Source organism: Amborella trichopoda, chromosome 5 (assembly GCF_054954075.1).
Source record: "Amborella trichopoda isolate Santa Cruz 75 chromosome 5, AtrichopodaSantaCruz75HAP2 v2.0, whole genome shotgun sequence".
Taxonomy (NCBI): domain Eukaryota; kingdom Viridiplantae; phylum Streptophyta; class Magnoliopsida; order Amborellales; family Amborellaceae; genus Amborella; species Amborella trichopoda.
In genome coordinates this window covers 32,633,359-32,777,537 of record NC_142340.1, presented here as the reverse complement: position 1 = coordinate 32,777,537, position 144,179 = coordinate 32,633,359, and the positions used below count along the sequence as shown (strand labels likewise).

General features: G+C 36.2%; 3 protein-coding genes and 3 long non-coding RNA genes across 14 annotated transcripts; 5 read left to right on the top strand and 1 right to left on the bottom strand.

Moving 5' to 3' along the window:
* Window positions 1–5,591: 5,591 nt before the first annotated feature.
* Window positions 5,592–11,943, bottom strand: LOC18432668 (zinc finger CCCH domain-containing protein 56). 2 transcript variants are annotated; one of them, XM_011624510.3, is made up of 2 exons: window positions 11,025–11,943; window positions 5,592–6,166 (listed from the first exon to the last, which is right to left on the bottom strand). In XM_011624510.3, exons 1-2 carry the CDS (start codon window positions 11,806–11,808, stop codon window positions 5,910–5,912), a joined length of 1,041 nt encoding a protein of 346 aa, XP_011622812.1. In that variant the 5' UTR covers window positions 11,809–11,943; the 3' UTR covers window positions 5,592–5,909. The 2 variants fall into 2 exon arrangements, with proteins under 2 accessions (XP_011622812.1, XP_020521981.1); XM_020666322.2 differs by having other exon boundaries at window positions 5,592–6,163.
* A 34,178-nt stretch (window positions 11,944–46,121) lies between these two features.
* LOC110007119 (uncharacterized) lies at window positions 46,122–52,006 on the top strand. The gene is made up of 2 exons (XR_002280662.2): window positions 46,122–46,657; window positions 48,308–52,006. It is a non-coding gene; the product is annotated as an uncharacterized LOC110007119 (long non-coding RNA).
* Window positions 52,007–66,421: 14,415 nt separating this feature from the next.
* Window positions 66,422–113,553, top strand: LOC18432666 (uncharacterized). Of its 8 annotated transcripts, XM_088866495.1 has the most exons (11): window positions 66,422–67,284; window positions 67,781–67,889; window positions 75,029–75,324; window positions 76,062–76,265; window positions 78,255–78,331; window positions 110,141–110,200; window positions 110,348–110,584; window positions 110,969–111,031; window positions 112,323–112,391; window positions 112,491–112,536; window positions 113,333–113,553. In XM_088866495.1, the coding sequence occupies exons 4-11, from the start codon at window positions 76,154–76,156 to the stop codon at window positions 113,401–113,403; spliced, it is 735 nt and encodes a 244-aa protein (XP_088722621.1). In that variant the 5' UTR covers window positions 66,422–67,284; window positions 67,781–67,889; window positions 75,029–75,324; window positions 76,062–76,153; the 3' UTR covers window positions 113,404–113,553. The 8 variants fall into 8 exon arrangements, 7 of the variants coding, with proteins under 7 accessions (XP_088722621.1, XP_088722619.1, XP_011622803.2 ...); XM_088866493.1 differs by lacking the exon at window positions 75,029–75,324 and having other exon boundaries at window positions 67,135–67,284; XR_016055361.1 differs by lacking the exons at window positions 66,422–67,284; window positions 75,029–75,324 and adding an exon at window positions 67,614–67,640 and having other exon boundaries at window positions 110,348–110,795.
* Window positions 70,249–73,013, top strand: LOC148782050 (uncharacterized). The gene is made up of 4 exons (XM_088866498.1): window positions 70,249–70,333; window positions 70,440–72,158; window positions 72,245–72,363; window positions 72,454–73,013. The coding sequence occupies exons 2-4, from the start codon at window positions 72,008–72,010 to the stop codon at window positions 72,637–72,639; spliced, it is 456 nt and encodes a 151-aa protein (XP_088722624.1). The 5' UTR covers window positions 70,249–70,333; window positions 70,440–72,007; the 3' UTR covers window positions 72,640–73,013.
* Window positions 92,029–92,801, top strand: LOC148782049 (uncharacterized). The gene is made up of 2 exons (XR_016055362.1): window positions 92,029–92,147; window positions 92,244–92,801. It is a non-coding gene; the product is annotated as an uncharacterized LOC148782049 (long non-coding RNA).
* A 7,949-nt stretch (window positions 113,554–121,502) lies between the features above and the next one.
* LOC110007124 (hypothetical protein) lies at window positions 121,503–123,911 on the top strand. Its single transcript, XR_016055360.1, has 2 exons — window positions 121,503–121,649; window positions 123,224–123,911. It is a non-coding gene; the product is annotated as a hypothetical protein (long non-coding RNA).
* The last annotated feature ends 20,268 nt before the right edge of the window (window positions 123,912–144,179 follow it).

The window sequence follows — 144,179 nt, the reverse complement described above, 5'->3', positions numbered from 1 at the left end:
ACATGACCTGAGGAGGGTCAGGTATGGACTGACTATAGGATAGACGGTCCCATGGTCAAGCCGGTTCTATGAATGGTGGAGGTCAAGAAGATTGGTGGTGTCGGCTCGCCGACGCGGTGAAACTCACATGGCCTGATTGACGACTCGATACACTCAGGGCATGTGACTCAACAAGAGCAGCATGCCTGAAGAAAGCTTTAACCTTGGGTAAGTTCTTAAGACACTCGATTGGAAGGGACTCGAGGTATGGCTCAAAGAATTCTTGGGTTTAGATGAAGATGTCTTACTCTCTAGTTTTCCTTGGTGGCTAGTCTTGCTTGAGTTAGATTTGGACATTTGTGGGAAGTGCGCCCCTGATTGGGCCATATATTATCTAGACATAGACTTAGAAGATGAAGGTTGGTTCAACTCTGATTCTTTAGCTTCGGATCAAATGCTCTGACTGTTTTGAGTAGCTTGAGCGATACAAACTTGTTGCGCTCCACTGTTTGGCTGGACTACATATGGGTTAGCTAGGCTTAGCCCTGAGTGTAAGATTATGGACCCACTGAAACTCGATATCGACTGACTTGAGACAAGGCAGACCCAAGGAACTTAGTCATATGGTCTTGTAGGTCTAGTCATTTAAAGGAGTCTAGACTATGTAGTCAACTAAATAACTGAGTCACCATGAACAATGAACATAACTACAAGACTATGCACAAAAGTCTTATTTTTTTATTTGAATTTTATCATCATTTTTTTTTTATTTTAATCTAAGAAACAAGATAAAGATTATTCTAAAAGAGTTTTCTTATTTTTTTAGAGAGAATAAAGGATGTTTCTAAAGAAGATAAAGTCAAGAAAAATCTAAGTTATGCAGATAAGGCTTAAAAACAAAAGATAAGATAAAAAAAGAAACGGAAAAAAGATTTATTTCTAACCAAATCAGATAAAGCAGAGAAACCTAGATCTATCTTCTTTTTTATTTCTCTTTTTTTTTTTTAAAAAAAGTATTTTATCAAAAGAGGTAAAAAAATTCCTTTTTTGTTATTTTTTTTAGAAAAGAGAAAACGATTCTTTCTAAAAGACGTATTCTAAAAGGATAAAGATGCACTTAAAGAAAATAATTATGATCTAAAGAAGATAAAAGATGATGTAAAGATATAAGCATGAATGAAATAAGATATGAAAAAGATGATGTATATGATATCAAAATGAATATAAAGATGTTCTAAAAAACCATAAATGATAAAGATGATCTAAAAGACTATTTAAAAAGATGATCTAAAATGTGAATATAAAGAAAGATCTAATGATAAAGATGATCAAGATGAATCTCAAAGAAGGATGATCTAAAAAAATAAAGAAGCTCTAAAAGATGAATCTAAAGAAGATCTAAAGATAAAGATGATCAAAATGAGATCTAAAGGAAAGATGATTTAAAAAATAAAGATGATCTAAAAGATGAATCTAAAAAAGATCTAAAAATAAAGATGATCAATATGAGATCTAAAAGAAAGATGATCTAAAAATAACAAAGATAATCTAAAAGATGAATCTAAAGAAGATCAAAAGATAAAGATGATCAAGATGAGATCTAAAAGAAATATGATCTTAAAAAAATAATAAAGATGATCTAAAGATAAAAAAGATCAATATGTGATCTAAAAGAAAGACGATCTAAAGATTGAGAGGAAAAATATCTTAATTTTTTTATGGAGAAAGAAAAAAAGTAAGATCTAGAAAGAAAAGATAAAATATAATGAAAATACATCTTTTCAAGTCTACTTTTTTTTCTTTTTTTTTTATTCTTTTTTATTTTTTCTGGAAAAATAAATATGAAAAAAAAAATAAAAAAGCTTTTTTAAATCTAAAATACGGATTTGAAGCACAAGGTATCCCACGGTGGGCGCCAAACTGTTTATGCTTTGCGCCAATTTCTAGGATGAGATCTACTCAAATCTTAGCAAAAATTAAGTTACTTTTGAAAAGGTAGAAAGAGTGGTGTCGCTTGAATTATGGGCTCAGAGAAATCCCAGATCTATATAGATCCAGTCTTTCTCTGTGTCCACTGGAAACGTCAGCTCCAAATCTGTAGTTTGATCTAAAAACACTTCTAAATTTAAATAAATCTAATAATAATTTAGTTTTTAGAAAAAAATAAAATAAAACAGAGAATTAAATGAAGAAAAACATACTAAATTAAACAAAAAAAAAAAAAAATGCTTACCTCTAGGGACCTGAAAGCCGGAGTTTCGGATTTGGATTAAACTGTTCTTTTGATTTGCGCCACCATCTCTCTCTTTTTTATGTTTTTGCTTGTTTGAATTGGTATATCTAAGGTTCTTTAACTTAGATCTAAAGTCCCTAAAGCAGGGGAAAAAAGTTGGGGATTTATGTAGGGTCTACTTAGGCTTTTTTTGGTATTTCTTGGGATTGAAGAAGAATTTCTTTTAGTTTTCTAAGGTTTTTGGGATCTCCAGAGGTTGAATATGAATTTATATTTTTTTTTTGATTTTTTGGGATTTTTCGTAATTTGTTTCTGAATTTTCTAAGGAGTTTTCCTATTTTTGAGTATTTTTGGACAATTTTTTTAATTTCGAGAATTTCTAAGGTGTTATATATAAATATATATATATTTCGTCCAAGGAGATGGCGTATTTATAAAATTCAATTGGTGAATTGCTTGAATTAGGGGCAAAGAAAAATCCCAGATCTATACAGATCCGATCTTTTCTAAGTCCACTAACAGCGCCACTCTCTCTACCTTTGAAACGATAACTCAGTTTTTACAAGATTTGAGCAGATCTCATCCCAGAGATGAACGCAGATCAGAGCGTAGACAATACAAGACCGCCTGAAACACAAGCAAAGTAATGAACAGAAAGACCAAAACTTACAAGAGTGTTGGAGTAGATAGAGAGAGAAAATATGAACAAGGTGTTAATTCTAGGGTCTTTGAGTGTCCCCTTTCTTTCTTTTTTGAATTAATTTTTTTTCTTTTCAAAACTTGCTTCTCGAAAGAAGATCTGGGTATGTTTTACTTTTTATTTTTTATTTTTTGTGCATGGATCTAGCTCGAAATGCCCCACGGTGTGCTCCAAACTGTTCACGATGCAAATCGGAGATATCTTCAGATGAAGATCCATCAAATCCGTACCACAAATTGATTTTTTAAAAGTGAGTGGGAAAAATCAAATTCTGATCTGATTCCAGATTTATTAAAAAGCGAATAGATCTGCTATCAAATGAGTGGCAGAGCCAACATCGATCTAAAAAGCACGAAAGATTGAGTAAAATAAAAATAAAATCCTAGTTCTAACAAAATAACTGAAAAATAAAGAAAAATAGGATGAGAAATCCAAAAAAACGAAATATGAATGAAATAAGAATAAAATCCTAGATCTAACAAAATAACTAAAAAATAAAGGAAAAGAATGAGAAATCCAAACGTACAAAATATTAAATAAAATAATAAAATCCTAGATCTAACAAAATAATTGAAAAATAAAAGAAAAGATGATGATGACGAAAATACCTGGCCAGGCTAGTTGGCTCGGGGCACCCGAGGCTTTGAGGCCTCGCTTTGTATCGAAACCATGGTTGTGTACATATGTCCTATGTTGTTATCTCTTCAAATTTAATCAAACTTTCGCTTGGTTGAACTAGAGTTTGGTTGATCTAGATGAAAAGTTGGTTTCAGGGGGGGCTAGGGCTTAAGGTTGCTTATCCAGATCTAAGGTTACTCTCTAGCTCTCAAATTTCCAGGCTTATGGGTTAATAAAGTCCAACCCTAATGGGTCACAAAATATGTTTATATAAAGGCTCAAATCATACTAAAAAGGATATATACCAATTTCAAACAAATTTGCCAGCCAAATTTTCATTTTGGGGTCAAAGGAAGCTCAAATCTGACCAAAATTAGCAGTTGCGTTTTTTATGATATTGCCTACTAAAAATAAGGTACAAAATTGTTTTGCTATTTTTACTTAATTTATTACTAAAACAATGGTCTTACAGGATTCTGGATCACGGTATAGGAATCACGGACTATAATGGTCTATAGTTTGGAGGTTTACTAGAATAGTGTGGTCCTAAAGGTTCAAGAATATCACAGAATTTGTCAGTTTTAAAAATAGGGTGTCTACAAGATGCTTTACACTTTTTGGTATGCGGTCCAACTCGGACGAAACAATTATCCTTGTTGTAATGTTTTTGCCAAGAAATGCATGAAACAATTATCCTTGTTGTAATGTTTTTGCCAAGAAATGGAAAAGACAAAAATCAACTGTTGCCTTGCCTATCACGAAACTTAAATTAGGAATATCTTTTAGATTCTAAATTTTAGAGATGTGATCTCTAGAACGCCAACCTCGAAGGAAAAAAAAATTAATGTGTGCCAGAAGTGGTATTCCAAGATTGCACCGAAACCATCTAGAACCCCAACCTCGAAGGGAAAAAAAACTAATATATGCCAGAAATGGTATTCCGAGATTGCACGGAAACAATCTAGTTTTTGTAGGGAATGATCTAGATATTCAAGATCTCAAAATCCAAAACTTTTTCTTTGAAAATAATCTTGTTTCAAGTGTTTTGCTATGCCCTTGAGGACGCATAATATATGTGCCCTTTAAAAACCTTGTGAACATTAGGATGAATTGGGCACAAAACCAACGAGAGGATAGTTAAAACTATATGGCTTGACTAGATTTTAAAATATAAAAAAAAATAAGAATAAATATTTTACAATGGATGTGGTTATAAGGCTAAGACCCTAAACAATCAATATAAGACACTTTCAATAGTATCAAAAGGTGTTGTTTGAGGAAATCTTTGTGATGGCCTGAAATTTATTTTCATCACTAGTTATAAAATTTAAAGCTTCAAAAATAGTGTAAAATCAAGCATATTTATAAACACTTACAAGATGCCTTCTTTTCATCATTTGAAATCCATTTTTTATCATGTCCATACATCTTGATTAATTTAAAGACTTTTTAGCATCAAAACAAACATCTTTTAATGATTTTTTGAAGTGCACCTTGAGGTGATTGTTTACGGCCTCGCCCTCATATAAATTTTTTCCTTTTAAATGTATAATATATTGAAAAATATTGCCCAATTTTGTTGACAGGTCCAACTTGTCGACAACGGGGTTGAATTAACCAAGTCAAACAACGGTTCTGAACCTTCTTTTCTTACCAAACCAGGATTTTACTTTGGAGTAGACCAGCAAGACACTGTTAAACCACCGATCCTATGTTTTAAATAATAATTGTCCCAAAGTAGCAATAAATTTGCCAACTCCTTATGACTAGAATCGCTCAAAATTGAGTTTGCAGCAGATTGCGCCTGGAACAATTCAAGTATTTCTATGTGGAAACTAAATTAACATAAAGACTAGCACCTCGCTGTCAAAAGGATGAGTAATGAGGACTACAGTATACACTTTCAGTATTCTCAAAAATTGATTTACCATGCAGGAGGCCTTGCTAAAAGAGAAACTGAATAAATGGTTCTGGGGATTCCTCGAGCATTCTGTGTCCTCATATAAGAAAGCCTTTTAAACCACACAAAATCTGATAAAAAATTTGCAAGAGACGAGAATATAATTCAAAAGCATAAGACATCTTCTCAAAAGCCCATTAAGTACATTGCATGAATGCCTAAATGAAAAACACAGGAGGCCAGCTACACCCACCCAAACTGCCAGCATTACCACTCTCTTCCCATTTAAGGTTTTCTAGTTCCCCACAAAATCAACAAATTGTTAGCCCTCACATTAGCCCACCGGTTAAGGTTAAGAATGAATAACAGATGCATGTTATTGTGTGTAATGCATAACCTCCTGTTGCATATGAAGCCTGTCATTATGCAGGATACAATTTATGATGCATGGTGCACGAAGTTGGACAGATGATCATATTTCAAGCCTTCTCAGCAACCTGAGCACGAGCCGTGTGCTCCCACTCATTGTCATCAATCCAATCAGCATAGATTCTATTGATCTTCTCAGGTCCTTTCCATTTTGATAAACCTCTTTGCCCTTGCCCTAGCTCACAAGACCGCCTTAAAGTTGAAGTATTTTTTACACCAGTACTAGGATGAGAGGGTTTCGAGGTTGGAGTGAGGCCTGAATTCTCAATATCAGTATCCATGACAACACCATACTTTTGAAGTTCTGCTGCACAGTACAATAACATAAAATAGTTTGATAAGCAACAATTACTAAGCATGTGGAGTCTCATAATTTCCATTTACTTAACAGGTTTATTGCATTGGGACGGCTTTGCTATAGCCCTATTGAACTAGAAAACCCAAAGGCCAATGGGACCATGACACACTGATGACATGATGGATGGTGAATGAGTAAGGGAACCCCCAGAACAGGACATTGTCCCCATGCTGTGGCTCCAGCACTCCATCAATGTCCATCATTTCATCGTACAGTTGGGAACCCAGAAGACTATGGTTTTCTATAGTCCGTTGGATTATACTGTCCTCTCTCTTTTATTATATACTTATTCACAAACAAGATGACAAAGGCAACAGGCAACAAGCAACAAGGGCAAGGTAATGGAAAGGAAAAACAGCATCTAGTAAACTGTCCAGTAAACATGCAACAAGCCCCAGATACCTAATGCAGGCTGAAAGATAACACTAATTATTCTTCAAGTGAACTGCATAGTTACAGGTTCAAAATGAAGCTTCACTAGCTGAATTAATAAGAGGGAAGAGATGGACCACTGCTGTAAAATATGAGCTTGAGTGCAGATGTGAGTAATGTTCTCAAATTGGAGTAATATGGAGCCCAACAAAAGTTAGATACACGCATGAAAATAAAATGAAATTCCTGGGTCAGCTGTAGGAAGTCCAAACAATAATGTCATCATCACTATCATTATCATCTGAGCCCTATCCCAACTATTTTGAGTCGGATAGTTATGTGACCAGAACAATGGACTCTAGAAGTTTTGAATTTTTTTTTTTAAATAATAACATTGGCATATTGCAGTATGGGTGGCATTAATTCAATACGATACATATAACATGCATCAACAAATTGCCCAAAGGCTACAACCAGCCATTGACAATGTAAAATTCCCTGTTTGCCCCCTACTAAAGTAAATTACCCCTAAAGGCAGCTCTAAGAGGTGGGGAGGGAACTTTCATCAAAACACCAAAGCCCACACCATTTCTTCCACCAAATTTCACAAAATTTGAAGTATTGAACTTTTGGGAAAGGAAGGGATCAATTTGGGTTTTACAATCCACAGTTGACACCATGTATTTCTTTTGTTTTCCATTTTTGAGAATACAAAGGGTAATCTCCAATAACTTCAGCAATGCCAAACTGCTCCTCTCGTAAAAAAATTAATACCTGAATTAAATTTGAGGAAGAAAGAATATTGGATAACTGAATTTTCTCTAGAGGATTGTAGATGTAGATTAAAGTCATTGAACAGATTGCATAATTGAAATGTAGGAAGGGTATATCCAATAACTAAAGTAGGCCATAGCTGAGCACTGCTAAAACAAACTCTAGCTTCAAGAAAAACTCCCCAATCGAAGGTGTAAACAGGTCAGGTCGTAGACTCCAACATGGACCCAACCCGATCCAGTTAGGTCTGGGCTGGATCTGGACCCAGAATGGGACCCAATCAGGTCTAATTAGCCAAACAAGTCCTGCCATGTCCAGACCTGGACCCAGAACGGGATCCAATCAGGTCTAATTGGCCAAACAAGTCCTGCCTGGTCCAGACCTAAAGCCAAGAGGGTCAAGCTGCTGGTTGGCAGGTTGATCTGACCAGACTATCACCCCCATCCCCAATACCAAGTTTTGAATATGAAGAGAGACATATACAGAATCTAGACACGCCCAATCTGCATTTAGCCCTCCTATTGGATTACATCATCCATAACAAGTAGTGTAGTAACTATTTTAGACATTCTTAGTGATATGAATGATGTGCAACAGCCACTTCAATCCCACTTTCTCAAGCCTGCACAAAATTTTCTATTACTCCACCATTGGTTAGTAGTAGAGTGATCGGGTTGGGTCCATGTTGGAGTAGAGTGATCGGGTAATTGAGTTGAGATCCGCTCATTATGAAGCATATTGTAACATGCCTATACATGAGCATCTACCTTCCAAAGTGCATTGACCATATCCAAAATGTGTTGGGCAGCAGCGACTCAATTCGGGACGATACAATCAGACAATAGAGGCACGGTGGGAGCATGAGCAAGTAAGGCAATGGACTCAATACAGGGTTACATCAATATTTAGATAATGTATCGTAACCCATATTGGAAAAACCGAGAGATCTAACCAATAACCGCCCAGTTAGATCGAAACCGGCCACTGGCTGATTCTGGTTTCAGGCGGTTTTGGTGAGCGGCCGGTGTTTCAAAATAAAAAAGTTCAAAACAATGTATATAAGATCCCAAAAATAAGGAATTTGGTTTGTAATACAGTTTTTTATGTTCCTTACATTATGGTAAAGATTAGAAATTGTTTTGGTCATTAATATTCACTTTTATATTTTCCCATCTTTTTCAGAAAATTTTAAAAATACCCCTAAGCACAAATCGATTCTTTAAAATCCATTTTTTCATTAATTTTCAACTTCATTTGAATGTGTTTTGTTTTAATCATTCTTTATATGTTTTTCATATTTTAGTAGATTTTTTTGTATCTTTTTTATTTTTTTCAACAACTTTTTGACTACACTGGACTTGCCCGGTTAGAATGGTTAAATCGGCCGGTTTACCGATTAGGCCAGTTAAACCGCTTCTGGCCCAATGTCCGATTAACCGTTCTGGTTCGATTTTGCAAACATTGGTCGTAACAAGTACGTAGGGGAAATATTCCAATGCAGGAGAGAAATCAAAGTTTTGACGAGGAGGTCCACAAAACATGTGGATTTAATGAAAGTTTGTATGCCAAACAGCCTCCTTTTATTATTTTTTTGCAACCTAGGTTTCATTAAAGTTTACCCAGGATCCAGACAAGCGCTAACCTTAAAAATTCTCAATCAAGTAATAGCATGAGAATAAATTCAAGGAGGTTAATTACTTAATTCATCAACGAAGAACTTCAGTCATTTTCTTGTCTCATTTTTTTTTGGATAGGTAAAATTGAGAATCAATGTTACAAGGTCCAGTTTGCGAACATGGTAATGTGCAAGTCTGAAAGCACTCTTAGGAAAGAAAGTTCTTACTTTTATCTATGAGCAGAAGAAATTTACAAAAGATTTCATCAAAATAAAATCCAGAAGAAGAAGAGAGTTCTGGAAAATTTTGCAATCCCTAGGGTATCAATAGAAAACCTGCGCAGGAAACATCTTTACAAGAAGTCTCTTTAAGAGCTACTAGGAAAATCTATGACTGAAAAAAGTTTCCCTAGACTAGGATTGAGATTGCAAACATTGATTAGAGAGCACATGAATATGATCATTAGTGGTGATCATTTATGATCTTTTTATGGTGTAATTGACAGGCAGCAAGATCACAGGTGACAAATTGGACCTCTCCAAGAATTTGGAGAATGGTCAACGCTCAATAACAAGAATCAAAATAATGGTAGAATGTGTGATGACAGATAATAAGAGATCAAATAATGGCATTAAGCAATAAGTACACAGAGCCGTTTACTTCTAGAGACATGTTCATAAAATTGCGAATCACAAACATGCAAATATTCTAGTCACAACAGTAAAGGTATCTTCGTAATCATGACTAACGGTACAGAATCAAGCGGATTGAACTTGAGCTTGGATCCAATGGTAGCCTACAACATTCTATTCACAGAAACAGCTACTACAGTGCAAGCCCGGGAATGTTTTGCAACATAGCATTTCTAATAGTAACATGAAGGAGTTTGTCTTGCCTTCTCAAATGATCAAGTTCACTGAATATCTGTAATGTCATATAAATAAGTCAAGCTATCACAACTTTACCAGGGCACAAATAAAAGCCTTGCACTCAAGCTAGATGCCTTACAAGGAAAAATATGCATAATCAAAGTATCATTTCATTATCATCATAAGGCCAATCAGATAACAGTGTGCAGCTAATGATATGACGAGATGGATTGAATGGCCTTGTCCATGAGTGTTGAAAGACAGCAAACAAAGAAAGAACAACAGGAGCCTAACGTGTTCCCCTTTAGCTTCAAAGTGCCACTAGCCCTACACGAGCACAGTTTCCAACTTTGAAATTTGAACTAGATGAGACTATTTGTCTCCAATTTGAGAGTTGATAAGTGATAAAAAGGGAAATGGCAGTAAAAGAACATGTTCAAGAGATGCAAACCAATTCAAACAGAGAACTAGATGAGATTATCTGTCTCCAATTTTTGGGAATTGGTAAGTGATAAAAAGGGTAATGGCACTAAAAGAACAAGTTCAAGAGATGCACACCAATACAAACAGAATTCAGGAACACAAGGATCAACCCTGGGGAAGCACAATAAAGCCATAAAAATTAACTCTATAAAAATAGATTCAAAAAGCCCAAGAAAGACATAGAAATTAACTCTATAAATATAGTTTAGTTTCAAAAATCGGTCTGCCAAGAACCTAGGAACCTTGGGAAACCTAATAGAAATTCAAAATTAACTGTCTGTGAAGCGCCTAGGAACCCTGGGAAACCTAATAAAGGCATAGAAATTAACTCTGCCTAGGCACTAGGGGTAAGCGAATAGGCAGTAGGGCCCAACTAGGCAGCTATTTTTGGTGATTGGGATTGGGTGGGGTATTTTTAGTGTTTTTTGTTTGGATTATACCACGGTCGATGAAACACTGCTGAAAAATTCCAGTAAAGAAATTGAAATCAACCCTGATAAAGCCCAATAAAGCCATGAAAGACTACCCAGGAAAATCCATGGGCCAAAACTAAACAAAACCCCATAGTCCAATGAAATGAAGCAAAAGCACCAAACCCTCTAAGACCATGAAACCCTGCCACTCAAAAACCCAAAAAAGTAACAATAACAACAACATAAAAGGGAAAAGTACGAAGAGCCAGTGGGCTCATACCTGCAGCTCCATGGGCAAAATGGCACTTCTCTCCAAAAGGGCAAGAACCAGTACTCTCCCACTTGTTACACATCCTCGTCTTCCAAAACATCGGCTTCAGGTTCGACCCATTCAGTTCACCACCATTCCCTCCCTCCGTTGCATTCAAACCCACTGGTTTTTTAGAAAAATTTGAAAGTGATTCAAATACATGAGAACCTCCATTACCAGAATTAGAATTTGTTCCGATACTAATTGCCAAACTCTCTCTAGATCTGCCCAAATCATCATGGACAAAGTTACATCGATCCCCATAAGAACACACCTCCCCATTATAGTACTTCTTACAAATTCTAAGTCTATGAAGCCTCTGGTTCTCTTGCCAAGTCAGCAATTGAGGAGGAGTAGGAAGGGGCAAAGTTGGTTCTTCTCTGAAAGGAAAAAGAGGAAGCGGTGCAGAGGAAGCTCCACTATCAACTATCTGTTGCCAATTTGGAGGTGGTTTTCGAAGGTCATCGACTCCATGAGCGTAGTTACAGGAGTTCGGCGTGTAAGGACAATTTCCTTGCTGGAATCTTGTGCAGAGTTTGGTTTTGAAGAAGATCCGACCATAGCTTGGGTTTCCTCTGGGACGAGAAGGAAAGGGGTCAATGGGATTTGGATCACCAAAGGAAAACGAAAGCCTGAGTTTTTTGGAGGGGTGAAAATTAGGGTTAGGGTTTTGGGGTTCGAAGTCTTCATCAGTGGGCCACATGATGGGGTGGTTACGGGAGAAAGGGGGCCACAGCTCCGAGGGCGGGTTCATGGTTTGGATTTTGCTTAGAGAGAGAGAAACCTAAACCCAGAGAGAGAGAGAGAGAGAGAGAGGACGTAAATTCAAGAGAGCAAGAAAGAGAGAGAGCGAGAGAGAGAGAGAGAGAGGGAGAGGGATCCAACTCCCATATCGACCATATCTATATATAGGACACGAGACCGTTTTTTAAAATTTTAAAAATACAAATTTAATTTTTAAATTTTTTTGGTAAGTTTATCATATATCATATACACACTGGGATGATATGCATATCGTAAAGTATTATATATCGCATATTTATTATCTATATGTAAAACTATTTGTAATCCCTCGAGTATATTCTATTTACATTAAAAATTAGATATATAATTTCTACAAAATAAAAATTTAATTTATTAAACTAAAAGTATTCATTTCTGATTAACAATAAATTTATAGATATTAAATCTAAAAAATATTTATCGATAGAATAATAGTATAGCATGCTCCCACAAGAACATGTTATACAAATTTTCAAAATCAAAATACTAGCCTTTATTTATTATCGGGTGAATATATGATTTTGTTATAAAATATTTTTAAGATTATCTCAAAATCTATTTTCATATCTAATTATAAAATTTAAAATTTAAAAAAAGGTTAAAATCAAGTAGATCTATAAACATATGAAAATCTTGAAAATGGACTATGTAGAGAATGAGTTGCAAGATTCACTATTTCTAATACTCAAAATCTTTTTTATATATATATTCATGCAGCTCAAGTTGCAAGATTCACTATTTATGGTACTCAAAATCTTTTTTTTATATATATTCATGCAGCTCGATGTCAAGATGATCAATTAGAAGGTTTTTCAACATTAAAACAATATTTTTCGATGGATTTTTTATGTGCATCTTTAATTCTACATTTTAAGATTGTAACCTCATATAAACTTTTTGTCATATGCGTAACAAAAGCAACAATAGTTACCTTGTTTCTTACAAAAATGACCAACATCTTTAAAGAAAAAGATAATTAAGTCTTTGAATATGATGAAGTTTATATAAAGCCTATGCTTTATGAGAACAAAATAAAGCCTAGCCTCAAATCCTCGTTCCGAAAAGCACATCCCACATTGAAAATCTCCATGATGCTCTAATATCAATTTTTGACGCCAACAATAAACTTTGAAAGTAAAAAAATGCTACAAATCTTATCGATATGTGAACACTTATTTTTATAGTAAAATGGATGGCCTAGGTGATTTGTTGCCATATACACTATTTTTCGATTTTGAAATCCTAATTTTTTTTCACAACTATAATATTCAATCCGAGATGATCGATTCAAAGGTTTTCCAATTGTTGAACTGCAATTTTTGATGAATTATTAGGTGATGGTTTACTTATTTTGATAGGACTGACCATTACATTACAAAATAAAAAGGGTGCGGTTTCAATAAGGTTGCAAACTTAAAGAATCCAATTAAGGCGCTCCTCGAAATTTTATTATAACATATAATTTTGGTATAAAAAATTCTTAAAATTATCTAAAAATATATTTTCATATATAATTATAAAATTTTAAACTCCAAAAATGGTTAAAATCATGTAGATCTATAAACATGTGAAAATCTTGAAAATGGACGGTCTAGATAATGTGTTGTAAGATGCACTATTTTTGGGACTCATAATCTTTTGTTTTATACATTCATACATCTCCATGTCGAGATGATCAATTAGAGGGTCTTTCAACATTAAAACAACCTTTTCCGATGGATTTTTGAGGTGTATCCATAATTCTACATTTTAAGGTTGCAACCTTATATAAACTTTTCCCAAATAAAAAATCATATCAAATTTAGTCAATTTACATTTATAGTATTTCCTAATATTTGTTTAAAAAGCTACAATTATCTATATCTATGCTACGTTATTAAGTCAACGTTAAGGGATGTACACATGTTGAAAGAGGTCACATGATATCTACGGATTGGGTGATAAAATTCTAAAAAACATCCATATTTTAGTTTTCAAAAAAAATTATTTATGCTTTGGGTAGAGAAGCAAAAAGGAGAGTTCACGGGAGAGATACGATTCAAATGGGAGAGATTTTCTCTTAAATTTGATGTATTTCAAAAAAATGGAAATTCAAATATTTGGATTATCTTTTGATGAATAGTTCTTAAAAATAGTGTAATCTAAGGGAGAGAGAAATTGGATAAAGAAGATCATAAATTTTAGAGGAGAGATTTTTGTAGAGCGGTTTGAAAGATAGATGTTGGATAAAGAAGATCATGAATTTTGGAGAGATTTTCTCTTAAATTTGATGTATTTTAAAAAAATAGAAATTCAAATATTTGGATTATCTTTTGATGAGATAGTTCTTAAAAATAGTGTAAGCTAAGGGAGAGAGAAATTGGATAAAGAAGATCATGAATTTTAGAGGAGAGATTTTTGTAGAGATGTTGGATAAAGAAGATCATGAATTTTGGAGAGATTTTCTCTTAAATTTGATGTATTTTAAAAAAATAGAAATTCAAATATTTGGATTATCTTTTGATGAGATAGTTCTTAAAAATAGTGTAAGCTAAGGGAGAGAGAAATTGGATAAAGAAGATCATGAATTTTAGAGGAGAGATTTTCGTAGAGCCGTTTGAAAGATAGATGTTGGATAAAGAAGATCATGAATTTTAGAGAAGAAATTTTAATAAAGCTGTGAGAAAGACGTGGAAGAGAGAGATGTAACTAAGAGAGAGAGTGTGAACTTCTAACCTCAGGTGGATAAGAGAGAGATAGTTATGGATATACTTAAGGGGAGAGATGCCTAGATAGAAAAGGTAGTGGATCTTGAGAGATTTTTATATCTATCTATTGTTTTATTCGTTATCCGAATTATAGGAGAGACAATCTTTAGAAAGTGAGACGATTCCCTTTTTCTTCCTTAATACGAATTTGGAAATCAAAATTATAGGAAATATAATATTTAGAGAGAGATTTGGTTAATCACAAAATAAATTGATTCTTTTTTTTCCTCTCTATAAATTAGAAAACTATAATTATAAATAAAAAATTTGGTTAAGTATAAAGAAAGTCAATAGCAAATTGAGAAAAATAGGCTTGAAGGATTTCTAAAGGAGAGAGAGAAAGTATGTTAAAATTTTATAGAGAGAAGAAATGTTAAAATTTTATAGAGAGAATATATGTTAAAATTCTAGAGAGAAAATTTTAAAAAAAATTTAGAGAGATGAACTATCTCAAGATTTTAGAGAGAAAAACTATCTCACATTTTAACTTTTAGAGAACGAAAGTATGTTAAAATTTTAGAGAGAGAAAGTATGTTAAAATTTTACAGAGAAAAAGTACTAAATTTTTTTAAAGGGATAAACTATCTCAAAATTTGAGAGAGAGAAGCTATCATATTTTAAAAAGAAAAAGTACATGCAAATTTTTAGATAGAGAAACTATTTCAAAATTTTTAGAGAGAAAAATAATATCATATTTTAATTTGGAGAAAAAACCATATCAAAAAGTACATGCAAATTTTTAGAGAGAGAAACTATTTCAAAATTTTTAGGGAGAAAAACAATTTCATATTTTAATTTGGAGAAACAACTATATCAAATTTTAAAGGGTAGACACATGTTGAAAGAATAAGGAGAGGCCTATAGTAGGGATCGGGTGATAAAATTTCAAAAGATATCCATATTTTAGTTTCCAAAAAAATTTGTTTATGCCTAGGGTAGGGAAGAAAAATAGAGTTCAAAGGAGAGATACGATTGTAATGGGAGAGATTTTCTCTGATGTATTTCTAAAAAAAAGTGGAAATTCAAATTTTTGGATTTTGTTTTAATGGGTTGGTTCTAAAAAATAGTGTAGGCTAAGGGAAAGAGATGTTGGATAGAGAAGATTATGAATTAGTCGACTACCCTTCTATGGACCTCTCACCACAAATTACTGAAGAGCCACTACCTTGACCAAGGTAAATTACCAATATTCCTTTATATGCATTTTCTATAGATAAGTTATAAAAATGCCCTTATCGAGGTGTTAAACAGATGCGAGCCATGAGCCCAACCGCAACCGCACATGTGCTAAGGGCGCCCCTATACTGACGCAAACATACGAAGTGTAGCGAAGTGTAAAATGCGCCTCAAGTGCCCCGGCATGCATGGATGTTGCATTACTCACGTGCTTTACAGATGCCTTCACTTTCCTTAGATGTATGTATATAATGGAAGATAGTAACCCTTTATTTACAGATGACCTCCTCTGTTGTACCACTTCTCTTACTACTATAGGGTTAACAATGGGTCGAGCGGCTCAACTCCAAAAAAGTAGGGGTTGGCCACAGAATGAGGGCCTAAGCTTGAGCCGATCCAATGGGGCTTTTTTTTTCTTTTTTTCTTTTCTATGCTTCTACTTGGCCGGTCCTGCCCACTAAGGGCCAGGGCTAGGGCCGAGGATGACCCAGCCCAGGCTTGGTCAGTAAGCCAAAAGAGTACTTTTCAAAGATTATAGAAAACAGAATAATAATTTTTGAAGAGTATAATTTAAAATAATATTATTTTAAAGGGATTGTATTACAACCATCCGATGTGAAACGCAATAGCCTAGGTATGCCACAAAGTTTGAGAAAATTTATTTTGAAGTTTGAGCTTGATCAATAGAATAAATGCAGCTATATAATTTCATATCCAATGCTCTAAAATTAATTGTAACCACCTTGTACTAAAGATAAGATATATTTCCTATTCAAAGACAATATTTTCCAATGCAAAATACTGAACTATTATGATGATCCACCAACCTGTGCGGTGTACCTTCCATAGATAAAAACTGAAAGCATCGTACATATCCTCATGGTAGTATGCCCGACATAGCAGGGCATCCATTTCACAATTTCATATATATATATATATATATATATATATATATATATTAAAAATAAATATAAAATACAATATATCATATATTATAGTATGTTATAAGTATTATATATTTCTATTTAAATCATTATCTATGTAAATATAAATATAAGATATTTACCATATATCCCAAGAGTTATCAAACACAGAAACTATGAACTTACTAACTTCTCAGGGAGGTTATCAAACACAGAAACTATGAACTTTTTAAGTAACTTTTAATTTACAGTTCTTCAGTAACTTCCAATTTCCAGTTCAGGCTTCCTGTTATCAAACATGCCTTTAGAGAAGAAATTTTCGTAGAGCTATGGGAGAGATAGACGTGGAAGTGAGAGATGTGACTGAGAGGGTAAGTGAACTCCTAAACTCATGTGGATAAAAGAGAGTTATGGATATACTAAGGGGGGAGATGCATAGATAGAAAAGGCGATGAATCTTGAGAGATTTGTATATCTATCTATTATTTTATTCGTTATCCGAATTATAAAGAGGGACGATTCTCTTTTTTTTCCTCTATACAAATTTGGAAACCAAAATTATAGGAAATATAATCTTTAGAGAGAGATTTGGTTAATCACAAAACAAATTGATTCCTTTTTTTCCTCTCTACAAATTAGAAGGCTAAAATTATGAATAAAAGATTTGGTTCGGTATAAAGAAAGTCAATAGAAAATTGAGAAAAATTGGCTTGAGGGATTTTCTAAAGGAAAGAGAAAGAGAGACGTTGGTAGAGAGTCAGCTTGACCGATAGAACATGGTATTGAACCATAAACAAGGGTTGAAGACAAAAATATTTATAAAATGATAGAGAGAGAAAGATAGAAATAAAAAGAATTTTGTTGTAAAGTTTCTGGATAGCTAGAGAGTCTTTGTATTTTCTAATGGGTGAGTGAGTCCCTTTATAAACATTGAAGCTTATCTCATTGCCACATATGACAGGTTTTGCATCTAATGGTCCAAATTTCTCTTTGCCCATATCAATAGATTAGCTTTTCCTTGTTTATCATTCTCTCTCCTTACCTCAAAGAAAAAAACCGTTTGGATTAGTGTGACTGTTAGAATATCATTTATGGTGATTAAAAAAAAAGAAAGAAAGAGAATGGAATATACCATAAAAAATAGTCAAAGAATTTGAATGCAATGAGACAATTATAACAAGTATCTAATATAATTAAATTAACTTTAATGCATTTAAAAATATAAGGTAAGAGAGGCACCATGAACACTATGGTGATTATGAAGCCTTGGCAGCCATACTTCAACACTCCCACTTGGCCAAAAGGCCAAATGCACTAACATTGCTAAGCCACAAGGTTTTACGTGTTTAAGGTTTTACCCAATGTAACATGCTTCGCTACAAAGACTTGTCCACCTACATGATTTAATCTTTTATAGCATTCAAAAGGTATTTCTTAGGAGAAAAAATTATATTTTTTAAGTCCCAGGATGGTCATATGCTTGGAGAACATTTTAGCTATCAATCTCTTTGTTAAATGGTATGCTATCATATCATTGAAAGGCAAATAAGGTAATGCAATTTCTTTCTTTTCTGCTTTGTCTAAGATATAGTGGTAATCAACTTCTATGTGTCTGCCTTGAGAGCTCATTTCTTTATTTTTAATTAATGAAATTGTAGCTTGGTTATCGTAAAACATCTGAACTTACTCGTTCATAATTTCTAGCTTCAAATTCCTAATGAAGTAGTTTATCCAGACGGCAAAGTAGAAGCAATACTAAAAGAGTTGCATTCTGCTTCCATTGTGCACTGGGCAATACATTCTTATTTTTTACTAAACCAAGAAACAAAACTTACTCCAAACATAAAAAGATTTCTAGAAGTGGATTTTCTATCATCAGGATCTGCTGTAACGTCTGCATAAGAGAATCTTTGAATTTGCAAGTTTATCAACCTGGTAGCACAATTTATAATATTTGGTTCCTTGGATATATCTTAGTATCCTTTTAATTGCTTCTCAATGAGTTTTACCTTGATTACTTTGAAATCTACTGACATATCCTATTGCAAAACTAAGGTTAGGTTTTGTATAAAGTGTAGCACATATAATAGACCTATTGGCTTGTTTATATGAAATATGTTCCATTTCAGTTTTATCTGCATCATTAATTGGACATTCTTTCTTTGATAGGTTCATACCTTTGCAAATAGGATTTTTCATCGGTTTGCAATTTTCCATCTTAAATCTCTTAAGAACATTCTCTAGATATTTTTCTTGAGATAATTAGAGAAGCCTAAAATTTTTACCCCTTGTAATTTTTATTACCAAAACATATGATGTTTCTCCCATATCCTTCATTTCAAAATGTGAATTAAGCCAAGATTTGGTTTTATTTATCATTTCCATATCATTTCTAGCTAATAGAATATTATCAAAATATAAAGATAAAATCACAAATTTATTCTCAATGTTCCAACCTTGGGCTGGCGTGTCCCCAGTGGAGTCGCCAGTTGGTTGGGTCCCAATCTCATCGCTTTCGCTGTCGAGGACCCGGTGTTGGGTCCGGCCCATTGCTCTCTTGAAAAACCACGTGCTTGCACATGTGTCGTGTGTGTGTGGCGCATATGCGATGTGTGGATAGAAACCACACTGCAGTTTGCCCAGCTCCTTCATCCAGGTTGGAGGTTTCATGATCTCTGAACCCAAAGATTCGTCCCAAGGGAATCGGGTTCCTCAACCCGCTCTTCCCACTCTTCTCCTATGAAGCGATCCAATTGCTCACACCTGGGCTCTGATTCTAATTGGATCGAGAAGGGACCCTCGGGTCCCTTGCTCCCGCTTCCCACCAATGGCCAGCTCGTTATTATCACATGCATTGGTTGCCCGAAAGGCCACCACCCTACATGTTCACATAGTTACTGGCGACTCACTCACCAATCCTAATTCTTGGGGCAGCCCAAGGGTCACCCCCTCTCTAGACAGTGCACATGTCGTTAGTTCTATGGACAGTTGAAAGACCATGCCCCATACACTCCACATGCGTCTTAGTGGCCCAATCACTAGTGTCGCTCCGGTGGCTATGTCGTCGACCCCTCATGTTCGGGCAGCCAAAAGACCGCCCCACACATCACCACTCATGAGATTGGCAGCCCAGTCACCCGTCTCCCACAAAAAGGAAGGCCTAAGGCCATTCCTTCTCAGCCACTCACAAGGACTAGCAATCCTCTTGTTGGTTCATTCCTTCGACGCAACCCACGAGTTACCATGAACAATGTTAGAAAAAACAGATGATTTAACAGATCAAAACAAGCCCCTTGCCGGTTTCGAGCGATTTTGGTGATTGGCCGGTATTTTAAAAAATTCAAAAAAATATATATAAAATTTTTAAAATAAGGAATTTGGTTTGTAATATATTTTTTTAATATTCTTTACATTATGGTAAATATTAAAAAAAATTGGTCATTAATACTCACTTTTATCTCTTTTCATCTTTTTTGAAAAATTTAAAAAATGCCCTTAGGCACAAATCGATTCTTTAAAATCCATTTTTTCATTAATTTTCAACTTCACTTTTTTCTACAATTTTTTTACCGCTAGGGACTTGCCCGGTTATAATGGTTGAATCCACCGGCTAAACCGCTTCCAGCCCTATGTCCGGTTAACCGTTCCAATTCAATTTTGTGAACATTGACCTTAGCACACTCCTAGCCGCCATGCCTTTTAGGACCCAGCCCCACACTTAAAGATGGCCCAAAGGCCATCCAACTAACATGGCATGACATGCACCCAGCTCGGGGCAGCCTCAAGGCTAATGCCCAATGATCACACGGCAAACGGCCTAGCCGTGGTCCACATGAGCACATGCATGTTCACCGCACAAATGGTGGCCACCAAACCTAAACATACAAAGAGAGAGAGAGAGAGAGAGAGAGAGAAAGAGAATTGGAACGGTTAACCGGACATGGGGTTGGGAGCAGTGAGAGCCGGAACCGGACTGACCAGCGCAGTTAACCGGACTAACCAGTCAAGTAGATTTTTTTAAAAAAAATAGATTAAAAACCCACAAAAAAATTAAAAAACTTAGATTAAGTGTATAATATCTTATTACATACATTTATCTTACAAAAAAAATTGAAACAACTTTTTATAAATTAATATTTGAATATTGTGGTCCTGTACGTGATCCCAAACATGTCACATAAATCTTTTTGTTTCCTAGACTGAAGTTTGATAATAAGTTTACAACACCTTAGCACAAATGTATTACCTAGTGTAAATATGGACTCTAGATATTCAGGTGTTGCAACAAAGCAAAAACATTACATTAGCCTATGCTTATTACTGAAAAATATAAGCACACATATATGTTTACGCACTCCACTTTCAAGTTTTACACCACTTTAACATACAGCTAATCACAATTAAAAACAATGGAAAAGAAATTGATCCACCAACTTTTACATATCCATCTAGAATTTCATCTATAAAACGCAAGATGTTACAAGTTAGAGAGAACGATACATATAGGTTTTATCAAATAAATCAAAACAATATATTTTTATCAAAATAAATAAATTTATCAAAAACATTATATTATTAAGAAAAACAAAAAACACTTCCCATATTCATCAAAAATAAAAATTTATAAAGTAAAGTATATTTTTTTTAAAAAATCAATTTCTCAAAAACTCATAAAATTGAGCAGCATTTCAAGCGAGAAACGACCCTCAATGTTTGGATAATCGAACAAATCAACACATGAGCACTGTAAAGGCTTCGATCACCCTTTTAAATGCACCATAAATCATAAAAAAAAATATTTGATATTTTTATTTAATTGAAAAAATCATGAAAAATTAATATATGTGAAATGGAGCATACAAAAAATTCCTATAAAAATATTTACTCAATAATAAATAAGCATACCTAGTTTATGTGATAGAAAAGCTTTGATGATCAAAATACATAAATCAATTTGATAAAAAACGACCAAAAAATCGATCCAAAATCTGTTTTTTTGGATCAGACATAGGTTCTTCGAGCAACAGTTTTTCGGGCCAAAATCAACCCCCAATCTTTTGTTTTTTGAACAAATTGAAAGAGGTATACGATAGATGATTCGATTTGGATTAAAAACCCTCAAATTTCAGCAAAAACCATTGGTTATTGAAGGTGCTATTGATGAAATGGCAGAAATTTCAAAAGGCATGAAAATCCGCTATTTCAATCCATAAAATCTCTTGATTTTTCAATCTTGGATTCAAATTTGCTTGTTTTATAGACAATAAGTAGGGTTTTACAGCCATAAAGCATGAAAAACACCAAAAACTGGTAGAAAAAAAAATAAAAAATGCTGGAAAAAAATCAACCTGTGAATTCCTGCATCAAATAATGGCATCAATTGAAAATAACATACATTATTTTAACTATATCGTTATTTGTTGAAAAACCGGTCAGTTTGACCAAAACACGGCCGGTTCAACCCCTAACAGGCCGATTTTGGGCCAAAAAATTTATGGGGTTGAACCTTAAGCTAGGAGATGACCAAAACCGCCCCTAACCGGACTTGGAACCCTAGCGATTCTGAGATAATTGGCCGGTTCCGGTTCTAATCGGCCAGCTTTTCTAACGATTTATCCAATACACATAACTACCATTTCTACTTACTATGTATAATACACGAGACCATTTTTTTAAAAAAAAAATTAATTTTTTAAATTTTTTGTTAAGTTTACCATATATCATATACATATACATACTTTGTTTTTTTTTTTGGTAAGTTTACCATATATCATTTACATATACATTTTTTTTTTTTGGTAAGTTTATCATATATCATATACATACTTGTGAGGATATGCATCCATATGCTAAAGTATATTTATATGGTATATTTATTATCTATATGTAAAACTATTTGTAGTCCCTCGGATATATTATATTTAGATTGAAAAGTAGATATATGATTTTTACAAAATAAAAATTTATTTTTTCAATTAAAAGTATTTATTTGTGATTAAAATTAAATTGGCAGGTATTAAATTTAATAGTTAATTACATATATAAATAAGTTACAAAAATACGACTTGCTCCCTTTATACCAAAAAATTACAATCAAGGTTGGTTAACGCTATTTTTTTTTTATAGTCCTCAGTCTGAGGATGCCATCCTCGGACCACTTTTTTTGGGTGAACTTAGCTTGCGATCCGAGGATGGCAATCTCGGTTTGCTTTTCTTTTTTAAAAGTTAAGTTTCGGTCCGAGAATGCCATCATCGGACTGCAATTTTAAGTTTTAGAATAAAAAAGTGGCATCCTCGGACCGCTTTCTTCTTTCAAAGCTTAAGTTTCGGTCCAAAAATGCCATCCTAGGACAGCAATTGTAAGTTTCTCATATATCATATACATATACGTACTATTTTTAGGTAAGTTTATCATATATCATATACATACTTGTAATGATATGCATCCATATGGTAAAGTATATTTATATGTTATATTTATTATCTATATGCAAAACTAATTGTAGTCCCTCGGATATATTATATTTAGATTGAAAAGTAGATATATGATTTTAACAAAATAAAAATTTACTTTTTCAATTAAAAGTATTTATTTGTGATTAAAAATAAATTTGCAGGTATTAAATTTAAGAGTTAATTACATATAAATAAGTTACAAAAATACGACTTGCTCCCTTTATATTAAAAAATTACAATCAAGGTTGGTTAACGTGACTTTTTTTTTATAGAATTACCCCTCAGTCTGAGAATGCCATCCTCGGACCACTTTTTTTGGGTCAAACCTTAGCTTGCGGTCCGAGGATGACCTTCTCGGTTTGCTTTTCTTTTTTAAAAGTTAAGTTTCGGTCCGAGAATGTCATCATCGGACTGTAATTTTATGTTTTGGAATAAAAAAGTGGTATCCCCAGACCGCTTCCTCTTTCAAAGCTTAGTTTCGGTCCGACAATGCCATCCTAAGATTGCAACTTTAAGTTTTGGAAAAAAAAAAAAAAAAAGAACAAAGAAAAATAAACTTAAAGTTGCTATCCTTCGGACCTCAACTTAAGTTTTGAAAAAAAAAAAAAAAAAGTGGTCCAAGAATGCCATCCCCATACCCCAACTTTTAAGTTTTGAAAGAAAAAAAAAACCTGACTGAAGGGGTAATTTTGTCAGAAAAAAAAGGTCACATTGACCGACCGTGATTATAATTTTTTAGTATAAAAAGAGCAACTCAAATTTTTCTAGCTTATTTAATGTCTGTACATAAATAATACTAAATTTTAAAAATACTTATTGATAGAATAATAGTATAGTATGCTCCCATAAAAGCATGTTATACAAATTTTTTAAATAAAAAGACTATAAGATTTATTATCACATGACCTAGCAAAAACAACAATAATTACCTTGTGTCTTACAAAAATGAACAATAACTTTAAAGAAAAGTACAATTGAATCCTTGAATATATGATGAAGTTTCTATAAGGCCTACGCTATACGAAAACAAAACAAAGCCTCGCTCAAATCCTCATTCCAGAAAGCACTCTAAAAAAAAATGCTACATATCTTGCCGATCTATGAATACTTATTTTTAGAACGAAATGAACAATCTATGTGCAATATACACTATTTTAAAAATTCAAATCCTAATTTTTTTTCATAACCATAATGTTCTAGCTGAGATAATCGATTTAAAGATTTTCCAATACTTGAATTATAATTTTTGATGAATTATGAGGTGATGATTTACTTTTTTTGATAGGACTGACCATTGTAATATAAAATACAAAATCATATTTAATTTATTCAATTTACATTTATAGTATTTTTTAATATTTGTTTAAAAAGCTACAGGTATCTATATCTATGGTGGACACATATCGAGACACATATCTATTAAGCTAAGATTAAAGAGTGGACACATGTCGAAAGAATAAAGAGTAAAGAGGACCCTCTAGTAGGGTAGAGAAGCGAAAAGGGGAAAGATACGATGCTAATGGGAGAGATTTTCTCTTAAATTTTATGTATTAAAGAGAGATAGAATTCCAAATATTTGGATTCTCTTTTGATGGGTTAGTTCTTTAAAATAGTGTAATATATATATTATTCTATTCGTTATCGGAAGTATAATTATAGGAGAGAGAAACTTTAGAAGAGAAACGTTTCCTTTTCCCCCTATAAAATTTGGAAACCAAAATTATAGGAAATATAATCTTTACATAGAGATTTGGTTAATCACAAACCAAATTAATTCTGTTTTTAAATTATTATTTGTTACAAAACTACAAAACTTACTTTTCTTAATTATTATTTGTTACAAAACTACAAAACTTACTTTTCTTAATTATTATTTGTTACAAACGTTTTAAAAACAGAAGTTTTCTACTTTTGTGCTAAAAACATACTTTAATGTGATTTTGATTTTTGTTTTGTTTCGAACTATGTGATAAAAATACTTGGAAAACTACTCTTATGGAAAACAAAAAATACATCTTAAAAAAAATATATTATTTTATATTTTGAAAATCCTTAAGAAATATGCTAATGTGCCATTGAAAACTGAAATCATTTAAAATCCATAATTAAAAATATGAAAGATTTTAAAGCTAATTTTTATTGTAAAACTTATGATTTAGAAGGAAAATTTAAAAATATGGAAAAGTAAAAGTCGAATGAAAATAAAAAATATGAAAAATAAGAAACTTAGCCATAAAATAAAAATTAGCTAAAATTTAGAAAATTACCTAATAACGAGTACCTAAAATTACCAAAAAATTTAAAATTACCAAAATGTATAATCAAAATTACAGAAAAGTATGGTGAGAATTAAAATTTTAAAAAACTTAAGAAAGAATACATATTAATATATCGGTGTGGTTTGAATAGAGCCTAGGATCTAAACAATCAAATTAGAGCCTTCCTTCAAATAGTGTTGAGAAATGTGGTTTCAATACTAAAAATCTTTATGATAACCTTAAAATATATTTTCATATTTTATTTATAAAGTTTAAAGCTTCAAAAAAAATATAGATCGACAGATCTATGAAAACTTTAAAATCTTGAAATTGATAGTCCAAAATGTATTACAAAATACAGTATATCCAAAACTTAAAATCCATTTCTTTTTCTTATGTCCATGTATCTTGATGTCGAGATGATCAATTTGAAGATATTTAGGCATAAAAACAACCTTTTCTAGTGAGATTTTGGAGGTAGGCTCAAATTTGATTGTTTTGAGCCTCGACTCCATAAAAACTTTTCCCTTAATATATATACAATATTTGTTAATTTATACATACATAAATAATTTATAATATATTAGAATAACCGGGTCAGGTCTACTAATACCTGAAAGCGTCCCAATTTACTATTTGGGTCTCGGGTCGGGTCGGGCTAAATTTTGATCCCTAGTTGTCAATGAGACATTACTATTTACCATTTTCTTCAAAATTATATTAGTTTTGAAGATTTTGCCATGTGATTACAACATCAAGCATTAAATAAAACATACAAAATTGGCCAGTTCAAACTTTTAAAATAAGAAATAAAAAGTTTGCTACATGAAATTTATTTAGCAATTATGAGATGTCAAATTTAGGACACTTGGGTATATCTCTTGTTTTTTCCCCTCCTTTTGCTTTGTTTTTTTATTGCTCATGCAGTTAGATGTAATAACCTGAGGCAAGTTCTGTTATTACAATGGGCATGATGGCCAATAAAACACCGTGTGTTCGTATCAAAATTACATGATTTTTCTCTGTGATCTGTATTGGTTTTTTTTTGTTATGTTCTATATTGGATTGGTTGGTGGTTGTTGTGCATTGCTGGGCAAAGTGACACTTGTTTGGTTTGGACACTAAATGCTTTTAATTCTAGATTTGTATGTGGAACCACTCGACATCGTGTTTTGGCCTATTTTAAAATATTTCAATATAATGATCAATATCTAAAAATAGCGAATATAATAGAGTTCATAACGAATATTGTAAGTGTGATACTCTTACCTACTAGATTTGTCTTATATTTTCAATAAATAAGGGAGGTAGATGTTTTCTAAATAGGAAAAATTATCAAAACACTCATGTTAGATGAACTAGTATGCATAAGGTAAAATTTCTTAATTATCATTATTTGAAGGAAAAGATAATATTTTTTTTAATTCTTTGAAACAAAGTATTTCACTAATTTATAATTTCTTATATGAAATTTTTCTAAAACAAAATTCATTTTTATATAGAGCAAATATGTTGTAAGTAATTTTAATTTCCATATTATCACCATATTATAAATTAATTTATGAATATTTAAAATATAAAATAATTGCACTTTATGAGAAATTTTTGGAAGATCAAAACTTTGAGGCTGAATTAATAAACAAAGTGAATTTAAATATATAATTATACAATATGATGAATTGAGGGTGCTCAGGCTCGAGCATGATTGGTTGCTTCCTTTTCAATTACCATTGTTTATTTGAAATTACAAGAAGGTCTTTATCATTTTGAAAAGAATCTCTTACCTGCTTATAATTTTTTTAAGGGAACTTCTCTAAAATAAATATAAGTTTTATAATAAATTTCTGTCTATACTAAGCAAATTACACTTTTTTTAATTAAATTTAAATATTTATTTTAAATACTATAAATTTCTTATAACAATGATTTCAAATTTAATTAATAAATGAATTTAAAATTGTAAATATAAATTAAATTTTATAATTGGCCAATGCTATAATTAATAAACAAGGTTAAGTTAAATTAATTTTTATTCATAAACACAATTATTTTTTTTATAAAAAATATACCAAAGATCATATTTTCTTTTTTTTATTTGCCACTTTGGTGAAGGTGTATATATTTACCTAACTTTACAATATAGATGTATAAGACTTTACATGCACATATATAACTTAAATCACAATAATATCATCACAAAATGTCAATAAATTATGTATTTCCTCATGTTCATGATCCCTCAACTAAAACTCCTATGTATAAGTTTTTAAAAACTAAAATTTCAATTTTTTTAAAAAAATATATATAGGATAAAAGATTCCAAAATTTTAGAACTATGAGATGCTATAAAGTTAGAAAAAATGTATTTCTCAAATTATAAGATTAAAATCATGATATTTTTAAACTAGTTTTAAATAAATTCTATATTCATGATATTGTTTTCAAATAAATGTGGAACAAGTAGCACAATATAGAGCCACCACATAAATGATACATTGTACTAATATAAAATTAATTAAAATCAAACTTACAATTCAGTCTAGCAAAACCACAATAAATAACTTCCGCTATTTAACTTCTAGACAGTCCAACACATATGCCCATTTAAACTCTATAATGAAAAATATATGAAGTTTAAATAAATTCGATATTTATTTTGGCTTCTTTAAATAAATGTTACACAAGCTGCGTGGGTAACACAATATAGTGCTACTACAAAAATGATGCATTGCATTACTCCAAACATAATTTTTTACTTGAGATTACTAAAAAAATAAAATAAAATTACTGTAAAATAAAATTCTTTTAAACCAATAGAATGTATATCTCAGTTTAAGATTATTGTACTGTAAATTATATTCATATAACGTTATTAATATATCATTTTTCATATATTGTAGTTGAATGTATCTATAACATACAAATTTTTAAATTGTTGTTTACATGTTATAAATTATAACTTATTTATTTAAATTATTCTAGGACAAACTCCTAAAAAAGTTAATTAATAAATCTAAATGGCTTAAAAAATACAACATTAATTACAAACAAATCTACAATATAGCATGCAAAGAACATAATAACAAACTTCTAATTTTCTGTGCAATTAAAGCATAAAAGGCCCTACGTCAAGATGTAATGTACATATCCCTTTAAAATCTATAATGAAACAGTATTTCCATTTTAAATAAATTTGACATTCATATTGACTTCTTTAAAATAAATTTCACACAAGTCAAATGGTAGTACAACATAGTGCCAACACAAAAATAACATATTATACTGCTATAAATTAAAGAAAAGTATACAAAGAGACCATTTATTATTTTTATAATGATGTCACAATCACTCATATCTTTTAGATTTCAAATTGGGTGGTTGTAGGAGTGTCATTGAATAGACTTAAAGTTCAAAAAAGAATTTTTTGGACTTTGTGACACCCGAAGTCATCCAATTTGACATCAATGAGTAGGAATAATTGTGATCTCCTTATACAAAAAGTTAAAGGTCTCTTTATATACGTTCTCTAAAATTAATTGAAAATTAAATATGGATCATATAAAAGCAAGATTGACTTCTATATTTAAACTCTATAATAAAATAATGTGTCCAATTTAAATAAATTCCTTTAAAAAGTGTGTAGTATAAAATAATGGCACCACAAAAATGGCACTTTTAATTGCTCTTTGCCTAATATTAATATTTTTTTAAAATAATTTAACACAAGTCGAGTAGGTAGCACAACATAGTGCCACCACGAAAAAGACTGGTTCCACTGTTCTAAATAGTAGTGTACTTCAGATTAACATTAGTTGATTACTAACTTTGAATCTAAATCAATTATTTATACCTTTATAAGTATAATATCAATTTATCAATCAAATTATAAAATTTTAATTTTTAACTTTCATTTATTCTAATTCAATACAAATTATATAGATTATTTCTACACATTCTTATAGTTCAAATTTTTTATTATTGTTTTTCACTGGGTACCTCTAGACCTACTTAGTGTTGACATCTAAACTCATCACACAAGTTAAGTTGACAACACAACACGTCACCACCACAAACATATATTAGAACGATTTTTTATGCCAAAATTACGTGTTATGAAAAAAATTTGATGATGCACTTTTTAAGGTTGCAACCTTATATAAACCACACCTTTATTAAAAACTTTTTAATTTATTTTAAAAGAATTATGCGGAGCATATGGATTCCTCTAGTATATGTAAAACGTGCATTCCCTTTGGAGGTGTGCCTTTAAATCTCTGGAGCATCGGGGTTAGAGAGGGTCCAATACACATATCTATGTATGTGTGCAGTTTGCATACATATGCATCGTGTAGAGAGGTAAGGTGCACTTTCAAATTTTATGATGGAATATAATTTTGATGTAAAATATTTTTAGGATTATCTCAAAATCTATTTTTATATCAAATTATAAAATTTTAAATTTCAAAAATAGTTAAAATCAAGTAGATCTATAAACATATGAAAATATTGAAAATGGATGGTGTAGATAAAATATTTAAACGGTGAAAATAAATATATAAAATATAGGTTTATGTATATTATAAAATAAAATATTTATAAAGGTAAAAATGAGATCTCTTGTCTTTGTTAACTTAAACAAAGTTTTTCACTATCAATCTTCTTATCTAGGTTATGGTAATGTATATAAGGACGCAACGCTTATAGGTGAAAATGAACAGTGATTTCGCCTATGCTCTTCACAGTTCAAAGTTCATCGCACGGTCACAGTTGTCCGGTAGTGTTTCAATTTTTATTTGTTTTCTACAGATCGGAATGATAAAAAATTTGGAATTTATGTTCATAAAAGTAGGAGAATCTAATAAAAATATAAAAAACAATAATTCACAAAATATAAATTGACTAAAATACCCTTGAAAGTTTATGGAGGTATTTTGTCAATTTATATTTTACGAAATATTTTTTTTCATATTTTTATTAGGCGTGCCTCATTACGATGTACATATGCTCTAAATTTTATATCATTCTAATTTATAGAAAAAAAATGAAAATGAAAATATTACCAGACAATCGTGACCGTTGTGATGAACTTTGGACGATGATGAGCATAGGAGAAATCATTGTTTATTTTCACCTATAAGGGTTGGGAAAACTTTTCCGTACATAATATGTGCCCAACGGTTTACTATGTTTTAGGAAACTTCACCGCCTCTCAAAACCAAAACAAAAAAAGCCACTAGCCATGAAACAATCAAAATTTCAATGAAATTTTGGTGAAATTGAGGTGAGGTTAACCATTCGGAACTGCATGTTAAAATCTTCGGAGGTTCAGAGTGCATTAGCCATATACTTTAGGGCAAGCTTTCTATGCTTCCCCTACAACATAAAACTTACATACTTCCTCTTATCCAACCGTCCATTCTAAATGGAGGGCGAAGATTGCTCCAATCACAATGTCACGTCTCTACACTATTTTATTTTTAATTTTTTTATAAATTATTTTGATACCTAATTTTGGACGTCCAATCCTCTATTAAACTTGCACTAGTGAAAAATATAAAAACAAATATTTTTAATAAAATAAAATGATCAAAATATCCCCGAAAGTTTCAAGGGGCCTTTTGGTCATTAGATTTTATCGAAAAATTATCTTCAATATTTTTTTATAGGTGCACCCCATAAAAATATGGCACGTACCAAATTTCATATTCATACAATTTTTTTAAAAAAAAGAAAAATAAAATACTTTGAGACTTCGGATCTACGATTATACGGTGAGTGGCTCTCTTGATCAAAATTAGACTGCTGGATAGTAGGGGAAGCATAAATCATCTATACTTGTAGGGGAACTATAGAAGCATTTCCCTATACTTTATCTTTATGAATTGAATTTCTTTATCTTATATTTTTATGTATATATTCATAAGATAAATATATAAAATATTTTTAAAGATAAAAATTAGATCTTTTTATTTTATAAAGTTAAACAAACAAAGTTTTTTACTCTCAATCTTCTTCTCTAGGTAATTTATATGAGGAGGTATGCACATAATATGTGCCCAAAGGTTTACTATTTTTTAGAAAACCTCACCACCTTTGAAAAAAAAAAAAAAAAAAAGAGGCCATTATCAAGAAACCCATGTTAGAAAAACCTGGCGATCCAAATGGTAACTACCCAATTAGATCGAAATCGGCCAATTCTAGTTTCAGGCGGTTTTGGTGATCGGCCGGTATTTAAAAAAAAAAACTCAAAAAAGATATATAAAATCCCAAAAATAAGGAATTTGGTTTGTAATGTACTTTTTAAATATTCTTTACATTATGGTAAAGATTAGAAATTATTTTGGTCATTAACACTCACTTTTATCTTTTTCTATCTTTTTTGAAAAAAACTTAAAAATACCCTTAGGCTCAAATCGATTCTTTAAAATCTATTTTTTCTATTAATTTTCAAATTCATTTGAATGTGTTTTGCTTTAATGAATTTTTATATGTTTTTTATATTTTAGTAGATTTTTTTTTATTTTTTAATAATTTTTTGACTGCCTAGGACTTACTCGATTAGAACAGTTGAATCGGTCGATTTACTGGTTAGGGCTGGTAAACCGCTTATTGGCCCATTCCGGTTAACCGATCTAGTTCGATTTTGCAAACACTACAACAATCAAAATTTCAGTGAAATTTTGGTGAAATTATGACGGGGTTACTTTAATTGTCATGGGGCTGGTTTCATTGTAACTTTGACGTATCCATCTTTTCATGCTCCAAGGGGTGAACGCTGGATATCTAATCTATTAGATTAAATCCTCTCATAAAAAATAAGACTTTGATTTATTCCATAAAAATATCTATTTAATAGAGGATCTCAAATTCTACTTGCAGAATCCACGTGCTCCACATAAGATTTGAATTCTTTTAAAATAAATTAGAAAGTTTTAACAAGGGTGTGGTTTACCAATTGTTTCAACTTTAAACAATCAAAGTAAAGTGCACTATCAAATTTTATCATAAGATGTGATTTTTGGGATAAAAAATCATAAGATATCCCGAGATATGTTTGTCATGGTGATATTTTTTGTCAGCAAGGTTTAAAAAATTAGCACCCCGATTTAGAATCGAGCGACCCAAATGGGGTATTGATGATACCCATCTGGATCAACCAAAAAAATGGGATCCTGATGAATCTATATGGTAATTGGATGTTGACATCATGAATCGCTGATTCCCTAAAAAAACGGCGAGTCAACATGATTCAAAAGCATGAACAATTGGCAGAGCACGTGTTTCACCTTTTTTTGAATTATTAAGGCCATTGCAGGCTTTGTAGAGTATTATTATTACCAATAATTGTTTTATGCATTATAAAAGATTGAAAACATCATATTGAAATCACATATTTGCATTTTCTGGCCACGGTTTTTGAAACCCAGTTCATGAAATTTTTTTGTTTTGCCATTCCCTCAATTTCAAGTGATATTGAGTTGTATTTTGATTCAAATTAGAGGGGATTTGAAGGAAAATATGTTTTTTAGATGATGGTAAATCGTTTTTTTCTGATTAAACAAGTTTTGTTGCTCGGTTTTTGAAGAAATCGATTTCTGGCAGCGTTTTTCCACCAAACTATTGATTTCATGTGAATTTTGGCACTATTTTGATTGATATCAAAAGCATTTTGAATATAATGATATTCTTCATATGATTGTGGGTCTTATTGTTCTTCATACGATTGTGGGTGTTTTTGTGTGATTAAGGGAAGTTTGTTTATCGATTTTTGAAGAAATTGTGAATGTTTCACGACCCAAAAACCCTAATTTTCTTATCGAAAATTTCGATCATTATATGTCGATTCAGATCCAATTGAGGTATATATTTTGATCCTTATTGTTTCAATTCATATATCCAGTAGTATCATGATTTGTCAGTTGTTTTTTTTTATGAATTTTGTTTTTTTTTTATGAATTTTGTTTTTAAATGCTCTATGGTTGTCACTGCGTTTTAGGGTTTATTCACCATTTTTTTGCTATTATGGCCTCAATTTTGATCTATTTTTTTACAAATTTTAAGGCCTCTTAAGCCACTAATTTTGTCTATAAGATCATGATGTTAATTCATATGATTGAACATGATTTCTAGGTTAATTTTGCTTAATTTTAGGGTGTTTTAGTTAATTAATTTTAAATTAACTTGCTGATTAGAATTGCGAATTTTGTCAAATATATGTTCTTGAGATTCAGGGTATAATAATGCCTTTTTTCTATTTTCTTGTAATTATATTCAACTCTATGTCATGAATTTATAATTATCACGAGAAAAGAACTTGTATTTTTCAATTTTATTGTCAATTTTTTTAATGCAATAAAATGTATGTTCATGACACATAATTAAATTATTCTTATTCTTATCCTACAATGTTATTTTATATTCTGCTGGAATTATTCTGATTTGGAGCATGCTGGCTTATTACTGTAATTTAGTTTATGGGAGAATACTTACTTTTTTATAACAACTAACTTGGAATACAAATTTGGAATTATATTGATGTATGGACATCCAACTTAAAAAATATATGATCTCTCTTTTACACCTTGGAGCTAGCAATGGTAGTGAAAGAGTCATCTAGAACTTGAGATAGAACTCAACATAAGTCACTTATTGTAATGAGAATATAGCTATATTTTGGGTTTGATGCATGAAACACAGATGTCATTTGACTCAAGTGACATTAGTGGGTCAGTAAAATACCATGATATTTTCTCAAGAATTAAAAAATAATGGTAAAATAATTTTCCGCAAAAATCATCTAATATCATGTCATGAGCATCAAATGCTATGACATATACCCCACATGGTAAAAATTGATCTGATATCATATCATGAGCATCAAATGCAATGCAATAGACCCCACATAAAAAAAAATCATCTAATATCATATCATTAGTATCATGTTATGAGCATCAAATGCTATTACATAGAGCCCACTTAGCAAAACTCATCTAATATCATGTCATTAGCATCATGTTATGAGCATCAAATGCTATTACATAGAGCCCACTTATGTTATGAGCATCAAATGCTATTACATAGAGCCCACTTAGCAAAACTCATCTAATATCATGTCATGAGCATCAAACACTGTGACATACACCCCACTTAGCAAAAATCATCTAATATCGTGTCATGAGCATCAAATGCTATGACATAGACCCCACTTAGCATGTTTCTAAGCAACCAAACTCTCTACATAGAATGTATAATTGAAGGTGTTCTAGAGACCAAACTCTCCACATAGCAAAATGCATAATTGAAGCAATGGACATTCATGGAACAAATAGTCATAAGGTACACAATGAAACCCATCCACATCATAAGCCAAAAATAATTTAAAAACATATAACCTGCCATAACATGTGTCCAAGGTTATAGAGAGATTGAAACACATACACATCATAACAAAAAAAAAAAAACATATAACGTGTCATAACACATGTTCAATATAGAAATATTGAAACCCATCCACATCATAACCCAAAAAATAAGACATCCACAACCATTTTTAGATGGTACCCAAGAAAGAGGGGAGCGAGCAAAAGAAAGACAGAGAGATAGAGAGAGAGGGATAAGTCAAAATGCATAGCTAAAGTTTTCATAAAAAAAAAATAGAGAGAGACTCTAAGAGGGCCTTAGGGATCACATAGGCATCAGACATCAGTTACGATCATTTGATCCACTTCTATACTTGGATTGAATCCAAGCCAACTTCCACGCATCATTCATCTTGAGGAAGATCTTGCTCATGTGGACATCTAAGCGATCTCATGCATGCCCTTGAATCGACATCATCTGCAACACCATTGATATGGAAAATGGTCTCACAAACCTCATCAATGTGAGGATTAAGAGAGTTTTTAAAATTTGCAACTGCAGGCCCTAAGTCTGCTACTATCTCAACAATTGACTTTAAGGTATCAGCCACTGCCCTCTTGTTCCTCTTTGTCTGCCGACTTGCAGCTGAAGGAATGGATTTACCCTTCTCACTAGCCTTTGACTGTGTAGGGGTCTCACGAATGTCCCCTTCTTCAACATCCTTAAGGCTCTTCACCAAACAGAGCCTCCGTCGCATTCTCACCGATATCTTCATCTTTGTATAGTGCATCTTGCTCGGCCATTGTTGTTGTGCTCACACCTATTCCATCGACAATTGAATTTCTTATGATTATTCTAAACTCATCATCATAGGGAAACCATTTCCCCTTGATATGCTTGGCATCAAGATGCGCCTATACAATGTGGATAATTATTAATAGTTAATATTGAAATTCATAATATAACTGATAAATACTGTCAAAGAAGAGCGAAGAATAAACTAACCACAATGTATTGTTCCCAAAGTTCCTCAATACCAGTCGCTATCTGTCTCACTTCATCCCAGCCCAATCCAGTGTGGTTTATGAGGCTCTTCACTATCTTGTATGTTTTACCCCATGTTTTAAGCTTGTTCTTGTTATATATATAAAACAAACAATGGCGATCTTCACTTGCATTCTAATTGGATAATTCGTGGCAAACTTCAGTATAGGAATTGTGTTTTTAGGACACCAAAGGCACGTTCAATAGCATTTCGAAGTGAAACATGTGTTTTGTTGAAAAACTCCTTATAGTCTTGAGAGTTATGACTACCATGATTGAAATCATTCTTATAGTGATGTGCATGGAGGTATGGAGAGAGAAATCCTGGAATATGTGGGTAGCCAGCATCAACCAAGTAGTATTTTCCTATAAAACAAATAGATTGCGTTTATCATATTGTTGGTTTATGTATATTCAGTTTTGAATATTAAAAAATAGTATAATGTTTACTAGGGGCACATGAAGAGGGTCTGCACCTGTGAGTGAATATTAAAGAGTACGAGAATCCAATGGTGAATCTTCCCACCCCTCAAGGACATATTGAAATTTTGGATTGAAGGAACAAACACCTATAACATTCTATGATGTGAAGCCCTTGGGAGTTTGGTATTTACTTTAAATAAACTAACTACAAGAGTAGAGATGCAGATGCCATCAATGGCTGTAATACAATCCTACATAGACCGAAATTTCGATCAATGAGCAAAGTACACTCTACTTAACAATTGATAATTTGGTATGAAATGAATATCTTTAAAATCACAAACTACATTGACTTAGGCTTTAAACCTCTCATCTCCGCTTATATCTGGTCATGTAGCCAAATTAGGGTGGAGTTTTAAAATTGCATTCAGTACACGATTGAAGTGTTGACAGTTTCCCCACAGCACCTAAATTCGTGACCTATCTTGCGATACCTCAAGTTGTGGCTAATTGTGTGCAAGAACATAATCAGTTATTCATCTAGAGGTACCAAGAACATATCATTTTTGTACCCTTTTTGCCTAATAGTATCCATAAGTTGGAAGTAGGCAGCTCGACTCATTCTTATTTGGTTATGACAGCTCACTTCATCTGTGTGGATTAGGGAGCTTAGACCTCCGCTTGTATGAAAAGCATTAGCCAGAGCTACGACTATTGAAATTATATTGGTGCATATACAACATAAATTACCATCATCCTTTCGAGGTCAGTTGTGTCTCCCCGTTGGTTTGTCATTGTAGATATCAACTCGTTGGATCTAAGTCAACGACCATGATAGGTAAGTTCTAGTTTTTGAACTTGGAAGCATCATACAATATTTTATTCCTCACAGATAAAAATGGTCAGGCCTGGATCTACCTTGCTCGTGCTCCCTTGGGGACGCAGGTTCGATTGAATCACCTATCGAAAAACTACTTGACCTCACAAGCATATGTGTGCCTCGTGTGTCACGTGCGGATAGGTATGTCCAACTATGAGAGGATTTTAAAATGATGAAGAGGTGGACTCGAGCACATACCTCACCATGGTTGAGTTAATCGTTCTAGTTTTGGGGGTAGAGTGGTAGGATAAGTAGGTAAGGAATAAGGATGAGTTGATAAGAGTTTGGTTTTAGAGACGAGAAGAAGAAGAAAAGATGAAGTAAAAGAAGCGAAGTGATGACCCAAAAATTAGGCAGCCTCTTGGAGTAACCTCTCCCAAGAGGTATTATTGAAGACAGGGAAAAGCACCAGGCTCGAAGCCTTGGTACCCGGAGGATTTGAAAAGTGGAGTTACAAGACTAAGCCTGTAACTATGTCACTAACCCAAAGAGCCCCCTAAAAGTGATCAAGGGAGAGAAGAAAGTGAGAGAGAGAGAGAGAGAAAGAGAGATGAAAGCTCCTCACAACCCAAACACTGTGTGACTCGGTGGTTAGAGTCGTGAAAGGGTCGGAACTCTAAGAAAAGCTGACTGAGGATAACCCCAACCCGAGTGACCAAGTGTAAGAGAATCAGTGTCTCTTATTACTTTACTACACTACAAGCGAATGGTTAGAGTAGCAGTCCAAGAGTTAGAACCCTAGGGCACTATCTCAAAAAGACCTCAAACCGAGTACTTAAGAAGTGAAAGAAGCAATGAGTAAGAGAGAGAATGAAGAAACAATGAAATAAAAATAAAATGAAATGAATAAAAGGTCAAGACATGACTTAAGGAGAGAAGAAAGTATTTAAAATGAGACAACAATGGACCTAAGGGGTTAAGGAATGATGGACCCGCTTATGGTGTGGGTCCAGGTCTTTCGAGTTGATGAGGGAGTATTAAAGATGATAGAGTGAAGAGATAATGGATACCTACCTTAGATGCGGGTCCGGGCTCTGAAGTGAACTGAGAGAGTGGAAAAGGTGAGAGAGTAGAGAGGAAAGAGATGGACCCACCTTAAGTGCAAGTCCAGGCCCTGAGGGGGGTGAGAGAGTGGACAAGATGACAGAGTGGAGAGAAAATGGGATGGACCTGCCTAAGGTGCAGGTCCAGGCACAAAGGGGATTGACAGAGTGAACAAGAGAGTGGAGATAGAGAGGGGGCGGATATACCTATGGTGCGGGTCTGTGGATAGATGGGAGAGAGATAGGGGGTAAGGGAGAGAAATCGAGAGAGGGGCGGACAGACCTGCCTAGGGTACGGGTACGGGTTCGTGTCTTGAGCGGGGGATGAGAAAGAGAAAGAGAAAATGAGAGAGAGAGAGAGAGAGTAGTCGTGCCCACCCTAGGTGCGGGTTCAGATGTTTAGGTTTGGGGGAGAGAGAGAGTGAGAGAAGAAGGGAAAGAAGAGGGAGAGGCTAGGACTCTGAGGAGAGGAGAGTGAGAAAGAGAGAGGAAGAGGAAGAGAGAAGAGAGAGAGAGAAAGAAAGAAGAAAAAGAGAGAAAGAGAAAAAGAGAGAAAGAAGAGAGACAAAGAGTGAAAGAAGAGAGACAAAGAGAAAAAGAAGAAATGAGAGAGAGAGAGAGTAGAGAGAGAGGAGAGAATGGACCTAGAACGAGCTTGAGCCTAGGTGCACCTTCGTTTGTCCCTTTGTATGCACATGAGAGAGAAAGAGATGTCTTAGTCTTAGGTCAAGGTTAGGGTCTAAGGTCTAAGTGTCTAGTTTAGATAAGTTGGGTTGAGGTATGGCATATAGGAACCAGGGTGTATGGGATGGACTACGGTATAGAATAGCTAAGGTGTATAAGATAGACTAAGGTATAGACTAACTAAGATGTAAAGGATGCTATGGTGTATAGGGCACTATGGTACATGGTGTAGAGTAGGGTGTAGGCTAGCTAAGATAGGATGTAGGGTGTATGGAGCACGATTGGGAGCTAGGGGTTCTAAGGTGTATGGAAGCTAAGAGTTCTAGGGTGTATGGGATTGGGAGTTGAGAATCCTAAGGAAGTTGGGATTTTGAGGTTCTAGGGGGTCCTAGGGGTATTTTCTCTCTCTAGAAGATGTTTCTCTCTCCTCCTATCTTAAGTTTTAAATTTCGAAGCAAAGCAAAAGAACAAGCAAGAGTTTCTAGGAGCTTGATTGCAAAGGACTAAGTATTCAAGAGTTTGAGAATTACTCGAAGGGAGTTATTACAAATTACTTGAGTTCCTTATATAGAACAACCCCAAAACAAAGGTGGATTGCTAAAAAATAACCAAAATTGTTTAAAAAATTACACATTTAATGATTTAAAAATTAATCATGTTTTTGGACCAAATGACCAAAATACCCCTAAAAACTTTTCAACAAATGACAAAGTCATCCCTCCATGAGGGGGCCTCTTGCCATTGCTTGGCCTCAAGAGCTTTTCATACATTTACGATGGTAATTCGAGCGATCAAATGTCGTAGATTTGATGCTTGAACTATTGCACATGTTTTGATACCATTTGATTGTCTTGAAACGAATTTTTAAAGAAGAAACCAAAATCCGGACAAGTTCCATAAACTTGTAATTCTTTGACCGCCGATATGGCTAATCCATGATGTTCTGAGTGTTTATTTTAATAACGAATTGAAGAGGATACTATCACAATCATTTTGTGATAAATTTCATCCATTTGGACTCCGTTTGATCACGCTCCAATTTTGGGAAGTCGTCGAAAAATGGGATTCCGACGATCAAAAAAGTATGCCTTCTTCGACCTCAAAATTTGGTGTCATCCGACTACCGATTGTACAAAAAATTTATATCAAATTCTAGCTCTTCAAAGCACGGTCCCAACGGACACATACTTGCGACGATCCGACATCATGATCTTGAGCTATGCCCTCTCAAAGCTTAAAAATATGAATTTTCATGTTTCGAGCCCGTCTTCTCTCTAAAACTTCTCTTGTTTCAAGCCACGACAAGGTGCTTGCCATATATCAAAACAAGTGTATCGTCGAGATCTAGGTCGTGTCCAATTTGAGCTTAATTGGACTCAAAATGAGCAAGTTATGAGTATTTTAAAATCATCCAAAAATGAAAAAACATAGTTTTCATAAATGGAAACTGGTTCACTGAGGCTGCATCGCATTAGTGTAAAACCCACGCTTTTATAGTAAGTTAGGCCATGAATGATCTCAGAGCATCTGATTGAGCCGAAATTTGGTACTTGGGGGTTTTTCGATGTTTCGGATCCAATAGCGATGGTCTAATACTGTTTTGATACCCATGAAATGGGGCTATAGTTATGGGGTCCATTTTCAGCATGGTAGGAACTGAATTTGAAAACTGAGTTTTTTCCTAATCAATTCAAAACTTGAAACTTTACAGGTGTCCTTAGGGCATTCAAAATTACCCCCTCATGCAATTTGAAGCCATTCTAACAGTCCTTCAGAGGTCGCCCAATATTAGGCTTATTGCTACAGTGTTCCTATGGTCTAGCGGCGTCTCAGGTACTGGTGGGACCAACTTACTATCGGCTCTCTCCTTATTAACCCCAAGGATACATTTACATAAAAAATGACATGTAACAACTTGCCATGTCGGGTGCTACTCTTCAAGAGAAGCGAGAAGTGTAACATTCGAAACAAAACCTCGTCAGAGTTCATCTTTCAAATCCTTACTGATACACTTTTATTATCTCTCAATAATCTTTTTCTTCTTGATTATCGGCATCAACACGATCCTTGAGGGGGAGACCATGCCAAGCTTCTTCCATGGGGGATGACCGAAGTGAATTATAATGATTGGGGGCCTTTTAAGGGCTTGATAAATCCAATACTACTAGAATCAATTTTTTAGGGAGCATGTTGACCTGGTGCCTTGCTTAAGGGCTTCCTTTCCAACTCAACAATACTTCCTAAGTGAGCCAACTGGTGAGTGCCATTGGGGCTTGATCCCAATTCAGTAGCCCTTTTTGTTCCAACAACTAGGCGCCTTGCTTAAGGGCTTGATAAACCCAATGTTATCATAATCCAGATGTGTCTGGTAGTCAGGAGCCTTGCCTAGAGACTTTCTTCCCAATCCGTTAGATTTTTCTTTAAAAAGGCTACCAGTGGAGGGCCTTGCTTAAGGGCTTCCTTTCCCGTTTACACTGAATCTTTGATCTTTCTTTTGAAAGGCTAGTAGTGGGGGGCCTTGCTTAAGGGGCTTCCTTCCCTTTTACACTAAATGTTTTATTTTTCTATTGAAAGGCTAGCGGTGTGTTACACCCCAAGAATTTACAATACTGTTATTCCTGAGATGTGACAGACAAAACATATATACATCTATTGATAGGACAAATTTACAGTGGCGAGGTCTTACAAAGTAAATAAAGAAAGCTAGCACAACAACAGTATCTTCCAAGGTTGATCTTGACTAGCACTCAAAATGAATCCGCAGTTATCCTGAAAAAAATGTTTACTATAGTTTGATGAGTTTGGCTACTCAGTAAGTGATCATCATAATCCTAAAAATAATCATGATTGAAAGATATCAATATTTTCCAAAAAGAAGATCTATTAACAGAAATGCATCAACAGTTTCACTTTCAATAAATGCATAATTAAGTATAATCCGAGTAATTGAAATGCTTATAACACTTTTAACGGCAGTGCATAATTCAAAGGATTTCACAAAATACCCTACTGGCATCCCAAGTAGGTCACCTATATACCCCATCAGCGTCCTGATGGGTCCACTTAATCCCTATCGGCGTCCCAGATAGGTCCACTTCATCTCTGCAGGTCCACTTATACCTCACCGGCATACCGGATGAGTCCACTTAATCCCTACCGGCGTCCCAGATAGGTCCACTTATACCTCACCGGCGAACCGGATGAGTCCACTTGCATACTTAAATTATTTCTAAATCTCTTTAAACATTCGAAAGCAGCAATATCATGTACTCAACATATCACTGAAATCATTAGTATGAATTTCACTTAAACCATTAATAACAGTCACTCTCTATAACATTTCAAAAATAACCAATCAAATATTTTGGGCTCAAATTTAGAAAGGTAGCAGTTTGTAAAGGCATTCTAGCATAATTGCCAATTTAATATGTATAGAAAAACTCTTATAGAAATTCAAGAATACAGAATTATCACAATTTATGGGATATCAATCCACAAATAAACATTTCACAACAATACTATAATCAATTGCAAAAATATCAATTTTTAAATAATAAGGCAGTCATTTGCACATGAATTTTACAATGTCTAAATATTCAAAACAGTAGAAAGAAATATCACAATTTTACTAAAAGCAGAAATATCACATTTATTTCTAATAATTTGATAGTATTTAAAATTTTCTAACAATAGCCAAGAAAAATAAATAAATTTATTTTTCTAGGAATTTACAGCATTTAAAATTTCTAACATAGATAAAATATCACAATTTTTATTAAAAAGATTATTTTTCAAGATAATGAGGTCGTGTGCGCATAAAATTTATCGCACTTAAATTCATGATAATAAGCAGAAATAATTATTTCATTTTATTTTTAAAAAGAATGGATTATTTTTCGAGACAATGAGGTCACTTACACATAAAACTGATAAAATAACGATCCTAGACGGAAATATCACTATTTATTAAAAATAGACTATTTTTCAGAAAGACGATGTCACTTACACAGAAGAAGATGAGGAGGAGTCAAGCTCCAAGGAGAAGTCTAGAGAGAGAAACAAGAGCGAGGAGTCCGTAACTGAAAAGCTTTTGGATTTCCTTTTATATGGTTAGCAGAGGTAGAGAACGTAGTTAGATAACTGCACGATACCTTCTCATTTATCTCTCTCTCCCTCCCTCTACAAATTTAGCAAACGCTAGATCCAAAACTCTCTGTAATTCTCTCTGCAAATCCACGAGCTCACTCCACAAAAGAAAAAATTCTGGTAGCCCTAACCTTAATCCCCTCGCTTCGTTAACTCCACAATCGTGCCCTCTGCTAAAACCCTAACCCCAATCCTAATTCTCTACTCTCCTCATCTGAAACTTGCGAAAAGGTTGGGCTTTTTGAAAAGAGATGTGCATAGGAGAGAGAGAAAAAAAGACGTATAAAAAAGGAACACCTCAAGGCAAGGTGTCGTTTAAATGAGTGTTCTTATAAACCTTTAAGGTGGTGGACCTAAGGTCCACCCAAGTAAAATTGGACCTTCAAAAATATTAACAATAATATCTTTTCTTTATTGTTAATATAAAAGCAACAATATCCTAACGGTATATTAGTATTATTATTATTATTATCATTACTAATATATACTTATTATTTTATTTATTTATTTATTTTATTTTATTTTATTTTATTTTTATTTATTTATTTATTTTTATTTATTTATTTTTTTTGTATTTATTTCTGTTAACAACATTAATATTATTATTATTATTATTATTATATATATATATATATATATATATTTGAAAGTTTAGGATTGTTACACGGCAGGTGCCTTGTTTAAGGGCTTCCTTCCCTTTTTACATTGAACCTTTGATTTGTTTATTTTGCTTTAGATAAACAATCGGGGAGAGCCCTTAATGGGGCGTATCAACTACTTCACCAGGACGTGGACTAATGGCACAAGAGGTGTCTCTTTGGGGCTTTGGGGGGGCTTACACCTAATATGCCAAGTTTAGTTAGGGGCTTTTTGGTGGCCATCCTGAAAGTCTAAACATGTCGACAACTGGGGCCTTAGTAAAACAATTTCTTTGGGGCTTGAAACCCCGATCATACTGGGGCTTAGTAGAGGGCTTTTTAGTGGCCATCCCGAAAGTCTAAGTCTGACAGTAGATGGGAGCCTTAATAAGATGGTTACCCTTAGAACCAGGGCATTAATCCAAGCTAGGCAATCAATTGCCTAATAAGAACTTCTATCTCGAATTGTCAACATGTTCTTCCTGATTTTGGTTGACGTCTCGGATTGGAGAATTTCTTCAACAAATGGCTATTCTGACTTGCCATCTTGATAATTCTTTTGATCTTCAGGGGCCCTTCAACAAGGATAGCCCGAGTTATTGGATTTTCTTAAGCTCTTTTGGGTTTTGATGGTAAGGTACCCATGCGGGGTATTGATTCCTAAACCGACAAAATTTTGTTGTAATTGGTTGAAGCCACCTTGATTGAATGTTGCATCAACCTATCTATTAGTCCAGGTGCCCTTTCAGGTTTCCACCTGAACTGGATAGAAGTGGCGTCGTAAAACGGTTTCCCCAACTTCTTCTTTTATTAAGGCTCTTTTGCTCATGACTTTGAGGTCACATTCACCTTTTCTTTCCTTTTTTTACTCATGGGGCCCTTTCGAGTTTTCACCATGCCTGATTTTCTATTTGTAAAATACTTTTACTCATAGCTTCATGGCCACGCTTGTCTTTCATTTTTACTCATGGTGCCATTTCGGGTTTTCACCATGCAAATTTTTTATTTTTGGCAATATTACCCATAACATCGTGGCTATGTCCATCTAAAGCTCTCACTTTTACTCATGACGATCCTCATCGGATGCTCATCATGTCCGACCTTTTTTCTTTTTATACTAAAAAGAGAAGACCTCCTCCTTGATGATGCATAGGATGGAGGGGTAATAACTATACTAGTCTCACTGGGGGCTCACCGGATACCACGGGTGAGGCTTTTATTAGGAAGGTGAACACTATTGGCGATGTCTTTGGGTTTTGCAAGGTGATGAATGACATACACTTGTTTGGGGTATAGGGGTTTTAGATGGACCATAAGATAATTGGTGAATGAAAACAACCTAGGGATAATATATGTCTATAAGGTAAAGAAATGGTTACCTCCCTTAGGTGATGAAGGAATAACATATTCCATACATTAGTCATAGTGTATCTGCACCATTGGGGGTAGTGACTTACTGGGAATGATGACCTATCACTAGAGATCATAAACCTATGGAGTGACAGACCATTGGGATGATGAAACACTGGGGTGATGATCCACTGTAAGTAGTGGTCTATTGGGGGTAATGGCCCATCAAGGGGCTCTGGGACTCCTTGAGCATGGTATTACTCATGGGGCTTATGAAGGCTCAAGTGAGTGGGATATATTTGGTATGGCTCCATGAGGATAATGGAGCTCTTAAGTGAATCCCAAGTAAAGGGGTTTTGAGGATGGTATTTTATAATGTTTAAGCTAATGAATGGGATTGCAATGGGAAGGGTAATTTCTGACTCATTGGGATGATAGTTCAAGCTAATGGGGTGATTGGGACTCCCATAGTTTTTATGAGTCATCAGGGTCTTCATTGGAAGCTATGATTTCTGTGAGCCATACATCAGCTAAATAATAGGCTCGATTGCAATTTTGAAGCTTTTACGCAAAGGTGTATCTTCATTAGTGTTTGAACATGCTAGGGACAATAATATCCTTACAAAAATGCTCAGTGTATCTCCATTGGGGATGAGGCAAATTAAGTATGTATCTCCGCCGTGGATCAGGCACTTTTAAGGATTAAAACATCCTTAACAATGATGATGCCCTAGGTCATCATTTTTAGGATACTTGAATTTAATGGTTTTGAAAGTGGGACTCAAATGGGTAGCATGGATCCATGAAAAATTTAAAAATGAATTCAGGGTTTCACTGGGATAATCGGTTCATGGTTTAAACCTCGAGGGTTTGCCAAAAATGGGGCTAATGAGCTCAGGCTTTTGGGCTTCATATAGCTCAAGGTTACCCATTTGGGGGTTAGTGTGTGTAGGTAGAATAAGAAGTATAGCCCCTTTGATCACCTTGTGTCAAATGTTCACAAGGTTATGTTCAGCTCATGGTTAAACCATGGGCTTGTGTGAGTAGTGACAAACGAGAGAAGATGAAGTGAGAGAAAAAGAAAATGACGAGTGGACCCGCCTTGGGTGCGGGTCCATGTCTTTTTAGATGTACAAGAGAGAAGAGAGTGCTGGACAATGAGAGGAATGTGAGGAACCTGCCTATGGTATGGGTCTGGGTATCATTGGAGAGAGAGAAGGAGATAAAAATAGATAGTGATGGACCCGCCCTAGGCGCGGGTCCGTGCGTTTAGGTGGACAAGATAAAAATGAAGGATGATAGACCTGCCCTAGGTGTGGTTCCGTGCATTTAGACGGGTGACAGAGAGAGAGAACGAGATGAAGATGAGGGATGACGGACCCGCCTAGGTGCAGGTCCATGCGTTTTAGACGGGTGTGAGAGAGATACGTAGATGAGGGATGACGAAAGACGGGCTGTGCCTAGGCGAGGGCCCAAGCATTTTTCGTGAGAAAAGGGGTTCGTCCGAGTTTTTTTTCGTGAGAGAGGAGGTACGTCCGAGTTTTATAAGTGTGAATGGGTGCATTTTCACCCATTTCATCCTCACCTCTCTTGTTCTTCTAGAGAGAAAGTGAGAGGGACCTTTCTTTAAAGAGAAAAAGTGACCTTCAAGATAATATATTTGGGGACCATGGCTATACTTCTAACCCCCAGGTAACCATCTCTTACTTCCTTAAAAGCTTTTGATGGTTTCTTTTTCCTTCATTTCTTCTTATCTCCTCTTTTCACGCTTCATGTTTGATTTAATGCTTGAACACCCGTTTTTAGTGTAACCTAGATGACTTGATCATCTTTTGAGCATTCCTTGAGCATTCTTAGTGCATCTTGCCTCCTCATTTATCATCTGAAGTATTCTTTGGAGCTTCATGGATCAATCTTTGACCATCACGAACTTGTCTAGGCATCATGAACCTTTCGAACATCACGTCCCTCACAAATATCATGAATCAATACCGTGAGCATTTTAGAGCTTCACGCCCAATTCTTGGGCTTCACGTCCGTCACAAATATCATGAATCAATACCGTGAGCATTTTAGAGCTTCACGCCCAATTCTTGGGCATCACGAACATATATTTTTTTGTTTGGCACCATGACCTTCACAAACATGCTCGTCACATTACGAACCAGGATCATTTTGAAGCTTTACGAAAATTTCTTTGAACCCCATGAGCATATTTGAGCTTCAGAAATGTTCTTAAGCATCACCAACATGTTCGGGCATCATGAACATACTTGAGCATCACGAATATCACTTTGCACGTTGTAATTAACTGCTGGACGTCACGCGAATACGTTTGAGCATCAAGCATATTTTCTTAGAGCATCACAAGCATTTTCAGACACTGCAAGTATTGTTTTGAATCATCATGAACATTTTGGAGCTTCACGAAAATTGCTTTGAGTACCATATGAGCATGTTTTGAGCTGCACAGATGTCTTCTTCGAGCACTTTGAATATGTCTAGATACCCCAAATAATTTCTGAGCACCATATGACTATACTCTCGAGTGTCATGGATATCTTCGTCAATGTCCCTAAGCACCATGAATGCACTTCACTGAGCACTCTAAAAAAACATTTCTTGAGTACTCCCAAATATTTCTTGCTCTCAAATGTTTCTTGAACATTCCCAAAGATTTCTTGCACATCCCAAATGTTTCTTGAAATATCTTCTTTAGACAACCCTTCGCATTTTCACATAACTCTTCACCTTCTTATATGCTTTTATGCATATCTTAGCATCTAAAGCATCTCTTCAGACACCCATTGTATTTCAAGAATAATTTTGGATCAAAATCGGACATTTTTAGCACCTCCACTTCATAGTTACGAATTTTAAAAGTCCATTGAGCACTTCTAAGCACTGTCATGCATTTACATGCATCTTTTTAATGTAATTGAGCATAGTTAAGCGTAGTTATGCATCATGGTGTGGCTCTTGAGCACTTTCATGCATAGTTATGCATTTTGAGCATAGTCAAGCATTTCTAAGCATTTTCATGCACAATTATGCATCTTTGAGCATTCTTGAACACTCCTATGATAGAAAACGGAGCTCTTCAGGGTCACTTTTCATGATGGGCATTTAACCTACGGACTTGTGATTTCTTAGAATCTCCTGAGTACTTTGGACTAGCCAAACACCTTCTTTGTCAAACCTCTGAATATAGGGGAGATGCCGCTGAAATTCTGCAAAATTCTTGATGCTTTCTCTTCTTCTTTCACTTGAAAACTCTTATCAGATTGACCTGTTATCTTGCTTAATTGCTTTTTTTTCTTTTTTTTTGTGCTTCTTTTGCAGTCATAATTCTTGAAGCGAACCATTTACCGCGTCTTAGAGACTTGGGCACTGATGCATATAAAGGTGCTTCTTTTACAAGATCCACAAACCTTGGTGTCTTGAAATCACTCAGAGGCTGGAATGGCCCTTAAGCGTCACCTATGTAGGTGAAGACACTCAGTTTTATCTTTATGAAGATGCAAATGGTGAACCTGTGATTCAAGGAGATGGTGTACCCATGTATCATTCGCTTCATAGGAATTTTGATTCAAGTGAGAATCTCCCCACTCTAGGGAAGAGAATGATGGAGAAAGAAGGCCTTCATTGGGAATCTAGTGGACTCCGGTTTGAGGGAGAGCACCAATACATGCGGGGGTATAGCACATGGATGTTTGATGTCCTTCAATCGCATGCTAAGGATGTAGTAGCATGTGCTTTATCTGCAGCTTGCCAATGCTCAGCTAGTTACTACAATAGGTGCTCAAATACAATCAAGGCCCTCTTGGAGCTCTGGTGTCATAAAGTAACAGCTGGCACCTTCATCACAATGAAGAGGGAATTACCCTCCTTGACATGTACTTCAATGGTGGGTTGCCCATGCTGGGGGCCATGTATGAAGGGTTCATCCCCAGTAACGGGCTAATTTTTGGAACTCAAACCATCAATGGTGAACCACACGCTTCAGGTCTTCGTGAGTTGTTCGAAATTTACCAACTCCTACTTTCAGAGACCAAGACCAAATCCAAGATAATGCATTTCAATGCATGAAGGGATTTCTTTCATGAGAATCTTCAAGATAAAGAGGAACCCAATTCCAGTGCCGTCTGGGATGATGATGAGCAAGAGGTGGAAGAAGAGACCAAGGATCTAGTGAACCCTCCTAGAAGGCCTGAAAAGGACCATGTGTACTGGCTACATATCTCACTCTCTTTTTGTGCAAATTGCACTCCCAAGGTCAAAGGGTAATGCCATCCATCCTGGTTGCTTCTTTGTGGCCTATAGCCTTGCTCAAGGGCGTAAATATTCCTTGGCCCAACCAGTCCTTTATAGCATATACCACAGTTTAGGAGCAATTGCATGTGGTAAGGTAGCATCTAGAGATAGCAAGAGTGAGTCTTTTGACGGAGAGGTCTTACCTGGCCGTTTCAAAACGAGCTTCCATGTTCATTATATCTTTGGCTAGCTCTCAGCATACTTTCCCAAGAAATAATCTCCTCCTTATACCCCCAGAGCATATGAGATCAATGAGGCTTTGTCAGAGTATACTTGCCCTCAAATGTTGAGGATTGTTGGGATGAAGGCCATATTTAGAGGACCAAGCGAGGCACATTGATTCCTAGCTGACCACTCCTTCTTCTCTCGTGGGGACCCCTTTCCTGTAGGTGGTCCCACTGACCGTGTTTACACAATTGCTTTTGGTGAGGCCTTTGATGGACATACCACTAAGACCCGAGAAGCCATGTATCTCCTAAGTGCTAGGGGATGCATCTTACCTTATAGGGGTGTCAGAGATAAGAAGCTTGAAGCTACTTTCCCCACAGATTTGCACGCCAACATAGCTCAGACCAAGGGTGCTCCTTCTCGATACTTTTTGCGAAGAAGTATGGGAAGAAGGGGTCTCAACAATACCATGATGCTCCAGGTGAAAGTCGTGAATCCTAGACAGGTAGCAACAAGAGAATGACTTGGGAAACCTGTCTTGCTCGTACTGGCTTGAGCAAGTTTGTCATCCCCCATTATGGTCATGTAGGCCATGCCACTGAGGGTTATTAGCAGTGGTGGAACACCACCAACCGTTCTTACTAGAAGGCAACCCATGCATGGAAGGCCATCAATAGTACTAAGCATGATACAAGGCACATGATGCATTTCACACCTCCATTCTTCTTCAAGGTTTACAAACTTGATTACCCCTTGGACTGGAAGGGGCTTGGATAACCTTGATCATTAGCCATGGACCATACTAGCATCCAATATCTCTCATTTGAAGGTGAATCCAGGTCTTTTTTTTTATGACCTTTGTTCAATCTTCAAGTGGACCAAGGGTCGTGCGGTCCCTGGTTATGTAGGTCGTCATGTTCAACACCTCAATGCTTTTATAACGAGTGGATTGCATTCAGCTCCGGTTGCCAAATCTCGCTATGGTCAAAAGACCAAGATTGCTCGTTCAAAGTCAAGATATGAGGCAACTCCAGAGAAGAGGGTAAAGAAGAAAGGGACAAAGAAGAAGAAGGGCATAAAGAGCCCCGAACCCAGTAGTACTGTAGAACTTGAGGTTCGTAGAAAGAGTACCCAACTGAGCAAGAGGGCTTTGTCAAGTCCAAATGCATCTCATTTGGTTCCATTTGCTTCAAGTGAAGGATTTGATTTACCTCCCAGGTCGAAGAAGTGTAAAAAGACGAAGGCGCCAGCTAGCCCAACTCTATCATCAGAGGCAGCATCTCCCGTTCAAGAGACAATTCCTGAAATTGTCACAACCCAACTAAGTTCATCTAGTCAGACTTCCTTTGGCTTGAGCTGTTGACCAGAAAAGTCCCTCTCTTGTGGTAGAAATAGGGGCACCCATCGCTGACAACCCAATTCATCTTGAATTAGACTCTCTCATCATTGAGCCAGGGAGACTTTCTCTGCACTATTACTGAAGAAGGGAATATTCTTGAAGTTGAGCCTGAAGCAATCGGTGTGGCTCCAGACATCGAAACAACAACTTCAAAAGTGCCCGCTCGAACTAATTAAGAAGCAGAGCCCCAACCAGATGCTTCTTCAAGTAAAACTTTGGAACTTGTAGTTGTTCATATTCCTGAAGTGCCAATTTCAGCAATTCCAAATGTAAAGCTCCCATCCAAGCCAGATGCTCCTTCCAGTGAGTCCTTGGCCCTTGTTTCTCAAGAACCAGCGATTGTTGCTAAAGTTGCACCCCTTGTGGTGATTAGTTCTTCATATTTGCCTTCTTCGGTGTCAAGCACCATGTCAAATAGGAAGACTTTGATGGTAGAGAACTTGTTATAGTCAATTCTTCAAGGGCTAAAGGAATGCTTCCTCTCTGATCTTGCAGCTGAGATTATTGCAGTCAGGGACTGTGCTACTGCTTTGATGATTGTTAGCTATGAAAAGGAAACCTTTGAACTATTCAAAGGTCTTTTTAATGACCTTGAACGATGGAGAGTCCAGCGTTAAGCTGAAATGCAACAATTATGTGGGGGTCGCCTGGCTTCTTTAGAGGACTCCTTGGCTCAGCATCAGAGCCTCATAATGAGCGATAAGGATAAGAAGGTCTCTGTCCTTTCTCATCAGACTAGCTTCAAAAATGAAGACACTATATATTCTGCAAAGATAAAGGCTACAGAGGAAGAAAGGAAAAGTTGGAAACTTATATCCACCGGTTGAAGACTGAGCAGGATCAGAAGAGAGAAGAGGCTCGAAGCAAGTCTCAGGAATTAGAAAAATTGGACTCCGAGGTGGCCTTGACCAACACATTGTCAAGTTAAATTACTCAGGTGATCTCCCACCTCCAAGAGCATATGAATATGGCCTCAGAGCACTCAAAAGTGTTGAAGACCAAGATTCATGAAGCCTTTGACAATTTCTAGGGGCTCATGAATTATTTACTCTTTTTGCTTGTTCTATCTTTTTTTCATTTCTTTTGCATATTTTTGATAACTGTAACCATAATTTTGTAATCTTCTATTATGTGGAATGAATGCTATTTTCTTTCTTCTTTGACTTGTTTGTTTCTCTGCTTCATGGTTTGCATCTTTCTGTTATCTCTTGTGACCAACTCTTGTCTCCTTTAGAAAGGGGGTAAGAGATGAATCTTGGAGGCCTGCTTCTCATGGAAGCATGTCTAGCCTCCACCATATGCGACTTGAATGCTCTCTCGGGTTTTCACCCAAATCTTTGGGGTATGTGCCATTTTTTCAAAAAAAAAAAAATCCATATACATATATATATATATATATATATATATATATATATATATATATATATATATATATATATATATATATATATAGCGCTTTTACACATGGTTTGTACGTCATGTCTGCCATTTTACACTTTTACTCCCTTGCGGGTTTTCATCATGCCCATTTTGTTCTTTTCTTTTATTTTGGCATATTTTGCTCGTAATAGTTGGTGATACTATTATGCTTGTCATTTTTTTTTTTTTCTTTTATTTCCTTTGATTATTTTACCCATGACGCCCTTGCGGGTTTTCGTCATGTCGATCTTTTTGAGGTGGCAATTCTTAAGGTCATGCTATTGTGACCATGGGGAGGCATGTTTAAGGTCATGCCACCGTGACTATCGATTTGGTGTGTTTTAAGGTCATCCACCAATACCTAATGGAGGCAATTTTAAGGTCGTGCCTTCGAGACCATAAAATTTTGTGTGTTTTAAGGTCATTCGCCAAGACCTAATGGAGGCAATTTTAAGGTCATACCTTCGAGACCGTGTGTGATGTAGTTTAGCATCATGCCACCAGGACGTGTGCTATGTAGTTTAAGGTCATACAGTGACCAGTGCCACCCAGTTTAGGGTCTTGTAGTGTGGACTGATGCCATGTAGTTTAAGGTCGTGTGGCTTGGACTGTTGCCGCATAGTTTAAGGTCATGCGACTTGGACCAATGCAACGCAGTTTAAGGTCGTGTAGCTTGAATTGTCTCCATGCAGTTTAAAGTCATGAGGCTTAGACCATTGCCACGCAGTTTAAGGTTGTGCAGCTTGGACCAAGGTATATGAATAATACTTTTTCAAGTGTCTCTCATTAATTGGGGGCATAGCTTCTTCACCTTCATCATTAACCAATACATAGGCCCACCTTAAGTGCAGGTATGCCTCTAAGGGGGGTAAGAGAGTGGACGAGATGAGAAAGTGGAGAGCAAATGGGATGGACCTGACTAAGGTGTGGGTCCAGGCGCAAAGGGGAATGAGAGAATGGACGAGAGAGAGTGGAGAGAGAGAGAGGGGGCGGACCCACCTATGGTGCAGGTCAATGGATAGATGGGAGAGAGATATGGGATAAGGGAGAGAAATGGAGAGGGGGGGACGGACTTGCTTAGGGCGTGGCCCAGTGCCTTGAGTGGGGAAAGAGAGAAAAAGAGATAATGAGAGAGGGAGAGTAGTCGGACCTGCCCTAGGTGCGCGCCCAAACGTTTAGGTGTGGGAGAGAGAGACTGAGAAAAGAAGGGAAAAGAAGAGAGGGAGGCTTGCACCCGCCATGAGTCCAAGCAAAGGAGGAGAGAGAGTGAGAAAGAGTGAGGAAAAGGATGAGAGAAGAGAGAGAGAATGAAAGAAAGAAGAAGAGAGAGAAAGAGAGAAAGAAGAAAGGAGAGAGAGAAGGGAAAGGAGAAGGGAGATAATGGACCTAGAACAAGCTTGAACCTAGGTGCACCTTCGTCAGTTCCTTTGCATGCACATGAGAAGAAAGAGAGGTCTTAGTCTTGGGTCAATGTTAGGGTCTAAGGTCTAGGTGTCTAGCTTAGGTGGGTTGGGTTGAGGTATGATGTATAGGAACTAGGGTATATGGGATGGACTAATGTATATGCTAGCTAAGGTAGACTAAAATATAGGCTAATTAATGTGTATAGGATGCTATGGTGTATGGGGCACTATGGTGCATGGTGTAGAGTAGGGTGTAGGCTAGCTAAGATAAGATGTAGGGTGTATGGAGTAGGATTGGGAGCTAGGGGTTCTAATGTGTATGGAAGCTAGGAGTTCTAAGGTGTATGGGATTGAGAGTTGGGAATCCTAAAGGATTTATGATTTTGAGATTCTAGGGAGTGAAGGGTTCCTAAGGGTATTTTCTCTCTCTAGGAAATGTTTCTCTTTCCTCCCATCTTGAGTCCTGAATTTCAAAGCAAAGCAAAAGAACAAGCAAGAATTTCCAGGAGCTTGATTACAAATGACTAAGTGTTTAAGAGTTTAAGAATTACTCCAAGAGAGTTATTACAAATGACTTGAGTTCCTTATATAGAGCAACCCCAAAACAAGGGTAAATTACTCAAAAACAATCAAAATTGTCAAAAAATATGCATTTAATGAATTAAAATATTAATCCCCCTTTTTACCAAAAAACCAAAATGCCCCTAAGCACTTTTCAACAAATGATAAAACCATCCCTCCATGAGGGGCCTCTTGGCATTGCTAGGTCTCAGGAGCTGTTCTGGACGCTTTCGGTGGTAATTCGAGTGATCAAACGTGGCAAAATTGATGTTTGAACTATTGCACATGTTTTGATACCCTTTGATTGTCTTGAAACAGATTTTTAAGGAAGAACCCAAAATCCGTCCAAGTTCCATACACTTGTGATTATTCGACCATCGATGTGGCACAATCCATGATGTTTCGAGTCTTCATTTTGATCACAAATTGAAGATGATATTATCGCGATCCTTTCGTGATAAATTTTGTCCATTTTGGTCTCCATTTGAGCATGCTCCAATTTTGGGAAGTCACCAAAAAATGGGATTCCGGCCACCAGAAAAGTATGCCTTCTTCGACCTCAAAATTTGGTGTTATCCGGCCTCCGATCATACACAAAAGTTATATCAAACTGTAGCTCTTAAGCAAGAGGGAAGTAGGGTAGGCAGCAGTCCCATAGGCAAGGGAAATAGTCCAGTCTCAGCAGGATAGAGACAACTATGCAAGCCAGTCGCTCAGCTAGTACTATTGAATTGATTGGTTGAGTTGATCGTAGGATTGTGTCTTACTAAGCAAGTCAAGTATAAAAAGCAAGCAAGAAGCATGGTCGCAACGGACCCATACTTGCGAGGATCCAACATTGGGATCTTGAGCTATGATTTCTCAAAGAATTGGATGTTCTTCTTTTTTAAAATCTGAATTTTCATGTTTCGAGCCCATCTTCTCTTTAATAATTCTCTTGTTTCGGGCTACACCTTGGTGTATACCATATGTCAAATCGAGCGTATCGTCAAGATCTAGCTCATGTCCTAATTTAAGCATAATTGGACCCAATATGAGCAAGTTATAAGCATTTGAATATCATCCCAAAATGAGAAAACACAGTTTCCCTAAATAGAATTTGGTTCATCAAGGCTACACCGCAATAGTGTATAACCCACTATTTTACCATAAGTTAGGCTCAAAATGGTTCTGGAGGATCCGATTGAACCGAAATTTGGTACTTGGGAGTCTTTCGACGTTTTGGATCCAATGGAGGTGGTTTGGTATTGTTTTGAGGCCAAAAAATAGGGCTATAGTTATAGGGTACATTTTCAACATGATAGGAAATGGATTTGACAATTGAGTTTTGTCTTGATCAACTCAAAACTTATTAGAATGCCAAACATTTACGGGTGTCCTTAAGGCATTGAAAATTACCCTCTCATACAATTTGAGGCCATTCTGACACTCCTTTAGAGGTCGCTCAATATTAGCCTTATTGCTACAGTGTTCCCGTGGTCTAGAGGCATCTGGGGCCCTCGAGGGAACAGGTTACTACTAGCTCTCTCCTTATTCGCCTCGGGGATACAAGTACATCAAAAATGATGTATAACAATAGATAGTAATTTTAATTTCATGCTTAATAAGATTTCATACCTATAAATTCATTTGTCAAATTTTACGGTCATTTACATTACCAAATAGAGGCCAAATCAGCCAAAAATTAGTAAAAATATTGAATAAATCTTTACATTTTCAACATTAAAAAACATCAATATGAACTTCAACAATATTCACCACTTCTAGCACATATTCAAGGTAGATCGAATATTCAGTGAAGCGCATATTCACTTATGAGCTCCAATTACATCAGATGAGCATAAATCGGGTGAAATAACTGATAGCTAATGGTATAAATTGTACACGTTAGAGCATAGCACTCCAAACTAAATTTTGGGAAGAACTTTGGGATGTCAAATGTCACTCTCACACACTTTTTGGGCCCAAGATGACATCATTTCGATAGCTCTTCAAAATTAGGCTTATTCCGCTTGGGCTTGAGTAGTCCATACTCATATTTGTTATCTATTGGGCATGGTTGCAACCGCCTCCTCTTTTATGCACATTGGAAACAAAGCGCATCAAAAATACCCTGCAACAACTCTATCATCCCTTTCATAAGAAAAGGGAACATGCACAACTCATAAAGGGAGGCGTCACCCAAACAACGATAGATGCCCTTAAGATTCCTTTCACATGTTTCCACATCTCGGATACTAAAATGAAACTAGGCCTATTCAGCATTGCCAATGCTACTGCCCTACCCTACTCTTGAATTGTTTGCAAAGGGCTGCAATCCCTTAGAATCACCACGAGCCATGCCGGGATCACCATTGTTCGCACACAATCGAACTATGAGAATGAGTAATAGAACAGATGACATTTGGGCAAGAGATTGAGTTAAAAAAGAGAGAGGAGGCCTGAAAAATAGGGATTTCCAAGGATAAATCTCCCTAGAAATGGTCCCCCCCAATGGCCTCAAAGGCCCCATTTTATAAAGCTCTAACTCGAACAAGCTATCGTTATTGGCAATGGCGCCATTGGGGACTAATCTTTTCAAATCAAGCCCAAAGTACCAGTATATAAATATAAATATGACACAATAGATCAAAGAATCCTTACAAAGGATGTTTTCCTCGGTTATGGGGTCAAGAAAATGACCAAAAGACCCATGGCAGCATGGGAGGCAGTCCAAACACCCTTGGCACCACCGACAATAGTGCCAAAAATCAAAACTTCCAATCTATTTGGGGTCGTTGGCCCATTATGTCCATCATTGCATGACGTTAAACTATTCAGTTGGCTCCCCGGTCGCACAAGCTTAAGCTTAAACTACAGACCTTGTTTATTTCAGTAAAACATTTCTATAAAATCTCACCCCTTTTTCCAAAGACCCAAACTCTGGGTCATCCTGGTCCGGGAATTTCATCAAAACTCTTCATGTATGTAATTTCAAAAACATTAATTTCTTTGGTTCAAATCATAACCTGAGGTAGGTATTTGTTTAAAAACTTTCCCTCCCTGATTTCCAAACATCTCCTAAAATGTTTTAAAAAATGGAGTCGGATCAGCCCCAGTAATGATGATCAGAATGCACATATGGTCACCCAGTCCAAAAGGTAAAGACCATGGCAAACGAATGCTACATACCCATTTCCCTATGAAAGCCAGAAAATAAAAAAAACAAACATTCAAATTCTAAACCATCGCAGCCCTAAAGCCTAGGAATACGCCTGGGGCATGAGGTCGTATATGGCCCACTAGGTCAGATTTGTATTCCATTTTCATCTAAATCATTCCACTCAACTATTAAAACTCAGACTTCCCTGGAATACTAGCACACAGCCTTTGATCAATAAACAGAGGGCTATTACCTATGACTACCTCAAACAATGGGCTAGCTAACCTCGGGGTCCCATATGACCACATGCACTATGAGCCGATTGATGTCACGCTTTCGAGGGACAACCCTTTCAATTCCTCACCACTTAGCTCTATATCTCAGGCATTTACTTCTTTGTTGCCATGTGCTCCATCACTTGAGTGTGTCACATGCATCAAAGAGAGGCAATTGTAGACACTTCGATCTCGATGGAAGAAACTATGGAAGACTAAAGTACCCCGGTATTTGAACCACTCACACCCATTCGTAGACTAGACCCCATGAGCCCCAAATCGCTTGACAGAGCTCAAAACATTGAAGAATTCCCTCGAAAAACATAGCAGCACAAATCAAAACCTAGAACCAACAACTTGAAGGTAATCAAGGAGAAAAAGGTTTTGGTGCCACTGTCAATGACACCAACACAATTCCCAATGGTGGCACGAGAACGACCGACACACCAATCAGACATGGTGACATGAGAGGAGATTAAATAAGCATGGTACTATTGCCAATGACACCGACATCCCTTAGAATAGTGTCATGTCTCTAACAATCCAAATTGAAGACAACGTGGATGTACGAGTTTGTATCATGTGTTAGTACAAACTGACACATGTTGGTGGGTACTGACATGTCAGATGTTAGTACGAAAGGGCGTACCACCCTCATTCATTGAAAAAATGTCAAATCCATCAACGATCATATGATGGAGACCATATGGTAGATTGACACCGTCGCAACTCGGAGTGGTGCCAAAGGAAGTAAAAAATGCAATGGTTTCTAATAGTTCTATCAACTGTACAGAAGAACACCCAAAAGACAACACATGGCCAATTTTATTGTGAAGTAGCTCCGACAGGAGCCAATGCTATTGGCAATGGCGATGGGCCTCTGACACTCCACCCACAAAGCTGTACCCGGTCCAAATCACCTAATTTTAGAGCATTTATTTATGTTGACTGCAATTAATTTTAATTAATTCAAATCTGAGACCATTGCTAATGGTGCCAAAGCTAGTCCAACTGGCAACAGAATTTGAAGGGCCCAAATTGCACAAAAAATGATCCAATGGTGATCCTAAGATTACTTTGCTTATAAGTAATGCACTTGACATTGATTCCAGGGTCCGAGATTTTTACACTAAGTGCGTAGGCTCTATCAAAAGGCCGAGATTCTCAATGTGTGTGCAAGCTCTATCAGGTTTAGCCCAAACCCTACTTGACCTAGAACCAGAACTTTAACCTAAGCTTTTTACACTCTAACCCAAAGGCGATCTAGATAATCAAATCTTCCAGACCATCTTATACCTATATTTCCTTGCCTCGTCAAATACCCGAAGGATCGGGACTGACTGTGCAACAATCTACTCTGAATCGGCACCAACTTCGGCTGCCGGGCCTAGGGGCCAAGACTCAACTATTATTTTCCCCCTTCTCTTTATTTTCATTAATGATATCCATGAATGCCATTTAATCTCATTCTTATATATTTATTAGCTTTTATTGGTTCCATTTATTGTTTCCTTTGATCTTGCCCTCTTTATTAAAGATCATCATTAAACCCCTACTCTCTTCATTAAATATTTCAAAACCCCTCTTGAACTCCAAGATTAAGGTATGCGAGAAGCCGGCTTTGCTGACAGTCCAAGCGAGAGAAGGCCTTGTGGCCCAACTCTTGCCTGGAACATAATTTGATGGAGCCCTTTCTCTATCAACTATTTTGACACATTTGCACCCCAAAACAAAGGTGGGGAACGACTTCCTTGCCCGTATTTTCGAGTATAAATGTCAAGACACCCCTGTCCCTCTGTCGTTCTCGCCGGAGACTGGCCAAGTGCGGGCTCGTGATCCAGAGGTAGAGAATGTCATTCAAGTCAGAGTAGACTCAACGCTTTAATAATATGGTAAACGGAGCAAACCATGGAAAAGAACTAGAACAATAATTCAAAAGGGCAGAAGAGCATCTAGTAATAGAAAGTCCCACACACCAAAAATCCACTATATAAAATTCTTCCAAAATATCACAATTCAATTTAGGGCATCAGGGCCCCGTAATACACATTTCCAAAATAAACAATAGCCCAGTACTACACTGCCCAATTACATACAAGATCTGGGTTCTTCTTCTTCAAGGAATAAGACTTCGACTTCCAGCTGCAAACACGTACTCCTGGCCCTTAACATGCCACTCTCAATCTACAAGGAGGGGAGATAGAGTGGAATGAGCTATGAAGCCCAGTAAGTAGATCTAGGTACTAAGCATCATTATTATGTCTAGCCATGCATCGATAAATTGTTTTCTCAATTATAAGGTATCACAGTATAAATATCACATAAATCAGAAATCTCATCAGTATCCATCACAAGCATCATTTTAAGTATCAGAATTCTCATTCATTCAATACAATAATTACCATTCAAATTCACAGTGCAGATATTAAATGTCATAAGAATTAGCAGTTCAGAGAACCCTTCCTTCGTGAACACCATCATAATTCATATCAGTCATGCTTTGCACACTATCGTTCATATATCTATAACTGAACATGTTTTACAGTATACATTCTTATCAAAATGGAGCATGCCTTCATTTCATAATCGAGCATATTTTCGTTCCATAGCACTCACTAGGTCAGGTCATGTAATGCACCCAAGGCATGCACCTCACTGGTATCAATCACACAGGCAGGCCCTACAATACTCTCAAAGCAAGCACCCACTCATATCAATCTTGGTCATGCGATATGCCCAAAGCATGCCCAAGAGTTCACATAGCATCCATCACTTTAGTCGCACTACCAATGGATGTCCTATTGCGTAGTGCTCAATATCACAGTATCATAACAGAACAGTATTCGCTACCAATGGGTGGCCCAGTGCGTAGGGATCAATGTCACAGTACCATAACAGAACATTCAAACATTAATTGTACTCGTGCTTAGACAATACCTTATGACAGACAATTCCAATCTCATTATGCAAAATCTGAGTCTTATTCAGAAGTATACAACTATCATATACACTGTGCCACTTAACATGAAACACCCGTCATAAGGGGGCCATCACATGGCACTTACACTTATCACTCATCATCCATAACACTTTATCACATTAGCAATATGGCGTTTACCATGCAACATTTATCGTACAGCTACCACATGGCAATTGCACTTATCGGTCAACACTTATTGCATGGTCACATAACATTGTTCATATAACACCATGGCATTTAACCTGCGGCATTCATCACATGAAAACCATCACATAGCACTTATGCTTGTAAATTAACATTCATAACACTCGCCACTTGAATTGATCGATGCATTGCTCAGTAAGAGAGAGAGCACAGTTCACTACATCCATAGTCGTGACATTCACATAGGGAAAAGGGATGCCAATACCAAATCATGGAGAACTTCAGTGTGGATCTAAAACCAATTTCCAAATAGACTCACTCAAGGATCATATAGATGTGATTTGAACATATTTGGGCCTGCTTTGGGCATAAAACAATTTATTTTTCAAGACAGGCACAAAGCTAGAAATCTTGGTCACGAGTAACAATGAAGTACCCCTCTTCTCGGAGACATAACTCCCAATCTAGAGAGAATTTCAAAATGATTTAAACATGCAACTTTAATTCTAAACATGGATCTTTAAGGAGTTTGGATATTGTTTGCTTGGGGTCGGCATAAAGTGAGTAACAGTTGTTGGAATTTCCTGCAACTGTGAACAGTAATATACCTTCACATTCTGAGGCACAACTCTCAATCTATGGGGAATTTTAAAATGAGTTCAACATGCAGATTTTAGTACATATACAGATATTTTAAATGGCAGTATTTTGGGGGCATTTGGACTCCGTTTGGTTAGTCAAAACCTATGATAACAGGAGTAACAATTGTGAAATCCATTGAAATCTGCTAACAGTGACATATGTGTACAATTTAAAGCATAGCTCATCATTTATGAATAATTTGGACAAGGTTAAAACTTAAAACTCATAGTAGACACATGTATTTATCAAATGGAAATGATTTGTGAGAATTTGGAAATCCTTTGATGGGTCAAAATTTTAGTACAAAAAGAGTGACAGTCCAGGAATTTTCTGCAATCTTTTAATAGAAGACATACCCACACATTTTGAAGCATAATTTCTAATCCATGAGGAATTTCACGATGATATGGAAATAAATGTTGAAGTAGACAACCATATAATTCATTCAAAACTAGCTTGGGTCCATTTGGATGCCATTTGTCCACTGAAACGTTTGATGCAAAAATAGTCACAGTTCTGGAATTGTGAAATCCAGGGAAATCCGCTAACAGTGACATATGTGTACAATTTAAATCATAGCTCATCATTTATGAAGAATTTGGACAAGGTTAAAACATAAAGCTCATAGTAGACACCTGTATTTATTAAATGGGAGTAATTTGAGAGCATTTGGACATCGTTTGATAGATCAAAAGTTTGGTACAAAAAGAGTGACAGTCCAGGGATTTTCTGCAATCTTTTAACAGTGACATACCACATTTTGAAGCATAATTTTTAATCCATGTGGAATTTCATGATGATATAAAAAGAAAAGTTGAAGTAGATAACCATTTAATTCATTCAAAACCAGTTTGGGTCCATTTGGATGCCATTTGTCCACCTAAAAGTTCAATGCAAAAATAGTCACAGTTCTGGAATTTCTCATTCTTGACTTTAACATGCTTTAAACAACACTTATGTTTCACAAACCAGTACAAATATTAATACAAAACCTTGTTCATATTAAGCTAGCCTTACAAGTGATTCATTTCACCAATTTCCACAACTAGCAAGATCATTTACATTGCTCAAACAATCATGACACGCAGAGACACAAATCTGAGATTTCAAGCTCGTTTTAACCCATTCACATCCATATGTTTCATCCTATCGTTTTTCCCCTTTTTCATTACTTGAATTTGATTCTTACTAAATCAAGGGATGCTTGGATGCTAACCTACTTACATGTGCTCAACGGCACCTCCAAACTCCCACGCACAGGCCACTTCAAGCTTCATGCAATGGCTTTCTCCAAAGGGCAGCAGTTCACTCTCTTGATTCTAGAGAAAGAGTGTGTGTGAGAGAGCAAGAAAGGGAAATGACAGTGAAAAGGAAGGGGAGAGGGGTTTAAGTACCCGGGGTAGGTGGGAAACACTGTGACTGACCAGGTCGGTGGAAATCACTGTGGCTGACCACTACCATACGCTACGCTGACAGGTACAGCCTTGGCGGATGCCACTCTGACACGTACAGCGGCGTTACATTCTCTCTCCTATCACTGCCACATGTACTCACACTGCCGCTCACTCTCACACTAACGCGCGCTCTTTCTTTGCTGCACGCACTCACTGTGCGCGTATTTCCTTTCTCCTTCTCTCCCTTCACTGCCGCATGCACTCCACCGCGCGCATTTTCTTTCTCCTTGTCTCCCTTCGTTACCGCTCGCACTCCACCGCACGCGTTTCCTTTCTCCTTCTCTCCCTTCACTGCCACGTGCACTCCGCTGCCTGCGTTTCCTTTCTTCTTCTCTTCCTTCACTGCCTCGCGCACTCCGCCGCGCGCATTTCCTTTCTCCTTCTCTCCCTTCACTGCAGCGCGCACTCCGCTGAACGCGTTTCTTTTCTCCTTTGCTTCCTTCACTGCTGCGCGCACTTTGCCGCCCGTGTTTCCTTTCTCCTGGAAGTCTGGGTCATTACAATAAATAAAAGTACACAAGACTATTGCCTCTTCCAGGAAATTTTAAAAAAATCTAGGCATGCTTTAAGAGCAGCAAAATGTTTAAGTGCACATTCATAGCAAGCTATGTGATCGGAATAAAGCTAGCTATGCAAAAATCTCACTAAAATTACGAGGAAAGGATAGAAGTATATCTAAAAAGAGTGAATAAGTACATCTAAATGGGCCAAAATCTAATATACCCATCTCTCTCTCTGGCAATGAATGACACCACATAGATCTGCCAATAAAATCACAAACCCAAAAAAAAATATTTCGATGAAAAAATAAATGCCTTCTAATATTTTAAGTCGGAAGAGAAACCCAATTAATATGGGTGATTTTCAAGGGGATCTAAAGGTCAAAATTTTAATTGGAAAATGGGGATAAATAGAATTTTATCGAAAATTGAAAGAACCTCAAATATAAAAAATTGAAGAAAATAGCTACCCAGAAAATATTTTTTAAATATTAAGGCATAGTTTATACATCATATATAAAGAGGATTCAACCATTGTTTTTAATGCACTGAAAAAAACCAAAAAAAGAAACAAAAAAAAGGGGAAAATCATCTTCTTTTTTGGGGCTTGTTGGGTGTATTTTTGTTGCATACAAGACTAAATACATTCTAATGAGCACTCAAGAAAGATTGAGGTGATTATGAGACAAGGGTTATAATGCACGCTAGATGAATGCCTTCATGATGGATAAGTCTGGTAAGCTTAAAACCCAGAAAATGTGCCTAAGGGTTAAGTATGCTTCTAGTCTTCCTATAAAGCTAAGTTTATTCTAACCAATGCTTGATAGAGGTGTTGATATAAAGCGTAACTTTTGTAACAAACGTTGGACAAGCGTGAGTTTTGTAACACATGTTGGATAAGTTGTCTTAATGAATGTTGGATGAAAGATATATAGGTTTGACAAGCTTAGCCTTTGAAGGTATATCTTGGAGGATAAACATGTTTCTTAGTCCTCATAATAAGACTAAGTGCATTTTAACAAATGCTTGATAGATTGAATGTATCAAATATAGAACAAAGTCGATAATGTACGTTGGATAACTATCTTAATATACGGTCAATAGAGCACAGTTCTTGATAACACCTGATCAAATATGCTCCATAATATGAAGATATGATCTGAAAGATATGATATGCTCAAGATTCGTGATATGAAGGCCGCAATATGCCTTGGGAACCCTGACTCGTCAATCAACCTCTATATGTTCTGACTCACGACCGATAATAGACTTCTTTGGGTGAGATGTGATATGACTTTTTTAAACCACCAATTAAGAATATGGGGTTTTAATAGACAGAGCATAAGGGAAACCTCGTCATAAGTTGATATGTTGAGGTAAATCCCTGAAGATATACATGTTGAGGCATTATATGTCTTAAAGTCCAGGAGTGATATAACTTGGGAAATATTTATAATTGGCTTAACCCATATCCATATCCACTGTCGATTAAGATACACGTTGACTGACACCCCAAAACTTCATGTTTTGGAATTAAGCCGATACTCTCAGGGGCTTATGTTCGAGGCGTCAAAGCTCGTGCCCCAAAGTTTCGTATTGCTTGGAGGTGAATTCACTCATCATCCGCATAGCCTGGCAATGAAAGTCTTAAAAGCTTCATGCTCCATACGTTACAACCAGGATGACACGCAATTACTAAAATGAACATTTCTTTATTAATAGGATGAATTTTCTTATGAGGCCATGACCGTTGGATTCTTGACTCGATGTTTTATCACCCTTAGAAGATATAACATTGATTGACATGTATATTGGAAGTAGTTGCATCTGCAATTGACTGTTATTACTAACACTATTTCCAGCAAAAACACAATACCTTGAATGGACCATATCTCTCTCATTTGAGGTCCATATTGAAGTGAGATTTGGACTATCATGTTTGACTCTGAGTCCTCTGTCAGTCTTCCAAATTTCATGATCAAATGACTGGGCATCTAAAAGTGGTTGAGGAAATATGAAAGAATGTCACAACTGCGCTGCAGAGTTGAATTGTTGGGCGATGGAGGACGGGGATAATAGATTCCTTGATTTTGGTCATATGAAGATTTTGTTGGGTCTGAAGCTTGTGAATTAAAAATTGAATAATATAAGAATAAACATTGACTAAAAGAAGTGGTTATCAGCAATTGATATTCGTTCGCATATGGATATATTCAAATCTTATGATTGTCATTTGAAAACAATGTGATAAGAATGTGTGATCCACAGTTTTGTGATTTTAAAGAGAAGATAAGTTTGAGATGGAGATGAAGGGTGCATATTAAAGAGATAGCAGATGCATGATTATCATTTAAAGACTATGGCCTATCAACACAAGAAAAAGGATAAAAACCCATCTCTCATCATCGAGAAGGGTTCGCATTCTTTTCAAGGGAGAGGCTTTTTGCTCGCATCTAAGAGAAAATTAGAATATTGCAAGGCATGGACTTACTCGAGTTTGCTACTGTGAGAACGAAGAAAGTGACTGACATACATAGAGCGAAGAAGAGACGGTCCCATATATGACCGTACTTTGAGAGTTATTGATATATATATATATATATATATATATATATATATATATATATATATATATATATATTATTTTCGTGATCCACTTGATGCCCGTTCTTGAATGAAGTCCAGACTTGAGGATTAATATGCCTGCGTGTAATCACATGTGTATGAGTTGATATGCCTTTTGATATTATTCCCTCTTTTGATATGTTTGTATATTTTCTCCCTTAAAAACAAATATATAGGTTTCAAGTCTCAAATCAAGCGTTATTTTCCTTTTCTGTAGTTGATGTAAATTGTAACACAGGATTAAACATTTGGAATTGTTTTGTTCCCAGTATATGATATAAAAAAACATGTGTTTCTATGATACAGAATGCACGAGCAAATATAGCCCCGAGTGTGATGTCCCCTGGTCAATTGTTTGGAGTCTAATGTTTGTTTAAACATCCTAATCAATCTTTTTCACATTTTTCAGAGTGTTAGGGCTCCATTGACAAGTGCGAGTGGATATGCGGAAGCTCCAGAGACACAGGGAAGAGAGCAATGGCGAGGTCGATGATTTTCAGTAGAAATGGTTGAGGCTTTCTCAGATGCAAAGGTTTAAGGTCGATGATTTTCAGTAGAAATGGTTGAGGCTTTCTCAGATGCAAAGGTTTAAGGTCAATTTTTAACAGCAAATGGTCGAGGCTTTCTCATGCCCAAGGGTTTGGGGTCAATTTTCATCAGCAGATGGCTAAAGTCGAGGCTTTCTCAGGCAGTTTTGAGGTCTTTTTTCAGCAGCAAGGGTAGAGGTTCTCAGGCGATAGGGTTTCATTTTTTAGTAGCAAATGATAGAGATTCTCAAGCGCTAGGGTTTCGTTATCTAGCAGAAAGGCAATTTTGAGGTCGTTTTTCAACATCAAATGGTAGAGGTTGTCAGGCGATAGGGTTTTGTTTTTTAGTAGCAGATGATAGAGATTCTTAGACGACGAGGTTTCGCTTTTTAGTAGCAAATAATAGAGGTTCTCAGGCACTAGGGTTTCACACTTGCGACTATAAATGGTAGAGGTTCAGTTGCTAAGGTTTCGCACTTGAGACAACAAATGGTAGAGGTTCTCGTCGTTAGGGTTTGAGAAGCCTATGGACCTCAAAAAATTTCTTAAATCTAACTTATCGCAGGACAGTGATAGGTCAATGGCTTTAAGCTTCGTTTCCATGGAAAGTAAATTCCACTTAATTTGGTGGAATTGAGATTTCGAAAATTTAGGCTTAAAAGGAGGATTCAGGAACCCCCACAAAAAATCAATTTCGTCTTCAAGGTGAACCAAACAGGATAGCCTGGAAAAGGAACCCAAAATCTGAATCCAAGGAACCAAACAGGTATTCAACGTTTAATTTTTGGATCCAAAATTATGGTAATGTAACCTCTTAGACCCTTTAGATTAACCTTAACTAAAAAAAATTCCTAACTGCACCATCCATCCACTTAAAAAAAAAAAAATCCCGAGACTGAATAGATGCCATCCATTTCTTTAATGGTGAGTTTTAAGCGTTAGCAAAATCAAAATTTAAAATTTTTTTAAAAATAATTTTCTAGTGATTCTTATGAGGTCTCCAAAATTCTAGACTAAAAAAATCTCATAAGTTGGTCTTCTGGCAGCGAAGTAAGGGTTTCATAAGGAATAAATGTAATAACAAACAATTGCAATATTTCTAAGGCTCGAATCATGCTCTTGGTCCCAATTTACCTTCACCTCACGTTATTTCCATTTATATTTATTTATTTATTTACCCAAAATTTATCTTTTTCATTTATCTAATTCAATGGTATTTTAAATATTTATATTATTTTATGTCCCTGTCACTGCAATCTCAGGCTTTTCCATGCTTCCTCGACTGCGTCCAACTTCTCCTCTTCCTCTTTGCCGTTACCTCATTTCTCCATTCAAACATCCCAGCCAAATCAATGGCGCTCTCTGCTTCAAGTAAGCTCTCTCTCTCTCTCTCTTTCTCTCTTTTCCTCTCTCTCTCTCTCTCTCCATTTGTCCCAAAAAGCATTTTCAATCTCTCTCTCTCTCGCTAAATCTTTTGCATGCAACCATGTGGGTCCCTCATTCGTCTTTAGCTCTTGTCTATGGGCAAGCTATCTTGGGTAACCAGAAAAATTATTTGTAGGTCTCCTTAGAAATGTGGTTATTCCATGGTCCTTTAGCTGGTAATGGGTTCATATTTTATTGAATTTGGGTACCAGAAATTGGGTTCGTGAATGTTCTTTAAATTGTTAATGGTATCTTCTTGCATTTGGATTTTGATGACTGAATCTCTACTTTTACACACCATTTGTAATAGTGGCTTACTCTTGGATTGAGCTCCGAGTGATTGAATCCCAATAGTTTTTAAGCCGTTAATGGGTTTGTCTTGGATTGGGATTTTGGGAAGTAAATTCATGGTAGTTATGGGCTCTTCTTAAATTGAGCTCTGTTGGGATTGAAAACAGTATGGTAATAAGCTGTTAATCGGGTTCTTCTTGGGATTCAGGTGACGAAAGATCTAGCACATGTTATAGCTCTCCATCCTCTGTTTCTGCCCTTAGCGGTTCTCCCAATTTCAGACAATCAACTAAGGAAGAAACAGGCAGTTTCCTTGATGTCGTTTCTACTATCTAATGTAATCGGCTAAAAGTAATGAGTAAAGTTATTTTTTCTTTGAGATGGACGGCCAAAAATGTCTCAAAGTTACCAAGATGATATTGACAAAAACACATGATTTTACTACTATAATTATTTGCCAAAGTAATAGGGTTCATGTGAGCTTTGAAATAAAGTTCAACCTATGCAGTTGCTTATTTACCAGCATTTTCAGGCTTGTTCTTTTGAAAATCTTCGAACGAGGATGGGGGTATTCTTGGTTTTAGGAATCTAATTGTGTTGCGAATGTTTTAGTGAATGGGGCTGTCCTTTTTTCTTGCTTGCTGTTATGTATTCGGTAATCATAATGTTCCAAGTTGAATTAGGTTTCCTGTTTGTTAAAAGCATGGAGGAATTTTTGATATTCTAGAGGTTTGACCATGATAGGATTTATAGAAGGATGCAGGATCCAGGAATCCTAATTGGATTGGATTGGACTACATATTGTCCAATGGATTTAGGGAGGATAAGTATAACACACTTGTCAGAAATAACTCGACCTGTAATGGTGTTTATGTTTGTTTCCCTGAATATGAATTTCATTCGGGTCCTATATATGGTGGGGTGTAACAACCATGTGGCTTGTGCATAGCTGTTGGACTTGTTAAGTCCTTTGAGAAATTCTCTTTTTGGGTTGAATATTTGAAAGATATATAAAGCATGCCTCAAAAATCTAAATTGCCTACTCAACATATCACTTTTTTGGCATTTTCTGTTGAAATGCAGTGGTTTCAATTTTGCAAAATAGTGTACATGCTACACTAGGTGATGGGGCCAGATAATACATAAATTTTGCTATTTATTTGATAGTCATTCATAATTAATAGTGTATAAGCAAAATTTTATTGAAGCATTGGATGTCTTTATTCATGTCTTAGTTTGCTGTGCAAACTTTTAGTCTCGTAGTTATGAAAATTTCAAAAGTCTGGCACGCAACCTTGACATGAAAGCATTAAGTGAAGATTCATGTGGGAATCATACAATCATCAATCTTAGTGTTATGTTCCATGATAATGGAAGCCTTTGGTATCTACTCCATTGATCATTCTAAGGTCGTCCTTTATCAAAAAAGATCATTCTCACGCTGTTCTATCATGAAATAAGGGTCAAGGTAGGACCTATTTATCTACCCTAGGCTATGTAATCAAAATACAAAATGCAACCCTTTATGCTTTGTTGCTTCACTCGAAAAGTGTCATTGGTGGTTTATGTTGCAAAAGGCAACAAGCACACAACCAATGATTCAAAAAGCCTTTTGCAACATAAACATAACCAATTTCCGCCCCTAGGCGATCCGAAAGGCCAGGGCGCATCGCTCAGGCCTAGGCGGCCAATCTGGGTGGTCGAGCCCTGGGTGGCCGCCTAGGCGGTATGGAACCCACTTAGTCGGGCGCCCAGGGCCTATGCCTCGCCCAGGGGCAGAAATTGATTTTAGTAGGAGCAATTTTGGTCATTCTTTTTTGTTTTTAAGGGCAAAAAATTAGGGTTTTAGATTCATTTGAACCCTAAAACTTGTTGGAACCAATTTTAGAGAGAGGGCCCCCAAAAATCTACTTTTTGGTTAATTCTTTAGGATCGAAGGGTTTCTCAAAGTTAACAAAAATTAATCAAAACAGCACTCATTGATATTATATTTACTTTTTTATGTTTTTGCCAAGTTACTAGCTGTTTTTTTAGAAGATTTTGACGATTGAGAAGCATCTTTGAGGTGGAAGTTTGAAGATTGAGCAATCAAACTCAAAGTAAGTGATTCTTTTTATTGCTTTAGTAAGTTGCATTTTTTTGAGATGTCTTCTTCGGGATCTAATAAGAGCGGTGATCCCGGTTGGAAATATGGCTCCAACGCAGATCATAATGATAAAAATTGCATAAGATGCAAGTTTTATGAAAAGGATACAAAAAGGGGCATAAGCCGGTTCAAGAAACATCTTGCCAGTTTCAGAGGGGATGTTTCCCCATGTAAAAAGACTTCTGATGCTGTTAAAGAGGAAATAAACAATTTTTGAACATGGTGAAAAGGAAAAAAGATGAGAGATTTGCCTCTATAGTAGAGATTAGGTCTGGGGTACGGGTCAATTTTGATGATGATGATAGTGATGAGGAAATGGATGAATGTCAAGAGGTTGAGCAATCCATTATTAAGGGAAAGGGGAAAGGAGTTGTAATTGCTTATGGTTCTGAGACTAAGAAGCCTCGAGTTAGAGGCCTTATAGATAGTTTTTTACTTTGGCTTGACCTTGAGGTTACAGGAGATAAAACAAAAAAGTAAACCACCATTGAAAATATAATCAAGAAGGAAGAGAGAGATAGATCTGCGTATTTTCTTGCTACATGGTTTTATGAGGCGGGCATTCCTTTCAATATCGCTTGCTTAAGCAGCTTCTATGCTGCAATAGAGGCAGTTGGCCAATTTGGCCCTGGGATGAAACCCCCAACCCCATATGAGTTTTCAGATATTTTTTAAAAAAAGGCATTGAGTGCCACGAAGGAAGCTGTAGAACTTAAGAAGGATGCATGGGCTCAGCATAGAATTTCTATTATGACTGATGCTTGGAGTGATAGGAAGAGAAGAAGTCAGATGAATTTGCTTGTGAATTGTCCTGCAGGGATTGTCTTTTTCGAGGTCTATTGATGCCTCTGATCATATGCATGATGCGCATTACATATTTCAAGTGATAGAGAAGGGAATCAAGGAGGTTGGGGAGCATCTTGTTGTACAGGTTGTCACAAACAATGCTACTCCTAATGTTGCTGTATTTAATTTGTTGCGCATAGCTTATCTTAGAATCTTTTGGGCACCATGTGCAGCACATTGTATAGACCTCATGCTTGAGGCTCTTGGCATTTTCATCGAGATATCAAGCGCAGTGAAGAAGGCCAAGTTAGTTACAAATTTCATTTATAGCCACCATCTCACCCTCAGCATGATGCGTACCTTTACAAAGAAGAAAGAGATTGTGAGTCCTGGGGTCACGAGATTTGCGACCTAGTTCTTATGCCTAGATATCATACATTCGAGGAGAGTGCAGTTGAGGCAAATGTTAATCTCAGATGAGTGGAGAGCATGCAAGTGGTCTAAGGATCAGGTTGGGACGAAGGTGAGAGATATTATACTTTCTAAAGATTTTTGGAGAGGGGTGAAGGACGCTCTTAAAGTATTTTTTCCTCTTGTCAAAGTCCTTCGAATGGTTGATAGTAACAAACCTTCTATGGGCTACATATATGATTCTATGGAGAAATGCAAAAGAGAGATAGCCCAAAATTTCAATGATGAAGAAACCTGCTACAAGCCTGTTTGGGAGATTATTGATGAGAAGTGGAATAGGCAGCTATATCGGCCATTGCATGCAGCTGGTTATTAGTTGAACCCAATTTTTTTTTATATTGACAAGGATATACAAACAAATGACACAATTATGAATGGATTTAATGAGTGTGTAGAGGTGCTAGTCCCTGATCTTGATATGCAGGATATTATATGCGCTGATGAGATGATAAATTACAAGTGCTCATTAAAGTCTTTTGGAAGTCCAATGGTGATGAGGCAAAGGGCCAAAATTGATCCAGGTATTAATAATACTCTTAAGTTCATCAAGTTCAAGTAATCAGGTAATTCTATTATCTATTTATGATTTTATTTTATATCTTTACAGCCCATTGGTGGAGCCAACATGGGTTTAGTTCTCCAAATTTGCAAAAGTTGGCCATTCGAATCTTAAACCTAACCACTTCTGCATTCTGTTGTGAGCGCAATTGGAGTACTTTTGAAGGGGTAAGGCTGTAAGGGTAATTTGTATAATTTTATAAATAATATATGAACCATAGATATTCGATTTTAATTAGTTTCATTTGATTTTGTTAGATTCATACAAAGAAAAAGAACATGCTTGAATCAAAGAAGCTCAATGACCTAGTCTATGTCAAGTATAATCGATTCTTGAAGGACAAGTTTGCTAAGAGAGATAAGAGAGACCCCATCAGATCAAAAAATATGGACCATGCTATGAAGTGGTTAGTTGATGATGATGAGGTCGAGGGGCATGAATGATTGACATGGGACATGGTCATAGATGCTTCAGGGACATCAGCTGACCCTCCTACGGCCACTAGATCTTTTGCATAGAGAACAAGGATAGAGGAAGAGGAGGAAGAAGAAGCTGATTCAGAAGAGACAGAGGAGGACGGGGACGACCAATATGTCGAGGAGGGTGATAACTCCATCGACTCCAATGAATATGATGCCAATGTCGCTGACCCAAGATTTTCTGATGATGAATGAATGATGAATGTTGATTGTTGAATAATTATTAAACTTTGAAGTTTGAACTTTGATTGAAGTATTGTGTATTGAACTATTGAAGATTCTTTTGAGTCTTCAAATATTACTTTCATAGTTTCATAATTCAATTTTGTTTTCTTCCTCATGGTGGTGTACTGCAGTACTGGTGTGATACTATTTGATAACTTGGTTTGATAATTTGGTTGGTTGTAAATTTTAAGTTTTAATTGGATATGGAGTATGAACCGACTTATGGATTATGATTATGTTTATGGAGTGTGTGCTAAATGCTAATATGTAGTATAATTTGAATTATGTACTGCAATACATATAACTGATACTGAAATAACTGCATTGCAGAATCCTTATTTGGATTCAACTGGGCTGCCCAGGTTTTGGGCGCCCGCCTAGGCGCTGGGCGGCCTGGACCCCCCAAGCCGCCTTGGATCCGCTTAGCGCTTTTTGAACATTGCACACAACTTTTGTTTTTGGCTCCATGTGAAATTTATAAAGATGTTTCACATCAATGACAAAGTGTCATTGGCTGACGTATGCATGATAAGTAGTTTCGATTTTGTTGCCACAGGCTAGGTATGCGAGATTTTATTAATTGCACTAACATGGCACAAACACCACACCATGAAGATGCTTCATATCATGCACTATACTATTCAATTCGAGAAAAAGCAAAAATACACCTTGACGAAATAACAACCAAGGTGCATATAATTAGTATATTTCATCATCATTATCAAAGCCTTTTCCTAATTAATTGGGTTCGGCTACATAACTCCCTATCCGTCTATATTATGGATTTCTGAGAAGTTTTCGTAAAGTTTTATATTGGCTGCTTATCTAACACAACCTACCCCTTTTATCTGGGCTTGGGATTGGTTAAGGGAAAGTTTAAGGTCCTCACCCCTCTTAGACCATATAATAAGCACATTTGAAAAAATAAAACAAAATGTACACAATCATGTTTTCCACACACATGCAACATCTCTTAGATTAATGAAAAATTGTAGAACTAAATGCCATTGTAGAAATGATCAATCGTCTAAAACAGTTTGGCAAATTTTAATCCTTTTATCATTTACTCTCCCCTGATCTAGGTCTTTGCATGAATCATCACCTGCCTTTTTATATTTTGTCCTTGTCAGTCTCCTCTAAGGTAGCCTCATGTTTTGAGTATCTTTCATTCTTTTCAGTCTCCTCAAAGTAAACCTCATGTTTTGAGTTTCCACTGCTGTTAATACCGATGTTATGTATCATGATTTCCTTGAAAGATTCATTTCTTGCATCTATATTCATCTGTTGAGTTATCTGGGTCAATATTGTTACATTATATAAGATGCTCTCTAATGTATTGATTCTATTGATTATATTTAACAAAGTTTAGATCCTTCAACTTCTTTGGCTGGAATGTATTTCTTTTGGCATGTGAAACTTCAGAAATAACATGAAGAGACTAAACTAAAATCCTTTACCATGACATTATTGATGCATATTTGAGAGATAAGATCAATATTTGGGCATGCTCAAATCTGCAAAAATTGTGCAGTTGGATGCACTCGCTATGCATAAAATTGAGAAGATTGGACATTGAATTATTAACACCTTTATGTTGTACATATACTGAACCAGAAATTTTTATGTGTACCTCAAAATGCAAACAGAAGATCAATAATTAAGAAAATAATAACTTACCTGGCCATGTTTTGTTTTTGATTGGGTTGCAACATCCCTTGAAGATGGACCCACAGTGCGTGGTAAAAATAGTTTAATACAGTGACAGTGTAACAAATAAAAAAATATGTGAATAGTTTTTACTACTGAGTTCGTCCTTAGATTTGGGCTATGAACTGTCATTTCTGTGCAAGCATAAAGGTGCTAGAATAGGGGTTGATATTTTGGGATTTCTAATAGAAAAATGGGTTAAGGAGATAACCAATTGGAGCTATCTTACTGGGATTACATATATATGCATGTCTGTGTTTGACTTGGACACTTTGTGTCTGAAATGGTTTCTTCTAAAACTTGGGTTAGACATACATATGTCCTCTTATATTAAGTGTATCTCCACACAGCGTATGTGTATATTTAGATCTAGAATCAGCATATTGATTATGAATATGTTTTGTTATATCTTTGGATGCAGTTTGATGTATACTTTTCTTGTTCAATGAATGTGTGATTACTCATGAAAAGGAATCGTGACTATTGGAAAACTGCAAATCGACATATTTGAGTAACTCATAGACTTCATAAAGAAGTTCATTGGTACCAAGAGGCAGAAAAAGAACCTAGAGGGCAAGAAATTGCAAAACACATGGTGAAGACAGATGCTGGGGGATAGAATAATAACCACTCCACTTTATGACATCTTACAATGAGAATTCTGATGTACATATCCTAACTGAAATAGCCAGGAACACTAACAATAAGGTTGCTCAGGTAATTTGAATGTGTCATTAGATTTGCTTCCAACATTATATCTACCTTCATCATCCATCGGTCCATCCATTACATTAGATACATGAGTTGTTAGATAATTATGCTCTGTGGAGATGATTAGGAGTTATTTAAAAATTCCCTTTGTTACAGAACCGATTCCTGAGATAGCTAGGTTGTCATGTATGTCCATATTTATGTGCAGTCTTACTGCCTACAGATGAGTAGGACCTGATATAAAGGTTATGACATTATATTTATGTCTTATATTAGGGTAAGTTTATCTATCACTCAGGGATGTACAATCATGTCTAAGATCGCTTGCATGCTTGGATTGTGGATGTTTCCTTGCTGTGGCTACTTGTAATTTATTTATTTTTTGATAAACTGCTACTTGTAATTTTTTACTACAGTTTTGTTGTTTGTTTGGTTTTAGTAGGTTCTTAGAGGCATATTTTTTTACAAGTTTTGACACCATAAGTGTTCCTTTGGAGTGTCTGATTTCATGGATTAAATTAGAAAGCAGGGGCATTGCTATTTGTGTGCATGCTTTTTCCATGTGCCCATTTATATGGGTGGAGGTTCTAGCTAGTCTATGAGCTTGATATTTCCTTCGACATTTTAGGTGGAAATAGGAAGAATTTTTGTACAGGCAGCAAAAAGATGAGTGCATATGGCAATCTCTAAATTACTTTAAACCTTTTTCTTAAGTTTCTGTGGCACTCTTGTGTAAATACTAGGTTCTTTCGGGCCACTTGCTAAGGTGGAACTGTCAACCTTAAACTTACCTAATCACTCAACCTGCAAATACATCGGGCCACCAGATTTGCGCATGATGAGGAGAAGATGCACAGGGCCTCAGTCACTACATTATGAAGGTTTTAGGATGCAATCACGGAATCTTGTAAAGCCAGTGAGTCTTCTTTCTGGACCATCAGCTGAAGGTCTGACGTTCAATCTTGATGTCCTTGTTTCTCCATTAAACATTATGAAAGATGTATTTGTTAACATATGCAAATTCTGTTGATGCAATGTAATCTTTATGTTTACTGGGGGCTTTATTGATTAATCCATCTTCTGTTACTGTTGCTATTGCCTTTTCGTGAATAATTTAAGAATACTACAATGACGTGTGGCCACTTGGCATCTTTGCTTCCCCTGTTATTGCTTTTGAAGTTGACTTTGGGGCGTCCATCTCTCTTAGTTATTCTAAACATTATGTTTTCAGAAGCAATGTTTTTTCTTTAGAATTGTTTCTAGTTTGTGATGTTAGAAGCTGTCTTTGAATTTTATGGCTGCCAAACCACACAGTTTACCAAGACCTTTCAATGAAGTAAAACATAAATAGAGAACAACAGGATCTTGTAAACGAGACAGTGTCCTGCCTTCAGTGCCTTCAAACAAGCTCCCATGAAAAAAAGAAATGTGACCTAGACATAATTAAAAGGACTTAGTTTCATTCTTTACAAAATAACGAAGAAAAGACTTAGATACGCTTAAAATTGTTGTTGACATGTTGAGTGTGCCCAGACAAGTAAATAATTGAGAAAAGAGAAGCACCAAAATTGCCTTCTGTACCTAATATGCATCCATACATCAAAGATATACATGTTCCAATGCTTCACCTTGAGTTGGATGATGCAAATCTAGGATTTCTAGCATGCTTGAATATAGGTTTTCTGGTTGAATTTTCCAACCAGAAATCTGAACTGCTTAAATTCCCTTAAGATGGATGCACTTGTATGTTACACCAGTTCACCTGAAGTACCCCTAACCATTTTCCTTCTACTTCTTCAGTGATTGAAAGACTACCAAGATAAGCCCCATATCTTGGATTAGGCCTTTCATCATCGGGACAACCATCACAGTCATCATACCCAATAGATCATGATCTGATGTGCCTAAAGTACTTATTTTGTTGTATCCTTTCATGCATCAAAGGATTTGTTGTGTAAAGGTGAGGTTTTCTAGAATTTGCACGAATCAACTTATAACTCTTGGGCTTAATTGGTTAGCGCTTGACAATTTGCAAGGCTACGTCCTAAGCTCAATTCCTATCAAGGGTAGGGGCCGTTTCTCCACTGACTCACCCAAAAAAAAAAAAAAAAAAAAACTCCCGCTGACATGTTTGCTGTCATAATGGTGAAAGATAGTAGACAGTTCTTCATTCATAAAAAAAAAAAAGCAAAAAAAAAGAAAAGAAAAATGAGATAGTAGACATTTCACATGATGTCAATTTTAGCTGGATTCAAGTACTTTACTAGAAGTTTGTTTCTTTGAACCTTTGAACAGCTCAGCTGGTTAGCAAATGCAGAGAAGTTATCCACTTTTAGTCAAACTTGTCTTGGGACAATAGGATGCCCTTGCTTGTTATTGATGTGTGGTGTGCCCAAAGAAAAAAAGAAATCTCTCTTCCAAATATCGATACCAATCTATTGTTTTCAATGCTCAACCAGGTTGATAAGCAATCTTCATTTTTCATTGCTTGATCAGGTGGATAGGCATTTAATTTATTTGGACCATCAATTTGAAATGAGTCACTTGTCAATGATAAAGGTATTAGGACATGCATACTTGTTATACTTGTCAATGGCAATCTTGCACAAGAACCTTTCCCGTGGTGCATTAGTGGAAGTTACTGTGACATTTAAAATCTTTTTTTGGTGGAAGAGACACATCTTTGCTTGTATAACTCATGTGGCTGAAGTGATCAAAGTGCTTTAGATACTTTTTGTATGATTTTGATATGTCATGTGAATATTTAGTGTTTACTATCTCTGCATATGTTTTAAGCTTCGAGAGTCGAGACCTTTCCAATCTTAATAAACATCCGTAGCTGAGTGAGATAACTACTACAATAAAAACATGTTTCTTCGAGTGCAATCTATGACTTGAAGATTTGAACTACTCTTACTTCTATTTCAAAACTGCAGCTATGAGTACTTCTGATGATGGTTCAAAAGAAGACCCAAAAGGAAAATCAAGTCCAATTGTTCCAAATTCGTTGGAGGTAGCAATTTATTCCAGCATTTAGATTTTATGTAATGCACTAGAATATCTCGATAATTCTTTCGTTTTGAGCATGCGTGTTACATAAACTTTCTGAAATAATTATAATTCTTGCTCAAATACTTAATGAATTGTTTGTCATTTTATTCCTTTCATTTCGTACTTTTTTGTTGGCTTTAGGTTATGTCGAACAGATCAATTGGAATGATATATCAAGGTTTTATGAATTTAACCTTACATGCATGAAATTCTTAGTTCCATTACAATGTTAAAAGCATGGGCAGACAATACAAGCTTGAGTTAGTGACCATTTAAACCATCAAATGGTTTAAATGTAGTTATACAGGGAATTGACACACCAATCCTTGTCGTTGTTTTAGACAAAAGATTCAATGACCCTATTAAAGGAATAATAGGAGGCATTCAATCTAATCTTGTCACTGGTAAAATTTGGTTTAAAATAAAACCAAATTATTTCATTTCTATCCATGATAAAAACATCCAGGATAGTGTGAGAATTTTGATTCAGACCAAAAACATTGGTATGAAAAACAACAGTTTCGATCTTGCAATTGAGTGGAAAGCCATCTAGAACTTACAAGCGAAACTAAGACCTCAACAAAAAATATTGATAATAGATTTGTCGAAATTTTTGAACCACGAAATTTTGATAATGAAATCCAACCCCGGTTAATCAACTGGAAGGATTTGGAAATTCTTACAAACTGGTTGGTTGACAGGTTTTTTGAAGAAAATTACAACCAAGATTTGCAACTAGTAACTTTCCAAGCATCTGGGAAAAATATTTATTTTTCTGGTCAAAGAACTTTAACCAAAAGTTTGAGTCAATTAGTACCAAACAGTCTTGCACCACGATTTTCTGAACCAAAAGATCTATCTTTAGACAGAAAACCAATTGGTCTCAAACATCTCAATGCCAATTTTTCTTGGACTGTCAAGCACTTTTGAAACTGGTATCAGGGCATTTATTATGTTCAGACCTTATGCTCAGAGCTTGTAGTTGCTGTTTCAATATATAAAGTGAAGTTTGCCATCTCTTCTGGTAAGATTTTAATTTCTGCTTCCTCTATTTATCTTTATGATGTTCATGTTCAGTTTTAATTTGATTTAAATTAGTTCTTCAGCAAGGCAATTTTATTTCTTTCGGTTTTTCTAAAACCGATACTCCTGTGTGTGGTTTATCGAACTGTGAGGCCGTTTAGCCTGGAGTGTGTTTAGGCCGTTTTGGTTCAAAAGAAACTTTTCTATCATAGGAGGCCTTAGGTGCCAAGAAAAACATGGGAGAAATAAACTGCTTAGCTAATGAAAATAAATTAGATCAAAATAATTTTGAGTATCTATATCATTTGGACAAAAACGAAGAAAAAGATATTTCAAATCTTAGTAGGAGTATGAATGGACTTTTTGATTTTTGCAACTACTGGTTTAAAAATATTTCAAAAAATCAACAAAAAATTTCAGAAAAGATTTCTAAGGTAGAAACTAAAGTAGATAGTTTAGGAATTATAAATACTATAGACTTAAACCTTGAGTCAAAAATTTAATCAAAAATTTTGAACAATCTTTAAATGAAAACAATGTTTTCAAAGCATCTTATGAACCACATAAGTCACTCTACTTTGGGACTGAAATCCTGACTTTAGAAGAAGAGTATATTGATTACAAAGCCATAAAAGATATCATTGAATACTGTAAATCCCGGTATATCAAAGAAACTGATTTTAAAGAAAGATCAAAGCTTCAAAATAGAATGCAAGAATTGTTTTCTGAAAATGAAAATCTCATGATAAAAAACAATTACCATCCCATTTTAAACATAGATGAAGATGAGTCTTTTTCGGTTTTTAAAGTCAAAATTGAGTCTGATATAGAATCAGATTCAGAAGAAAACAAAGATGAAAAATCAGCTTCAGAATTAAAAGGAAAAAGAAAGGTTAAAGAGCCAGATCACTTGGATTCTGACCTTGATACCAAAAAGTATTCAGCCCAAGAATGGGAAAACTACCTAAGAAATTTTCAAAAAGAAAATTTTGAAAATTTTCAAAAAGAAAAAGAAGCTTCTAACAAAGAAGACTTTTGCCAGACTACTGAGGAGAAACTTCAAACATTTGTAGCATCTGAAAAACCAATTCCCACTGTAAACAACAGACGGGAAGATCTAAACAAACATAACGTTTCAGTAACTGGAACGTATTTGGATATTAAAAATGTTCCCTTCTCTGAATACAACCGAGTTATCAGCGAATGGGCACAGTCCATGACTATTGTTATAACAAACAATTCTGCATGTACCACTGATAGATTTTTTGACTATCTTACGGGAACACTGCAAGGTGATGTTTTACAATTCCTTCGAAAGTGGGAGGATTCGATAAACGGAAAAATTGTCAAAAAAGAACTCTTTGATAAGAAAAAAGAAGTCTTTTTGAAAGAAGTAACAAAACTTCTAAGAGAGAAATTCTGTGGCACTGCTTTTGATCTGAATCTAAAAGAAGATTCAGATTATTCACTAACAAAACTAAAGCTTTGTAAAATCCAAAGTTTTGAACCCTTTGCCAAAGAATTTCAAAATAGTACCAAATGTTAGATGAAATCAAATATGATTTTTAGAAAAAACAATTTTTAAACAAACTACCTTTTCCATGGGATGAAATTTGAATTGAAAAATATGACAAATATGTTACTGATAACACATCAATGGATACTCTTGGGAACAAGATCAGATTTGTGTTCTCTATGATAAAAAAACCATTGCATCGAAGTCAAAGCAGCCAAGCAAGTCAAAAAAGGACTGCATAAACGACTGCACCAAACTTCTAAAAAACAATTTAGAATTTGGGTGTGATGCAAAAGGAAAGAAAAAGAAATTTTTCAAAAAGAAAAGATTTCGTTGGAAAAAGTGGAACAAGGGTAAGAAATTTAATAAGAAGAAAAGGTATGTTGTTAGAAAAAATAACAACAAACTAAAGAATTCATGTCGTTGCTAAATCTGCAACGAAGGTCACATAGCACTTAATTGTCCCCAAAAAGGGAAAAATGGTAAAAAGATGATCAAAATGCTTGATGAAAACAATTTTGAAATCTGTTTTGGAGAAGAAATCTCTGAAGATGAAATTGAATTTGAAGTAGTCTCTGAATTTGACAGCGAGTCAGAAGAACATGACAAATATGTTTTCATGATGCATTCAGAAGAAAACTCGGAAAACAATTCTGAGATTTTGAACAAGTTGTAAAACTCGGTGATGTATTCAAGAAGAATTCTTCATCGATGAAGAAAAAATTGAGAAACTGAAAAATCTCAAAAGGGAAGAGATCTACAAGTGGTCGAAATTCCAATTTTGGAATATCAGACATTTTGAGCGCTTAAGTGGAAACACCACTGCAAGAGCAACTGAAAATGGATCTGTAGAAATTCCTATTTTTGATAAAAGCAAGATTTCCAAAATGATAAAAAAATTTCCAAGATTGAGATACCTGCACATAGGAATCATTTTGATTGAAATCACTGCACTTTTCAGACATGGAATTGACACACCAATCCTTGTCATTATTTTAAGCAAAGGATTCAATGACCCTATTAAAGCAATAATAGGAGGCATTCAATCTAATCTTGTCACTGGTAAAATTTGGTTTAAAATAACACCAAATTATTTAATTTCTATCCATGATAAAAACATCTAGATTAGTATGAGAATTTTTATTCAGACAAAAAACATTGGTATGAAAAACAACAGTTTCGATCTTGTAACTGTTGTAAAACATCACCTTGTAGTGTTTGATGTGGCAATATTTCTTTGAACTGTAAAACAATTTCAAAGTTACTGGTTGCCTCAACTGTATTTGATCTCAAAGTCCAATATTTCTTTTAACTGTAAAACATCACCTTGCAGTGTTCCCGCAAGATGTCGAAAAACTGTCAACCAACCAGTTTTCGGCCACATAAAAGAAGATTATGTGGCACTGCTTCAGAAGTTTGGTGCAATCGTTTATGCTAAGTCCTTTTTTGATTTGCTTGGCTGCTTTGACTTCGATGCAATGGTTTTTTATCATAGAGAATGCAAATCTGATCCTTTTTCCAAGAGTATCTACTGATGTGTTATCAGTAACATGTCATATTTTCTGGTGCAAATTTCATCCCATGGAAAAGGTAGTTTGTTAAAAAACTGTTTTTTCCAAAAATTATATTTGATTTCATCTAACATTTGGTACCATTTTTGAAATTCTTTGGCAAAAGGTTCAAAACTTTGGATTTTACAAAACTTTAATTTTGTTAGTGAATAATCCGAATCTTCTTTTAGATTCAGATCAAAAGCAATGCCACAGAATTCCTCTCTTAGAAGTTTTGTTACTTTTTTCCAAAGGTCCTCTTTTTTCTTATCAAAGAGTTATTTTTTGACATTTTTTCCTTTTATCGAATCCTCCCACTTTCGAAGGAACTGTAAACAATCACCTTGCAGTGTTCTCGCAAGGTAGTCGAAAAATCTATCAATGGTCCATGCAGGATTGTTTGTTATAACAATAGTCATGGATTGTGCCCATTCGCTGATAACTTGGTTGTATTCAGAGAAGGGAACATTTTTAATATTCAAATACATTCCAGTTACTGAAACGTTATGTTTGTTTAGATCTTTCCCTCTGTTGTTTACAGTGGGAATTGGTTTTTCAGATGCTGCAGACGCTTGAGGTTTCTCCTCAGTAGTCTGGCAAAAGTCTTCTTTGTTAGAAGCTTCTTTTTCTTTTTGAAAATTTTGAAAATTTTCTTTTTGAAAACTTCTTAGGTAGTCTTCCCATTCTTGGGCTGAATACCTTTTGGTATCGGGGTCAAAATCCAAGTGATCTGGCTCTTCAACCTTTCTTTTTTTTTTTAATTCCGAAGCTGGTTTTTCTTCTTTGCTTTTTTTTGAATCTGATTATGTATCAGACTCAATTTTGACTTTAAAAACCGAAAAGACTTATCTTCATCTATGTTTAAAATCAGATGGTAATTGTTTTTTATCATGAGATTTTCATTTTCAGAAAACAATTCTTGCATACTTTTTTGAAGCTTTGATCTTTCTTTAAAATCAGTTTCTTTGATATACCGGTATTTACAGTATTCAAGGATATCTTTTATGGCTTTGAAATCATTATACTCTTCTTCTAAAGTCAGGATTTCAGTACCAAAGTAGAGTGACTTATGTGGTTCATAAGGCTCTTTGAAAACATTGTTTTCATTTAAAGATTGTTCAAAATTTTTTAGCAAATTTTTTACTCAGGGTTTAAGTCTATATTATATATAATTCTTAAACTATCTACTTTAGTTTCTACCTTAGAAATCTTTTCTGAAATTTTTTGTTGATTTTTGGAAATATTTTAAACCAGTGGTTGCAAAAATGAAAAAGTCCATTCATACTTCTACTAAGATTTGAAATATCTTTTTCTTCGTTTTTATCCAAATGATATAGATGCTCAAAATTGTTTCGATCTAATTTATTTTCTTTAGCTAAGCAATTTATTTCTCCCATGTTGTTTTTCTTGGCACATAAGGCCTCCTGTAATAGAAAAGTTTTTTTTGAACCAAAACGGCCTAAACGCACTCTAGGCTAAACGGCCTCACAGTTCGAGAAACAACACACAGGCGTATGGGTTTTTGAAAAACCGAAAGAAATAAAATTGCCTTGCTGAAGAAATAATTTAAATCAAATTAAAACTGAACATGAACATCATAAAGTATAAATAGAGGAAGCAGAAATTAAAATCTTACTAGAAGAGATGGCAAACTTCACTTTATATATTAAAACAACAACTACAAGCTCTGAGCATAAGGTCTGAACATAATAAAAGCTCTAATACCAGTTACAACAATCGTATGAGAGAAGCAGATTACAGTGACCATTTGCAACAGTCGTATGAGACAAGCGGATTGCAGTGATATACAGAAGAAACGAAGATGAAAAAAAAAGGAGAATTTGGACTAGACAAGTCACGCAGAAGAAAAGGAAGAAGCAGAAGAGCTGAGAATACAACTTATATGGGAAAACAAAAAACTAAGACTGAAACCCTAAGGCTCGTACTCAGGGTGAAGCTCTGATTTTCAGGCTGGTTTTTCAAGATTTTTATTGGATAGAGAGGTTTTTCAAGTTGAAGAGCCTTGAGATCTTCAGAGACACACTACTGTACAAATGGGAAAACAATTCATTTGTTAGCAATGATAGTCTGGACAGTATTGGAAAAGCTAATATTGTCAATAAGATGGAAGACTAATTTACTAATTTTATGAGACTGTCCGATTGCAAAATTATCCAGCACACGTGTCCCGATGATGCAAGGATGACGCAAAAAATGATGTCATCAGTGACACAGGTGATGATGTAAGCGCTGACATCATCGATAACACCTCATTACTGACATGGGGGGGGGCGGGGCTGATATGGCAAAGCAGTTTGATGTGGTTCCCATGTGGGCACATCTCCTCCATGCGGTCAAAAATATACACAAATTTTAAAGAAATTATAAAAATATAATAATGCAAATAAAATCTTAAGTGTGTAATAAACGTGATAGCAGGTATTACGATTTATTAACTACCTCTAATATATTAGCTATCTGAGTTCCTTGCTAGCTTGATAAAGAGTAACATAGTTTGTAGTCTCTAATCTCTAAATGTCTAATACAATTATCACGTAAACTTGGTAATCTATTCCGTCTCATTCACTAAATTAAATAAATAAAATTCCCAATATTCAAATTAGTCATGACATAAAATTTTAATAACCAAATGTACTTCATAGTTCATAATTATAGGTACATATTACATAAGCATCCCATCATCAAGTTTAAACTCCAAAGAGGCAAAGAACAAAAGTTTATGACATATAACATAGAAACGATAATCAACTCTCAAGTTTCCCAAGTCCTAACTCGAAACTCTCAATTAGACAAGTCATATGGTGATTCATCATGTGCATGTGCATGGGCTTCTGCATCTCCCACACTTGAAACCTAAGATGTAAGGATCATCGCTTTCTGCCACATATACAACTTCCTCCTTAATCGCCTCTGAGCCAGACTCTTGCTCCTCCACATCAAAAATTGATATGGAACTGGACCCAACTCTCCTCCTTTGCGATCTAGTGCTAGGCCTTACTTCTTCTCTATGCCCCATGACTTGCTCGACATCATCCCAAGTAAGTTCCTCACCCTCTTAACACATGTTCTAATCTGGATCTCCTGTTCAATTGTGCCCTCAGCCATGGGATCATCCAATTGAATGGGGTTGACATCCATGCTCTTCAGGTACCTCCCATTAAGGCACTCAGTACATTGCACGAAGACGAGATCATTCAACTTTTTCTGCTCCATCTATTTCCTTTTTTGATGTGGAGCTGTGATACAAAGCAAGGAAACAAGCAACAAAGAAAAAATGTTATTTAACTTTCTCAATGCTCAATAGATTTCTATTTTTCTAGAATCTAGATTTTGAAAAGTTGAAACCAAGATAACAAAGACTTACATGCTCAAATGCGTTCCAATTCCACTTGCAATCAGATGAATTATATGGGAGGCTCAACACTAGAATAGCATGACATTAAAGATTTGGTGTCTCGTTTCTATATGATGCACACAACTTAGATGCATATTATTTTAGATGTTTATCTACTAGTAGTAGTATATACAACTATACAAGTAGAACAAATTAAAGAAGAAACAATTAATTTAACACTTTAGTTACCTGGTTGTGTAGTATCCGTGCCCGCATAGTGATATCTTGTCCAATTTCCCTAATGCACATTTGATTAACTCATGACTTTGAATCTCAAATTTTATAGCTGGATCAGGGACCAACCTCTCAAGTACATCTAAGAACCTTCATTTATTATATGATTTGACTTAATGGATGAAGAGACCTATGTGATATGCTCATGCTAGGACGTTCCACTTAAGCGATAGTGAGAATAGATATGGTGACTTTTGGTCTTATTGAGTGTATGGCCCTGATAGAGAAGGATGGAGGAACCTGATTCAAATAATTGGGATAAGGCTTGGATAATGATGATGATGAGGATTTAATAGATGGCTGCCTATAGTGAAGAGATGGATTCATGAAGTAACCAATGACATGGAGGGGCTGGTGAAGCTTGTTATCCCATCTCTTATCCACAATTTCAAGTATACATGTATTTGGTTTCATCATTCTTTAAAAACCATTTTGGTCTCTTCTATTGCCTTAGTCATTGTATTATGTATGTAGCCCATGGCAGGCTTTGCTTCACCAGCAACCAAGCGAAGCACTTTCACTAAAGGGCGAGAAATATCAATATATAGTAGAGTTAGGCCCAAAAAGATGGATTAAGCACTATTTACTCTAATTTTTCCTCATCTCAATGCTTTACCACTTCTATTCCACTTTTCTAGACATGGTCCTTTGGGCATCGTTTTGCCTACATATGCTTTGAAGGGTGAGAAATGACGTGACAAATCTTGTTGCTCCTACTTTCACTATCTCTATCTTCTTGGTAGACGTGTTCGTCATGCTTAGGACTAATGTATGACTATAGATGAGCTAATGACAAACTTGGCTTTTGAGATTGCCTCTTTAACCTTGGATGTCGTCCCTATATCCTCAAGCATGAGATCATGACAGTGAGCTGTGTAAGGGCTCAAAAGCGTATGCCTCTTCAAAATTAAGAGATGTTCAGATGTATAATAAGTGGCACTATTGTCAATGACAATTTGTACCACATGTTCTTCCCCAACAAACTCTACAATATCATCCATCAACCCACGCAAGTATGTTGCAACACATGACTTGTTGATGCATCAATAGGCTTACAAAGAAAAGTTCCTAGGGACAATTGACAAAAGAATTAATCCTCATCAGAGCCTTTTCCCAACTTTTTGGGGCAAGCTACACGAATCCTAGTCCACCATTCTGCTCCATCAAGGGCCATATCCTCTGTAATAAAAAATTAATGAATGTCCTAAACCTTCCATCAGACCGTCCATCACACGTGATGATCACCCCATACTTCTCTCACCCTTTTGTTGTGAATGCTAAATTTCATACTTCTATTGTATTTAAGTCCCTATGGATTATCTGTTTTTTTGTTTAGTTAAAGGACATCAATGTCCAATAGTAAAATATAACAACGCATACTAGAAGGGAGGGGTGTGTGGGTTAATTGAACCCACGTGACTGCCTCTCTTCACTCCTTTTTCCCTTGTGACTCTCTCTCTCTCTAAACCTCTTTCTTTCTCTATCTCTATATTTTCTTCTCCCTCATTATTCTTCCTCTCCTTTTGCTGTATATTTTAACTTTGTGTCAGAGCAAGAGTCGGTGAATGGTTCTTGTAACCCAAATGATGTGGTCTGAATGTGTGATGGTCTCCATCAGTGTATGGTTTAGAAACCCTAAATCTAAAAAAAATGTAAAAGCCCGATTTCACAGTCTCTTTTTACCCTTATTCAGGTTCTTGATGTTGAATTAAAAGCGCTCTATCTGGTTGGGATGATTTGATGGTGTTGTCGAAACCCTTAAATATGTCAAACCCTGGTTTTTGATTTTTGAGACTCAATCAGTATTAGGGTCTCTTGTATGGATGGTCTCGGATTCCTGTGCTAAGTGAATTTCAGGTGCTGGTTATGTTGGCTAGCATGTTCTCTTGGTTTGTACGCTGGCTGACATGTCTAGTATTAGTGACTCCTCTTCCATCTCTAGTAATCCAAGTGTAACCTCCCATACATGTATCTATGGAGATAACTTTGGACTGCTGATTACGGCTGTTAAATTTGATGAGAAAATTTATTTAGAGTGGTCAATGTTCGTTAGTGGAAGGGGCAAGTGGGGTACATTAATGACAATATTATTGAACCCAAAAGAACATATTCCTCACATGAGAAGTTGGAAACTGAAAATCTGACCATAATCTCTTGGTTATTACACTTTATGCAACCATCGATTAGTAAAAGCTTCTTCTTCCTAAGGATTGCGAGAGAGATTTGGGACTCTCTCTCGCAAATATTATTGAAACCCAAAGGAACATATTAAGGAGCAGGGCTGCTTCTTCCTGTTCAAAACAAAAATGTGGCTAGAGTATACCTATTGAGACAGAAAATTTTCCATTCTCGACAGGGGGGACGTCTCTTGCTGCATATTTCTCCTTTGTAGCATGTGGGAGGAGTTGGTCCACTACCACTTGTTTAAGCCGGCTTGTAAGGAAAATGGGGAGAAAGACAAGCAGTTTGTGGAGCAAACTCATATTTTTGAGTTATTGACAGGATTGAACCCTGAGTTTGAGTTAGCTAGGGTTCAAATACTCAATAGGGATGCTCTTCCATTGCTCGACCGAATGTAGTCCTTTGTTGAAAGTCATGACAGTAGAAAAAGTGTCATGTTGCCTGCTCAGGTAGTTGTTTGTTCAATGTGGCCTCAGCATCATCAGTTCCTTAAGACAAGAAGGTAGGTGGACGTCAAAAACTTGGAAAAGTGGGGCTCAACCAAGGAGATAAGAGTAAGTGCAAATGTGATCATTGTGGGGCAGCTAAATTCAATCGTCCAAGTTAGTTTAATGCTCATAATGCTTCATTGACTAGGGATTCAGCTGATGTTAGCATCGATAAGCCATTATATAGTGCAATCCAACCTCCAATTTCTCCCCCAAAGGAGATTATATCAATTCGCAAAGAGATGTATAATATAAAAATATGTAATTATACATGTAGGAAAGAAGGGAGAGGGCCAAGGTGCGAGCCTTAGCCAGGGCGCCTGCCTAGCCTAGGGTGCCCTCCTAGGGGCACGCCTATGAGGCCAGGTGCTGAATTTTTCAACATTGCTTAGAGCAACTACTCATTACAGCTATATCATCCACATATACAATCATGGCAGTGATACTGAATGTGTTATGCTTGGCAAATAAGGTTTGCTCTGCATAACTTCATGTATACCCAATTCTTTGAGCAAAACCGCAAACCCCTCAAACCAAGTTTCAGGAGCCTGTTTTAGTTAATAAATAGCCTTTCACAATCTACACGCTTTTTTGTCATATACATCATCATCATCCGAGCCTTATCCCAACTATTTGGGGTTTGGCTGCACGAATCTTGTTTCGCCATTTTGCTCTATCAAGGGCCATACCTTCAGTCACACCATAAGTCACTATACCTCTTCTCACTACTTCCATCCATGTCATTTTGGGCCTTCCCCTTGCTTTTCTAAAGCCTTTCACTTGAATCAAATCGCTCCTCCTAACAGGTGAGGTATTAGGTCAAAACCAGTGTTTTAAAATGCAGCCGCATCATGCGAGATGCGCTCGCATCCGCATCCCGTTCAGGCGCATATGCGTCGCATCAGGCCGCATCATGGCCGCATCAGACTGCATCTCGCCCGCATCTGTTCCACGAAAGTTTTTTTCAAGTTTGCCCCTCGGGGAGGGGCAAAATGGTCTTTTTTTGTTCCAATGTTTAGGGAAACTGTTTGGGGGGTTACTATACCCCCTAGTCAAAGATTTCCAGCCACTTTTGTAGCTTTTTTTGCATCAAATTGAAGGAAAAAAAAAATTGGCGAAAATTTGTTTTTCATCCAAATCTTCGATTTGGCGGTTGTTTGATACTTGGATGTTCATTTGATGCCTTTTATTGTTGATTTGGGGATGTTAAGGTGAATTTGTGATAAGAAATTGGGGATTTCAGTGGCTGTGAAGAAATCGAGCACTACTTCACAGAGTCGGTAACTTTTTATTCCTTCTTGTACAATAATACTGTTATATTTATTTTTGGGGCAATGTCTTCTTCCCAATCTTCTAGTAACAAGGATCCGGCTTGAAAATATGCTAAACTAAAAAATCCGAAAGATAGAAATTGTGTGATATGCTTGCTTTGTGGAAATACTTATACGGGTGGTATTTTTCAACAAAAAGAGCATTTAGTCGAAATTTATGGCAATGTAAGAGCATGCCCACAAGCTATGGATGATATAAAATTGCAGATTAGAGAATATTTGGATAGATTGAAAAAAGATAAAGAGAATAAAGAAAAAAAAGGAAAGGAATTACTTGATGATATGCAATTATTTGATGTTGCTGATGATGATGATGATGATGATGATGATGATGATATGTCTGAAGTTGCTATGAGGCAAAGGGGTACTCATACTCCAACCTCAAGAGAGAGGGTTATAAATATTGGTGGTAGTGCTGAGAGAAGAACACCTTTCTCTAAGGGGCCAATGGATTCTTTTTTCACCCTAGCCCCAAAATTGTGGTTCAGGAGAGAAAACAAAAAACAAAACAAACCACAATTGACAATAAATATAAGAAAGAACAAAAGAAGTCGGCATGTAAATGGATTGCAAAGTGGATTTACATGGCCAACATTCCTTTTAATACTATAACTCTGGATAGTTTTGCATGTATGGTCCAAGCAATTGGGCAATATAGCCCAGGACTTATTCCTCCTTCACTACATGAGGTTAGGGAGCCCTTGTTGCAGGATGCTGTATTTGATGTGAATAAAATTTTGATTTCTCAGAGAGAAGGGTGGGAGAAATATGGGGCTACTATTATGTGTGATGGTTGGTCTGATGGGAAATCAAGGGCACTCATTAATTTTTGGTTAACTGCCCAACAGGTACTTTTTTTGTTAAGTCTATTGATGCATCAGACAAGTCACATGATGGTATATACTTATCTGGCTTGATGGATGAGATTGTCAATTTTGTTGGGGAGCAAAATGTGGTACAAATTATCACTGACAATGGTGCCAACTATGCTGCAGCTGGGCATTTCTTGACTTTGAAAATGAAGTATATGTTTTGGACACCTTGTGCAGCTCACTGTGTTAATCTTATGCTTAAGGAAATGGGTACAACATCTTTATTTAGTGGGGTGATTTCAAGAGCTATGTTTGTTGTTGGATTTATTTACAATCACACCATAGTCTTAAGCATGATGAGGTCTTTTACAAAGAAGAGAGAATTAGTGAGACCGGGTATCACTAGATTTGCCACGTCAGTTCTCACTCTTCGAAGCCAAGCAAAAAAGTGCCTTAAGGACCATGGAGTCAAAGCAAATGGTCAAAGCATAAGGATGGGAGAAAGGTTAAAAAGATTATTTTGAATACATCTTTTTGGAGTCAAATAATTATTGCATTGAAGGTGGCTCGCCCTTTAGTGAGAGTGTTTCGACTGGTTGATGGTGATGCGAAGCCCTCCATGGGCTACATACATGAGGCAATGACTAGGGCAAGAACTGAAATAAAAAATGTTTTAAAGGATGATGAAAATATGCGCAAGGCTATGCTTGAAATTATTGATAGGAGATGGGCAAGGCTGAAAATATGCGCAAGGCTATGCACAGGCACCTCTATTCAACCGGTTATTTTCTAAACCCATCTCTTCACTACAAGCACCCATCCATTGAGTCAGATCGTGTAATAAATGGTGGGTTCTTAGATGTGCTGGAGAGGTTGGTGCCAGACAAAGATATCCAGGATGAGATCTAGAGCCATGAATTAATTAAGTTCAAGTTAGCCTTGGGAAACTTTGGGAGAGATATTGCCACTCGAAATAGGGACACTACAGATCCAGGTAAAGGCCAAAAGCCCAAAAATAATCTTACTTGTCTCTTACTTTATGTATAGTTCCATTGTTTATTTTATACCCTTAATTTTAACTATATTCTAAATTATAAAATATTATACAGCTGCATGGTGGGCATTATATGGAAGCGAGACACCAAATCTACAATGTCTCGTTATTTGAGTGTTGAATCTCACATGTAGCTCATCTGGTTATCAACGCAATTGGAGTGCATTTGAGCATGTAAGTCTTTTACTCTTTATTCCTTAATCCTTATTTCTTGAATTTCAATTTTCTAATCTAAAATCTAATTTATCTGATTTCAAATTTCTACCACAGCTCCATATAAAAAAAAGAAATAGGTTGGAGCAGAAAAAGTTGAATGATTTGGTTTATGTGCGGTATAACGAGCGGCTTAGGGAGAAGTATGAAAATCGCACGAAGCTCAACCATATTCAATTATATGAAGCTGATGGTGATTCCATAAGTGAGTGGACCGTAGATCCAAGACAAGAGCATGTGTTTGAGGGTGAGGATCTTACATGGCTTGATGTCGAGCTAGCAACAGGGGTTAATGAAGAAGATCGACCTAACACTAGAGCACAAAAGAGTAGAGGAGCTGTTGGGTCTAGTCGCACTCGCACATTAGCTTTAGAGGTCGAGGAGGAAGCTGACTCAGAGGAGACCGATGAAGAAGAATACATGGAGGCCGTCGAAGATGATATTGATGATGCGCATGACGACTCTCAAGATGACTTGTCTGATTGATATTTGAAAAAATGAAGTTCAAATTTCAAAATTGACTCTCAAAATGGATGATTGTATTAAGTTATTAACTATTAACTCTTTTTGAGCTTGACTTTTGGTTTGTATTTTGTAATATCACTATTTTGTGCTTATGGTTGTACTTATGGTTGTTGATGGTTGTGCTTATGGTGCAAATTTGTGCTTATGGTTGTTGATTGTTAAATGCTTTATGAAGCTGGTTTCAAGTTTCTAGTTTCTATCAGGGGATAGTGGATAACTGGATACAAAATCTCTGACAGCTAATAGTTTTGAAGTTGATCATTGAACTAAAATACCTACTATCACATATATCACCTTCATATTTTTTTCTATGCATTAACTTATTTTTTTAGATTTTTTAGAATTGTTTTACATTTATTGACCAAGATGCACCCGCATCGGGGCCGCATCGGCCCCCCACCGCATCAGGGCCTCATCCCGCATTTTAAAACACTGGTCAAAACTGTACTTGACCAGACTACCTAAGTCTATTGCCCCTCATCATCGCCTATTGCAGCTACCTCTAAGTTCCTTCGGATGTACGCATTCTGAATTCTATCCTTTTTGTCTTGCCATTCATCCATTTCAACATCCTCATCTCAAGTGCAATCATTCTATCGATATTGTTTAATCTTACAGCCGTCGTATGGAATTTCCCCTTCAGTTTCATTGGTATGCAATGTGGAAGAAGTGGCGATTCAGAATTCAAGGGAGTAAAAACGAAAATTCTCTTTTTCTTGTATTAATCAATCTGAATTCCACTTATAAGCGCCACAATTCATTGCTGCAAATAAGAAATAAAACCCAAAATACTATCTAGAATCTTTGGTTTTACTGCTAAATAGGATAGACACAATTTAGAAACTAAAAACAAGCTTCCACTAACAATTTTAGTACAAATAATTTTCCTGAAAGTTCACATAAAACAAGCAAAGTTGACTTAAAATAAAACTAAACAGGTGGGAAGACTTACTCGAATTTCTGGAGAGTCACCCACATGGGACTTAGTACACCCACCCTTGTTTTCCTTGCCAATGGCGCATTCTGATCCTTTTGGCCTTGCTGAACTTTTTGAGCTGGAAGCTTCCTTAGACAATACCTCCAAACTAGGGTTTTGAGAGCATAAGAGAATATTAGGGTTTTCAAGACCCCTTTCAATAATATGGGGCATGCCACTATGGCACCTCTCCTTAACCAAATCTAGGGCTGGGCTTGGCCCCTTCTCTCCTTCTTTCGGTGGTGCACCCCTAAAAACTAATGGAGTATGGCGTGCCACCTAGAGAAAAGAGAGAACGAGAGAGAGAGAACAGAGAGTGGGATGTGGAGGAGAGGGAGTAGATAGAGAGAGAGAGGCTAGAAAATAAAAGGTGTTGACAATTAGGGGGAACCCCTCCTTATATAGCCCTCATGTGCCTTAGATGTGCCTTTCCAATCATGACTCATCATTATCAACAGGATTTGAAGAAGTCTTTAAGGTGAGAGAATTAAATCTAAGTCATTCATCCCAATAAATCCCATGAATCAGCCGCCATAGTTTAGGCAGGAATATGAGGAACCTTATCCCCTATGTTTGTGATTCATATCCACTTCTAGTCAAACTAGGATAAGACCTATTTAAACGTAATATTTTAGAACTCTCACATCTCTCAAGATTGTAAGAATCCAAAAAGATAAACATGTGGTAAAAAACTAACTCCCACAAAATAAAGATATAATCATTTTTTAAAAGATTTCCTTAACTTAAAAGACACCTTCGAATTCGATTAAAACAAAACTAAAATAATAGAGGAGGGGGTGTGCCACCTCCATGAGTGGGTTGTGGTCCTCATGGGCTCCAAGCCTCACCCATGTGGTGTGGCATGCATGTGGAGTTGGATCCAAGGGCCCCACACGTGCCACTTCAGCAAACCATAATTTCAAAAATACCTTTTTCAAGGAATTCATAGCTGAAATTAATTTTAAAAATTTTGATTTGTTTTTTTAAAATTCACAGAAACCTTCTTTCATCAAAAATGCAATATCCAGAAGTGGACTGGTGCCATTAGGTGAAGATAAGTGACTGTTTGGGCACTCCACATTAGCCAGTGACAGTGATCTACAATTATCTCCTCAAACCGACCTAGCGAGATTTATGACCTACAGTCTCATTCAAGGGCTCATGATTGGCTCATCAAAGTTGGCCAATAAATAATGGAACCACGATCCTAAAATATGGATTACAGGTTCCACCCCTTAATAGAAAGTCATACGCACATATCACTATAGTGCAAGGGCTCTTTTCAGGGTTGCTTCCCAGTAATGCGGCTGTCATGTGTACATGTTGTGCTGAAGTTTGTTAAGGGTTTAGCCCTTGCTCTCACAGGTCTGTATAGGCACATAGGAGACCACGAAGCTCTCCTGGCTTACGAACCATCTCTATACATCTCTCTGATCTCAACAAGGGATGATGATCCTCTGAATTCGGTAGTGCCATATACCCAGGGGTAAGGGTTTTGGACATGAACAGGGCCATAAACCTCCTAACCCTAGCTGAGTCAACAAACGAACGTACTCCCATTGAAGTCTAGAATCCAATATAATTTAATTTACATACTTTTATGGCCTTTAAAGGCCACTAAACCCCAACATCGATCACATAAGACTCTAGAAGCACATCTCTATTTTGTTCACCCTGCTTTAATTCTATTTGTAACTTCTTCTTTAATCTCTCCATTCTCATAGCGTTATCGATCTAAGATATCGAAAATAATCTATTTTTAGTACTTCTTGGCCATCAATATTAACTATTTCCTCGTTTCTACTCCTATTATTACTAAACTTACATTTCATATATTATGTAAACTCTGATCAATTTTAGAACCTTTAGTTCGAAAGCATCTCTCAAAAGTTCTAACTTTGCATTGACGCTATCTCTAGTCTCATCAATCGAAGCTATGTCATCCATAGACAACATACACCACGGTACCGCATCCTGCTGCCTTATTAACTCTTCCATAACTAAAATAAGATGTGGGCTCAATGTTGATCCCTAATATAGGCCTATTATCATTAAAAACTCACTTGTCTCTCCACTAGTTGTCTTTACACTAGTTAACACTCGCTTATATATATATTGCACCATATCAATACATCCTCTAGATACTTCTTTCTTTTCCCACATCCACCAAATTAATTCTCTAGGTTCCCTATCGTATGCTTTCTCTAAATCAATAAAGACCACGAGGTATTTTCTCTTCTCCCTAAACTTCTCAATCAATTACCTAAGTAGAAAAATAGCCTCAACTGTTGACGTTTGACCTCCCTAACATAAAATCGAATTGGTTTTTTAATATACTCATTTTATGTCATAATTGTTTCTCAATCATTTCTCCCATAGCTTCATAGCGTGACTCATAAGTTTGATCCCTCGATAATCTATACAATTTTGTATGTCTCTTTTGTTACAATTTTGTATGTCTCCTTTGTTCTTCTAAATAGGTGTCATAATACTTTGTCCCCATTAGTGTAGTATTTTCTTTGTTCTCAAGATCTTGTTGAACAACTTGGTCAACCAAAATACGCCAATATCCCCCATGCACTTCTATACCTGTATTAGGATACCATCTGGTCTTATAATCTGTCCTATCTTAATCTTTCTCAATACTTTTTCCACTACATATAACCTAATCTTATGGACGTATTTATAACCTCCGGCCTCATTTATGTTAAAGGTTCCTCCTAACGTTGTGCTCCCATAATAGTCGCCCTTTAACAATTTTTTAAATTAAATTCTTTATCTTTCATTGACCTTGTATCCTTCACGAAAACCCTTTAATGCACACTCTAAATGCATTTGACAAGGTCTAGATTTCTACACTTCCCCTTTCTCATTTTACTAGTTTGAAAACATCTTTTTTATTTTCTCTTGCCCCCAATTTATTGTATAGATCATCATATATCTTAAGTTTAGTCTTACTACTTATCATTCTTCTTGGTGTTTTTATATTGTTCTAAGTTTTGATCATTTCTATTTCATTGCCAAGATTTGTAACATGATTGTTTTTCATTAATGACCTTTTGAACTTCATTACTCTACCACCAAGTTTCCTTTTCAGATTGTCTTTACCCTCTAGATTCTTCTAAAATGTCTTTTCAAAACTTTCTTTATACAATCAGGCATCTTAATCTACATAACATTGACTTCGTCCTCAAAATTCTATTTTCCTTCATTTGTCAATTGTATTCCTAAATAAGTCTATTTTATCCCTTTTTATTCCTCCACCTAGTTCTTATACAACTACTTAATTCACTCCTCTTCCATCTCCTTATTCAAACATCTATAACCGTGAGCCTATGATGCACATTCAAACTCTCTCCTGGGATAGCCTTATAGTCTTTACATGATGGTCGAGCTGCCTTCTTAACTTGAAAGAAATCTATCTGGTTTTTATATGATCCACTTTTGTAAGTTATTAAATGTTCATCTCGCTTTTTAGAGCAGGTGTCTGCTATCGCTAGGTCATAAGCCATAGCAAAATCGAGAATAGCGTCACCTGTCTCATTTCCAAATCCATATCCTCTATGTACCTTTTCATATCTTCTATTATATTTTCCTACATGACCATTTAAGTCGCCTCCTAAAAATATCCTCTCTATCCGTCCATTTCCTCCTAAAACTATCCTCACCTGTTAGGAGATATGATTTGGTTCAAGCAGAAGGCTCTAAAAGAGCATGGGGAAGGCCCAAATAATTGGGATAAGGATTGGATGATGATGATGATGATCTTCTCCCCTCACACAAACTTAATTAAAATGAGCCTATCACCTACTCTCCTAACATTTACTACTTTACACTCTCTTAACATTTACTACTTCACCTTTAAATCTGCATCTATTGATATGCGTATGGTGTATATCATTTGTATTGTTATCCTTTCTTGTATATCAAAGTTTATATCCATCAATTTTCTTAGCTTTTGCTCGTTTTCCCTTAGTTTCTTGTAAGCAAGCTATGTTAATCTCCTTCATGTTATTGTATCCACTAACTCCATACTCTTACCTGTTAAAGTTCCTAGTTCTTATGTTCCATATGGCTAGACGTATCTTATTTTCTTGGACTAGCTTCTTTATCCATGCTTATCCAAATGGCTTGGGCCCTTGCCTACTTATGGTCGCAACCAGGCATCGTTGTGGTGTGTCACTTCTAGGGAACTACCTAGCTGAACCTCACTCATTTCTCACAACACATGGGTTCTGATACAGTGCACCACTTACGGAGAATGCCCTAGCATGAGCATAAAACATTGGATCATGATTCATGAAAAAGATGTAGGAAAAGTTTTATGCTAGTTGCCAACCTAACACAACTCTCCTTTCTCCAAGCTTGGGGCCAGCATGACTGGCATGGGACCGGTTATGGCAGAGTTTCACCCTCATATCCAAGAGTACTAAATCCAAGTGGAGGTAACAAGTGTGTTTCTTCTTGTAGTTCCCCATGAAGGAATGCATTCTTAACATCTACTTGGTGCAACAACCACTCCAAGTTGTCTACTAGAGACAAAAGGACATGAATGGGGGTCATCTTAGCCACAAGAGCAAATGTCGCTTGATTATCTATTCCATAAATTGAGTGAACCCTTGGGCAACTAATCGTGCCTTGTATCTATCAACTATACCATTGGCTTCATAGTGTAAACTCATATGCAACCGACCAACAACTTCTCTTTAGGAGGGTCGACCAATTTCCAAGTACCATCTGTGATTGATGCTCTCAACTCTCCTCGCACATAGTCTATTTCCACTCAGGATAAGCTAAAGCTTCAACAATACTAGTAGGAATAGAAACAAAAGACAAAGAAGACACAAAAGCAAGGTAGCAAGGAGGCAAGGACTCACAAGAAATAAAATTGCTAATTGGGTGTACAATACAACTTCATCTACCTTTTCATGCAACAATAGCCAGGTCAAAATCATCACATTGGCATATATTGAAAGTACCTAGATAAAAGGTATGCATTTGCTTAGAGGCCTGTTTGCTATGGTGGTCTACAATTCCTTCTAATTCTGCTGAGTATAGACTTCAAGTCTCTCTTATTCATGGGATTTGCTTCCCACTGTCCTTGTGAGTTCCAGAACTAGGAAAAAAAGGAATAGGAAGCGCAATAAAAGTCCTCTCTACACACTACTCTCCCCCTGAAAAAGGAGGAGGGAAAGGCGGCAGACTCAAAAAAGGTTATGTCCATCGAGGCAAACTTTTTTTCTTGACAGAGGATCATAACATTTGTATCTTTCTGAGTAGAAGAATATCCAAGAAAAATACACTTTACATATTAGGGATCCAACTTTGTAAGGTATGAACCAAGATCAAAGAAAATACAAACACGGACTTTAAGGGGAACACCAAACAGTGGACAATCAGGACGGAGAAGTTTATAGAGAGGTTTATAATCTTGTGAATGAGATGGCATCTGATTGAGAAGATAACATGCAATACAAACATGGACTTTAAGGGGCATACCCAACAGTGGCCAATCAGGATGGAAAAGTTTATAGGAAGATTTATAATATAGTAAATGAGATGGCATCTGATTGATAAGATAACATGCAATGAGCATAGCTTCAAACCACATCTCTTTGAGTATATTCATACTTCAGAGATGAGCATAAACAACCTCTAATAGGTGTTTAATGTTTAATGCCATGTTCTGTGTATGAGCAACAAGTTTAATGTGTATGGTACCAAAATCTCTTGAATACATTATTCCGGCCATACCATTTTTTGTACTGTGTATGAGCAACAAGTTTAGTATTTAATGCCACGTTCTCCAAATAGAACAACTCTCTAGTTCAAATGCAACACTCGTTAATATGATCAGATCTCAATATTTTATTTTTAGTATAAACAAGTGTGGATAATTTTATGAAAGACCTTAAAGATATTAGGAACTTCATTTTTGGTCTTCATGAGATAGAACCAGGTACAACGAGAGGAATCCTCCTTGGAATAAACAAAATAACGATAGCCAAAACAGATGTAACAAGAGAGGGATTACAAACATCAGGATAGATAATAGCAGAGGAGCAATGCGTTTATTATTGCTAGGTAAAAAATGAGCTTCTACAATGCACGGAAGTTCACACACATCACATTGAAAATTCTGACGCACTAGTCGAAATAAACAACTCAGGAACAAAACTTTCAATGACTGAAAAGATTAATGACCTAATCAAAGATGTCACTGCCAAATCAAATTTTTATAAACACTTGAGCATGATTAAAGGCCTTGAAGAATAGGTGTCATCCATTGTTCAAAAATTCGGCTGCCCGACCGCCTAGGCGAAAAAATTCAAAAAATGCCTAGATGCTGTCTGGGCGGGATCATTATGGGCCCTGTCTCTGGATGACCGCATAGGTGGGCAAGGCGCCGCCTAGGCGTTACTGTCTGGGTGCCCACCTAGGTGCCGCCCTATGAAACTTTGCGGATGGACGGAAAAAAAAACTTTGGTGATGGTCAAAAAATTTAATTTTTACGGGGGGAAAAGGGTTTTGTGGTTCCCCCCAAAACAAAAAACTGGCCTTTAGGGTGAGAAAGTCCCCCCAAAAACCACACTTTTGTGATTTAACGAAAGATCGATAAATTTTTTATTTTTTCGATTTCTTCCCAAAACAAAGGCAATAGTTCGTGGGTGGATTTGGAGCTTCGAGTAGTTGATTTTGAGAACTCTTGGCGACCCAATAGATGAGTTTTGCAACTGACATCGATTTGATTTTCATATTTTTAAAGTATTATCATATTTGGGAGAGGGTTGTGATTTTATTTTTCTACAATATATTATGTTATGAATCATGTGTATTTTCTTTTACTTTTTTTTTCTCTTACTATATGTTTACATGTTCTTTTTGAGAATGTCGATATATTTACATGTTTGTAGGTAAAAGATTGATTTTTTTGTGATTAATTGATTTTTTCTCATTTGGATGATGAATTTGAGTATATATATATTCTTTTATGAATAGTTGATTCTTTTTTGTTCAAGGTGTCATGTTTCGTTATTATGTATTTATGTGATATCTTAATGAAGTCTTAATTCTTAAAGTCAAACTAAGATCTTGTATATTCATTAGAGTCTTATTGTAAAATAATATCAAGTCATACTGTTTTGAAACTACCATCTTAATGATATCATATCATATATCTTAATTCTTAAATTCTTAATTAATTGGTGTCTTAAATGCGTAAATTCTTATTGTAAAACTAACATGGTAACATGTTAATCTTATATATTCATTTAAAAGTCATATCAAGGGGGGAAGAGGGGGGGTTCAATTTTTTCAATTTTTATGAGGATTGTGAGGATACCCAGTTCTTGGACGGGCACCCAAAACGCCTAGGTACCCGAATCCGCATTTTTGAACATTGGTGTCATCAAAACCAAAACATAGAGACACGAAATTCATGTCCTATGCCAATCGTCTTCCTTGTATCCAAGTCTTGAAAAACACAGTGGGAAGGGAAGAAGATTACACTACAATTTAGGCTCCTGGTAATGCTCTTGACAAACATTAAGTTTGTAGCAAAACTAGGAACACAAAGAACTGATGACCTTGACATTTGAGGAGAAATATTTATAGTTCCTTTTTAATAAATAGAAGAAAAACATGCATCAGTGATCCTAAATTTGTCTCTACTAGAACAAAGAAAATAAAAATGAAACAAGGAAGTCATACTGGTCATGTGGTCTGAGGCTCCGGAATCAATAGTCCAGAAATGTCTAGATGGAGTAAGAGAGACATGACAAGCAAAAGCATGGATATTTGAGGGTGCAAAGATGAAGCGAAAGTACTGAGTGGGTCATTTAACTGGGCTAGCAACCGACATAGGCTCATTGGGTATGGTCATAGTATGACCATAGTACAAACACATTAATAAGCTATTGATACATGCATCAATGTCAATATTTTACTAACACATGTGTCAACATGTTTCTTAAAAAATAATATATTATTGATACTATAGTACAAATATATTAATAAGTGTAATAAGACATTAACTGCAATACGAATGTAGTAAGACATTAACTTATTATTATTTATATGAGTCATTGCTGTCAATGATTTTATTATTGATATCAATACTAAACTACAAAGTTAGTAATATAATACTAACAGTACTATCAACTACGGTACAAATGTATTAAAATAACATTAACTTATTATTATTGATATGAGTCATTGCTTCAATGACTATATTATTGATATGAGTCATTGCTTCAATGACTATATTATTGATATCAATACTAAACTACAAAGTCAGTAATATAATACTAACAGTACTATCAACTACGGTACAAATGTATTAAAATATTAATATCATTATTATTGTTGATGTGTGTCAATGTTGTCAACATCAATATATTATTAATAAGCGGGTCAATGATGTTTTTTTTTTGTTTTTTTGGGTGAGTCAGTGGGGAGAGGGCCCCTACCCTTGGTAGGAATCGTAGCGTTGCAAATCATCAAGCACTAACCAATTAAGCTCAGGCTCTTTTCCTACCAAAGTATAAAGTTACTAATATAATATAACATAGTACAATTAACTATGACACACATGTTAAAGCATTGATATATTGACAACATATGTAGCTATTTAAAATTAGGAGTACAATGTTCTCTCTCTTCATTTCTACATGGCTCGTCTCTCTCTCTCCTCTCTTTCTCTCTCATACCCCCCACCCCCACACTTTGGGGTACCCATGTATCTGAGCGCCCTCTGAGGCGGCCAGGACCCCTGGTCGCCTAGGTGGCCGGATCCGTCTTTTTGAACATTGGTTCTAAGGGTATTCAACAACTGAAAAGCATGCTGGCTGGGGAGGTAGAGGATTTCTGTTTATCAAACATGGACATCTGCGTGTTGATGCTTATATAGTTGCAGATTGGGCTAGTTCTATTGTGGACCTAATTACTACACTAGGCTATTGTACTCTGGTTAGGGGTATCCATATGACTTGGGAAAAACAATTAGTTGTAGCCTGTTCAAGTGTAGAAGCAGAGTAACGATTCATGGCTCATGGTGCATGAATTTCTTTGGCGAAAAATCCTATGATGAGAGCTTGGCTTTCCTGTTGAGGGGTCAATGTCCTTGTATCATGATAACGAGGCTGCCATTAGTAGAACTCACAATCCAGTCCAGCATGATAGAACCAAGCACATCGAGATAGACTGACATTTCATGAGAGAATGAGTTGCTACCAAAGTATTTTGCCTTGCATATGTGAAAACGTAATCTGAGAATTTGAAGAACATAAAAGCTGCAATATTTCAGGTCAACACAAGCAATCTCTTGGAGAATCCTGAGCGTTCTCCTAAATAAAATCCTGACCAGGGATTCCAAGCATAGCTCTCTTTCTTCATTATTAAAAAATTATGTGAATCTCCTTAGTTTCCAATCCCTATTTATAATAAAGACTTTACTTAAGACTCCAAGAAATCTTAACTCTAATTAAAATAGAAGTCATAATTAAAAGAAAATTTGTAATGAATATTTTTATTCCCGATAGAATAAATAATTCAATGAGTACTTTAACGACTTTTCCAAAAACAGCTCCTAAAAATACTAAAAAACTAAAGAAAACCTTGAAATCCATAAAACACTTAAAAGCAAAACATTAAACCCTGAAAATCTCCCAAAAATACTTCCTTGAATTTTAATTTAAAAAATTCAAAATACGAGTCATTTGCTCCTGCATCAATCTCCATTAGTTGGAGAAAATTCATCCTTGAGTTTTGAAATAGACTAAGATGAATTCTGCACCAAAATAATTATCTTCTCCAAATTGAACATTGGGCCTTGAATCTTGGGACCTGTAGGTTATTGGCCCAATAGAGATAGATCCATTATGCATTGAAACATTGGAATAGTTATGATGCATATGTCACAGCCCTGCCCCCTGCCCCCATACTGTACTTGCTAGAGGTTAACAGGGTGCGGGACAGCGATTAGAGGTAGTGAATGCCACTCAGGTGGGAGTGGCTCAACGCTTTTAAAAAGAAGGAATCAAAGCAAACCACAAAAGAAAACAAAATCTCCAAACACAACTATAACAAAAGCTGAACAATTTAAAACCAATATATACAAAAGAGCTCCAAAGTTATTACAAATATGTCCCAGGGCACTAAAGGCCCAACAACAAAATACGAAGCTATACAACAAAACCACTATATGACCAACTGCCATCTAACACCTACAATCAAAAGGAAGTTCTTCGTCAAGTGCGGGTCTTCAACCGCCAATCGCGATCACCCGACTGTCTGCCCTCGACCTATGAGCTAGCACTCTACATTCAAGAAAGTCAAAGGAATGTGCTGTGAAGCTCAGTAAGTAGATCAAAGCGCCATGCATTCCTGCCTGTACACTGTTATTTACAACCGTCCCCAAGATTCATGCAGGTTTCAGCATGGAATATTGTACCTTACTTTCATTAGCAGTGTGTCGTGAGTTATTTCTTTCATAGTGAAGTAAGCACAAATCAGATATTAGACAGCCCATGAGGTAACAGTCTATCAAATCTTTTCTATTAAAATACCATATCAATAAATTCAAACAAACATATATTAACTATATGCAATCCTAATGTTGTCTACTCCCGATATAGAAGCCCTATCAAGCCAAGCCAATCCCATTGCTTGAGACTTCTACCATTATTCAGGAGGGAAGACAATGATAAATGGATGACCCATTTCATAATGTCTTCACACTCACACACAGTCCATAGCGCGCTTTGGGGCTTTTGATAGGCAGCGGCCTTGCAAGATACGACCCTCTCCTTATGCCCTTCTGGTGTGAGAGCGTTACATTACCACTGGGTGACCCAATGAGTAGTGCCCATATAGATTTGGGGGGCGCGACCCATCCAAATATTCACATTCACATCCTAACTCCCATCCTATCATGGGGACTCACGGAAAGATCTCAACTGCCGACACAACTTTCTTATCATATCACATTACATTACGCTACCAACGGATGACATTCTTATCATACCAAATCGCACTACCAATGGATGACCTTTTGCATAATGCTTCATATCACATCTGAGGCATGTTTGATTACAACCATGCACTATCACATAGGCATGTCTTATTAGAACCATGCATATTCACTATCACATAGGCAAGTCTTATTAGAACCATGCACAGTCATTATCTCATGGCATTCACTATTTCATAAACATTCACCATTTTATAAGCATGTCTTATTACAACCATGCATATTCAACATTTCCTAAACATTCACCATTTCATAAGCGTGTCTTATTACAACCATGCATATTCAACATTACGTAAACATTCACCATTTCATAAGCATTAACTATTTCATGGGCATGTCCTATTTCAACCATGCATAGTCGATAATTCGTAAGCATGTCTTATTACAATAATTCACAAGAGAGCAGAAACTTCAGTATGATAGCCCCTTAGAAAAATAGGCATAGCTTGCAATCCATAGCAAATTTGGTCATGGCTCCAAAAGCATTTTGAAAATAGACTCACTCATCTTTCATTTAAAAGTGGTTTGGCCTCAATCAGAGACATAGTGGTCAGTGAACAGTTCTACATAAAAGCATATAACAGTCCTGGAAAATAACAGGAATTTCAGTGTGACAGTCTCGTTGAAAATTGGGCATAACTTCCAATCCACTGAGAATTTGGTCATGGTTTCAAAACCATTTTGAAAATAGACTCACTCATCTTTCATTTAAAAGTGGTTTGGCCCTAATCAGAGACATATTGGTCAGTGAACAGTTCCACATAAAAGCATATAACAGTCTTGGAAAATAGCATGAATTTCAGTGTGGCAGTCTCTTAGAAAATTGGGCATAACTTTCAATCCACAGAGAATTTGGTCATAGTTCCGAAACCATTTTGAAAATAGACTCACTCATCTTTCATTTAAAAGTGGTTTGGCCTCAGTCAGAGACATATTGGTCAGTGAACAATTCCAATTAAAAACATGCAAGGTTCCTGGAAATTTATTTCAAAGTTTTGACATACTTCAAAGAATGACTGATAACTTTCCAACCAAAATAGGCATTAACACAAGGTCTTTTCTATCTTAAAATCGATTCACAGGGGTGCTTTCCCACCAAATTTTATAACCAACAGAGATGCCTTCAAGACTCAAACTATCACACTAATAAGAGTCACAATTCTAGAAAAACAGGGCACAATCTAGCATAATTTCATTAACATTCATCCACCCATATTTACAATTACATTCACATGCATACTTAGATTTCATACTAAGCAATCAAACAAAATCATGGATGCTAGATCTACTTACATGTATCCAAAAGAACTCCAAGTTCCCCACATAGGCTCCCCTCAAATGCTAAGCTTCCAAGGATGGCCAAGACTAAGGTTCTAAGTGTTTGAAAGGGAGTTCGTGAGAGAGAGAGAGCAAAACTCTTGAGACGGGTGTGAAGGGGGTATATATAAGCAAAGAGGGGGAGGCAGCAGGCAGGTGGCATGCAAGGGGCTACAAGTGGCATCCAGGTGGCTTATAGTGGCATACAAGTGGCGTACATGTGCAACATAGTACTCATGGAAGTTCATTCACTCTCGGCAGCAACGCGCACTTGCACACACTGCGGCATCCCTTGCACACACGACGGTATCATTTGCACACACGATGGCTTATACGCACGATGGCATCCCTCGCACACATGGCAGTATCACTTGCACGCACAACGGCTTACACGCACTGCGGCATCCCTTCATAATGCCCGAAAAGTCCGGGTCCTCACAGCATATGTTTGGTTCAAAGAAGAAGAAACCAAGCGAGCATCTTCATGAAAAGTACAAGATTCGATGAGTGAACCAACAACCTTATCTATTAACTCCTTGGAGTTCTTCATCTTGCTGTTCTTCACATCTATCACCCACCAAATCATCAATAGGACCTTATCAAAGATGCGATCACTATCAAAGACAAGACCACTAACTCCATCAGAAGGTTTCTCATCAAGTATTGGATCACCCATGAAATTGTGACTATCATCAAGGGTTTTATAGAAGAAATTCCCTTTTAATTTAAGGAACTTTTTGGTAATAAAAAACCTCTCAATGGTATTTTACTAATCAATGAATTCTCCGGTAACCAATCAATGAATTCTCCGAGTTGATGCTTATCGTTAAAATCGGAAATATCAACCTTGATATCAAAAACCCTAGAGTGATGTCCTCCACATCTAGGCCGTCTTAAAAGTAGTGGCTATGTAGGATTCTCGGGGTGTAAATTCAAAAATTTCGCTTTTTCTTTTATTCACAACCGGGTAATTCTACTCACAATGCCAAACATTACACAACATAAGCAAAAAAAAAAAAAAAAAAAAAATGATATTATATTATTGTTATCATCGCTTCTACAATTTTTTGATCAATATGCATTTAAGACTACTTGCCTTATAAAAATTCTATTTAATGTAGGTGTGAATCATATTAACCGATCGTAAGGGATGGCGATCATGTTCCCCTCATGTAAGATCTGAATCCATGCTTTGGTGGAATTGCCACCAAGCTGGGAAATCCTAGTAACTAAGGTTACGTATTTGTAAGTTTGGCTATAGGCTGCAGTGCACGTAGTTGCTTGATGCTAATTTGTTTTCCTAAGTTCTTCATTGATGTAATAAATATTCTTTTGTGTTTTATTGAATTTAATGAATGGTTGGGTCATTTATATTAAATTTTCAATTATATTAGAGAATAGAGACAAAAAGTTCTTTGTTACTCTATATCAGTATATATCGTATATATATTAGACACAAATACTAAACTAAAATCTTACTCACATAAATCACATGTTCATGTCATTCTTTATATTTATACAAGTTTATATTCTTATAGTTTTATATTTTGTATCTTTGTTTTAACTTTTTTAACTGCATTGATGCACTACATTGAAGGGCATAATGCATTAGACCTCCATAGTGCGTCGAGTTGGCATCCTGCATTTGATAAATCTTGGACCTCCAGGAACCAAAGAGACATTTTACCCACTCCCTTTGGATCACCCTTTTTGGGTATGGATGTCTCTTAGAGAGACAGAGATGAGCCTCCATGAAAATGAGGCATGACCTCCTAAAGAGAGGTAATTTTCCTATGTGTTTTCAGGTTAGTTTACTAAACATTTATAGAGAGAGCGAAAGATTCTTGGCTATCTTGAGGTTCTCTTCCCTATAGTACTATTGCAGTTGAAAAGAGGGAAGTTGATTGGCGACGTAGTTCGGTCAAGATTGCTGTTAGGAGTTTTTCTGATGACTAAAGAGAGATATATCTCTTGTAATCTAGAGCTGATATCTTTCATTGAGATAATGTGGATTTTAAGTTGCCTAGGCCATGGATGTAACCATTTAATGGTGAGCCATGCATATGCTGTGTTTTTATGGTTTCCTTTTGTTTTGCTTTATTTCTTGCACTCATTTGTGATTCTAATCGCTTGTTTTACATGTAGCTGATAATATGTACCATTTTGGATGATATCCCTATATTTAGCATTCATCTAGCTGATAATATGTACCATTTTGGATGATATCCTTATATTTAGCATTTCTAGTCCTGCAATCGAGGGTTCCCAAGAATCCTAGAATCAATGCCTCACTCGGATCTCTCCCATATGCACGGAGTTGTAGGTAACACCAACCAAGGCAAAGCTAGCCTAATCATTTATTGAAATTAATTTGCTAATTTGCATTATTAGCAGATAACTAAATACACAGTATTTCACAATTATTTCTCTTTCAATAAGCTTCTTCCCGTTTGAAAATACTCCTTATCAAAAGCTCTTCAAAGCTACAAAGGGATTTAAATACAACAATACCTTTAGCTGCCCATAAGCGACAGATTTATTTGGAAATACATATTCCTTCGTTCTAAAAGGAATATCACAAAATTAGAGGGAAAAACTAGTAAAATATTGAAAGAGAAGAAGCAAAGTAGAAAGTACTGAGAGAATTGTATGGCTCATCAGAAAGAGCATCTATAGCCAATAGGATTAATTTCACTAAATAATAAATGAGGGGAACATGAGTGACTAATCATGTCCATTCATTTAGGTGACTAATTCGATTTGGAAGACATGTCACTTTCTCTTTATAGTTTCACCTAGCACCAAAGGCAAATCTAAAAAGAAGCAATCTCTCTCTCTCTCTCACTCACTCACTTTAATGGTTAGAAATAACTGCCTAAGCCTTAAAAATTCCAACAGTCATGACTCACACATGTAGCACTATGCAAATCTGTGAGTTGTAAAACTTTATATGGGATTTATCAAAGCACACATGAAATACCAACTATTTAACTTTTCACCCATTTATCAAAATATACCAAAATATCAATTATAACTCATGATTGTGTGTTCTTTGATGGGATTTTGAAAGGAAAAGCATACCATAAGATCCTTTACTTTTGGTACAAGGTCACAATCACCTTTGGCCGTTGAATGTGAAATTCCGCGGTTTGGGGTCAACCGTGCTTAAAATCCAAATGAAAGTTTTTTGAAGTTTGTGAGCCTCAACAAGGTACTTGATTCAATTGACAGATAGGGGTGATTGGGACCTCCTTATACTTGAGATAAATAATCTTATAGTATGCATTCCCTTTTTGAAATTAAACCAAAAATGGATGAGATGTTAAATAGTTCATCTCTTAAGTGCCATAGATAATTTTTCTGACCATTTAAAATATTGGACTGGTTCAAGGGACTATGTCTTTTACCAAATTCAACTGCGTCCAAATTCTTCTATGAAATACCAGATAGGTCCATACTTGACAGTTGTCTTCTCTAATGATTCTTGCATTGTTTGGTATTGGTATTGGCTTGTGAGTGGATTAGTGGCAGCAATTGTGTGCTGTAAAGAAGAGAAAAAGAGGTCCGGCTTCCTTTTCAAACAGAATAGTTTGCATTACTGTGCGAATGAGTTTTCTATCCCAAAACTACCTACCGTTGACCATCAAAGTCGTCTCAGGCATTGTGCATCCAAATCCCTTCTGGAGGGTTTTGGAAATAGCCTTATTCAAAATAATTCTAAAATTTCAAACATTATGTAATTGTTTCAAATAGACTGTCTGATTCCAAGCTACTTTTGCAAATAATATATATAATTATTTCTAATTATTTGAGTAAACCAACTTATACTTCTATATATTACATGTATGCTTTTATACATTCATGCATATACATGTGAGAGAGAGATGTCTCTATATGTTCATGCATATACACGAGAGAGAGAGAGAGAGAGAGAGAGATGATTTGCTTTTTTTCCACTCTGCTTTTATTAACTCTATTTGCATTAACTCTTAGCTGATCAGCACTATGAATATATTCGACCGTTTTATTTTGTGGCCCTCATGGAAGTGCCCTTCTTTGTTTGCACTGGTTTAATAGTTTTATTCCTCTCATTTTCTTAATCTGCAGGTGCAGTCCTTGGTTAAAGAGATTTGTGAGACAACCTCCATTGCAGAATTCGAACTCAAAGTAAATAGCCATTTTTCCCATTTCATCTTTACATATTTTTCTATCCATTTAAAATTCACTGATATGCAGATTTTTTATTTTAAATTTTTCTAATTTTTTTTTGGGAGCTCTAAACTGTGTGCTGATAAGTTCTTTTCGTATGACCAGCTTGACGGCTTTCGATTATACGTGGCAAGAGATATCAATGGAAAGGACATGCCTCCACCCACTTCTCCAAGCTCTCCTATTCACACTACTACTAATGTTGCTGAGGAAACCCTTGATTCAAATGGGTCTGCTAGCCCTCCTCCGACCATTTCTAAACCTGAACCTCCTCTAACTAGGATTCAGAGACTTTTAGAGGCAGCTGCTGATGAGGGCTTGGTGATAATTAACTCCCCAAAGGTGGGTTCCATGCAAAGTTGAAGGAAAACGGTGTTTTGGATACTGGCATATGTTATGCAGGTTACCCAGACTAAGCAAGTGCCAATCTCGTTTTTACCATATTCTCCCTACTCTGGTACTTGGAACAGTGGACAAAATGTTTCCCGAAAATATGAGTTTTAGACAAAACATAGTGCAAAGCTTTGAACATTGGCTTGGGTAGGGTAAAATGGTAAGATGTTGGCCATTCTCAAGCCTTTTTTCTGCCTAAATGTTTCCTAAAAGAAAATATGTCCATTTTTTCAAAAACATATTAAAGAGGGAAGAATGGTTCATGAAGAGCGTAACAGTTTCATTATTTTATGGAGACTGGTTTCTGATGCCAAAGTATACTTTACAATGCAGGTCGGTTATTTTAGAAGAGCTCGTACTGTAAAAGGAAAACGTGGTCCTGCAGCATGCAAAGAGGTTTGGACTGAGAATATATCATTGATTTCTTCAGACAATTTCATTAGAAAAGATCTCTCTCAAAGAAAAAGGAAATTGCTCGAGAATTGTTCTAGATATTTGTCCTTTTTCCCTTGATGGAAGTTACCTATCATTTTATGAATTTCTAACTTACAGTGGAGAAACTGGATTTTCTTCAGGGAAAATATCTCCTTATCCCTATTTTTAACTTTCATATTTCATGAGATCCAAGAATTGAAAAAATTGCTTGTAAGCAAAAGGTCTCTATCTTTTCTATCTAACAACCCCTTGGACCCCTTTGATCATAAATTTTTGACCCAAACAAACAATAAAATGACACCCTATTCAAACTCCATCTCTCTCTCTCTAAAACTTCATCTCTCTCTTTTCACTTCTCGGTGAGTTTACCAGCCAAGGGGTTTAGCTTGAGCTCGAACACGAGCACACCTTATGTGTGTGAGAGAGATGGAGTTTTAGAGAGAGAGAGATGGAGTTTGGGTTTTAGAGAGAGATGGAGTTTTAGAGAGAGAAAGAGATGGAGTTTTGAGAGAAAGAGGATGATGTGTGAGAGAGAGGATGATGTGAGAGAGAGATGAAGTTTGGGTTTTAGAGAGAGATGGAGTTTTGAGAGACAATGATGCGAGAGAGAGAGAGATGGAGTTTTAGAGAGAGAAAGAGAGATAAAGTCATTTAATAAGTTGTTGAGGTCAATAATACATGGTCAAAAGGGTTTAGGGGGTTGGAAGATAGAAAAGATTGAGCCCTTTTGCTTACGAGTAATATTTTCAATTCTTGAGTCTGATGAGATATAGAAGTTAAAAATAGGGAATAATAGGATATTTTCCCTTTTTTTTATTGGGAACAGGATATCTAGAATGGGTATATGCTATTATGATGGGAACAAATTGCAATGTTTTTTGTATTAGGGCAAGATCCAAGATGTCCATTTCTCCTTTATTAAATTCATTAGATAGGAAGTATTTCCTCAACCTTCACGATGAAGGTCGTGCTTCTTGAATCCTAACCTAGAGAATATGTAAAACACTATCAGTTTACAAAGATTCTATAGATACATACACCTTTTGTGTTATTTCGTACTGAACCCATAACCAGTTTGTCCTAAACTTAAACTCTGCCTGCAATTCTTTTTAAAATGCAATAACCAGCGACTATTACTTCCCCCCCGAATCATTCTTCTGAGTAGTTCTCAAGTAAGGTATCCAAGTTTATGTTCTTTTCCATATGAAAAGAAAGTCTCCATAGATATATTGTCTTGGATTATTTGTTACAGAAACAAATTGTAAAGGAAGGACAGGTGATTTGCTATGTGGAGCAACTGGGTGGCGAGGTTCCAGTTGAGGTACTTGTGTTCCCATTATTCCATGCTCTAATTCTTCTTTCAGTTTTTCCTTCTAAATTTTAGAATGATACTTATTCCAGCTTGTATTTCTCATTTCAGTCTGATGTGGCAGGGGAGGTCATAAAAATACTGAGAGAAGATGGTGGTATACACCTTGAACCTATCCCAGTCCCTCTACTTAACAAGCACAATGCATCGATCGTCTAATAATATATAGAAATTGAAAATTCACGAAAAAATTCCATTACATTTTTGGAATTAAAAACTAGCCCCTCATATTTTTTATGCTCAAGCCCCATTTTTTTTTTAGTTCGGATGTACAATGTTCGAACTGCGGTCTTTTTTTCTTGTTAGAGTGAGGCTGGTTCAAACATTGCATGTCCAAACCAGTTTTTCGTAACTAGGCTGATTCAAGCTCCCACATTTAAAAAAGATGAATTTAGTGGAGGACCGGTTCGGACATTGAATGTTACATCTGATATTTCAATCAACATAAAAAGACTTCAGTCTAGGCATTGGATGTCCGAATTGGAGTTAAATGGGAAAAAGACAAAAAAGTGGCACTTGATCATAAAACTATAAAATATGCGGGGACTATTTTTAAATATTAGATGGGACTCTTTTTGTGAATTTCTATAGAATTTGATATGGATCACAAAGGAAAGTATATCAAACACGGTCATGTTACATAATGCAACACGGGCATTTCTTTAGAATTTGATATTGATCACTAAGGAAAGTATATCAAACACCAGTGGTCATGTAATATGATGCAACACGGGCACCCAACATTTACTGTTGATGATGGATGGTGGATATTAACTATACTTGGGGAAGTGCCCATCATGAAGACCTGCAGTTAATATCTACCATCCATTATCTCTCAAAAGTAAAGCGCATTACTCAACCTTTTAACTGTGATTCGTTTTGTTGCTTTACAGAACCAGTAGGCTATGGTGACCCACTTATTGCTATTCTTCCTTCGTTTCCTGGGATAAAAAAGCTCCAGTAGTTACTTTGGCCCTGAAGTTTGGATGCCCCATATATGCCACTTTTGGCATGTCTTTTGGCTACCATTTATTTATTGAGTGTTCCTATACTTTTCATGTAATAGATGATAATCTTGGATCCTAGAAATGCATAGATCATTTATTTGCCCAAATTGAGCTAAGGGTTTGTTCCTTGTTTCTGGTCCAGGGCCAAGTCTTTAGTTTAACTTGAGGGCTTTTCAAATCTTTGATCCCTAAGGTTCATCATAAAAAATAAACCAAGCTAACCCACAGTTTTTTCACAACCCACGTCTTGTCTTATAGTTGCTACGCATTCAAACCCTTTGGAAGCATCTCCACAAGAGAACAATCTGATCATGAGAAACCTTTTGTCTGTTTTTGTTTTTTAGGTAGTTCAATGGGGAAAGGGTCCCCTAAAAAAGGTAGGTCTGCTTTGTTTGGTTTTTTGGGACAAAAGTTCAAGGATTTGAATCCTTGACCTCCCTCACCCAGATTGACGTGTCTACCACTAAGCCAAGCTTAAGGGAACTCATCAAAGATTGAATGTGCTTAGACATCCGTCAAATATCTGTGACCTTAAATGTGTGTTGTTGTGAATATTCACGAATACATGGTAGGAGACTCCAAATTATTGGGATAAAGCTTGGATGATGATAATGATATTTTATTTTTATTTTTGAAACATTATGTATTCTTCATTAATAAAAATTATAGTACAACCATACATGTTGGTTACAGGAGCCTTAAGAAGTTTCGAAAGTTAGTTATGAAGTCTCAAAAGGCTTGCACTTTGCTTGGCTAATCCTAATAAGGAGGGGCAAATATGACGTCTATTTTTGAGCAAATATCTGGGATTGCAAATATCTGGGATTTCATACCATAAAGGTCTCAGGGACATGTTTGCTCTTTTTTACACTTGAAACTGCATTTAAAGAAGGGTGGGGTTTCTATAAGGTTGCAACCTTAAACAATCCAAATTAAGGCGCACTTTCAAATTTTATCATAACATATAATTTTGGTGTCAAAGTTTTTTTAGGAGTCAAAGTTTTTTTAGGATTATCTGAATTTCTATTTTCACATCTAATTAATAAATTTTAAACTTCAAAAATGGTTAAAACCAAGTAGATTTATAAATATATGAAAATTTTGAAAATAGACAACCAAAAAAATGTATTACAAGATGCATTATTTTTGGGACTCAAAATCTTTTTGTTTTTTTCTCATTCTTACATCTCGATGTCGAGATGATCAATTAGAAGGTTTTTGAACATTAAAACAACCTTTTCACATGGATTTTTACGGTGCATCTTGAATTCTGCATTTATATAAACTTATTTCTTTGAAGAATCACCCTCATCAATGAGGTTTGTACCATGTTGGTTTGCTTCTATCAGCATCAATCATTGCAATATAGCATTAATTTTTCCCTTTTTTTTTTTTTTTTCTGGCAATACCACTTGGACCGGAGTTTGTAAAGTAATAAGTAGTCCTCTAGCTAGTCATTGAACTTCTATTAAAATTCAATTTCAAGGATTCTCACTACCATATTTTATATATATATGTTCATAATTCAAATAATGTGAAATTTTAAGCGTGTATTCTTTTCATCAAGGTGCATCTAATAAAAATATTTTAAAAATAATTTGCGAAAAATAAATTGACCAAAATACATCGAAATGTTTTAAGGGTATTTTGGTCAATTTATTTTTTCAAAATTTTTTTTATATATTTTTATTAGATTCTACTATTTTTGAAGAATACACATCTAAAATTTCAAATTATTTAGATTCATAGATGAAAAATTAAAATTCAAAAATAAAATGACATCATGACCATCAGATCAGACCAAATTGAATTTGGGTCATTTGGCTCATATGAACTCATATGTTCATATGACTTAGTGGGCTAATCTAAACATTTTTTTTTTTTCTCTCTCTCTCTCTTTATAAATATATATATATATATATATATATATATATATATATATATATATATATATATATATATAGTACTGTTCTTATAGGACCCTCCCCTCCCAAAAGATCACCATTAAAGCTGATACGGATCTCTAGAAAAGTTATTATATAGGTGAGGGAAGGTCCTATAGGATCATTTTTCATATATATATATATATATATATATACTACAAAACGTTTATAGGCGAAAATGAACAATGATTTCACCTACCCTCATCATTGTCTAAAGTTCATCGCACGGTCACGATTGTCAAGTAGTGTTTCATTTTTAATTTTTTTCTACATATCAAAATGATCTGAAAATTGAAACGTGTGTATATCTTAGTGACGCGCACCTAATAATAATATAAAAAAATAATTTGCAAAAGTTTTTTGACCAAAATACCCCTGAAAATTTAGGGGGTATTTTGGTCAATATTTTTCATGTAAAATATTTTTTTGATATTTTTCATAGATTCGCCTATTTTTTATGAACACACAATCCAAATTTTAGTTCATTTCGATTTGTAGAAAAACAACGAAAAAATGAAACACTGACCGTGCGATGAACTTTGGACAGTGATGAGGGTAGGCAAAATCTCTGTTCATTTTCGCCTATTAGGTGCGCATCACTAAGATGTGCACACGTCAAATTTCAGATCATTTCGATTAGTAAAAAAAAACGAAAAATGAAACACTACTGGACAACTGTGTCCATGTGATGAAGTTTGGATGGTGATGAGGGTAAGCGAAATCACTGTTCATTTTCGCCTATAGGCATTTTGTAGTATATATATATATATATATATATATATATATCAAAGTCTTCCCAATGCCTATAGGCGCAAATGAACAGTGATTTTGTCTACCCTTATCACCGTCCAAAGTTCATCACACGGTCACAATTGTCCGGTAGTATTTCATTTTTCATTTTATTTCTACAAATTGGAATGATTTGAAATGTGGAGCATGCGTACATCTTAGTCAGCCGTACCTAATAGAAATATAAAAATAATAATTCATGAAAATAAATTGACCAAAATATCTCCAAAACACATAAATATTGTTTTGATATTTTTCGTAGATTCACCTATTTTTTATGAACATACCCTTTATTTCAGGTCATTCCGATTTGTAAAAAAAAAATGAAAAATGAAACACTATTGGACAATCGCAACAGTACGATGAACTTTTGATTGAATTGAGGGTAGGAAAAATCACTGTTCATTTTCGCCTATAAGCATTTTGTAATATATATATATATATATATATAGAGGATTCTGTCAGCTCACGGGCTAACTGCTATAGTGTTAGCAAATGACCCAGAATCTATCTAGGCAGATCTGATGGTAATTAACAAGCTAGATCCACCGTGTACTATAGAGAAGCCAGATCCACCCCGTCCTATAGAACGACCACGAGATTTTGACATTAAAATCTATCTCCCAAAATTTCATGGTCAAGCGGGTTCATCGGTTGAACTTGGTGTTTTTTTGAAGTTAGACTGATTCCTGGTTAGGACTAATTAGCTCAAGCTCGTATTCAACAATTACTCTTGGAACACAATTGCAGGTATCAGTCTCGAAGAAAAAGTATCGAGACTCATGATGGGGCTTCATCACCAACTTTTGAGATCGAGGTCGAGCTTCTCCCAACCAGGGGAGAATGATGCAAATAACATTAGGGTTATTTAAATTTTTTTATTATTCTTTAGTTTATCTCTTCAGGAATAGGAGAGGAGGTACGTAAGGATATTTGAGGGCATTGAGTATGTGTGTGAGTTGATATTTATAGATTTGGGTTAATTAGTTATTGATTGATTTGGGATACTTAGTTTGGAATATAAATAGATAAAGTTAAAATTAAGGGAGCTAGTTTAGGAATGTAAAAGGATAAAGGGAAGAGAGAGAAAATAGGGAAGAAAAAATAAAATAGAAAAGTGTAGAGAGAGTTTTTTTTGTTAATGTTTATCTTATTTTTTAATCTATTTAAAGGGAGATTTCCCTTCATCTTAAAAAAAGAGGTGGATGAGTTAATAAAATTTGGTGAGATTTTTGGGGTGGATTCCTTGCAGACTTTGAGAGAGGGTATATTATCGCAACCTTGGGGGGGATGCCATTGCAGACATTGAGATAATGTATATTTTCTCAACCTTTTCTTTTTATTTTTTTGGTGTTATTATTTTTTTGCATCAATTTTACATCATACACCTACTTCTATAATATAAAGTTTTTTTTGGGTAATTCTTCTTTAATATAAAATTGACACCTTATATAGAAAATGTGAATTCCATCTATTTTGGTGGAATTAAGATTTATAGCTTTCTGGCTACAAATGTGGAAATGTGAAATCCGGGGGAACGTATATGCCTATGTCAAACAGCATCCAAACATTATTTTGGGATGGTTGTCCTGGAAATGGGACTCTCCATAATCGAAATCGAGGGAACCAAATGCGCCCCAAGGGAAAATAACTATCTAGGCATCAAAATATAACCAAGAAATCCAGAGAGAGAGAGAGAGATGAAGAACCACTTGAACCATAATTCACTGGCTCAAAGATTCAAATCCCTCCAATCAACACCAGAAATTAATTCAAGCCTTAAAGACCACAATTCGAATATTAAAATAAGAAATACTTAATTTACCCAAAAGAAAAAAAAATAAATACTTAAGAAAAAAAAGAAAACTTATAATTAAAAAATATAAATGTTAGACATTACACCAGACTAGCAAAAACATCTTTCAAAATAATTCGAAAATATAAAAATTCCAGCTATGTTTCTTCTACAACATTGCTGGAACATGTAATGGATTAACCGTTATACACTTAATCTGACAGGTCCGTAATATGAAATTCAACCCTATGCACGTGTAATGGATTTCATATTTTTGGGGGTAATTTTATGTAATGTGTTTCCATTTCCTATTTGCTATATGCATTACCCAAACATAAAAAATGACGCATTTTTTTGTAATTTATTTCCCTATAATGAAAATATAAGTATATCAACATGGTAATGCGCACTTCCAAACTTAGTCATAAGATATAATTGTAGCATTGAAAATTTTTAGGATGACCTAAGTATCGATTTTTATCTATAATTATAAATTTTAAACCCAAAAAATGGTTCAAAATCAAGCAGATCTATAAATAAATATAAACCTTCAAGTACTTAATTTTTTTTTCCCTCCCCAAATTTATGCACCTCGACATCGAGATGACCCATTAGATAACTTCCAAAATCAAAATAGCTTTTTTTAATAGATTTTTATATGCACCTTAATTTAAAATATAAAGCATCAACCTTACATAAACTTTTTACACATATTTATTGAGGGGGAGAGAGAAAGTATTCAAAAGAAGAAAGAGAGAAAGGAGGACGAGAAGGAGGAAACCATCCGGTGGGGGGCCACGGGGGAGGAAGAGCTGTGCCCACAGCTAAAAGGTCAACTATTCTCAATAATTGAAGTCATAAATTAGTGGGAGTGGTTCCATCAATTTAAGTATGAGAAACTATGGAGGGACCCATATTTAAAGAAAAGGGTGCGGTTTTTATAAGGTTGCAAGCAAGCTTAACCAATCCAATTAAGGTGCATCTTAAAATTTATTTTCATACTGAATTAGAAAATTTTAAATTTTAAAAATATTAAAATCAAGTAGATCTATAAATATAAATATGAAAATCTTGAAAATGGACGGTCTATATAATGTGTTACAAGATGCACTATTTCTGATATTCAAAATTTTTTTTTTTCATATTCATAGATCTCGATGTCGAGATGATTGATTAGAAAGATTTTTCAACATTAAAACAACATTTTTGATAGATTTTTTAGGTGGAGTGATTCTACATTTTAAAGTTACAACCACATATAAACTTTTCTCCTAAGAAAATGAATATAAGATTGCCCACCATATGTGTCCATTTTAAAATTTGGTGGGGCCCATCAATCTACCGTATGCCTATCTGTAACTGTGTTAGTTCTGTGTGGCCTGACGCATGACATGCTTTTCCATTTTCTAAATGACTAGCGAACGTGGTCACAAAGGTAGAAAAGGCTGGGGATATATATATATATATATACATATATATATATATATATATTTTGGTGCAGTTTGTATAGAGTCGAGGTTCTAAACAATCAAATTAGAGCCCACCTTCAAACAATGTCGAAAAAATGTGGTTCAATACTTGAAATCTTTGATTATCCTTAAACAGTATTTTCATATTTAGTTACAAAATTTAAAGCTTAAAAAATAGTGTAGATCGACCTAATCTATGAAAACTTGAATAACTTAAAAATTGAAAGCCCAAAAATGCTTTACAAGATGTACTATTTTCAAAACTTGAAACCCATTTTTTTCTCAAGTTCACACATCTTGATGTCTAGATGATCAATTTGAGAATATTTCGGCATCAAAACAACCACTTCTAGTGAAACTTTTGAGGCAAGCACTAATTTGATTGTTTATAGCCTAGGCTCTATATAAACTTTTCCATATATATATATATATATATATATATATATATATATATATATATATATATATATATATATATATATATATAGAGGAAAAGATGGGGCTACTAGCTCATGCCTAACGGGCCAGATTGAATCTGGGCCGATCTGACGATCACGGATATTCGGTAGTACTTGAATTTTTTTTTTTTTCTACAGATCCAAATCACTCGAAATTTTAAGTGCATGTTCTTCTCATCAAGGCTCACCTAATAAAAATATAAAAACAATTATTCGTAAAAAATAAATTAACCAAAATACCCCTCAAAGCGTTTTGGAGGTATTTTGGTCAATTTATTTCATGTAAAATATGTTTTTGAAATTTTTCGAAGATTCGTCTATTTTTGATGGATACACGCCTAAATTTCAAGTGATTTAGATTTGTAGAAAAAAAAAACTAAAATTCAAATACTACCGGACATCTATGATCGCAAGATCGGCTCATATTCAATCTAAGACGTTGAGCTCATATGTTCAGATGAGTTAGTGGGCTAATCCCATATTTTTCCTATATATATATATATATATATATATAAGAAGATACTACAAAATGTCTATAGGAAAAAATGAACAGTGATTTCGCCTACCATCATTGTCATCCAAACTTCATCGCACGGTCACAGTTGTCTAGTAATATTTCAAGATACACTATTTTTAGGACTCGAATTTTTTTTTTCTTTTCATATTCATACATCTTGTTGTCAAGATGATCAATTAAAACAACCATTTATGATGGATTTTTGAGGTGCAACTTAATTCTACATTTTAAAGTTACAACCTTATATAAACTTTTTCTTTTAATATTTTACCCATCTTTCTTTTTTTTTTTTAATGTTAACTAGTAGTTCATTATTTAGAGGAGCAGAGCTGCATGAGTACAATAGTAATAAAGAGAGAAAGAAGTAAGAAAATACTACTTCCAAGAATGACCTATCAAGACTTCTAAACACAAACCATACCCTTACCTCAAAGGCATCTACAACTCCAAGCCCCAAAAATCCCGACTAAACCACATAAAGCACCTTCAGAGGAGATATCCCTCCCCAATATTCTCAATTGAAGACTTCGTAATTGCAATCCATCAATCATAACCCCACATGCTGGGGTTGGCTCGGCGTTTAAGAACATAAGCATAAAATAGTGCACGACCTACACTGAAAATGGCACTCAAGAGAAATACAAAAAGAGCGTGGCCGCCAACATGTGGGTTTTTTTACCCATCTTTTCTGATTTAATTTCAAAGTACCTATCAAAATATATTGGAGAAAGGAGTAAACTGTTTTAAGTCCATTATATGCATGCTAATGGGACAAGTAAGTTTTTCATTGTGGTTCACCTCCACCTTTTTCGTGATTCATTTAATATTTAATTTTTATTTTTTATTTTTTATTTATTGAATCGGTAAGCTTTTATTAAGATAATGAAGAAACGTACAAAAGATAAAGTACAAAAAGAGCGAAATGCATTTTAATAAATTTGAGAATAGCAACGGTCAAAGATTTCCACACCGTCCACTACAATTTTATAATCTCTTGATGTTGTCATCAAGTGGAATTTCAAGCAAACACCGACCTAGGACTTTCCCAACATTTTTTCCTCATACGTCATACACCATGCATCATGGACCATGTATCCATACGTCATACACATGCATCATGGACCATGGATATAATTCGCTATCGTTCATAATCGGTGGCTATATAAAGCGCTGTACATCAAAGAGCTCATAATCGGTGACTTAATTTCTCTATATCATGGATCTCACAACAGGTACCACCGGTCTTCCATATTTATTTTTCTCTTGAGAAAGTTTGATCTTAGCAATAAGAATCATTCTCTTATATGGCATATTTTGTTCGTTGAAAATATTTTCACATGAAAAAATTCTCTTGTACGGTTCATGTGAGAATATTTTCATATCAATTTGTTTTAGTGCATCTTTTTACATTATTTGATAATTAATTAATATAAAAATATTCTCACACTTGACCACATAAGAGAAGTTTTTCATGTGAAATATTTTCACACAAACCAAACGTGATAGTCTTTTGAGTGATTTACGTATGGACTTTATATTTTTTCCTAAAGTACGAAATGCTCTATTTATTGGTGGAAATTATAAAGAAGGTCGGTCAACCCAATTTTTTTATTTTTTTCAAAATTGCCCCTTGATCATATGATTCCATCTTCAAATTGAATTTAAGTTTTTTATTTAATTTGTTTGTTAGTAGGGAAAACTAAATTCAAAATCAAAACTAATAAGAAAACTAAAAAAAAAAAAAAAATCCGGTCAAAGGATTCTCGGACCAAGAGTCAATTTTTGAAAAAATAAATAAACACGGGTTGACTAACTTTCTTTGTAATTTTCAGCATTTTGTATTTTAGAAAAAAATTTAGGCTCCATATCTAAATCGCTCTAGTGTTTTTATTCTATTGATGAGATAGTCCTTGTTTTGCTGTCATACATCCTTTCTACTGTTTTTCAAGTTCTTCAATCAACTTAGGCAGTACCAATCTCCTTATGGACATGTTTTTTTTTCCTTGGTTTCTTCTATCAATAGAGTTTTCAACATTGTTGAACCAAAGCTTGTTTTGGATAAGATTTTCTTTGTCTTTTTTCTCCTTTCCTTTTTCTTTGGGAAATCTCTAAAATTACCTATCTGATTTAGTTTTCTAAAATTTTAGGTAAAATACAAAATGCTTCGTTTATAGGCAAAAAAATTATTTTTTAAAATTGCCCCTTGATCAACCGAAATTATAATTTATTTTTTTTAGTTTTTTCGTTAGTAGGGCAATATCTCAAGATTTAAGGTACTTCCCTACTAACGATAGGACTAAAAAAAGTTCAAAATTCGGGTTGATTGAAGGACAATTTTGAAAAAATAAAATAATGTGAGTTGATCGATCTTCTTAATAATTTTTGCTTATAAAAGGCAATTTTAAAAAAATAAAAAAAGTGGGTTAACTGACCATATTTGTAAATTTTGCCAATAAATGAAGTATTTGGTATTTTACCTCAAATTTAGGGTCCGTAATAGCCATAAAAAATTGTTGGTCTTGAGTTGGACTAATTGTAATTGGGCAAGATATTTAATACTTTATCTCTCACAAATACTTTGGCGAATTTGCCTGGTTCTTCTTCCGGTTTTTACTAATACAGGTCCTCCTGTTGCTTTTCTGTTTGTTTCCACAACTTGTGGGGTCAATTTTTTGGGAACACACACGTAATTAAATCTCCTGTACACTTTCCTTCCAATTCTTCTGAACTGAATCCTTCAATTCTTCTTCTCTGACTTTTTATTCTCGCTCTTGTATTTATGTATTTATTTTTTCCATGTCTTCAGTCCCATAATCAAAGATGGAGCTGAGGAAGAAATGGACCTGACTACGGAAAACCTCCGCCAACCCCCAACGAAATCCATCCTTCGAATCCCTGATTCGATGGCATCTATTAAAAGGGCAGACCCAAAACCTTTTTATAAGGTCCTTGGCCCCGTGGCCCTCACCATGGCTTCAGCCTTTGGCTTCGCCCTCCGCCTTCAGTTCGCAACTGCAAATATCTATGCCTTGGCACTTTTGCTTTTCGTTTACTTGATCATTTTCATGGTGTCGGTTGTGCTCATTGTTTTGCTAGTTTTTGTGCCACAGTCAATCGGAGGCATGGAAGTGATGAAGGTGTTGCTGGTATTTGGGGTGGTACTGTTTGCTGGGGCATTCCTTTTGGAAATGCTTCTTTTGCTTCCCCATGAAATCCTGTGGATTTTCTGGCTCATCTGTATTGTCCTAGTTTTGGTGGGGGTCTTGCTGCTCTATCTTGTAATCTCAGTCTCTGCAGCTGCAAATGCAGAGATAGAGGCTGCAATGGTGTAGAGAAAGAGATGCCAATGTAGAGATATAATGTTGTGTGTTTGCATGGGTGTGTACATATACACCTAGCGAGGTCCTGGTGCATTTACTTCTCTTCTTGATTGTAATAACATGAGAGTTATTTATCTCCCTAAAAAGTGTGAAAATCATTGTGGTTTTGAATTATGAAATTGTGTACAAGACCCCCAATTTATACAGTTACCAAATCATGTTGTGTTACAAAGAGAAATATATAACATGAATCACCTATCTAATATGCGTACACAAAAATAAAAATAAAATATTGTACTAATATATATATATATATATATATATATATATATATATATATATATATATATATATATAAGTTACTATAAAAAGAAAATATACACAAAACTGTGTATGTTACATAGAGTAACATATGAGATCAATAACCTTCCTAGTATGGGACACAAAATAAGAAATAAAATATTGTATACGAAATAATATATGCATGTTTCTATAATTTCACACTCTCCCTCAAACTCGAGATGGTTTCGTAGAAATCGTGAAGAGTTATAGAGAAACTAAGAGAATTAAGGTGTAATATGTGTTTTGATGAATAAGTCAACCAACTACTCAGAGGAGGCGATATATGGAAGAGAAAGTGCGCCTGCCAAATATTCTTGTCGTACAAGGTGACAATTGCACTCTTATTGTCGCAATGAAGTAGTGTGGGAGTGATAATAGCAACATTCATGCCAACAAGCAACCTTCAAAGCCAAACAATTTTAGTTGTAATTTGCGCCATTGCCCTATATTCAAATTTTATTGTAGATTGGGCAATCTTTTTTTAATTCTTACTTTTTTAGGATAAAAGAGAGTTACTAAGAAAAACAACAAATCCTTTAGTTGATTTGCGATCACTTGGGTTCAGTGCAAAATCTTAGTACGCATATGCCCAAATTTCAATTGAGAAAGAAGAAGAGAAAGACAAAGCCTAGTGTTAAGTATCATTGACAAACTGAATAATACGTAAGATTGCAACTAAGTAGACGAAGCGGGAGCACTCAGGAATTGGCTAACCAAATGGACAACATTAACAATATATGGACAATAAATTATCAGATATATCAATTTCCCAACCAATTGGCAGTAAAAATTTGGGTCAAGGAGACATTCAATTCAGTGGGAGTGTCAACTATCTTAAAATTATCTGTGAGGCGAGCCCCAGAGATAATTTTTTAGGCATACTTGTGTTGAGATAATAGATATATGTTAGAAGAGTAAGCAACTTTTAAGCCAATAAAATATCACAAGAACTCCAAGTCTTTCATTTCAAATATTTAATTGTATTTTTGTTTAATCTCATGAATGGTGCCCACATCATCTTCAAAATTATCATATCATCCATATAGAGTAATAGAAGTGCTCATCGAGTAGAAGTATCAAACATAAATAGGCCTGGATCACAATGGCTTTGTCCAAATCTTGTGACAATATTACAAAATTTTTAGTCAAGCATAAGGTGCTTGTTTGAGTCCATTCAAGGGTCGAAACCTACATACCCTAATTTGAGAATCTGTAATTCCAGGACGTGACTTCATGTATACTTCTTCGTCAAGGTCACCATTGAGAAATGTATTTTTGACATCTTGTTGGTATAAAGGACATTATCAGATAGATGCAAGATAAATAAGTGTCCAAACAATTGTCATATGTGATACTAGGGTAAGGGTTTTAGCAAAGTCAATTCCATATTGTTGGTTGGTTGTATCCGTTTTCCACAAGATGAGCTTTATATCATTCAATGCTTCCATCTGCTTTTGTTTTGATTTTATATACCTACAGAAAACCAATAGCTCTATTTTCTTTCCGGAGATGTACAAGATTCCAATCATGCATTCGATTTAGAGCATTCAACTCTTCTACCATTGCCTACTCCCATACAGACCGACTTGTGGCTTCTTTATAAGTCTGAGATTCGTAATAAAAATGAACTGAAAGTAAGTAAAGCTTGGTGGTGAGGTTAAAAGCTTTTATAATCTGCAAAGCATGCAAGTGGGATAGAGACATAGATGCTTCGTCAAACAACAAGGATTTCAATAGGATCAGCAGATGGAGGCATCTGATTAGGACTTTCACTAACAATTGGTTGATCTGATCTTTTAGTACAAAAACAACATTAGAGCTTTCAGAAGAGGTTGGAACAATATCAAAAAAGGGGACAAGAAAAGAAAGGTTACAAGATAAACTATCAACAGTATTTTTCTGAAAGACAGGAGCATGTTTTGAAAACACAACATGTCTGGATACCCGAAATTTGTTAACCATTGGATAATAGCATCGATATCTATTTTGGTAATCAGGATAACTCAAGAAGCAATATTTTAAAACTTTGGGAGATAACTTGTCTCTCTCAATTGGGGGCAAGTACACCAAAAAGTATAACCAAACACATGAAGAAGAGAATAAATAGGTGGTCAAGTGCACATTTTTCAAAAGGTGCCTTTCTAGATAACATAAAGGATGAAATAATATTGAAAAGATAAGTTGTTGCGCGCATAGCTTCTACCAAGAATACATAAGTGGATAGAAGAAGTGCCTTGTGATGTCTAAAATATGATGATTTTTATGCTCTATAATACCATTTTTCTCTAGAGTGCAAGGACATGATTTTGGGTGTTGAATATTTTTGTTAGAGACAAAGTTTTGCATCCCAATAATATATTCTCCTATCAAATCTACATGTAGTGCTTTTATTGTAGTAGAAAATTGAGTATCTTCATAGGAGTAAAGTGAAATTTTTGTAAAGTTCAGCCCAATTGTTCATAAATAAAACTCATGTATAGTGAGTGTGATCATCAACAAACGTTACAAAATAACATGATCCCCTTTGAAAAGAATAGGTAGTATAGATCTCCAACATTATGCCCAGTCCCAGTCAACTTTCTTGACAGTTGATCGTGTATGTAACAACTAGAAGGAGAAAAGACAAACTTATAATTTGAGCGTGCGGTCTAGCTAGCAGAAAGAAGATTCATAGTAATTGAGGGGAGATAATAGACATAAAAAACACTTAATTTACCAGAAGGATGACACATGAGAGAAATAAAGCCAATTTTTTGAACTTCTATGGTGGCTCCATCAACAATATGAATGATATCAAAAAAAGACTTACAGTTAACCAGGATAGACTCATTAGTTGTTATATGACAAGAAACTCTTGAGTCGGTCAATGAAGGTGTCGAAATCTTATACATCATTCATTATGTCAGGGATGTTGGTTGGAGAGGAATAAAGAGAGAGAGGAGTACTCAAGTGAACTCTAGAATCGGGGGCCAAAACCTCAGCCATGTTCCATCACACGGCATGCATATTGATAAATCGTTCGAGAAGGCACGATATCCACCTTTGGGTGACGCTTATGCATATGCGAGAGATACTCCTATGCGCCATAGAGTTGTGGTCGCATCAGGTCGTGGTGACATTGACTCGTCTCTAGGGAAGGACCTGTAATCCACAAACTGAGATTGCGACCCCTTGGCTTATTGGCCAGACTTTGGTGACTCGCTAATGAGCCCCTGCTTGGATTGTGGGTCATGAGAAATACTGGGTCGGTTTGATAAAGCAAGTGTGGTCTGTAGTCCACAGTTGAAGGTGGAGTACCCCGTGATCGTTGATAGAATTCTTGAACTATATGGATCCACTTCCCATTATATTAATTTAATGGTGTTCATGTTATTATTAAATTATTTTAGATTTATTATTTGAATTTTTATAAGTCATTTGATATTTTATTTCTTATTTTTGGACTTATAAAATGAAGTTATTAATTTACAAAGTTATAATGTTTTAAAATTCATTTTGTTTAATTTTAAAATATTTATTAAAAAATACTTGGAGGCCCATAGTGCACATGGGCCCACCATGTGGGTATTAGGTGGGGCCCCACATACCATACATGGGTGGCACGCACCACCCTTGGATACCTTCTCTTGTTGCTTTCTCTTCAAGTTTATTAACTATGGTAACTATATCTTGTAGCATATGGTCAAATATTGATTAGGAAATATTGACCATGTCTTATCTTGATTATTGAATGAATATCTTGACTTGATATTTTTGAAATATTCTTATGGAAAATATGAGATGGAATATGCAATTTATGGTATGCACTATATCTTTAATATATTTAATTTATTTAAATATATTGATAAGAAAATGGTTTAAGGAAAGGGGATAATGGTTCATGCACATTCCATAATGTTGATGACCTATCTATGAAATGGATGGCTCAGATCTCTCACCCCACAAGTCACCTTAATCAAATATTCAATCTCAACAAATAGGCAAACTATGAGAAACATTAAAGAGACCTAAATTTCACTATACATAAAGGTGCTCTCCCTCATTTCTATACATCCATCTCTCTCTCCCATAAACTCTCTCTCTCTCTTCCCTAGGGCCACGCCCCCCCTCTCTCTACTCTCGAATTTTCTCTCTCTACTCTCTCTCTCCTAAAAAGACCCAAGGGGGCACGCCCCAACATAGAGACTCTCTCTCTCTCATGATCTAATCTAAGGGTTGGGAAAATTAGGGTTTGAGCCTAATTATTTTGGAGTTTGGGTTTTGTAAAGTTTTATGGGTGGTTATGTAGTTTGGTCGAAATTAGCTTTCCCTGTTTGAGATTGAAGCTAGATTGTTGATCCCGTGCCATTGGATGTAGTGACTCGGTGTGAGGTGTAAAAAGCCCGATTGAGGTAATCTCCAATATCTTTTGTTTTATTTGTTAGTTCTTTTATTTTATATTCTCAAGTTATTAGGTTGTATGAATGGCATCAAGTAGTTGAGATTTATTTTATTGATGTGTTATTTATTTTTGGAATTTCTATTGTTTCTAATAAGACCAAATGTGAGTGATCTTGTTGCCAAAATTCTAAGGGGTGATTATTATTAAAAAAATAAAAAAATTGTATTTCCCTGTCAAAAGATCACATAGGTCTTTCTTTCATTGATATCAGAGCTAGCTTTACTTGATTGCCATTAGGAGTCTTTTCTTATTTTTGCTTGAGAATAGAAATATAATGGGTGCTCGTACCTTCATCTCCAAGATCCTGAAAACTGAAAGGTTTGATGGGCTAACTTTGCTTCATGGAAAAGAAAAATCAAATTTGTGCTCTATGCAGAAAACTTGCATGAGGTACTCTTTGAGGACCGACTCATCATCCAACTGATGACTCATCTCAAATAATCAAAGATGAGGAATTTGATATGCAAGCACATTCTTTTATGTGCCATGACTGACTCGTATGCTTCTGAGTATGAATCAATCTATACTGTAAGTGTGATTTTTGACAAACTTGCAAGAGAGTATGCTAAACCCTATCTCATGAAGTAAACTTTGGCTATAAGAAGGTACAATGATTTAAAAATGGTAGAAAGTACCAAGTTTGCAAATCATGTGCACGTGTTTCGTGCGCTAGTCAGAGATTTGGAAGATACAGGCATGAAGCCCAATGAATCTATGCAAGTGACTCATTTAATGAATTCTCTTCCTAATCTATGGGTGACTTTCATATCTTCCATCTCTACTAGAAGAAAGGCACCAAAATTGGAGGAACTCATCACGACCATCAAATCTGAAGAAGAAATGAGGAGTTCAAGGCAAACCCCCAAGGGATGCGGTGCATATGGTAAAATTTCAACTATCGTTTAAATTTAAGAAAGGAAAGGGAAGAAATACTTTTGAGAAGAAAATATATTTCAAAAGAAGAGATTTTGGAAATAAGGGAGCAAAGAGAGAGACTCGAACTTGTTTTATTTGCAAGAAGGTGGGTCACATAGCCAATAGTTGTCGGTTCAACAAATTTGGTGGAACTAGCAAGGAATTGACATGTGTGATTTTCGAGTTCATGCTAGCTGATCCCAAGGGAGCTTCTTGGTGTCTTAACTCGGAGGCTACAACCCATGTCATAAACACCAAGGAAGGTTACCGTTCTTTCACTCCCATGGGGCCAGGACAGCAGCATATTTATATGGGAGGAAATCAGAAGACTGGTGTACTTGGAGTTGGAGATTTGAGCTGAAACTGAAGAGTGGGAGCACCTTGATCTTAAAACAAGTACTTTATGCTCCTGATATGTGGAAGTGCTTGGTTTCGGTTTCTAAGATGTCTATGACTGGATTCATAACCACCTTCATTGGGGAAAAAATAGCAGTCAAGAAGGAGAAAGATGTGATCATGACTGGACGACTTGTAGATGGGCTATTTACTGTTGAAATAAAAGAGAACGTTGCTTATGTCTCGTCCCCTAATGAATTAGATGCTACCCTATGGCATATGAGGTTAGGACACATTAATATCAAACGAATGGAAAGATTAGAAAGGGACGGGATTCTTCAAAATTATAACGGAGATTTATCGAAAGTGTGCGAGTCTTGTGTGCAAGGAAAATTAATAAGGAAAAATACCACCAGTGCAAAAAGAGCTACTAGCGTATTTCCCAAAATCATTCATAGTGACATATGTGGACCTATGAATATGACCACTAAAAGTAGAAAAAGATATTTTATCTTTTTTATAGATGACCACTCGCGATATGGCCATGTCTACCTTATTCATGCAAAATCGGAAGACCTAGAAAAATTCAAAGAATATAAGGCCCAAGTAGAGAATCAAACCAACCTGAAAAATTAAAGTCCTTAGAGCCGATAGAGGGGGGAATATTCATCTGACCGTTTCAAATAATTGTGCATTGAAAATGAGATCATCCATCAGTACACCATGCCTTATACTTCTAAACAAAATGGTATAGTTGAGAGAAGGAATATGACCTTAGGGAAATGGTAAGGAGTATGATGGAGCATGCAAATCTCTCATTGGAGTTTTGAGGAGAAGCCGTATTAACGGCATGTCACATCCTTAACCGGACTCCCACAAAAGCGGACCCACTTACTCCTCATTAAATCTTCACAAGTCGTACTTCCTCCCTTGAACACTTGAAAGTTTGGGGCTACTCAGCCCATGTCCTTAACCCACATCAAAATAGGATCAAATTGCAACCTACTACTATCAAATCCATTTCCATTAGTTACCAGATCATGGTAAGGGGTATCGACTCTACAACCATGAAACTGGTACGGTTATTTAAAATCGCGATGCTCACTTCTTTGAGGAAGAGTTCCTTAAAGCAAGGGTGAGTAGAAAACAAGCCAACTTTTATGAGGAGGCCAAAAAAAGGATGTAGTTCGAGACCCTGAACCTGAAATTTCTAAACCAACCCAACCTGTTTCTGAACTCCCTAAAAAAAGTGAAACTTTACCTGAACCAAGACGAACTAACCGAGTCAGTAGACCACCTCTTTACCTAGAACATTTTGTCTACCTTAGAGAAAATTTTGATAAAGTTAGGAAAGATCCAGATTCAGAACCTAAAACTCACCATGAAGCCTTGACCTGTCTTGAAAGGGAATACTGGGTTGAAGCCATGAAAGATGAGTATGCTTCCATTAACCAAAACCATGTATGAGAATTAGTACCCCTACCTGAAAAACGTAATGCCATTGGTTGTAAGTGGATTTTCAAAAAAACGTTGAACTCTGAAGGGAAAATAGAAAAATACAAAGCTAGGTTGGTTGCAAAGGGTTTCACCCAAAAAGAATGGATAGATTATGAGGACATTTTTTCCCCTGTTGCCAAATTTTCATCCATCCAAATCCTTATAGCTATAGCAGCCCATTTTGACTTTGAGGTTCATCAAATGGATGTCAAAACAGCCTTTCTAAATGGAGATTTAGAAGAAGAAATTTACATGACCCAACCTGAGGGATTTGAAGAGAAAGGGAAAGAGAACCTAATATGCAAACTTAATAAATCCCTTTATAGTCTGAAACAAACATCGTGATAGTAGTATATAAAATTCCAGGAGACTTTTGCTCTTGCAAGTTTCTCCACAAATAATAAGGATTATTGCATATATCAAAAGGTCAGTGGGAGTGATGTGATCTTTATATCATTATATGTGGATGATATTCTAATTGTTAGTAGCTCAATTACCCTAGTAGTGGAGACGAAAAATTTCCATGCACAACAGTTTGATATGAAAGATCATAGAGAAGCTTCATATGTGTTGGGCATTAAGATAATAAGAAACAGGAGAGAGAAGACTATTCAACTTTCCCAAGAAACCTATTGTACGAGGATTCTGAAAAAGTTTGATATGAGTATGTGTAAGCCAATATCTACCCCAATTGACAAAAAGATAAAGCTTAATAATAAGATGTGTCCTACCGAAGACATGGATATAAGAGTCATGACGAGAGTGTCATACAGGAGCACAGTTAAGTCTTTCATCATGAGTCTGGTAAACCGTTTCCAAAGTAATCTAGAAGAGGAGCATTGGACAGCTGTAAAAGAATTCTCAGATATTTAAAGGGGACCATGAACTATGCGCTCACATATAAAGGGGGAACTGAAATAACAATAGAGGGATATTCAAATGCAAGCTATCTCGCGGATCCAGATGATGCGAAGTCTACATCTGGGTATGTGTTTATGCTTGGAGGGGATGCGGTTTCTTAGAAGTCAAAAAAGCAAGATATTATGGCCTTGTCCACCATGGAATCCGAGTATGTGTCATGTTGTCTAGAAACCAAGGAGGCTGTGTGGATTAAAAAGTTTCTTAATCAACTTAATTTGCATCCTGTATGTTGTGAGGCAGTGCGAATTTTCTACGACAACACTGGGGCTATTTGTGTCTCTAAGGAGCCACAGTTTCACAAGAACTCCAAGCATATTAAGCTTTATTTTTATCACTTGAGAAATGAGGTAAGATTGAAAGAGATCGAGATCAGCTACATATTGACGGATTTGACGATTACAGACCCTCTGATTAAGGGAATTATCCCTAATGTTTTTTGTAAGACATGTGAGAGAGATGGGGATGAGAGACAGCGAGGAAGAGAAAATGTAAGTCCTTCAAAGGCCAAGTGGGAGATGTTGGGTTTATATGGCCTTTAAAGGCCTTACGAGTGTGTATTGAAATACTTTCATTATAGTGAAACAAAAACTCAGTAGAAGTGTGGTCCCTCGAGGAGTATACTAAGCAAATGATGTTTGATTATAGCGGACTGTGCTTATCGATCTAGGCCATACGGTTGGAAAACCCAAGGTACAGGGGCATAAAGAATTAACTGAGGAGGGTTTTGAGTTAGCCCTTGATGAGGTCGGAGCTTATGCCTAGATGAGAGAGCCGAGGGACTGTGTGACCCTTGTGTGTGATAGTAGACCTACTGAGACGGGGGCCAAAACCTCATCCATATTCCATCACACGGCATGCATATTGATAGATCGTTCAGGAAAGTTAGATATCCACCTTTGGGTGATGTGTCTGCATGTGCGAGAGATACCTCTATGCGTCATAGAGCCATGGTCGCATCAGGTAGTGGTGACCTTGACTCATCTCTAGGGGAGGACTTGTAATCCACAAACTGGGATTGCGACCCCTTAGCTTATCGGCCAGGCTTTGGTGACCCGCTAATGAGCCCTTGCTTGGACTGTGAGTCATGAAATATACTGGGTAAGTTTGATAAAGCAAATGTGGTCTGTAGCCCACAGTTGAAGGTGGAGTACCTTGTGATTGTTGATAGAATTCCTGAATCATATGAATCCACTTCCCATTATATTAATTTAATGGTGTTCATTTTATTATTTAATTATTTTAGATTTATTATTTGAATTTTATAAGTCGTTTGATATTTATTTTTGGACTTATAAAAATGAAGTTATTAATTTACAGAGTTCTAATGTTTTAAAATTCATTTTGTTTAATTTTAAAATATCTATTAAAAAATACATGGGGCCATAGTGCACATGGGCCCACCTTGTGGGTATTAGGTGGGGCCCCACATACCATACATAGGTGGCACACCCCACCTTTGGATACCTTCTCTTGTTGCTTTGTCTTCAAGTTTATTAAATATGGTAACTATATTTTGTAGCATATGGTTAAATATTGATTAGGAAATATTGACCATGTCTTATCTTGATTATTGAATGAATATCTTGACTTGATATTTTTGAAATATTCTTATGGAAAATATGAGATGGAATATGCAATTTATGGTATGCACTATATCTTTAATGGATTTAATTTATTTAAATATATTGATAGGAAAATGGTTTAAGGAAAGGGGGATAATTGTTCATGCACATTCCATAATGTTGATGGCCCATCTATGAAATGGATGGCTCAGATCTCTCACCCCACAAGTCACCTTGATCAACGGTCTATATTCAATCTCAAGAAAGAGACAAACTATGGGAAACCCTAAATAGGGGTGCTCTCCCCCATCTCTATACATCTCTCTCTCTCCTATAAACTCTCTCTCTCTCTCTCTTCCCTAGGGGCCATACCCCCCCTCTCACTACTCTCTGATTTTCTCTCTATACTCTCTCTCTCTCTTCTAAAAAGACCTAAGGGGGCACGCCCCAACATAGAGACTCTCGCTCTCATGATCTATCTAAGGGTTGGAAAAATTAGGGTTTGAGCCTAATTATTTTGGAGTTAGGGTTTGATAAAGATTTAAAGGTGGTTACCTAGTTTGACCGAAATTAGCTTTCCCAGTTCGAGATTGAAGCTTGACCATTGATCCCTCTGTCATTGGATGTGGTGACTCGATGTGGGGTGTAAAAAGCCCGATTGAGGTAATCTCCGGCATCTTTTCTTTTATTTGGTAGTTCTTTTATTTTATCTTCTCAAGCACAGTATTAGGTTGTATGAATGACATCAAGTTGTTGAGATCTATTTTATTGATGTGTTATTTATTTTTTGAATTTCTATTGTTTGTAATATGACTATCTGTGAGTGATCTTGTTGCCAAAATTGTAAAGGGTGATTATTATTTTTAAAAAAAATAAATTGTATTTCTCCTTCAAAAGATCACATCGGTCTTTCTTTCAAAAACAATGTACTAATAATATCAACTCTTTTTTTTTTTGGTAAAAATACAAGAGCACATAACAATGGTACATAGAGACGTATCGCAATCTAAAAAAAAATTAGAGCAATTGAAAAATAGAGGACCTGTTTTCCGTGTCCAATTCTTTGCAAGAACTCGGATTTGAGAAACTGTAGAAGCTCGTTCATGGGAAATTACCTTTGCAAGAAACATAGCAAGATCAATGAAGGCTGATGAGCCAAGGTAGGGCTCTAATACTATGTGAAAATCACTGTAGTTCTGAATTATGAAATTGTGTATAAGACCCCCATTTATAGGGTTACAAAAACTGTGTAGTGTTACAAAGAGCAATGTATAAAATGAAATTACTTTCGGGGGCAAAAATAAGGCGAAAAAAATATTGTAGACAAAAACAATATATATCAGTTTGGTATAAGTTCAGAGAAAGGAGGTAGTTTCTGTTCTCTTTTTGATTTAGTTAGATGGTGAGCTCCCTAGTTCTACTTTTTGCGACGGAGTGCCTATGTATTGTGGTCCGTGAGTGCATCAAAACGATTCTTTCTCTTGAGAAAATGAGTGATTGGTTGTGTGCTTTTGGTTTCAAGTATTGACATGTTTTTATAACTAGTTCGTGCAAATCAATGCAAGGTGAATCTTCGCAAGTGAAAGTTGTATGTTCTTCAAGTCCACTGAAGAGACTCAATGGTGTGTGTATGAGAGAGAGAGAGAGATGCACTTGGTTGTATAAGATTGATTTGGACTTGGACTTATTTTTTAGGTAAGTGAGTGCGGGAAAATGCCTCTACCCAATTTTTCATTAAGAATAAAAAAAAGAAGGAATACAACTCATAAACTTACAATCCTAGAGTAGGGTGTTTGTGCCACATCATGGAGTAATGCAAGAGAAATAAAATCCGGTGGTCTTGCTTACCAAACAATGGCCTCTGAAAAAGTTGAAGTTTTCTTAGGACACAAATATTAATTTAAATCGAAGCTCTTCGAGTCACGGTCGCAACAATCTATTTTCGGGGTCATCCAATCTCGGGCCTCCAAGTTCATTGGAGCAAGGGGAATTCTTGCTCACAAAATTCTACATTTTGTGCTTTCCGGTCGAATTTCTCTTTAAGATTTCTTCCATCTCAAGTGTTGTCTCGGGTTGTACCATATGTCGAAATGTTCGTCTCGATGAAAAGAAAAACATACTAAAGTTTGAGATCGATTGACTTCAAGATGAAGAAGATATGGTCTTTGCAAGAAACCTCATTTTTGAAAATCACGGTTTCCATACATGAAAACTAGATCATAATGGCTCCTCATGAATAGTGTAAGGCATACTGATTTTAAGAAAGTCGGACCTAGAAAGAAACAAATGAGTTGAAACTTGGTATTCTAGGGTTTTGGGCCTTCAGAGTATGTATGTGATGGCCTGAAAACCAACAAATAGCTTGGCAATATAGCCCTAATTATGAGGGATTTTGCAAATGTTAGATAATAACATTATAAGTGAAACTTTGTCTTGTTCTGTTGTATCTTTGTCTGACCGAGAAGAAACTTGGTGGGCACCTTTGGGGCATCAAATGCAACCCTCAACTGAATATCGTAACCTGAAAAGGTGACGACCATGCAATTATTGAGAATTGTGGGATCCATTTCAACTCACTCAACCTTGGTCTCATATACTTTGGGCCGGGAAAGAATTGGATCAAATCCATGCAAAAGTCACTTGATATCATGAAAGCATCATAAATGCTCAACAAGATCGGAAGTCTCCTTAAATGCCCAATCATGTCATATTTGACCTTGTCATCATTAGGTTGGGTAGTTCCTTGATTTACCATTGGTCTTGGAGGCACAAGGGGTAATGGAGCAGCTCTTGGTGGGGAAGGATTGGTTACGGCTATGGGGGGAGTAGAAGAGGGCTGAATAGGCTGCACAACTGGGATAGGTATTGGTAAAATAGGGTAGACTTTGGGTTGAGGTGATTCAAGATTTCCAAAGAAAGTGAGTGATGGATTCGAGTATGGAACAAGTGGCAGACCCAAATATTTGAGAAAGGGTGTGTGTATAAGCTGGGTGGAAGATGGGTTTGGATATAAAATAAGTAGTGGACTAGGGTATTTTAGGAGCTTTAGCTGCCTTAGCTTTTAAGTAGGCCGGAGTTTTCTTCTCGATCTAAACTCAACTTGGTCAACATCTGTTGTCATTTTTCCTATAGTAATCCGCACCTGTGACATACCTCATGAGAAGAAGATCTTTCTCTTCTCAGGTCCTTCCATTGTTGTTCCTAGTCTGGTTCAAGGGCCCAACAAGACTTTTTAGGCTTTGGGTTACAGAAGTGCTCGATTAACTCTTCCAGAGTAGGACGGGGCTTCTCCTTTTTAGCAGCGAAAGCCATGGCTTCACCAACATTTAGGAAACCAATCCTTTGAGGAACCATCTTTCTCATTTGCTTATGATGTCTTTTCCTGATATTACAATGTTTGAGCTCTTCATCAAGAGCCACAAAATCTGGGCATTCAAGGGTGAGTTTTGAGAGAGACATGGTGTGAGAAGAAGGGTTTGAAGAATCAGGAATAGAAGAAGGGGAAGAGATTTTAGGGTCCTCACTCAAATTGGATCGAGCCCAGTAGCTTTTGAGGTCCTCACCTGTATTGGACTCAAAGTGGCTTTTAACATCTTCATTCTCATTGGACATGATCGATGATCTTTTAATGTCATAACCTTTGTTGGATGAGTATAGGGGATTAGATTGCTAAGGGGTACTTTTAGAGTACTCACTTGTGTCCGATTGCTGAGGGGTGCTTTTAGAGTCTTCACCCATATCGGACTCTGGATGAATGGCATAAGTGGGTGCCACATCTTGGGTAACGTCTCAGTTTGCTTCCGTATTTTTGGTCTTATCACCCTCGAACAAGAGGACTTGTCTTGGGATAAGTCATAAGGTGTGGGAAGCGGACGTACCGGTGGTAGGAATACTGCTTCCACCGGAGGCTACAATATCCTCTCTTTTTGATGTTGGGCGCTTGGGGGTCGCTTAACTTTTCCTTTCTTATTGATGGGGGCGAGTTGCGCTGATGGCATGGTGTGGGTACCACATTTTATTGCTGAATTGCCTCTCTTTTGAGGCTCTTCATTTTATCGTGCCCATGGTAGACCTGCCAGGGTTCAGACAATACTAGAGGTTCTTCCAGGGTGAGGGATTCCAGGGGTATGTGGTCAAGAGAATGAGCTTCTTTGACCAGCCGACAGGAATAAGACCCTCATGCGAAGGTGCTAAATGTGTTATGACCAATTGGTCACTTGTCATGTGCTTTCTCAAGATGGATCTAAATTCCCAACATTGAGGTATATCATGCCTCCTCATTTGTTGGTAAGTTTTCACATGCTTGGGCTAGATGTCTTGGTCTTTTGGGTGGATGGGGGCCTATCATCTCTTGCTGAATGAGCCTCATGAATATCCTAGGGAAGAGATCAGGTGACACTTCGCTTGGATGCACACCTTGAAGTCATTCTTCTTCGACTACGACCATATGGGAGGCCTCAAATGCCTTCTTGAGATTGCCCAAGTGAATTTGCTGGTCATCTCGTGGGTCAGGCCGATTGTTGCCGAAATTTCGATTTATTCCTCCGTTCGAGGCTTGTGGCTATGTGCTACCATGGTGCTTGACTAGGCCTCAATTCGTACTGCCTTGGATATCATGTCGGAGAAGGTGATAGGATTGGATTTCTCGACATGGAGCGATATCTCTTTTCTCATATTTCAGACACAGGTTTGAACTGCATCCTCCTCGGACATATGATTGCTTTGGTATACCGCGAGGTCTCTCCATATTTGGCTAAACTTATCTATGGACATGTTTGGTCATTGGGTCATGGTGAGAAGTTCTATGACCTGAAATTCTCACTCAACTTCATAAAAGCATTTATAGAACAAACACTCTGCTTCATTCCATGAGTGGATGGAGTTTGGGGGCAAGCGAACATACCACTTGAAAGTTGGCCCATCCATGGTTTCCAGAAACTGACGAAGGAGCAGTCCACTATCGAACGCTAACTCTTGGCATGCTGACACAAAGTGTGCCACATGTTGTTGGGGCAATCCGGTGCCGTTGAAGACTGACAACCTTCCCTTCTTGTACGTTGATGGAAATAGGCTGTATATGGCTTCCAATATGATGTCATTTCTTGCAATCCAATGACTTGCATGCCATGAAGGCTTCGATTGATCATAGTCTGGATATTCTCTTGGGTGACTGTGGGCAAGGCAGCCTGAGGAATTGGTGTGGCTCGATTATCTTGAAGGGGAGGAGTTTGTGTCATTGGGGGAGGTGGTGGTCTTCATATGGTGGCATAAGGGGTGAGCTACGCACTTGATGAGAGGATATCCTAGGAGGTCTGACATTTTCTACTTCTTTAAGAATTTCCATAATCTAGTTAATGGTCTTGGCAAAGCGAGCCATTGGGTCCTCGGGCTCGTCAATGGCCTGACTGACCACTATGACATTGGCTTTCTGCTCAATAATTGGTGCACTGAGCACAAAAGGGGCTTTGTATCATTTTGAACCTTGATCTGAGAGTTCGGGTAAAAGGGGCTGAGGATGCCCCAACTAAGCATGGGCTCGCCTTAGGGATCTGGTTAATATCGGCTCTCAACGGTCTTGGGATCGTGTTTCAGCCTGAGTTGGTGTTAGACAGTCTTGGGATCATGAGGGGATCGGTTCTTGACGGTCTTGAGACCGTGAAGGAGCCGGTTCTCGACAGTCTTGAGATCGTGATACATGGTGGCTTGGCCCGTCCTCTTAGACTTCAATGACCGGACATTAGGCTTACCTTTTGCTTTCCGATCTGTTGCTGCCTGCAATGGGTAGAATGGGTTTTTTCTCAAGAGGTCTACTAGTTTGGCTGACATTGACACCCTTTTCCCTTTGAGGGGAATCTTCACACCCTTCTTGTGTTTTATTCTCAAACCCCAGTAAACATGCTCCCAGAATTGAAACTAGGAGCGAGATTCGAGATAGTTGGCCCTTCTTAGGTAGTTTAGGGCGAAGTCCATAAGTTCAGGCAAAATATGATGGCTCGGGGTAGGAGATTTCGTGGCCACTTTGGGTAGCTCGCATTTGGTTGAAGGACAAAGACGTAGGTCAACTTGGGTATTTTCCTAGAGCTCTTCCTCAGGGGCCAGCATACATATGAGACATTGGGGGAGATGATAGAAGGGTACTTGAAGGGAAAGTCTTCGAGTACCTGCTAGTGATGGGTTTAGGTACTCCCATTGTGCGCATGATGCCATGCAGATCCTGAGTCTTAATGCTTGGGTGATCGGGCACCTTCATACCTCTTTTCACCTCCCCTTGGTTTGGGGTCGACAAAAATCTAGTCGCATGACAACTGTCTCGAGCCATACCAGCACCTGCACGTGGTATCGCATGTCCCATCATTCTCACACTCAGAGGTTGCATCCCAAGTAGAGGCAAGACAGAAGGATTCACCCAAGACCAGACACCCTTAGTCTCAAAGCAAGGGTAGAGGTCATTTGAGTGGAAGGGTTATGGAGATGGGTAGGCTCATGTCGTCGGCTTTTTCCCTCAGAGCTAGGTGCTTTTCTAGGCACGTGAACATGTGCACAATCCAGTAGTGTGGTGGCATGGTTTTGGTGCCAATCCGAGGTGGTTGGGAGTGTCAGTCATCAGTGGTGCCACCCTCGCAGTGTAGTGATGGGGCAGCCTTGCAGCTGTGGGTGTCACCAACGGGCGGGTTGTTGGCATTGTGCATGATGGAGTGCGACCTTTGGGCTTCCCCTAGTGGATTGTTTGGTGGGCGGACCACCAATGGTATGATGTGTATGTTGAGTGGCCTTTGTGGCCTGGCCTCCCTTGGGTGTGGGTCTGGGTCCTAAGAGGCCTGGTGAGTGAGAGTGAGCCAGGTAGCTTTTGGGCTGCACCGAAGTGTGGAGCTAGCAGCCAGGCCTTATGTGGGGGGTTGCCTTATGTGGGAGATCGGTGGCTAAGTTGTCAATGAGAGTGGGAGTGAAGGGACCAGCGACTAGGCCGCCAGTGTGGTGCATGACAGTATGGGGGTTTGCCTTGTGGCCATTCGAATGTGAGGGGCCCATGGCATAGCCGGCAGTATGAGGTGTTTGAGTGGCACTGGTGGGCAAGCCGCCGATATGCATGTGGAGATTATGAGGGTTGGACTTTCGGCTACCCATAGAAGTAATGGCAACTGGGCTGCCAATAACAGAGAATGAATTTAGAGGGATGGCCTTGGGTTGCCCTTCGAATAAAGACTGGCAGGTGAGCCACCAATAGGTGCACATGGAGAGTGGTTGCCTTTGGGTCACCAATGTTATGAGATCCGGGACTTTCCTGATGTACTGGATTAGTATGTGTTGGAGCGCACGTGCAAGTAGATGAGTCCACGTTGAGCGCATTACAACTCGAGTGGCTTTTGCTACCTTTGGTTTTGACCCCACCCCCTATTGTCCTCTGGCAGGCCCGGGTTAGCCATATGTGGGTCTGGTTAGGACATTAGGGGGCGGGGTTGTGACAAATGCACTTGACGACAACTGCTTCGCCGTTGGTGTCGAGAGATGGGAGTGAGGGACCTAGGGGCCTGATTTTCTTGGTGAGAGAAACCCACTCTCAAATAACCGCGAAGGGTGCACTCGTAGGACGTGTTTTAAGCATACGCGTGCACTCTTCTTTACGCGGATAGGAACCAACAACAAGAGAGATTTTTGGACAAGGGTGTGTTTAGACGCTTACCTCGTCATTTGTAGGTTAGGGGATACACCTGGGTAGTCGCCCTCTTAAAAAATTCACGAAGCAATCCGGTTGTCTGCCAGCACAGTTTGGACACGAATTTTCCTCAAACTTTGATGCATCATCTCATTCTTTCTCTCAAGAGCTTGCAATGTGGACTCGAAAGTACCCCTCTGTAACGATTCACTCAAATAAGGATTGGCTGGCAAATGAAAGATGAAGGAGAAGGGATGAAAAAATTCCCTATATTCTCTCAAACGCTGCGAAACTTGACAATAAAAGTGACTAAAGAGTCCAAACTCTCTCGACTACCAACTCAGGATGACTCCACCCGAGTGAGTGAGGGTAAGAGCATGTATTTCTCTCGTGACTCAACTCCACTGTACAGAGAGGAAGAGCGGTGATCCGAGTGTTAAGACTCTTTAGACTACTCTGGGAGGTATCAAATCAAGTGTAGGACGGATAGTAGGATGAAGGGAAAAAGGCATTGAGAGAGAGAGATGGGGTCACAGGTAATATGCCTCCACTCGTGACGAAATAGAGGAAAAGCGTAAAGAGAAAGACGAGACTGCATGTTTACTGCGGTTCCGAGTTGCTACGCGAGGCAACAAAGAGAGACAGAAACAGAGAGAAAGACGGGGTCGCAGGTGCTGTGGCTCCGAAGCTTATCACACATTCAAAGAGCGAAAGGCATAGAGAGAAAGACGGGACCGCAGGTCTGCTGCGGTTCTGAGTTGCTACTCGAGGCAAAACAGAGAGAGACGGGGTCGTAGGTGCTACAGCTTCGAAACTTATCACACGATGAAAGAGAGAAAGGCATAGAGAGCCGCAAGTCTGCTGTGACTTCGAGTCGCTATGAGAGGCAAAACAGAGAGAAGCATAGAGAGAGAAATGGGACCGCAGGTTTGCTGCGAGTCATTGGTGCGCATGGACCACGGGGTAGGCTAGGGTGCTTGGGATAAGGGTAATTTCTCTCTCTAAAATTTTTCTCTCTCCTCGCCACTGGATCCAAGAATTAGAAGCAAAGCCAAGTAAATGCAAGCTAATGCCTTAATTTCATTAACAAATAATCCAGCTCTTTTACAATTGACCTAAGCTTGTTTATATTGACCAATCCCCAAACATGGGTGGAACGCTCAAAACTAAGCTAAATTCTTGAAAATTATATATTAAATGAATGAAAATAAAATCTTATTTTTGGACAAAATGATCAAAATACCCCTTAAATCTTTTGGGCTAGTGATGAAACCATCCCTACTCGAGGGGCCTATCACCATTGTTAGACTTCGAGAGCTTTTTCGGACTCTTGTGGCAGTGGTTGAAACAATCCATTGTAGTAGAATTGATACTTGATCCACTCTGAACATTTTGGCATCCTTTAATCATCTTGAAACGAACTTTGCCCGAAGGGTAAAAATCCGGATAAGTCCATAGCCTTTGATCGCCAATGTAGTGAGATATGTGGTGTTCTGAATCTTTTTTATCTTGATTTGAAGAGAACATTGTCATGATCATTCTGCACTAAGTTTTATCCGATTTGATCTTCATTTAGGTACATTGGAAATCTGGGAAGTCACCGGAAAATGGGATGCCGACGACCGAGAAATTCTTGCCATCTTCAAACTTGAAATTCATGTTATTTAGTTGAACACAAATATTATACCAAACTGTACCTCTTCGTGATGCGGTCGCAACGGTTCCACATTTTCATTGATCCGATACTTGGATCTCAGGTTATGTCCTCTCGAAGTACGAGATGTCATCTTTCAAAAAAATTCGGATTTTCATGCTTTTGGACCTACTTTCTTTCTAGAAGTTCTCTCGTCTCGGACCACGCCATGACACGTGCCATATGTGAAACGCCTGGGCCGTCGAGATCTAGCTCGTGACCTATTTTGAGCTAGTTCCAATTCTAAATGAGCGAGCTATGAGCACTTAAAAATTGTCTTGAGGGGTGAAAACACAATTTTCATATATGGCAACTAGTTCACTAAGGCCACACCACAATAGTATGAAACCTATCCATTTGTGGTAATTTGGGCCTAAAATGGTCCTGAAATGTCCGATTGAGCCCAAATTTGATCTATAGGGTTTTTCGACTCTCTGGATCTGATGGCAGCAGTCTGGTATTGTTTTGAAACACCACAAATAAGGATGTAGTTATAAGGTCTCTTTCAGCACGATAGGAGATGGATTTGAGAATTGAGTTTTGCCTTGATCATGTCAAATCTCATCGGAATATAACGAAACCTAGTGATATTTTTGAGGTGAGCTCCAATTTGATTGTTTAGAGCCTCACATTTATGTAAACTTTTTCCCTTCTATATTGGAGAAAAACATTTATATAAGGGTGATGCGCTAAACAATCAAATTAAGGCGCACCTCAAAAATTCACAAGAAGATGTTGTTTCAATGCCCAAAAATCCTCAAATCAATCATGAGAATGGCATGGGGCCTTGGCGGTAGTATTATCGTACCCCATGTTGAGGTCTCTGACTTCATTCTCACCAATGGGTAGGGGCCCAAATCTCCACTGACTTACCACTTTGGGAAAGGGACTGGGGTCGTGGTGGTAGTACCCCATCATTAATATCACCCCACTAATACTTTCAAAACGCTAACTCCTAATCTACTTAAAAAACGGGTAGGGGCTTGTCTTCCCTACTGAATTACCCAAAAATGAAAAATATGAATATGAGAAAAAAAAAGATTTCAAGTCTTAGAAATAGTGCATATAGTAATGCATTTTC

Coding starts and splice junctions, on each gene's coding strand:
- LOC18432668 (XM_011624510.3), bottom strand. CDS start 11,808: ATGAACCCGCCCTCGGAGCTGTGGCCCCCTTTCTCCCGTAACCACCCC. Junction 6,167..11,024: donor TTTTGCCCATGGAGCTGCAG/GTATGAGCCCAC, acceptor TGTACTGTGCAG/CAGAACTTCAAAAGTATGGT.
- LOC18432666 (XM_088866492.1), top strand. CDS start 67,757: ATGTCCCTGTCACTGCAATCTCAGGCTTTTCCATGCTTCCTCGACTGC. Junction 110,201..110,347: donor TTGCAGAATTCGAACTCAAA/GTAAATAGCCAT, acceptor TCGTATGACCAG/CTTGACGGCTTTCGATTATA. Junction 112,392..112,490: donor GTGGCGAGGTTCCAGTTGAG/GTACTTGTGTTC, acceptor TTCTCATTTCAG/TCTGATGTGGCAGGGGAGGT.
- LOC148782050 (XM_088866498.1), top strand. CDS start 72,008: ATGAATGGATTTAATGAGTGTGTAGAGGTGCTAGTCCCTGATCTTGAT. Junction 72,159..72,244: donor AAGGGCCAAAATTGATCCAG/GTATTAATAATA, acceptor ATATCTTTACAG/CCCATTGGTGGAGCCAACAT. Junction 72,364..72,453: donor ATTGGAGTACTTTTGAAGGG/GTAAGGCTGTAA, acceptor TGATTTTGTTAG/ATTCATACAAAGAAAAAGAA.